Source organism: Rhea pennata, chromosome 19, assembly GCF_028389875.1.
Source record: "Rhea pennata isolate bPtePen1 chromosome 19, bPtePen1.pri, whole genome shotgun sequence".
NCBI classification, from domain to species: domain Eukaryota; kingdom Metazoa; phylum Chordata; class Aves; order Rheiformes; family Rheidae; genus Rhea; species Rhea pennata.
In genome coordinates, this window is record NC_084681.1 from 8,642,467 (window position 1) to 8,749,750 (window position 107,284).

The following is a 107,284-nucleotide window of genomic DNA, read 5'->3' on the forward strand; positions in this document are numbered from 1 at the left end:
CACCTGCTAACACCACAGTTAGCAGGTTCTTAGCAACATATGACAGTGCTGTGTCCCAGCCAGGACATTTCAGCACAGGTAGCTTCCCAAGAGGCATTTCCCCAAAGTCCAGAGTACGGCTCAAGAGCCAACTGTTTTCTGTTACAAATGACTTTGTACCAAAGTCATAAAACTGTGTCAAAATTAGGTAGGTTTTCAGCTCGAGTAACATCAGATTCCTCCTCCAGTATTACTCTCTGATGTGGATGCCCACCTGTGAAGATAGATATAGGAAGAAAAGAAAGCTTGGGATTGGAGTCCCTTGAAGGCAGCTCTACGGACTGCTGGAATGAGGTGTTAGAGCAAACTGCCAAGGAGATAATTTTCCATCTCAACTGTTCTGACAGGAGTTTTTTAAACAACTGAGGTATGTAGGACAGTTTGCAACTTCCTCAGAACATTTTAGTGAGCTGTCACACCACCCCATTCACAGCAATACCAGTTTAATAATGGAATGGTCAGGTTGTTGAAACCGTGATGGTTTATACATAAGGACTGAGCCCTAACACTCTTCTGCTTTCATGGGCAGCTTGAAAATAGCTGGAAGATAAAATCTCCCCCTAAAAAACAGTTTTTAGAATGCCACTGCTCCCCTCGCAAGGTTACTGGAGTTCACATACTCTGTTACCCCGGTTCTTCTTCTTTAGTGTCACAGCTCTACCCCAGCATTCCTCTTTTTCTTCACTAAGGTCAAACAGCTTTATCCTGCCATGAGGAGAGGGGCATACACTACAGGAATCCTTTACTGCAGGACAGAGAAACCCAGCCCACACAGGAAGAGCGGACAATACTCAACCTACAATTTTCATGCAGCCCTACTTGGAATAGAAATCTTTTTAGTGGTGAAGTTTGACTTCTGACAGGAACGAAAAGTTGATTAAGTATGGGGGGGGAGCAAATATTTCAGCATAATAAACATAGCTTTTCTCCATGCTGATATTTTCTCCATCTGATTTCCACAGGTCTTTCCAGTGTCAATACACAAGCCCCACGTAATTCATCCAACAGTTCCGTATCACACAGGAAAAACAAAAATAAGGGCCAAGAAAGATCAGCTGTCAATAGCAACCCCAGCTGATCAAAATGCAAATGCCTAAACATGCAAAGAGAAGATCATAACAAAAAGCAGGAACATACAGAAAGTTCACAGATCAGCAGGTTTCCCAGAGTCTCCCTTTCAGCGATTCTGGCATTTTAGAAGTAACTACTACACAAACTCCCACATTTTTCAAAGATATAGCTGTGATTTGTGTGTGTGTGTGATCTGATAAGTCAGATTTGGGGACAAGCCTAGGTAGCCAATCATTTCACCTCCCTGCAAATTTGTTTCCCTAGGCAGTACTGTTTTACCTATCAGTCACATTTTCACTTCCTTATCCCCTCCCCAAAGGTCACGGTCATCTCCTTGAGCTGCTGGGCTGTAACGTTTCTCTTCCAAAATGAAAAAGCTCAATTTCCAAATGGTCCTTGCTGACATTAAAGGACACATTTTGCACAAAGAGATGTCAGCTGCATGGAATTCAGGATGATGAGAGGGATTTGAAAGAAATATTGTGGTTTAACAGGGATTTCTTACCCTGAGTCCAAACAGTTTACAAAATGAAAAACTGGGGCATGAATCTGATGCTGTTATTTATCTTAAATCAGGACTTTCTTCACACATGAACCACTCATGTCCTCAAAATAAGATACTCTGTTCAGCCTTCTGCTTTCCTCCCGTGTTTGTAGCAGACAGAATCTCAGTGCTGGTTAGCTGCAAACCTGCATGCATCCCATCAAGTCAACTCTTGATTAGCTCAGACAACTGCTGCAAGGAAGAGCACCCGTACCAATGAAAGCCTTGCCAGCTGCTCTGCACTGAATCACTGCTATTACACAGTAGTTTTCAACATGTAGTCCACAGATTTGCAATAGTCTTCAGATGCACATCTGCTGCCAGGAGGCAGGTCTTCCCTGCGACTAGATTTCGAGGGATCTGGACACTGCAAGATGCCAAGTCACCCCTGTCATGTGAACTAGCAGTTGGAAGTGTATGTTTAGAAGGAGTTACTGAACTGATGTGAATAACTTCATTTACTACAAATAAATGCTTTCACTATTTCCTTTTCCACCCTTCCTTTCCCTTAAAACCAGCCTCTTGAATAATTTCTACTTTCATCAATTATCAGTAGCAGAATTCCAACAACTGAGTCACAGGAAGAGCACACAAAGCAATTTCTCACAGTGCACGGGCTACTATTCTGTGTTTCTTTTCCAGCGAAAGGCTGTAACACTGCTGGGTAAGTCAGCACACCGCAGAGAGGCAACGATCCACAGACTTCAACCTCAAGGCCTTCTCCATCATAAGGACTGCAGTGTGTCTTTAAGGGCGTTAATAAAACAACGTAAGAGCAAGGTACAAGGATACTAGAACAACGTCAAACAAATTGCAAATACCTACTTCCGGTCTTATCTGATGCTATAGCAGGCAAACAAAATCTAAACTCAAGTCCTGGCCTCTGGAAAGATGAGGTTTTGAGGAATGCATCTTCCCTCCCCCACAACGAAGTATAACCACAGATCTTGAAAACGAGCTTTTCTTCCAGTAGCTCTTAGCTAGCTTACAGCACTTCATAGAGACAACAAATACTCATTCCACAAATGAAGCAAAGCTTACTCTTGGGGGTACTGAGGGAGGTTTTAAATGAAAGCAAAGGAAAAAGAAGAAAAGAAAACCTGATTCTGACCAGGAAACTACTCAGACATGAAAGGGACTGGGCTGAAGCTGGTAAAAGCATGAGCTTTCCTGTCTGTAGTAATCACCTAAGTCTAGCCAGCCTCAGGAATGCTCGATAATACGTAGATCACAACATACAAGATTCATGACAAATCTGCTAAGAAAAGGATTGTGCACATCCTTCTCAATCCTCTCTGAAGCAAAGTAGTATTTGAAGTCTTTGGTTGAAGCTATACAGGACCTCATTGCTGCTTGTATAAAACAACAGCACCATCCAGCGGATGACAAGTACTTGCAGTTGCATCGTTTAGGCAATTTCTCTTGCTGTGACAGTCCTCCTCTACACAGGACAGGTCTAGTTCAGAAGGTAGCACAGCCACAGCGGGGCAGCAGCAGAACAAGAAGTCCATCAGTGCTTGCTGGAATGATGCACATTTACAGCAGCTGTTCACATCACAGACAGAAAAGCTCTAACACAAGCACCACGCTATCAGCAAATGCTGCTGTGAGCAACAGAACGATAGCACTTGGCATTTGTGCTGCTGCTACTTGGGAAGTTTAAATTCCCATTCATTTCTCCCTGTTACCCACACATTTCTCGCAGCACTGCTCCAAACATCAGAATTCAACTTCAAAGTCATTTGTCTTCCTAGCCGCAAGTCTCATTAAACTAGCAGTAAGAGCCCAGTTGCTAATCAAATGCAAGTCAATAGGCAATGCTACATGAACAGAATTTCAAGCAGTATGTATCAGCAATTGAGACATATATTCAAGCAGAAATAACGCCTTCGTCTCCCATCACCTCACATTTTTTTTTTACATTCATCTACAAAAAATTGCAGGATATAAATTTTCTCCTAGTCCAGGAGGACTTGCATTTACATTAGCTCTGAGTAAGAAAGGGTGAGACACTTCAGAAGGAAGGTAAAAAACAGCTCCAAAAAGAAACAAACCTTCTACCACCAGGGAGCTCTGTCAACTGCAAATTTCACAGCACCCTCTCTCTCTCAAAAATATTACACCTCCCTGCACCCAGCCTGCAAATTCTCAATCACCACCGAGACAGAAAAATTGACTCCAAAGGAAAGCTAAGCACTCATCACATCTCACCCTTGGATTTTACTATTGGGAACAACTTCGTAGTCAGATAGGCGGCAAAGAGACCACATGTGGCCACAGGCAGAAAGTATGCAGCTACTGCTGTCATGTTTCTCCCAGTTAGCACTGGGAATTTTGGAGATGTGTTGGGACTGCTTAGGATTCCCAGTGAAGATTCATCTCATTCTATAGTAGCATCCCTAATGATTTGGCTTAACAGGTGAAAACACAGTCACAGTCCCTAGTCAGTATGAAACAACCCTCTTAATTAGGCCCCCTCTTCAAGGTAAATAAAAATTAAACAAACTACATAATACTTACTCTTTGTTATTTATTGGTCTCAATGCAACTTAACAGTTAACAAATACGAGCAATATACACAGCATTCTCAGCAGCTGAGTATACTATGACTCACTACATACAAGTATCTCAGTGACCACATTCCTGACCTACTTTGGGAATTAAAAAGCATTGAAGATGTGAAATTCTTCCTTCTAGAAAAATCTCAGAGTTTTTGTTTGGGATCTACTGATTGGATGGACTGATATGTAATATATATAACATATATATAGTCAAAGTTAAAAAACTATGACAAAGACTTCCACATTTTGCTCCATTCCTGTCCTAGTAGGAGATCAAATTCAAATACATAAAACTAGTGCTCCATTTTTTATACCACAAGTTTTCCTTTAGGAATTCTTCCCATCTGATGCTGCTTCCGTAACTCTGGACATGTACTCACAGATCAGTATCTCGACTATACCATTGACATTTAGAGAGGACTCAGAAGAAAGATCACATTTCTGAGACATGTCAAAATGCCTTTAAAACCTCACCTTTGCAAGAAAACTTTTAGCCCCATTATGCAGGAAGGATAGTAAAACAAACACACACCACAGACACAGGGTAGCAGAGATCACTGTACATTTTCCACTGCCTCTGATATTATGTTGTTCAGACAACTCTTACAGAAACGTAGGAAGAAAAGGCTGCAAAATTAGTAGTTTTATAAAGATTTGTCTCTTCGGCCTCTTTTGTACAGTCCTCATGTCATACCAATACATGATCCAAGAACAAAAGCAGAAGGGGTAGGAAAGGCAAAGTTGCCTTCTTAAAACTGGCAACGTCTCTGCCACACATTCACTTACTGCTTGACTACTAAAAAGACTAACTATAGCCATCAGTTACTGCCAGGTTCAGAAATGGTTATTTCACTCTTCAGAGGAAATGATATTCTCTAAAAGGGACTTATCTGCAACATGATTTTTGAACTTTGTTCCCACCATCCTTATGGGAATAAAAACAGTCTATGATAAGTTCAGAGAGACTGGGGATTTAATTCCCTGTCAGAAGCATGTACCCTAGATACAATGATTACGAGGCACAAGGGACTAGGGGGAAAAGGGGGACTTTTTTTAGTATTAAGATAACTCGAAAGCTGGTCTGGAAACTCCCACTTGTTCTCCTCTGGTGGACACTAACGCAAACTTTTACCTTTGATTCATTCTAAGAAATACCCCAGAGGAAATTTTTCAAAATATTTGACATAGTTTGCAAAGATCATAGAACTACCCTTAATAGTGAGAAAGGCACAGTAAAACTGAAAGTAACAATGCAGGAGCAAAAGAGAGAGGGTTTATGGTGGGTACAGACCACAGAGAACCCTTATTTTTCCTATCTGTAACTGCTCCACTGCTTCCTTCAAAGGAAATGACGACGAAAACTCATCTCTTTGCTACCAGATACATTTGACAAATTCACTAGCACAATTTCCCATATTGTTGGCACAGACAACTATATTGTCCAGCCTGTCAATGCAGCAAGGCAAACCCAATTTTAGGTAACTTATGGGAGTGCCAGAATGCAAAGTTGATGCTATGCAACCATACGGCACATGGCTTCTCAATTTCACAAGCAATCTATGCAAAAGAATTTAAAAGATCGATAGAAAAAGTCTCCAAACCCGTAATCCCCATCAAAGCCATGTGCAGAAGCAGAGGCAGGGAACTGCGCCTGCTCCTCTCCCTGTCTCCACTCCGTTAAAGTTCCTTTACTAATTTTTTATTTAATATGGGTCTCTATTTTGTGCTCAAAGACTGCCTGAGCTTGTACAAGGGCTGAGAAACATTCAAGGAACCTGAAGATGCCTAACAAAATGCTCTCATTCTGATCCACACAGGAGTAGATCAACATATTACAATCTATTCCTTATCTGCAGGGTAAAGTATCTTAACATTAGTTTACAGGAATGCACGCTGTGAGGTAAGCAGAATGTGTAAATACAAGTATCAGCAAAAAGCCACAGCTACAAAATGCCTTGGCGAAGATCCGCCACGGCTCACTCAAATCGGGCATGCCGCTGGGGGCAGCAGCGCGCACCTACGCTGCTTTGGGCGCTTTCCTCAGGGGCACAGAAGATTCACTTCCTAAGATGCCGGTGCAGGCAGATGCCAAGACTACCGCAGAACAAGAATTTACCGAAGAACAGTTTAACCCATGGCCATCTCGACTGCTGCCACCGCTCTCCCACTGGTGCCCCCTGGCACCAACCTCCCGCCGACCTCGGCGGCCTGCTCGAGTGCGTGCTAGGCTCACCAGGGCCCCTCACACCGCCGGCGCCCGTCTCGCAGGCGCGGGCGGCCGCCATACGGCGCTCTCCGAGGCTCATCCTGGAGGCTCCTGCCTGCCTCTGGCTTCCTCCTTCGCCCGCCGCCCAGCAAAGCCCCAGCCCCAGCCCGCGCCATTTTGGGGGTAGGGCAGAATGCCGCGCCGCGAAACGCATGCGCGCTGCGCTTCTGCGGCCCCTGGAAGGTGCTGGCGCGTCACCGGTAGCGCATGCGCGCAAGGCACCGCCCGCCGCCGGGTCTCCAGACTACGCGCCTGCGCACTGCGTGGCGAAAGCCAGCTTTTTCTCCGGATTGCTCGGCTTACGGGGACCGGCTAGGGACAACCCAGGCCAAGTCCGCATCTCAGTACGGGTGCCAGGCGGGGGCGGTTTTTCCCATTGCGAGCCGCTCGCGGGGCGGCCTGGCCTCGTTGCCATAGCAACGGCGCGCCGGCTCCCCTGCGGCCTGCAGCGCCGGGCGGCGCCGGCCGGGCCTCGAGTGCGCCGCAGCCAGGGCAGGGGCGCTCCCTCCCCGCCGCCCGAAGCTCGTGGCGTTGGAGAAACGTTTCCCCAGCGGCCCTCGCCGAGCGTCAGCGCTTGTCTGCGCTTCTCCCCCAGCAGCCTTCGGGCTCACCCCGGCACAGCTGTACAGCTGCGAGGCTGAAGAAAAGCAGCCAGCGTTACTGAAAGGACAGTGTCCCGGGGGGGGGGGGGGGTTTGCTGCTGTGAGATTTCCTGTATAAATATTGATGAGTCCAGAGGGGAAATGAAATGAGAAGTTGGCCGGCAATGGTGACGTGCAGCTCTCCGTGCCAGGCACAGCCGCCTGCTGCAGCTGCCCGCGGAGCACGCCCGGACACGGCCAGCACGCAGAGAAGTCGGACTTTTCCTCCTGCATTAGACCCACGGGTTTTGTATCTCACCATCCCTTGGCTTTTCACGTGTCCCAGGCAGAGCCTTCGCTACTTACCTTCATTTCTTTCCTAAATTTGGGCCTTGGAAATGACAGTAGTCTTTTACCACCATCTTGCCATCAAGAGTGTCTTCACACTTTGGTCGCTCCAGAGCAGGCATGGGAAGGACAGGGTTGATGCCAGCTGCGCTTCCCTATTCCGGATTATCATTGCTGACATAATCTTAGGGTGGGAGGTAGAGAAATTCTTTCAGAAATACACCTCTTCAGCAAAGGCCCGAATGTAAAAGAAGAAATAAAAAATACTTTGGAAATAAACTGCAAAGTATACTAGACAAAAACTAAAAGGCAACAACAACAACAACAACAACAAAAAAAAAACTCGCCTTTGCTTGCTTTCAAGGAGAACTTTGAGAAAAAAGCCTGCTCTCAGGCTTGAACACGGGAGAGCTCCCCCTCCCACACACACACACACATATTTCCTGTGTTTCTCCTCTTGCATTAATAGTGTGACAAAGAAAATTGTGGTCTATGCACCCAGCAAGCTATTGGTCTGCTTGCTTTTTCGTATCAAGGGACTCTTTTGCCCACTAAATTCCTTCATGTTAAATAAGAAGAGGTAATTTTCAGACATTAAATTTAGATTAACTCATGATTTGGCAATAAAGCAGGCTTCATCACTTAATACATATGTCCTCACTCAAGTGAAAACTATCAGAGGAAAAAAAGATTTTTTGAAGTCAAGTAGCACAGTGTTACCAAATATACTGTAATGGGAAATAATGACCATATAATGAGATATTTGTTTTTTTCAAACTCAAAAGAATTACACAAAATAAAGAAAACCTAATCTTTTAAGAGATATTCCCTAAAATTGGGTCAGAAAACTTTGCCTTCCTTTGTCAGCAGTGATATAAACCAAGGAAATCCTTCCTGATACTAAATTATTTAACAAGATTTCATAGGACAGCAAAGTGCACTAGAAGACATTCAGCTGAAATTAAGAATGCTTACTGATTTACTGTGCCCAAACTGCCAAGAGTAGGTCAAAACTGTTCAAAACATTTGGTATATTCACAGAGCTTTCTCAAGTATGTTGCTTCCCACAGAAAATTTATATTAGGAGAACAGGAGCTGAGCTGGACATAATCATCCTTGCAAACAGGTCAACTACATTTCTCTAGCATTTTTAAAAGTGTCAAAAGGCAAAGTGATGCTTCTGTTTCTGGGCTGACGTTAGCTGCTGTTTTCTCAGGCATGAAGATGAGCTCAGTGGGGTCAGCTGGAACCGTCTTGGGTTTGTTTCAAAAAGCCAGTGTGAACGAGGATGAAGTATTCCTTTCAAGGAGATGAGAACTGCAACTCCCCTGTAATCTGAGCACTAATGCATTGGCTTTGGCTATTCATTTTCTAACTGAAAGATTGGCAGCCTCTCTGCCCCGAGAGGTTCTGCAGTCTCCATCCTTTGAGGTTTTCAAGACCCAACGGGATAAAGCCCTGAGTAACTTGATCTGATCTCATAACTGACCCTGCTTGGAGCAGGAGGTTGGACTAGAGACCTCCTTAAGTCCCTTCCGACCTGAATTATTCTATGATTCTATTATTTCATCAATTTTACATCTGCTGTTTTATCAGTCTTTGGCTTTTTTCAGATATCAACTTGATGACTACAGTCATCAACGAGTAGGGTTAGGAAGTGTATTTTTTACAAAGCATACCAAGAAAAAATATTGCAAGCTTATCTACTTTGTATGACTGAGACATATGACCCAGTCAGAAAGAGATAAAAATCTCTTCATGAGATGAAAATAACTTTACAAAGAAAATTGTTAGAAATGGGGAGAAATTATAAGTCTTTAGAAATATATATCAAGGGCCTATATGCATCTGCAAAACACCCTGGAATAGCAAAATAACTAACGAAATACATTTATAACACTACAGTCTGCAGTGTCCTGCATAATGGCTGGGATGACTTCTGGGCATAGTCTCCACTGGTTGCAAGCTTATATATCATACAGTCTAAGCTGTTCCTTCATGTCTCCTTCAGACATCTCTCCAAATGTGTCACTTTTTTCCTTCATGAGCCTGAAGATGGCAGCCAGCTGCTCTCTCTGAACCCTGTCAAGAAGAAAAGGAGAAGTAGGAAAAGCTAGTCCCCAGAAGGCACTTTGAGCAAGAACATCATGGTCAAACGAAACATGAAGCCAAAGACAGTCATTTTACAAGCCCTGTTGACTGCAGGAAATCTGCCCACGTGAGATGAGAAAGAGATAACCTTGGGTTCTTCTTCCACCCCCTCCTATCTAGCCAATCATCCTGCGCTTTTCTCTACAATTCTTTTAATGTGGAGATAAAACTGACTGCTTTGACACCAGCTTTGCAATTTCTTAGGGCTTATCTACGCTCAGAGTTTCAGGATTACTCCACATATGGAATTTTGTAAGACCATCATGTCCCAATTTAGCAGACTCTATAGCAAAACTAGATTAAGGCTGATCAGCACATTGTACTTCCATTCTGGAATGAGATTGTGTAGATACAGAGTAATTCAGGAATAGCTATTAAATTTTAAATGTATACTCTACCTGAAAACTAGAGACTAGACTTCCTTCCAGTGTAGACATGCCTTTAAATCAGCCACTGGAAGATAAGATCATAGAGAGAAAACTGCTTTGATTCAAGGGTTCATCTGCCAATGTCAAATAGTGAGATGTGCTCATGTAGCCAGTCAAGCAATAGGATGATCAATATATGGGCATACTCTGGCCAGTGGATCATCTAATTCGGACTTCTAGTCTTACTAGGTGATTAACCTTTCCTTTCTCCCCATAATAGATCTTATGCCCAGCCAATACATTTTGCCCAAACCTGAAGAAGTTAATCATTGCTGTATGTCCTGTAGCACAAAGTATCTGTCACAGGGCTTTATCGTTCATACAGCAACTGATCATCACTCAGGGATACAGAAAGGTGGGCAGCACAGGAATGTCATTCATTCTGAAGTACCTAACTGTCCTTAGCTCAAGAAATGATGCAGCTGTCTACAAAATAGTAGTTTGGGGTAAAATGAAGATATACTGTGGTTCCAGTCAGGGCTGACTCTGGGCTGGAATGTTCTCACTACAAGGCACCCATATGATTGGGAACAGATTGCAACATTGCCTACCACAGTTCATAACAAACTGTCCTGTGTGAGATTAAAAGAATTAATTAGGTTTTGGTGCTTTGTGACTGTAACAAGGGAGGAATAATTTCTATTACTTCAAAGGCTGTCTTTTTGAGGGGCTCTGCTGCAATGGTCCAGCAACACAAAGCACAGATCTGCAGCAGTTCTAGCTCCTCCTGCTTCTTTAGCATCTCTGGCCTTGGGATGAGTACTCCCCTGGGCAGAAAATTCAGACTCTGACTTTTACTTCTGCATAGTCATTCTACCAAGAGTCTTCTCCCCCCATTACAGCCAGCTTCCTGCATAGCGCTTTAATATGCTGTGATTAATCCATTTAAAAGCATACCATTAGTTAACTTGGAGTAGTTTTCCTGTGAGTCCTATGTGGATAAGCTATTAGCTGTTCCAGTAACAGGAGTAGTGGAAATATCTATAGACAGGCAAAACCAGGGCACATTCTTTGTTTGAAAAAAGGGAGTGCATCAAAATCAACTGCACCAAGAACAAGATCAGGGAAGGAGAAAGTCAGGAATGAGCAGAGGAGCCTTCATGTGCTGAGCTCCAGATGAGTGGGGCTTTGCATTTCCCCCTCTCCTGGGCTCAGCCTTAGCAGGAGCAGGAACAAGCTGTCTTTTCAGCCCCATCACAGTAAGCAGGCGATTGTGGAGGAAAGCAAGCAGAATCTGATAGAAAAAAGCTGATTTGCCAGTGATTTTCTATTACAATTAAAATGCAATTGTCTTAAGGCACAGCATATCCTGACAATGATGTAGGATGTTTTGGTTGTGAAAGCTCTGGTCACAGGCTGTTAGCTGCCTGGATTTGTCTCTTCTATACTTTTTGTGTTCACCCAGAACACATCAGACCGCCCTTTCCAGACCAGAGGAAGGGAAGCACAGTCATTATCGATCAATATTTTATTTTAAACTATCACTAGGCACCAGAGGGCACATTTCCTGTCTGGTATGGAGAAAGTCAATACACAGCTTTGCTTCACAAGTCTGAAATCCCTGCCAGCTGGGAATGTTCCACACAGGTCTGCATCCCTCCCTCATTATTTCACAGACATTAACACCACAGAAATCTTCAGTTCCCCAAAGGCCTGCCTCTTTCACACCTCACCTCCAAAATCAAGATCACAGACAGTATTCACTCTGATTTTTCTTTTTGCCAACATCAATGCATTTCGGCTGTCCCTTGACAGAAATAATGTTAAACATCATGACTGTGTGTTTAAAAACAGAAATAGAAAAGAGCTGCTACTACTGTTAAATATTTCTCTGTGCTACACAGTCTACAACAAGGAGAGAGGAAAACAAAGATAAATGGAGAAATGAGCCTGGGAAGTAAGAGTAAGATATCAAAAACATGATAGTGATTTCAACAAGGAGCTTTTCCTTTCAAAGGTGACCTTGTAAAACAACTTTGTAGTGCTCTGGGTTTTACTTTCTTAATGGTTTCAGATCAAACCTACCTGACTGACAAGTAAAATCAGCATGATTCTTCCTGTAAGTGCTGTCCCCAAAATAACTTGGATTCAGGAGGTCAAATAGGATTTTACTTATTGCTGACAAAATAGATTAATTCGAGATTACAAAAGCAGCCTAATTCTTGTTGATAGACAATTGCACTTGCCTACTTAACTCCCGTAGCCTCTTTTAGACATTTCAGCCCCAAACTTCTATGATTACCTGGCAGTTTGGGGCAGTTAGTCATAGGTATATTAAAGCAGATTTGCATTTCAGGAACTGCTGAGTGTCCACATTCTTGGCAGCTGAAATCCTGGGTAGAGGCTCCACATTTGGGAATTTTGCTAACTTTGCCGCCGTCAAACAGGACCAAAATCCTGCTGCAATAGTGCATCACTTCAGCAGAGTTAAGGGAAAAACAACCCAAACCATAAAACCTGACTTTCACTGCTGGTCTGACTACTCTTAAGGAAGTGGAGCCACTTATAGGGTAAAAGTCATGTGAAGGCAAAATGTACCTCTAACCTAAACTCCAGATTTTCAACACAAATCTCTTGAGGAAGAAATTACAAGCTGCTAGAAGCAGGGAGAACAAGCACAAACCAAATAAACTATTCAAAGGTTTATTGGACCAAACAAAGGCAATTTTTACAGATTCAAGCCACTAGAATTACAGTCCTTTGTATAAGAGCCACCATCAGATACAAAACAAACAAACAAAACAAACAAAAGTAAAAAATACCCAGACAGCCATTTCAGTTGAAGAAATAGTTTGACTTGCTGCCACTAGCAAAAAATCTGGACTCAGCTATAGACTTTGCTCGATGTACATATTGCCATGTAACTTACTTAAACACAATGTATATAAGGCATTCTTTGCATAGTTAGGTGCTTGGGACACAGAATCAGCCAGCCAGCACCAAGGGGAGACTGAGCGGCTGTACCAGTGGGGAAGTTCAAGGAGAGGGTCCTGATCTGTCCAAATTCATATGCAAACCACTAAATACACTAGTGGTTGTTGGCTGGGGAGGGGCAACCCAGCCTCTGCTAAAGCTGAAGCCTCCTGCTGTTCTTTAAATGAGCCCTTTTATTAAGAGTTTGCCAACCTCGGGCGCTGAAAAGGACAACCAAGTACAAGGTTTCAAGTATTGTCTGTACAGGAATTAAAAAGGAAAAAAAAAAAAAAAAAAAAAAAGGCAGCCTCCTGGGTTTCTGATATGTTTGAAGCTTTAGCCAAGAGGCAGTTGTCCTGCAGTGAGAGAAAGAAGCTCTGAAGGACACATCCCCGCCCAGCCTAGTGTTTCTAAAACATTGCTAGAGGACTTGAGCCTTCTTGCCGTGTGGATACATCTTGCAGACCAGCTGGTCTGATCTGAAACCTGCTTTCCCTGAAGCAGATATATACGTCCAGCCAAATTTATCTTCTATATATGACAGACCTGAGGAGAGATGCAGAGCTCTGGCTCCAGTGGACAAATCACAGGACTAGTAAAAGAAGAGGGCAATGGAACAGCAAGCAGCAGAGGAAGGGGTAGGGTATCTCTTCCAGGACTCCCACAATCTCATCCTGAGCCAGAGGGAACCCATGATACTGTTGCTACCTCCTCAAGTCTCTCCCATTGGGAACTGGAGTAGGGAAAAGTGTGAATCCAGATATGAACAGTGGCCAAAGTGCGGTCTCCTAAACCTCCACCACAAGCAGAACAGCTAAACTATCAATACTCATCACTTCTTGAGTCTTCCCTCTATCTAAAGGATCAGCTCTCTGCTAAAATAACTACAGAAACAAGATTAGAGTCATTCCAGCTATGATCTGCCACCCCTCACTTTGATCCCACTTTGTCCTTCCACCCCTCAGCATAAAACAGTGCTATACAATGTTTGAAATCGTAGGCAGTTCTCACCCACCCCCAACAACAAAGAGGAGTTTGGCCCTGGGAAGAAATGGGTTGACAGTCTGGTAAAAGGTCCAGGCAGGTGTGGGAGAACAGCTATGATTCACCCACCCTGCTAAAGAAACACAAATTTCACAGCTGGGCTATACATGGTGATGAATACAACTAATAGACTTGCTGCATAATTAGCGTCCAACTTAGGTTCTGCTTGAGGGAGGGGGAGGAAGGTTTGTCTCCTAGGACATCCCAGCCCCCCCCCCCCCCCCCAAACACAACTCAAGTCACTGCGTGGGCCCAGCCCCAGTCCATGGAGGTACACAACAGGATCTCCTCAAACTTGATACCACAGGAGTTTTGAAGAACTCAACTTCAGACCGAGAGGGGGGTCCCAAGTTTTGAGGGTTTATGTATTTCTCTTATGGGTGTGTTTTGGTTGGTTTTGGTATTTCTCTCAAGCCTTTAAAGATGCCAAGGGATGCCTTTAGGAGGAGGCTAGGGACAACTTCATATAGTCTTCAGTTCTGCAAAGAGAAACAGGGAGAGAAGAAGAGAAATCATTTCAGTCATTTCACCCCTCAGGTTTGTTTCATTATTATTCACATAAATGAGCAGAGGAAAACTCACTGTGGGAGGGGAAGGCAAGGCAACTTCCCACATCAGGGCAGAACAAGCCACTGTTTGCAATCCTCATGCTTCTAAGATCTTTTGCTTCATCAACTGCAGCAAGATAGTCTAAACCCAAAGAGGTGTAAATCCTCTCACCTGCTACCAAACCTAAGCCACAACCCTTCTGCCACACCAAGGAGAGCTGAGGAAGCCTAGCTAATTGGCAACCTTCTTTAGCTCCCGAGGTTACTGCCTTATTGTCCTATGAGCTCCTCCTTGGGCTGCCAGCCTACTTCTCCAGCCCAGTTTCCTCCTCCCACCTGCAGGCAGATAAGCCAGGACCAAGCACTGATTTCATTGTGCAGCAAACCTGAACAGGTTCACCTTTCTAAACCTTTCTACAGATGTGTCTGTTCCTATCTATGGTTCTTCCTTCTTCCCTATCCTCAGGGCTTCCTTTCAATGGTAGGCTCTCCCAATATCCCAGGGAATGAGGATGAGTCTCAGTAAAAACTTATTTTATGGATGGGCACATCTAGGCACTCCCTGAGGTCTTGCAGCATATTCTAAGCAGTGCCAAGGCTAAAAGATTGGGTCATCTGTTCTCAGCTTGAATGCTTCAGATGCTGTGCCATCCAAAAACCTGCCAGTAGGTAGGGCAGCTTCCCATGGACACAGAGACCTGCATTAATGCAGAGGAAAGCCACCTGAATGCTTACAAACACATGCAGATGCACCCAAAAAACATAATTTGCCTTGATGACAACAGGATTCACAGTCCCTAATACCTGAGCCCCATTTGAAAGACACCTGCTCACAATTTGAGTCAAAGCAGACCCTTGTACCATCAACATGGGCACTGGGCTCCCCATCCGTGGTGGATTTGGGAACCTGCAATGGCTATAGCATGAAGGCATGTTACAGCCCCATTCCTTGGTTACCACTCTGCAAAAGGTTCCCCTTTCCAGTGGCTTCAAAGTATGCTCTGCAACCCGGATCCCGGATGGGAGGTGCAAGGTGAAGCATCACATAGGATGGGGTTACTCAAGCAATGCTGAGGAGGCCAGTGGCCAGTCAGTTAGGACAAAGAAAAGAAATTCTCTGGAGTGGATAATCACTCTGTGGGATTCACAGTGCTGAGGATCGGATCATCCCGCTCAAGCCACGCAGGCATAATCAGATTTCACGCGCGAGGGCATAAGCTCGTTGCTGCAAGGGCCCAGAAGGAGAGCTCCCTTCCAGCGGACTGCTGTTGGAGCAGGGAGGGATGGAGGATGTCAGGGAGGGCACATGGGGCTCAGTTGCAGCTTGCAGCCCCTCTGTTGGGACACTCACCTGCAGGACAGGGCCAGGCAGACCATGGAGGTGAAATATCTTAAACCAAGCATGAACTTAATGGAGGATGTCTGTCAGAGAAATAAATTCCCCATCTGCACAGCAGGGCCACTCCCCTTCTGCTCCTGGAGTACGCTGTGAGGGGGATTACACTGCAGAGCACAAGGCAGTCAATCACTACGGAATTTGGGGCCATCTAAGCACCCCCTGGATGAGAAACTCTGGCATTGGCAAGTATACATGCTCCCATGAAGCCTGGAAGACCTAATTAGCTCAGGATGGAGGTGGAGATCAGCAAGCCATTACTATCCTTAGGTTTTTCCTCCTTTCCTTCACCTTGGACTGTGAAATCAGCCTGGTCGGAGCTTTCCCCCTGTGGCACATGAATCAAATCATTTCAGGATCTTCTTTGCTGGAGGCCCATATCCTTTTTTCAGATACAGATTATGCAAATATCTGCTCTGTCTCCAGCTGAGGCCCAAGTCAGTAGCTCACACAAACCGATGCCTAGCTGACAAAACATACGAGGAACAACCAGAGAACAAGAACACCTGCCCTTCCCTTAAGTTATAAGCGATACTCAGACACTGAAGATCTTGGAAGACCATGCTTCGTCATGGTCTTGCTGTCAGAGGAATGAGAGGCAGTGGGGGACCATACAAGAGCCTTCAGGCCCCTTCATCCAGGAAACCCCAGAGCAGCCCTGACACACCATGTCTAGATCCCTGGATTTCATCTCTCAGCTGACAGCTGAGCTCTGCAGCAGCCTCCTTCCTGAGGATAGGGCAATGTGGTAGGAATGTGAAGACCACCAATTCAAGAAGTGTGAGGTAACAGGCCTCTGCTGCTGCAGTCATTGGAAGGGACTTCTTGCAAGAAGAGGAGTTCAGATTGCAGTTCCTCCTCTGTTTGACAGTGGTACCGCCAGTGTGGATGGAAATGAGGTGTCCCTCCAAAGGCCTCAGAAGCATCCTTCTCACTCTTGACTCTGCAGTGGCATTGGCAGAAGGGCAGGAGTTTCCTGCCTTTGAGAGCAAACAGTGTCCCAGCACTGGCAAATGTGGCAGGCAGGTAGCATTTCCATGTGTTTGTCCCTCTCACATGCAAAATCCACAGCAGGTCAGAAAATCCTGTAGCTCATCCACCAACCATGGTTTTCCAGAGGAGCCTTAGCACTCTTCCAGGAGAAGGTCCCAGAGCATCTTGCTCTACTACTTATGCCTTTTCAGAAACTGTTTCACTCAGGAAGCTGATTTTTAGAAGTGTGGAGCATTCTCAGCTCCTTGCCTGGCAGAGGGAGCTTCTTGGGAACGTCAGTTCTTGGGTCTGAAATCCAGGCAAGGATGGCAGATAGCAACCTAACTCCAGACTCTACTCACTCCAGACAGGCTAGGATTGACCCTTGAGGATCAAGAAAAGGCTCCAAGAGCTGGGCAGACTTAGCAGAGGGTTGTCAAGCTGTCCTCAGGCAGCTCCCTCCCATCTTATTGCTGGATAGTCCCATCACCACCACTTCCCCTTTCTTTACCCTTGGGATAGCTATCATCTCATTTTTGGTAGTGACCATAATCCAGTCTTGTCCAGGAACTATGTATTGCAGGAAGAATTTGAAGAAAGACATACTGAATCTAAGCTTTCTCTGTGGTCCCAAAAGTGTGGGCCATTTGCTCCAGCCAACAGGTAAAACATGAAGAGAAGATTTAAATGCAGAAGAGGGAAAGACAGTCAAAGCTTAAAAAAAGAGAAGAGCAGGGAGAGTGAAAGGTACCAAAAGGAGCTTTTATCAACACAAATCCAAAGTTCCTCCTGTGGGACAGAAAAGTTAAAAGGTACCTATGGTTTTGGGGATATACCTATTGCTGCTAAGAAGCAGTAGGAAAGCAGCCAAGCTTGCCAGAGCATATATGATTTGGGAGCACAAGTCCCAACACTTTTGGCACCTGTATCAGGATAGCGGTACATGAGGCATAGGTGGGGTCAGGGACTGCAGTGCCAGCCACCCACCAAGCTGAGCTTCCCCTCTGCTGCTTCAAAGGAGTGTAGCAAAAGCCTTCCACATTTTCCAGCTATGGCAGCTACAGCCACAAGAGCCATAGCACAGCCAGGGAAGTGGTTCAAGTTTTCTGCAGGCACAGCTGAGTTGAGAGGCTGCGAGTCTTTCCTTCCATCATGTTCCCATCCCTTCACAACACTCCTGAAAATCCCCCAAACCAGCCAGTGCCGTAGCAGAGGGGAAAGCCATAGACAGGCCAGCCTGCACTTTTTTCTGTCCCTTGGTGCTTGCGCTCCAGCTCACTTACTCACTACCAGTTGACACACAGCCTGGTATTTTGCCCAGATTCCATGCAGCCCTTGGCCATGGGGAAACGGTGAGAGAGCCAGTTCCAGGCTCCCAGTGAGTAAGCAGATAGAGAATGGCAAGCTGCCCATGCCGCACAGAATTAAGCAGAAGCAAATGAAGACAAGTTGAGAGCACTGGGTGAGGGAAACATGGAGAAGCAGCCACAAGCTGGGACAATTCAGGACCTGAGCCAAAAGAAAAAACCTGGGAGCTCAAAGTGGAGTTGTCAGAGATTCATGACCTGCAAAGGCTACTGGTGAGCTTGCAAAAATTTCCTCTCTGGGATAGGAGAGTTGCACATGGAGAGGACGGAATGGGAAGGGACTTCCTGGTCGCCCCCTCCCCTGCATCTCTGAGGGAGGCATCCTCAGCTGCTCTGAGATTAAAGCTGCTGGGCACTCATGACTATCAGGTACTCTATAAATAGGGACAGAGCTCAACTCCACTGACGTCTTGTGGTCAGAGGATACCTTCTCTGGGGACATGGTGGAGGCAAGGACCAGCGTTGGCCATCAGGAGACTTGCTCCTCACACAAGCAGGGCTTGGTGCCCACACAGGGAGAGCTCAGTGGTGACCCCAGACATAGCAGACCTGAAGAGCCCCATGGTCCTAGTCTTTGTGGTCCCCTGCTGCTATTCCTCCTCCCTCAGCCCAGGACGACTATTGTGCTGCAGAAGATGAAAAGCAAACAAATAAAAAAAAAAACAAAGAAAGCCCAAACTTACCAGCTTCCCTCATCCAAAAGAAGCACCATGCTGGACAGGACAGGACAGGACAGCAAAGCTGCTGGGTTGCGAGTGAGGGTTAGCAGCAGGGAAGGAAGGAAAAAGAGACCCAGAGCCCATGCTACACAAAGGGAAGAGCAAGCAAGCGAGCCAGGGGTATGTGATGGCGATGCAGGGGGTGGACAAGGACAGATGCCGATGAAGAGCTCTCCCAAAATGCAACCTCCCCCAGCCCAGTCCATCCAGTTATTTTTGGAGCGCCAGTAGTGGAGGTGTTTGAAATAGGTCAAAGTCTGTCAACATGGTCATTAAACCCCTGCAGCTGTTTCCTACCCTTGCGTGCTCCAGAGTTGTCAGCGCAAGCATTGTCTAGTTCAAAACTGAATTTCAGCAGGATTCTCCCTAAAGCACAACTGCGTCCCCATTTTGATCCAGGATGTCTGGCAGGACAGGGAAAGGTCTTTTCTCTCCGCTTTTCCTTGGAGTCAGGGGTAGTCTAGGGCACACTGCCTTGCTGAAAATCCAAGATCCAGGCCTGGGTTTATTCAGATGCCTTGTAACAAAGGTGCTCTTGTGAATCCAGCTGGGGAGAAGGCATTGCTAAACTACACCCAAGAACTGGGTTGACATCTATACCCATCCCATTTTCTTGTCTGAATTCCAATCTGCAATTCAGCCCCAGGCTTAAGTTTAGCCTAGATTAAAGTACTGTTTTCTCACCCCACTCAAGGCTGGCCACAGGAAGAGAGGAGATAATCGGGAATCAGGAAGAGAATTTGTTTCTGAATTCAGTCAGCTGAATATGGGAACAGAGCCCATTAGCCAAGGGAACTGTCCTTTTCCTCCATCTTACAGAAGCTGGACTGTGGTCTGGGCATCACCTCATCCACGAGTTCACTGGCTCCATCCCACGAATGGACCTGCAAACGGTGGAGTGTGTATGAGCAGTTTGGTGCCATTTGCTTGATCCTGCTCAATGGGTCTGTGAGGCACAGCAGAGGGTGTCCGGACCCTCAGCACTGCCAGCCACTGGGGCAGGATTTTGTCCAGCTCTGGAGATGACAGGGATTTCTTCCTCTTGCAGCCAGGCCATGCAGGCTCAGTGGCTTTCCTGACCTTTTTCTGTAGCTCTCCCTTTCCACTCCACTCCCAGTGCTAGTTAGGGTGTACAAAACCATAATTTTTTCTCCCCAAAATGTATGGAGCAAACATGTGGCCCCTGCCTAGTGGTGCAGCCCACTCAGGGATGAGAAGCATCTCAGTGGCTTCACGATGGCCAGCGAAGGTGACCATTCAGGAAACACAGCTGTGGGCCCTTTCTCTCACCCCAGAGATTCACCTCTATCTCCTACCCACAGGGCTGTTTCTAGCTTTCCACCCTTGCCTCCTCCTAAAGCACAGAATTAAGAGAGAGGACAGAGAGAAGAGACCTTTCCACAGATCATCACATAGGATCAGCTCTCCTTTCTCCTGTCCCAGGAAGAGTAGCCAGCACAGAGCACAGACAGCTCGACCCCTTGGCATTACCAAGGCCAACCAAGACATGGGCAGGAACCATTCTGCTCCATGGAAAGAAAGATCTGAAAGCAAAGGCCCAAGCGAATCACTCCTCATTGTTTTCTCTTTAGTAAAAGTGCAGCCTTGTTGCAGTTGTCATGGCTTGAAAAAGTCCTAAAAAATTTCCCTGCTAACTGAAAGAAAAAAAAAATCACTGACCACTTTCAAACCTTGAAAGAGGCTTGAAAAGCAGCTGGCACAGACCACTTCAATCCATCCATGAAAGCCAGGTCCTGAAGGCACACTGAGAAGCTCTTCCTCTTCCTCTCCCATCTGCACAGAGGTGCCCCAGCCAGTGCAGCATCACCGAGTGGTCAGCAGTTACAGACTGCAGAGTGGTCAGCAGTTACAGACTGTATCTTGTGCCTATACAACTCCTCCCTAGCTGAACCAGGGCAAGCTGCACTGTTACAAGTCAAGTTTGTCAGTCTGAGACGGTGCTTTGCAGTATGGTAGCTACAGCTGACAATGGATGGCCAAAAGCCTCAGGTGCAGAGGAGAAGGATTTGGGAAATAATGCTGTGCTGGCTTGACTAAAAGCTGCATCCTTCCCCTGCACCCTTCCCTTTCCTGCCCAGACTATTTTTCTTCCCCAAGGGAGCAAACAATACGTGCTTCTGTTCTGAAACTACTAGTAATCTACCAGGTGTGATCAAGCATAGCTATAACCCAAGCAGATACACTTGCCAACCACAGCTACTGCCCTTCCTCCTTACAGAGAAGTCCCTCTATTTTTTAAGACTCAAGTAACCAGAGGCAGGAAGTTGCTTCACTTAGTAAAGGTCACATTTCTTCTCCTTTTCATCCAGATTTAGCCTCTGTTGGAAGCCACAAGACTTCAGCAAATGGTAGCCAAGACAACCACAGCTTTTGGAGTGATGCAGATTAGAGCCAAATGGGTTTTTGGTTAAATAACCCATTCTACTGCCCATCTGTCCACTCCTGCCTGAAGTCCAGTAGATCTTCCTGGAAAAAGCAAGTAAATCTTTCAACAGCAGCTCCAAAATCAGTAGTCTGCAGATTAAAAGCTATGGACTGTTGATGACATGTACGATCATAGGTAGCCTCCAGGGGATCTGGAAGGGTCATTGGATTTTTGGGAATTGTTGTTTCTAAGCTGTTTCACCAAAGTACCTGCTGGTCTAAGGAAAAACTGGAGGGCTAACAGTGCTAGGCTAAAAGCAAATACAAAGCTTGTCTCTGAACTTAGGCTACACACCTTAGGACTAACTTCTGTCAGCTCACTCCGTGGCCCCAATTTTCCAAATCAGAAAATTGGAGTGGTCTTGGCAATGTCTAACCTCAGGCATCCACATGGAAAAGGTAAGCATACAAATGTGAGAGACCTCATTCCCCCAGGTCCTTTTGGAGTGCTCATGGAAGGGGAGATGAAGGCAGAGGGGAGCAGACTCATTAATCTGTTATGAGGAGGGAAGAGGGAAGGAGGTTGTGAAGGAGGTGGGTCAGGTGGTCAACTGCAGCTCAGAAACAAACCCTCCCTCAGGAAAAGAAACCCAAAAGCAAAAGACACATTAGCAGATGTTATCAGTGGTACCACTATTTCTAAGAAACATCATATCCTTACCAAAAAGATTTGCAAGAATGTTTGTGGCCGAGGAACTAAGGTACTTGCTACAGAGATGTGAAATCAGAGGTCAGCTCAATCCTGCAACATAAAGGTGGCAAACCTGGGTCACAGCAGAACAGCAGCACAGTCAGGTTGCAGGAGAGCGGTGGGTGCATGAAGTCAGGGAGAGGAATGGGACCATGGAGGGAGCGAGGTGCAGGACAGAGCTCAGCTCGCCCAGTGAGCGCCTTACCTGGCAGCAGCCCTGCACCCTTACACCACCTCTGAGGCCTGGAAGGAAAAGTTGCTGATGCCATAGGAAAGATTCAAGGCAGAGGGAAATAAGCCAGCAACAAAACAAGACAAAAAAAATCCACAAAGTTGCCTTAAAGAAACAAACAACGCAAATACAGAACAGAGACAAAAAAAAAAAAAAAAAAAAGAGAGAGAGAGAGAGAATAGTAGGAAAAAAAAAAAAAGAAAAAAAATAAAAGCCTGCCAATGGCCCTTAGCCACAGAAGGTTGCTGAGAGCTTCAGAAGGGACCCCAAGGCAACCACACTGTCTTTAAGTCCGACGCAAACAGTTGCATCCTGGGACTGCTCCAGACTGACATGAGACTGGGAGGTCCCATGTGCCTGGGAAGGGTCCACCACCACCCTCAGGCCCCAGTCCAGAGCATGACATATCAGTCCCACTGCTGTCCATCACCAGCCTCTTGCCAGAGTCCCCCCAGGCTGAAAGCAGGAGCATTTATTGCCACAGAGGAACCATCCTGAGGCCCTGCAGGTCTCCTGGCCTTGACACCTTAAGCAGCAATTGCTCAGCTGGCTTGGAGGGAGGCACTGGTGGGAAAGGGCTGGTCTGAATTTGTGTGTTCCAGGTAGATTTTTGTATCAGTGCAAAGCAGGATCCATAAAAGTGATTCCCACTGAGCCCTGTGGGTTTCTTTCACGTTCACTCAGTTCATTGCACTGCCACCCTCTCCGAGTGAAAACATAACGAAGCTAACAGACCTGCTTAGTGTTTTACAAGTTAGGGACTTCAGGTACAATAAAGACAAACCAAAAGGAAGAGGGCAAACCACATCTTTCCTGATGCTAGAAATGCAGAGTCAACCCAGCAGCAGCCAGATCTCCTTTCAGCTGCTGACCCCAGAGCTCACAGCCCTTGCAAATCTTTGCTCCTAGCAGTGCTATAAGGCAGGTGAAGCCTGAGGTGCCAGGATAGCTGTGAGCCTCGAAGCCAGGGCAGAAAGGGAAGCCGTTGCTTGACATGAAAGTCATACAGGTTCAATGCGGAGAGAAATGCTGCGGGCTGCTGGCTCAGCTAGTTAAAGCAGCCTGCATGGAGCCTGCACGGCCTCCTGAGCTCACTCCAGGAATAAGCTAGCTCGTTTCAGCACCAGCCCCAGTGCCTCCACACCGTACTACTGCCTGGGGTGCAGGCACGGCACTCAGCGTGAAGCACAGCCCTTCGAGTCAGCCATGGCTTTGACACACAGCAGGGTGGTTCCAACAGGGACAAATGAGGCTCCCCCACAGGCTCCTAATGCCCCAGCATCGAAGCAACAATAGATATTTGCCAGGGTTTCTGTCAAGCCATGGATCATCTGGCAAAGCTAGTCTTTTCCTACACCCCAGTAGCATCCGACTCAGGCTTGCTGGCTTCCTTCTTGAGGAGCTCCTTCACTAGTGGAACAGGACATAGGGCTTTTGCAGCAGGGATAGGAGGGTCTGTAGGCTATTAGAAGGTGATAGGCTCACGTGCAGCTTCTTCGCTCTCTCCAGGTGGAAACACTATCCCTTGCTGTCTGGCCCCAGAGGAAAGCTGTCAGGATGACTACCTTGAAATCACTGGCTCCTTCCAAGAAAGATTAGTTCAGAGGGGAAAAGCCATGGCAAAAATCCTCCCTACTCAGTCTTGCAACTGCTCCACTAGCAAGCAAATCTGTTTTTTGGCAGGCTTCTGGATTTATGCTTTAGCCCTGCACAACCCTTCTGGGTGGGTTCAGGATGGGGTTGAAGGGGAAAGAGACTTTCTTTGCTCTGAGAAGCTCTTTTGGAAAGGTCTCTCAGGTCCAAGATTTGCTAGCTAACACTCACACTTCCCATGTTTTGAGCTCATGGGAATACAGCAGGCCTCACTTGCTACCCCACAACCCTCTGAGGAGGGAAGGCTGAGAGGGAAGGCTGAGATCTGCCTACTGCACTGCCCTTGCACACAGCCATGCAGAGAAACTCCAATTAGCCCAGCCTCCAACACCCGATAGCCAGAAGTACAACGGCCTTGAAGCAAGGCTTGCCTAGCAGGAGAGCACCTGATCCAGGGACGAGATACAATCCCCCTGTCCTTGCCTTCACCCTGCTGTACTCAAATTTCCCCTTCACCTGTGTTAAGCCTTTATATCATGCAGGTTGCCATGGTATCCAAACCACAGTATCAAATGTAAGGGGCCACAAATTTCCCCAAATCATGTCAGAAGGTGGTCACCACAGGGTGGAGAATCAGGTCCCTCAGCCCTTCTGCAAGGACAGTCAGGGAGGGTACAGCCTCTGCCTGCAGTTACCCAGGGGAAGAAAGCTGTCTCCAAACCAGGGAAGCTGGAGGCAGCACCTCCTAGGCTTACCTTGAGTTTCCACTAGGAAATCAGTTCTCTGCAGCTTTCCCAAAGAGAAGGGTTGGGAGCCGCACACGCCTGCTTGGGAACAGCCTGCCACAGAGCCTGTCTGTAGGGAAAAGCCCTCATACACAGAGTCTGTGGTCTCCAGTTTAGCATGGGCTTAAGGTGCCCATGGGCTGAAGGACTCTGGGTGCCCATGGGCTGAAGGACTCCCTCTGCACTGTACAGAGCCCACACTGCCACATGAAAAGGGTCACTGCGCACTGACAGCACAGATCAGCTTCAGAAAGGGTTTTGCAGCTCAAGGTGCAAGGTTAGGGTTGATTTTCCTGGTATAGGCTGGGAAGTGGGAATTGTTGAGTTAGAAAGTTGGTCTTTGGTAACAGGGCAGGCACTTCCTTCAGGCAGAGCTCAAGCTCAGAGGTAAACCTTAGAGATTTCTCAGCAAATAAGTGGAAATGGATAATCTTTTTTATCTGCTGGGCACTCTATACAGCATAACCTCACCAACAATTGCATCTGAGAAGCCAGCCCTGGGTACAGACATTCCCAGCCTTCCCCAGACATAGTGAACTCAAAGCTCTGCAATCATTCACTTTGTTCCAGTGAGCTGAGCTATAACCACATCCTTGGTTTGGGGGCCATCCACAAGGTAAAGGAAGAGGAAGTGCTAGAAGCTAGAGATGGTCATCAACAGATGTAAATCAGCAGACTGCTTATGGGATTGGAGGAATTACATCAACTTGCATCAGCTTGGAAATTTGGTCTAAGCATGCAGGAAAGGAGTTTGAACAGCTCCACAGGAACCTACGGCCACTGTGTCTCCATCTCCTAAATCAGCATTTCTTCTATTTGTTCTCACATCTTCCTGGGTGGGAGAGGACTGTTGTGATAAGATATTGGACCAAGTCTCCCAAGGTAATTTGGGGAGAGAGAGACCTAAACACACTCAACTGCTTCAAGAGGATGCCAACATGATGGTGTTGGGCAAGAAGCAAAAGGAAGCTCAACTTACCTTTGTTCTTCTTCAAGTTCTTCTTTGGTCATCATTGACTTGTACTGATTTCCCCTCAGCTTTCCAGGACTGTACTTAAAGGAGAATGTCTCATCTGCAGCTGGAGAGCAAAAAAAAAAAAAGGGAGGAAGAGACGAAGAGGAGCAGGAGAGAATGTGAGCCAGAGAGCAGGCACTGCAGACCAACGACAAACTGCAATGGGCTCACTCCCTTGAACTGCTTGCTGACCCCTCCTCCCAAGGACACACCGCAGATGCTATGCCATCCCAGCAGACTCCATCACAGTTGGGTCCACAGTCTCCTGGAGACCAAGGCATTTGCTGGCTGGAGAGGACAGCAGGAGTTCTGGCTGCAGCTAGCATTGGAATCTCCCAAGGCTGTGAAAGTTTTACTAGTGTGAGGACTGCTGTGCATGATGGGCTCTGTTCAGACACAAGTAAATCCTAAAGCATGGAAACCATATGCTATTTCTCTGCCTGGACTCAGAGTCTTGCAGGTCCATCTTGTCTTATCAAGATGTGCTAATCCTGCTCTGATTAGCTTGCAACATTTACTGCTTTTTCCTGCTCCAGACATCAATTCCTCCTCTCTCCCCCTCCTCATCCGGGGCCCTTTCCCATGCTTTTGGGTGCTACAAGCAGAGCTGCCACAAGCCACACAGCCCCTGTCAGCTCCATCCGCTCTCTCTGCAGCCTAACCTTTCAAACTGCAGCCTTTGTCAAAGCTTGTGAAGAAAGGAGGTTGCCACACTGCAAATCCTGGGGCTGAAAACAGAAGTGAGCCAAAGCCACCCCGACAGCACCAACCACTGCTGTGCCCAAGTCTCTCTCTGTGTCACATCAGCTGACAGACCTGAAGAGGAATGGGCCTCCTTCTTTCAGCGTGGGTGTTCTCCTCCACCCTCCCACCCACCTCCGACTCTTCAGTCTCAGCCCCGTGCTAATTAGAGTGCTGAAGCACACGGACTCTGAGCCAAAGCTGATCCTTTTCCAATCGGATTTTGTTACAGCACTATTTGCTTTTAAAAATCTCTCCTCTGGTTTATCTTCCTGCAGATGGGCAGGAAACAACAGGAGTGGAGGTCAACCCAAAGGGCAGCCCAGGAAGAGCGGATTCTCTGAGTAGTTGCCTTTACTGGTTATCTGTGGGCTGTTTATCTGTGAACCTTTATCTCCCAAGGACTGCAGGACTGGGCTGCCTCACATCAAGCCATCTAGCATTGCCGTTTCCATATCCACATAGAAACATCTGCTGTTTCCACAGAATCTCTGGATCCTAGGAGCCCCGGAACTACTTCCAAGGGGTCCACAGAAGACGAATCGTATCTTATTGTCTGCATGTACTTGAACAGTTGTTTGTTATCCACAAACTAAATATCTAAGATGATAGCTCCAGGCACCAGCAAAACCCCAAAGGTGGTCTTCTGTGTCAGGAGAGAAAGCTCCAACTTGTATGTAACCTATGGACCCTTCCTCTGTCCTAAGCTACCCGAGAAGCTGCTTCCAGACCACACCACAGCTATGGCAGGCACCACATTCAAGGATGTCTTTCCTGCTCCACCTGCCCTACTGAAAAAACGCACCACAGCCTCTCTCATTCTCCCCTTTTCACATCCAGAAGGGCTCAGCATCAATTACTTCTCTTTATTTTCCTGCTCACACTGTCCTTAAGGATTTTCTCCCCCTCTCAAGGGTTAACCGCGTGATTTAGAGACTTCTCCAATCCCAAGCTCACTCATGTACTGCTGCAGCCAAAACTTCACAGGCCTGCGGGATTCCCACGCAATCGGCAAGTCAGAGCCCCATTTTGTAGGTGGGGAAACTTGAGATCTTGAAAACAAGCTGCAAAGATTGCACAGCCAGGTACAGGACCGGGGTGTCCCAGAGGCTGCAAGGTCATTGCCGCAGGAGTCCGAGGAAGTGAGTCAATGTACAAAACATGCTTGGCATCCAGTGTGACATGATGTTAGCGGGTTGTGAGCAGTTAAGGCTAGAGATTTCACAGACATCTCCTCCCTGCAGATAACAACATTTCCTCCCTTCTTCTCTACAGCTCCCATGCATCACTGGTCCTGGGGAGCTTCCCTGTGAATTCCTAATGGATCAGTAACCGACCTGGAACATTTCTCTAATCCTAAAACGTTGTCTGGCCTCCTAAGGGAAAAACAAGGCTAACCCTTTCCTCAACACCTTTATAAGCATCCAAACGCAAGCACCCCAGCCCTTGGACCCCGTCCCTGAATGCTCAACTCGGCCATATCCCGCTTCCCTCGGTGGAAACCCCCACCGCCACCACCACCAGCAGACAAACAAGTCTGGCCAGCTGGAAACAAGCAGTAATGTTGCAGCTTATCAGCTCCTCGAGGTGGCTCTGAAAGTGCACTGAAAAAAAACTCAGCTGGCTGCTGCTTCGGGAGATATTAAGAGGAGAAAAAAAGAAAAGAGGGTGTAACATCCTGTTTCTTACCCTGATGCAGACCGGGAGCCATTTTATTACCTTTGCATAGCTTTCCTGATACCAAGGACAATTAAGATCGTTTCCCTCACGTGGTTTTCTGCCAAGTAAATTGAGATTTGGGATTTTGCCTGTCCAAAAAAAGGGCAGTTTAATTGCCACCCCACCAGAAAAGAATAAACAAAGGAGGAGGAGAGGAGGCTACCTATTTCACTGCCCACATGCTGCAGTTAAAAAGGAGCCAGCATGCAGCTTTTTAAAACCACTGGCTGTTTATTAAGCTCAGGAACTTTCTTTGCAGACTGAAAACAAATGGAAAATGGGAGGCAAGATTTTCACGTGGGCTACAAAAACAGTGCAGAAGTATGAGGTGACCTACTTATTCAGAGCCTCAGCAAGTTAATATTAAAGAAAACATTTGTCTTTCATCTTTCTCCCTGCATTGCAAGTGCCTGACCCCAGGCTTGCAGGATAACATTTGAATAGGCAGCATCTCCAAGGGGGAAAGTGCCCTTTGGAGCTTGCCTATGCCCCCCATGCATGCTCCAGCACACCCTGGCAGCACAGTAAATACCTGCCACCTCCCCACCAATTCCTATTTAATCCTTACTGCCCAAAAAGGGTGGAGAAGACTGCTTTTGTGGTTTGGCCACAGCAGCAGCAGCAGCCAAGATGCCTGGGCTCCACTCCTGGCACAGTAACAGACTGCTTGGGTAATCACCAAAATCTCCGCTTGAGCTGAGGGGAATATCTGCTCAGGGACTCCAACAGATGCAGATCTGTGGTGGTGAGAGGTCCCTGCTGGGTCAGGACCTACATAACGCATAGGAGACACGGTAGAGGAAGGACAGAGATTGACCCCTTGCAATCCAAACTGAGGCATCGTTTTATCCAGTCCCACTGAAACATCTAAGAAATGCTCTAAATAATTTAGGAGAGGAATTGGTGTGCGGCAGATGCCTAGGGAAGACTCTGGGCTAGCCATGACCCATGGCCAAGGCCATCATCTCACCCTGAACCATAGCCACATCAGGATGATGCACAGTGGTGCTGTAGCAGTCCCAGAAACCAGCTTTGCCAGGAGCTGAGCAGCCCCCAGGCCACCTCCCTGAGCTCCTCTTGCCTCACGCTCATGTCTCCAAAACGGGGCAGGCGCTCCTCCAACCTCGTGGGCATGGCACCAGGATTAAAGTTTGCTTCTCTACAGTATTAGGCGTAATCCTCCTGAGCCAGGGGATTGCCACACGGCGCCTTAAAAAGGGCAGGCGGAAAGTGGGGCAGGGAAGGGGGAACGCCCCAGGCTCTTGCTGCTCCCATCTCCCCGCGGCCACCCCGAAGCAGGGGCCCTCCGGGATGTCCCAGCATCTCTAAGGCTGCTCAGGAGGACAGAGTCCCCTTTGGACGTGCTCTTGCTCGTCACCATCTGTTTCATTTTCTTAGGAACACAGTTGTCGTCCCAATTAGTCAATTAATCATTTTCCAATCAAGTAATTGACTAATCAGTTAAACATGGCTCTGGCTAAAGCCCCTAGAGATCTTCCTGGATGCAAGCAAGGAGCTTTTTGGGCAGCTTCACCACAAAGCCAAGCCACAAGCCTTCCCCATGGCAAAAGGCCCAAGGATGCAGCAGAATGCGAGGGGGAGGCAAAAAGGGGCTGCTCTTGGGGAAGGAGGACGAGGAAGAGCCGTCCCAGGCATGGCGCGTGTGGGGCTGACGTGCCACGAAGCACCGGGAGGGATGGGGAGAGCGGGGCAGGGGCTGCTACTCGCCGCTGCGGGGGCTGATCGCGGGCCGCTTCTCCTGCTGGCGCTGGGCCGAGCGGCTCCCGGGCTCTCCTGTCTGGGGGCTCGTGCGTATAGACGGTGACGGCCTCACGACGGCTCCCCAGGGCAGGGCCGGACCCCGCTACCTGGCCTGCGAGGCATGGCGCTCTTCACGCCTGGCCTCCCTGCCCTCTCTCCCTCTGCCAGCCGTGGCAGCCGGGGAATTAAAACAGCAGCAGTTTTCCTGCCCTGCGCACCCGCTCGCCCCGTCTCCCCTCTGCCAGGCCCTGCCACCAGCGGGGAGAGAAGTGCACCCTCCGGTTGCTTGCAAGGGCCCCAGGGGGTTGCTTCTGCCCGTATTTCCCTTTCATTTTGGGACCTCGGTCCCCCTCCTCTGCATTGCCTGGAGGAAGGAGACCATCTCCAAGCACTCGAGGGCTTCAGCCCCTCAGGCTCGCCTGCATCCTCCCTGCAAGCTGCCGTCTCGTCTGCCACTCACCATCCTCATCCTCCGGCTCTTTCACCAACAGCTTCTCGTTTTCTGAGTCTGGATCTTCCTCCTGGAGGGAGTTAAAAACAGAGGAGCCATGAGGATAAGGCACTGCGCCAAGTCAGCCGTGCCCGGCCAGGGCCTGAGGGCCCAGCTGGGCAGAGAGGCGGCCAAACCGGAGCTTTCCAGGCGAGGGCCGGTTACCCTTTCCCTGCCTCTTCCAGGGAACAGGGCAAAGGGATTCTCACTAGCAAGCAATGTTCGTTCATCTGCTTTCTTCTGGCTGGCTTTTTGACCTTGCTGGGGCCTGAACTAGCCTTCTGAAGACTTCTCTGGTGGGCCTGCTTCTCCACTAAGCCTTAGCATCAGTGAAGGCCCGTGAATTGCAAGTAATCTCTCCATATGAAAGAGGAAATTAAAGTTTTTAAGAAATACTCTGCTCGATTAGGGCTGAGTGAGACCAGCCATATGGGTTTGGAGCACGTATGCCCAGCCCAATGTCTTCACATGGCTAGCGGGCAGATGCACATGTTGCTGAAGGGACCATCCATGGAGAATAGGGAGGCAAGGCTCACAGCAAGGCAAAGTCACCAGAAAGCGTGCAGGAGGGGATGATTTTGTTTGAAAATATACTGCTCTGCTCCTGTTTTTCCAGTTTCCTTGCGAGATGCGTCCAATACTTTCAAGTCCTCATTGCTTCTTGCACGAATTGCAAGACCTCGATGTGCTAAGAACGGGTTTCCCCTTTCACCTCCACTCTGCAATAAGGCCACGGCGGGGACTTCAGCGCCTCCTCGGCCTCGCTGAGAAGCCAGCCGGGATGAATAACCGATGCCGGCGTGAGGGGGATTCGCCTAGGACCCAGCCGCGGGCCCTCGCCTGCCTTGGGACCCCTGCGCCCTGCTCTGCCCCTCGGTCCCGGGCAGCCCAGGCTCTCCCATTGCCCGGCTTATCTTCGGAGCAGGGGCAGGAGCAGCAGTTAAACAACACCCTTTTTTTTTTTTTTTTTATGCAAAGCAAGTTTGGAAATGCCTGAAGTCGCCTCTTATAAGCTACAACAAGCTTTATCAAGCCCAGATTCCTTCTCCTTGCAGCACACATGGAAGAAAGCCACGCAGACGGCAAGCGGGGAGAGCAAAGACCGCCGCGGTCTCGGAGAAAAGGCAGGCGCTCGGGGCAAGGCTCCCACGGACGTGCCTCCCTCCGGCGGAGCCGAGCACCTGGCAAAGCCCCGCGCGGGACGGGAGACACGAAGGCGGCCGGGCCGGCTGCTCGGAGGGACCGGCGCGGCCCGAGGCGGACGGACCCCGCGCACGCGCGTGCGAAGGGCCGGCCCTGCGGCACGCAGCCCGGAGCCCGGGACTAGGTTAGTTTGTCACCAGCGAGGAAGGCGCGTTCCTCACGGCCGTTCGGCTGCTGCTTGCCGCCATGCCCGCGGGCTCCCCGGAGGGACGCGCCGCCCAGACCCCCCGCCCCCAGCAGCGACCGCTATATCGGGCCCCGCTTCCAAACCGGGCGCATCCCTCTGGACGCCCGCTCAGCCCCAGGGCCGGGCTGGCAGCGGGGGCAGCACCCAAACCAGCCGCTTCGTGGCTGCAGGGCCACGGAAACGCTGGCAGAGGCACGCGGGGAGGCGGCGGGGTGGGGACGCCGGGCCCTGCCCCGGGGGGTTCGGCGGAGGCGGCTCCTCCAGCCGGCGAGCCGGGGGCAGCGGATCCCCCGCGAGGCAGAACGCAGCCTGTGGAAGAGCCAGTAGAAGCAAGTAGAAAATGTGGGTGCTGCCTTTTCCCAGCAGCTTCACACGCCCAGCACGGGGAACCGTCGCGGCTTGGCACCGTCCTGCCTCCCAGGCACCCCAAAGCGCCGCAGGCTCCACAGGCTCAGCCCCAGCGAGCAGCGGGGATGCTGCCTGGAGGGGCCTCGTGCTCACTCGCACCCTGCCGAGACCCGGGAGCACCCAGCAGGGAGACATCCCGCACCTCCCAGGAAGGAGGGTGTCTCAGCTGCAACCCGGAGGAAGAAACATTTCATCGGAGCGGGGAGAGCGCAGCCCAGGAGGCCGAGCGATGGCGATATGTGGCTCGAGCTGGCCTGGGAACCCCTGGCTCCGCGGCAGCTCGTAGCTTGCCGGAGCGCGACGTTGTTCTGCCTGGATCGCTCGGAGCCGGCTGCCAGCACCTCTCTTCCCCTCCTGCGCCCCAGCTCCATCCCCATCTGCCTGCCTCCCCAGGCCCCATCGTGCCCCCCAAGCAGACCCGGCCCACCCGTGGGCACCTCGCGGCGGCAGGGATGGGAGGAGAGAGCCGGGCGCTGCTCCAGACCGGCGGCGCTGGCCCACGGGAAGGGACCACCGCCAGCCCAAAGCCACCGCGCGCGGCTGGCGCAGATCCTGCCGCCCCGCATGGCGGGGAGAAGCTGATTTATCGCCGCTAAGGCAGCCTGATAGATCCCCATCCTGCCCGAAGGATAACATCTCTCGCCACGTTGACACACAAGCATCGGGCAAGTTGCTGCTCTGCACCTGAACGGAGAAGAGAGCAGTCAGCCGTCTCCGCACCGCCGCCAAGAGCCACCCCCGAGGCTGCCGTAACATCACCAAACTCAGCAAACTCCCAACGCGAGCAAGGCACCTCTCACAGGTGTGTTTGCAGCCCCGGACTCTGTTTTTCTCTGCTTTAAATGAGCCAAGGCAGGGAAGGCCACCGAACCCTCCTGCCGTGCCCCTCCAAGCCTGCGGCCAAGCATGGCGCGCGGGCTTTGCGTTACCCCGAGACGGCGGAGCAGCAGGGCTGCATTTGTGCAGGGATACGTTGCTGCTGCTCCCCAAGCCCAGCAAAGCCCCCAAAGCCCTCCCGAGGCTGCTGGTGCGCCTGCCCGGCCCAAAACAGCGGCAGGGCTGCTCCGTGCCCGGGCAGGCGGCTGGCAAACGCTCCCGAGCCCTCCTTGTGCTGCACTAGCCACCCCAGCCCTGGCAGTGCCGGCAAATCTCCCTGTGCAGCCGGCAGCCGCCTCTTGCCCCGACGCCCAAGCTGCCCTCCGGTCCACGAGCCACGCCGCGACGCAGCCGTGAAGAACACCAAAAAGAGCCCCGAAACGCTCGTGGCTCCAGCCAGGCCTTGGGCTCGGGCTCAGCACGGAGCCGTGCTCGCCGGCTCGCCTCCGCGCGCGCGCGGGCGCGCTGCCCCGGGGCCGGGGAGCTCGCGAGGAGCCGGCGGAGGCGAAGGAGGGCGTCTCGCCTGCCGCCAGGCTCCGCGGCCCGGCTTGGCCGGAGGCAGCAACCCGGCACGCTGATGCAGCAGATCCAGGCTAGCAGGAGGAGGGGGCAGAGGAGAGCAAAGGCAAGGAGCCGCTCGGTCCCGTAACGCCCGCTCTGCTTGCTGCCTTCCCCACCGCGGCCGCAGGGTCGCATCGCTTTGAAGCCCCCGCGCCCCCCCTGCTCTGGGCTAGCCTGTTTTCTCAGCCCCACATCGGCTCTGAAAGCAGAATCGCCTTGAAAACAGGCCAAAGCTTTCCTTTCCCTGCCCTCTCCCCAGCCCAAACGCTTCTCTCGGCTGAACCTTTCCCCGGGCTGTGCCAGGCCGGTGTCCGCAGAGGAGGATACGCGTGGGCAGGGGCCGGGTACATCGTGTCCGGCTGGCCTCGGCACAAAATAGCAAGAGCAGGGGTGGGAGCAGCCTCCCAGCAGGCTTGCAAAACAGCCGGCAGGGACAAAAACTGCACGCGCGCACGCACGCGCGCGTACCGGCCCCAAATTTCAGGGCTGGCTCCTTAGTCGTGTCTTTGCTGGTGGGTGCCGCTGTGCCCGTTCCCCTTCCTGGGGGCCTTCTCAGTAGCCCCGCGGCTGAGAGCAAGCTTCTGCTCGAAGCGCAGCAGCCCGGAGGCGACGCGGGGAGACCGTTTCAAGCGACCGGGGGGAGCGAGGGGATACGTGGACCGGGTCCAGACGGCAGCACAAGCTGCCGGAGAAGCAAGAACCCTAGCGCTGCGACCGCCGTTCTGTGTGAGCGAGCGCTCGCCTAACAAGGAAACCTCCCGGCAGAGAGGGCAGCGAAAAGCGCTGCGGGCCGGCGGGAGGCAGCCGCGAATTATCCGCGAGCATCTGGAGGAGGCTTGACGCGGGCCGCCCAGGCCAGCTGCTGCAGCAAACAAAGCTCGCGGCGCCGCGGGCTTCGGGAAGGCGACGCGGTAGGCAGCAGCCTGCAGCTGCCCGGCCCCAAGGCCACGCGGGCCCGGGAACGCACCCGGCGCGGCCCCCCGCGCTCCCAGCCCGCGCCCGCCTGCAAACCTGCCAGACCTGGCGGCAGCTCCCGTGCCGGGGACACGCGCATCTGAACAGCGCCTGGTCTCCAACGCTTGCTGAGGGCTTCAGAAAGGCCAGCACGGAGGGTCGTGGGCCACCGAGGAGGGGACTGGTAACGAAGTTAGACAACTCACCCCAGAGCGGAGTCAGCTAGGAACAAGCTCGGGAGAACTGAGTTCCCAGGGTGGCCATGGGAAGTGCGATCAGCCAACACCTGCCTCAGAGTCACAGCCCTCTTTCCAAAACCAGCACCCACCACCTCAGTGTCCAAATCCGACAACCTTAAATACTAACGCAACGATACATCTGTCTTGTCCTTTGACAGGTCTTGGCTTTAGAGCTTAAGCATTTGTTAGATGATCAGAAACGTAGTTTTACCCTTTGGTTTCAGCAGCCAGCAACCGAGATGCCTGTGTACTCATCTGACTGCAGCAGCTGAGGCTTAAGTCAAGGAGGAGGGAGGATGAGACTTCCTGGGAGATTCCAGCCACGGACAGCGCTGGCCACAGAGGGCCTCATTCGGTGCTGATGCCCCAAATGAAGCCTGGCTCAGACGCATAAGCTTGGACTTGGCCCTCCAAAACCCCCAGCTCTTGATTTTGCCACCATGGGCAACAAAGTCCTGGGACTTCATTGCCAGTCCTAGAGGAAAGGGGCTCCAACACCCCAGCAAAGGCTTGCAGCCCTGGGATAAGATGGGATAAGATCCTGGGATAAGGAGCAGATACCTGTAAGACATTTCTGTGTGTCCAAAGCTCTATCAGCCCACGCAAAGCCCTATCCCGGAGCGAGGGAAAGGTTCCCAGGCAGGAGAGCCAAACTTAGCTCCCTGCTGTAAGGGAGACAGGGTTCGGACTCGCCATCGCAGCGTCATCTGGTTTTCAGCTTTTTTTCTGGCCGAACAAGGCCGTTTCCTCTCTGCTTCCTCCATCCCCCCCCCCCCACTCCCCCCGGGCGAACCCCTCGGAGCAATGGGTTTCCCGTCTCGGAGGGGATAGGAGGAGGCTGTCCGGCTGGTGGGTCCTCCTGCTTTTCCGCAGTCAGAGGGAGTCCCTGGTGTCTACGGATGGGACGGGGAAAACGACAGCTGGAAAAGCGAAGATCCCAGGCTGCAAAGAGCAGGGAGAAAATTGTCTTGGAATAAACTCCCGGGCCCAGTATGTTGCCATTTATGGCTGCACTTTCTGATCCAAGCCTGATGCAAGACTTTGCAAGAGAGAGAGAGAGAATACGAAGAAGGCAGACAGACAGAGAGCGAGCCAGAAAAAGAAAAATGGGAGGAAAAGGAGAAGGAGAAGGAAGAAGCTTTCTTAAAAAAAAGGAAAAAAAAAAAGGAAAGAAAAGCTGGGCAGAGTTTTGCAAAGGGAGGCAGCTGCTATGCGAGCAGTTTCCTTTCACCCCGGCCCCACCGTTGAGGCTCTCCATCTTCCCTGCAGCAAAAGCAGCAGCTGCTATAAAACAAGAGCTGCTTTTCTGCCCCGGGAGATCGTCCCCCCGGCCCCAGGAGCGGGGTGCCTGGCGAAGGACGTGCCTTTGTGTGGCAGAGGCTCTTCTCAGGCCTGGCCTCCCCAAAGCTCCAGGGACCGTCTGCTCCCACCAGCCCACCCCAAAACACTGCTGAAGAGCGGCAGGGATGAGCTGCAGCGTGGCTGCGGCCCGACCAAAGCCGCAGGGCGACGCAGCGCCCGGCGAGCGGTCGGGCAGAGCGAGGTCTGATTGCAGACGCCCAGGCACATCCCTCAGCGGGGTGAGCAGCCCCCGGTTGGGGCCAAGCCCCTCGCAGCTCCCCCTCCCCCCCCCACCGGCACCATCACATCCTAGCCCAGAGCAGCACCCCAATATCGTGAGCAACCAGCTTGTCCAGCGCTTCCCCCTTCCGTTAGTGCCTCTTGCAAGCAAACACCACAGGTGCCAATGCCAGAGCATCCCTTGCTGGGCAGGGGGACATCTCAGGCCACCAGCCAAGCCTCTGAGACCCAGTGACATCCTGGAGGCTGCTGCAAACCAGCTCCGGGTGGCGGCGGTCCCTGCGAAGAGGAACCTCTCCGCGGTGCCTCTGCAGGGAGCGGAGGCTTTGGTTAACCAGCATCCGCCTCGTTATCCTCCCAAAGCTGCCGACGGTGTCGTGTCCAATAGCGACTGGCCACCCAGCCACAGGGCGCCCAGGCAGGAGCCCTCGTGGCTTCTCCTCCAGCTGCGGCCTGCAGCCGTGCAGGTCAGACGCCCAGGGGACCTGCCCCGGCCTGGCCCGGCCTCCGGAAGGGCCAAACAGCAGCTCGACCTCCCGGAGCCTGGAGCAAAGGCCTCGCGTTGCCACAAGCGGCCGTGAAGCCACGACGCAGCCAAGCCCCGAGCCCCCCCCCCCAGCCCGTGCCACCCTTAGCCCCGGGCTAGAGCCGGAGCAGGGAAGGGCAGGACGCGCGCACGCCCTCCAGGGAGACCACGCGCGTCCTGCTTTGCTCCGCTGTTGCTTTCTGATTTGGAGCCGCTGCAAGAGGCAACCCGCTCGCAGCCGGAGCGCGTCGGAGCGGTTACAGGGCGCAGCAGGAGACTCTGCCCAGCCTCGAATCCCGGTGACTGTGACCTGCGACAGACGCGGAGCCTGCGACGAGGCCCCGCGCGTCGCCGCCGTCCCTCCCAAACGCTCTGCGGCGATGGGAAAGCACCTGCTCCAGCCCTGGGGCAGCACAGGGCCAGCCTGCTCGACTCCAGCTCCAGCAAAGCCTGCCAAGAGCCAATTAAAGCCAGGCTAATTAGACGCCTTCTCGCCTCCAGCGCTAGAGAAGGGAGGCAGGAGGTATCTGAGGGTGGAGGTGCCAACTTCCTAATTTGACCAGGGCTCCTGGCTTGCTTCCTGCTGGGAGCTGGGTGACTTGGCCCTTAGCTATGCGGTACAGGGATGCTCAGGGCTCACGAGAAAGGCCCCGAGGGCAGGCGGCGGGGGGCGCGCAGCCCCCGGGAGGAGGGGTCTGCGCAGGGAAGCTTTGCAGGAGAGGCAGGTGGAAGCCCCACCAGCAGCAGGAAAGCACACTGTCCTGGACAGGCAGGGTTTCACGATCTTCCCTGGCTGGGCTGAGCTGGATGTGGACACCCCCAAGTACAAGGCCACCTCTGGTTGGATCACCAGGTCAACTTGTCCCCTTTTCTCCTCACCTTTGCCCACTTGACCTTGCTCCAGGGGGCCTCACGGCCCCACAGCACAGCCAGGCGCCTGCGCTCGTGCTCCTCGCACCTCCTGGCACCCCTGCCAGGGAGCAGCCGGGCTATGGGATGCCCAGCCGTAAATCAGAGCTCGTGGCCGGCCAGCTGGCCCTCCGGTGGGTGCAGCTGGCCTCGAGGGGCAGAAGGGAACGTGGCCAGGGGTGTCTTAGCACGAGGCACTTCCCCACGGCCCGGCCCGAGGACCCACGCTCCCTCCAGCATGCCAGAGCCTGGTGATCTGAACCTCTCCGCTCCACCTGCACTGATGGGCTGCGGTTAGTCCTTGGCAAATCGGCCCACTCCAGCCAGCTGATGGAGGAAAGCAGCACTGATTTATTGCAAGCCCGTCCCGACTCGCGCGCCGATGGCAACCGCATGCCTCAGCCGTGCTTCCTGGGGTCACCGAGTGGCACCAGGAGATCTGTCCTGCCCCAGAATAACGCACAAAACGCAGCTGCCCCGCCATGCGGCGGACGCGGACGGGGCCCAGCGCCGCCGGCTCGCTCTCCGCCCGGCATCCCGCGGCAGGATGGCATCCCTGCAGCAGCACCACCGTTGAAAACCCTGCTCTTCCCCTGCCAGCTTCCATTGCTCCCTCCTCCACATCCCTTCCCTGCTTGGCTTTGGGCTTGTTACTGGGGATCTCTCCATAGGAAGGCCCCAGGGACTCTCCGCCTTGGCTGCGACGGAGAAGCGGGACCTGCGGGTGCTCTGTCCTCTCCTGCCTTAGCTTCCTTCCCGGCCCGTGGTAGGAAGGGGCCATCTCAGGAGCCTCCACGCAGGACCGAAGCGTTCATTCGGAATTGCCCGGTTCCCGCTGGAACCGGACTTGGCAGCTCCCGGCGGCTCTGCCATTCCCCACCCAACAGCTTCCAATTTCGGGAGCGCTCCGACAGAAGCGCCTCGCGCGCTAACAAGCTGGGGATGGTGACGAGGACAGACAGTGACAAACTAATTAACTTTTCAGCGAGGGGAGCCAGCGGGGACGAAGGGAATCGCTCCCCGTGGCATGAGCGGCTCCTCTTCTGGACCTGCCCTAGCAGCTGCCCCCTGCCCGCAGGCGCCCCAGCCCGGGCAGCCGGCGGGCTGGTGCCACCCAGCCGGCGGGGCCCGGGCATCCGAGCCACGGATCTGTCCCCCACTGCTGCTGGGGGCTGGAAAAGCAGCATCGCTTTGCCCTGCGCGCGCAGCATGCACGGCTACACGCGCTTCCAGCCTGGAGCGTACCCGCTGCAGAAAAGCCGTTCGGGGAAAAGCTTCGTGGTCCCGGCAGCCACGAGCTCCCGCGCAGGCCAGCGCTCCCGGGCGCTTGCTCCGCGGTGAAGGGCAGCCCTTCACCAAAGGGCCACAGACGGTTAAAGGTCCAAGTCCCTCTGCTCCGAGACTCGGACCCAAGGGGGGAGAAGAGAAACATGCTGAGACGAGAGGAGAGCCGTCTCCCCAGGAGGCTGGCGTCAGCGGAGCAGGGGAGCCCCGGGGCTCTGCGGCGCGCTGGGTAAGCTCCTCTGTCTCAACGGGCTGCTGCGCTTTTTCGGAAAGCGCTGGGTGCAGCGCGGGCCCTGCAGCCGGCTCAGGCCAGGCACCAGATTTTCTGCTGAGCCAGCCCAGATAGGACCCGGCCAGCTCAAGGCAGGCCCCGGGGCTCTGCAGTTTGGCAGCGATCGCTCTAGTCACAGGCACCGATAAATCATGCCGCAAAGGGACAGATGTGGCCAGTACATCCAGGACACTGCACCGAGGGAGGGGGGCTGCTCTCAGGAACCTGGCCCCCCAGCAAAGGGTCTGCCGGGGCAAGGAGCGAACCGAAGCTCAGGTCCCGGAGAAGAAGATGGGAAATGAGGAAGAGCCCAGGCACCAGCACACGAAGGCAGACGCACCGCCCCAGCCCGGGCTCACAGCTCGCTCGTACGCATTACAGAGCATCGGGACGCGGATGGGGGCACTCGGCCTGCCGGGGGGGGTCCGACAAGCCAGCAGCGATGCTTTCCGAGGCGGAGGCTGCCTGCCTGCCTCCGCGCTGCCCGTCAGCCCCGGTGCAGTCGCTGAGGATTACAAACGCAGCTAATAATAGCCGACAGGCTGCAGGGGCCCCAGGCCTGCGCTCCTGAGCTGCGGCGCGCTGCCTGGAGCCTGCCCGTTTTAGGACGCATCTCTCCCAAATTTTGGAGCCGCCCTGGGAGAAAGCCACAAATGCATTGAGTTTGCGCTTCTCAGGTTGTTACTGAGCCCAGGGTGCAACATGTTAGCCCAATCCAGAGCCCCGTCTGAGCAGCGCGGGCTCTTGCCATGGACTTTGGGTCAGCCTTTTATTTTTAAACAAGATCTGGTGCTGGAGGAGGATTTACCGGGTGTTTATAGGCAGGTATCGCTGCCCCCACTAACCCTCCCCAGTTCAGCCGGGGGTCAGACCCTGGCACGAGCATCCTGCTGCGGTTGCAGGGAAGGGTGAACCTAGACCCTTCTGCCCCAGGGCAGCCAAGGAGACCGGGGCTGAGCCGGTGCGAGGAGCCCCTGTGCTAACACGGGGGCAGTTTGCCACAACCTACAGAACAAGAAGAGCGCAGAGAGAGGGGAAAAGAATCGCCCCCCACGCGCAGAGCCCTGGATTAGCGATTGGGAGATGGAGAAAACTCCCAAGCTGGATGGAGTCTCTATTTTCCCTTAAATCCTCACTATCTTATTTTTAAGATTCGGGCGGCGGCGGGGGGGGGGGGGGAATCAGTGAAACGCCCCCACCCGAGGGGGGGACCCAGCTTCGGCCGAGGCCTCTCCCATTTCAGCGGAGAGCCTGGGGTGCGTGGGGGGGGGGGGGGCCGGGGGGACACCCCGGCACCGCGGCCCCGGCCGGGGGGCGGGAGCGCGCCCGGGCGCGGCGGGCACCGGCGCCGCCCGCCTTACCTCGGCGGCCGCGTCCTCCTGGGGCTCGGGCTCGCGGGGCTCGGCGGGCGGCCGCGGCGGGGGGCTCCCGGCGGCCGCGGGGGGGCCCGGCTGCTCCGCCGCGGCGGGGCCCGGCGGCGGCGGCGGCTGCTGCTGCTGCTGCTGCGGCTGCGGCTGCTGCTCCGCCGCCTTCCCCTCGTCGCCCGCGCCGACCTCCTCCACCGGCACCCGGCCGCCTTCGTCCTCCGGGGCCGCCGCCGCCGCCGCCTCCTCGCCGCCCTGCGGGACCGGCTCGGCCGCCGCCGCCGGGGGCTGCTCGGCCGCCGCCGCCGCCGCCGCCGGGGGCTGCTCGGCCGCCGCCGCCGCCCGCTCCCCGGCGCCGCCGCCGCGCAGCTTCACAAAGACCGAGGCGAGGACGAGGGCCAGGACGGTGAAGAGCAGCGGCACGGCCAGGTAGAGGTCCACGGGCCCGGCCATGCCTGCCCTGCCGCCGGAGCGCGCGTCCTGCCTGCGCGGCCGCGGAGGGGAGCGCGGCAGCCCGCTCGGCCTGCGGCGGGGCTGGGCGGGCTCGCGGCCGGCTGCCACCCGGCGTCGTGTGCCCGGGCCCTGCCCACAGCCCCGGCCCCCGCCCTCCTCCCTCCCCCCCACGGGGATGCACACGCAACCCCCCCCTCCCCCGGCACGCGTGCGGCGTGGGGAAGCGCAAGGGCAAGCGGCCCGCAAGCAGCGCGGGTCTCTCCGGTGCGAGCGGGCAGCCCCGGGCGGGGTGATGATCTTCATCAGCCAGCGCCTGAGGCATTCCCAGGAGCTTTGTGCGCTCCTTCGAATCGCCCCCAAGCCCTCGACTCGGAAAGGTCCGCTCAGTTCTGTCTCCTCTGTGCAGGCCGGGGTGTCAGCCGGCCGCAGCGCAACGCTGAACCACCAGTTTGCACCTTATTAGTCCTTGGCTGGGTAGTGGAGGAGCTGGCGCCGGCGTTTATAGCCAAGGAAGGCTGCCTTGCCTTTCCTCATCAAGAGGCGGCTGGCAGCGTTTCTGCGCCGAGCTGCGGAGTGCTCCTCCACCTTCCCTGGGAGCTGCCGCGGCAGCAGCGGCACGCTCGCGCCCTGGCCACAGCACGCCTGCTGCTCAGCGCACTACAGAAACCGCTATTGCACCAGGTAAACGGGCGCTGAGAGCACTTGGTTTGCAGGAGACCCCCCCCCCCACGTGGCAAGGGGTGCCTTGCTGCTTGGGTGTTTTGAAAAATGGGATGTCAAAAAGCCATCAAAAGTCAGTGAGAAGACTAACCGAGGAGCTGTCAGGTCCTTCCAGAGTCTGCCACCCAGGATTTTTAACCTCTCAAGATGGCTGGGAGGATTAGCCACCATTTTACAGCATGTTCTGAAATTAGAAGGCCTGAACTGTTCTTGCCGGTGTTAAACTAGCAGTTAGTTCCCCACCAGCTGCACACAAGAGGAGCCGATGCAGGAATCTGCCCCCAAAGTTTCCCGCAGGAAAAAGGCTTCGGAGACGTCTCTGTGAGCAGAGATTTTTATCGACTGACTAAAAACAAAACACAAAGACAGGATTAAATCCCTCAGGGCAGGAGGAAGGAAGTGAAGCCATGATCCCCACTGCAGTTTGTCTTTATTGGTAATCCTATCAAGCAGGCAATCATTAGCGTATGGATAATTGTATTCTTAGTAACAAGTGACCATGGTACTTGTCTTCCCTTCTCCTGTGTAGTTTTGCATTTCATGGGCCTTGATCATCAGAGCTACTCTAGAGCTCAGCCCAAACAACCCGGAGGCTGTTTAACAGGGGCTTGGTGCAGCATGTTATTCTTTTTCTGAGGTATTTTTGGTCCCCTTTCTTCCCTTCCTCTTCAAATCCATTCTTTAGCTGAGTGAAGCTACCAGCTTCCAAAAGTTTGACTCACTAGATGAAAGTAATGGAAAAGCACGATGCATGCAACAGTCAGGAATGCTCATAGATATAAATAGGTCTGGAATACATCGAGACTGAAATTCTCCATCAGGCCATTTCTGGAAGACACTTCCAGGGGATAGAGGGAGCAAAAAGCTTGTCTGATGGGTGCACGGCCAGGATTGTCTCACAAAACAGGATGATCTTCTTTTAGAAGCTGGCACAGGCTCCGCATATGTGGTACGTCAGTACGTGTTTGGGGAGGCGGATTGGGAGTCGACAGTTAATCGGATTTGCTTGTATTTCTTCTGTTTTTAAGTAACCTTGGAATTCAGCTGACCACCTGCAGAAGCCAGGGAGACACCCTGCCTTTCCCTTCCCCTAAGCCCTGGAAGATGCCCACAGCTAGAGATAAAAATAGGGTGGGTGAACTCACGGATCTGAGACTTTCTTTGGCTCGGTCCTTGCTCCAGGCTCGGATGGACTATCAGATTTGGGTTTAGGAGGAATTTCTTTAGGGTGAGACTGGTAGACTGGTCAGTGAGGCCTGTTAGTAGGGCAAATTGGAGCATTTTGGCCTTAAGCACTTACATACACACATTTGCATGCCCTTGAATCAAGTGCTCTTGATTGCTGCCAGCCAGGATATTTCCTGCTCTCTTCCTCTAGCACTGAGCATTTTTCATGGCTGTTGGGTGGAAGTCTGTTAGAGGGCTTTTGTGTGCATAAAATCACAGTGGTGGATGGCTTGCACTGCTCTGCAAATTCAATAGTAAATGACCTGAAGATACATGGCTATGATCACAGGGCACCAGACTCAGGGCCACTTCTAGCCCAGGGTTTTACCATCTCAAGGGGTCCCAGCGCACCAGTCCATCCACTCTACCAGTGCCAGACTATCTTTGTTAGTGCTAATGGCAACACTTAATGATTGCTGCTGTAGTCGTTACCCCAGGGCAGACTGAGCACTTCAATGTGTACCTTCCCAAGCAGGAGTTATCACCTCCTTACAACACATGGCACTAACCCTCACAGCTTCTTCTGAGATAGGGCTCACTGAAGGGAAACCAGATAGGAGCTACAGCCAGAGATGATCACTAGCAGCTTCCGACTTTGGACCTGTAACGATTCACTACGAGGTTGCTGCAACCTACCACCCTCCTAGGAGTCCCAAGAGCTGCAGGGCTCAGACATCTCTGAAAACACCCATAGTCTAGAGAGCAACACCTAGGAGTGTCAAGGACACGTTTGCAAGAATATGAACATCTGATCTGACTTAGCTAACCTTACACAGTGTCTTGGTGGCAGAATCAGCAAGAAAGCTCAGCTTCTTACCCTGAGACTTGAGATAACAGCTAGACTCTCCTGCAATCTGGTTCCACGTGAGGGGATGGTCCCCCAAGCAGAACACAAATTAGGCTCAACAGGTCCTGTATGGTACCCTGCTGTCCCCTCTGTAGTTGTCAGGAGGCAAACAGATGGATTAAGACTTGCCCTGATGCGGCAGGGCTTCCACAGGAAGGACAGGTATCGGCATAGTTCCTCCCATCAGCTTACTCGTGAAAAAATGCTGCTGTCCCTCTGAGCTTGCTAGGAGTTGGCAAAACCTGGTCCCCAGCAGGGTGCGTGGCCCATGGAAGCTGGTGGCAATTCCCTCTTGCCTCACTGGAGAGCCAGGCTGGCTGTCACGGGGAAGGTTTCGACTGAAGCCAGAGCCTGGGCAGCGGTTAGGTGCGAGCCCTGCCGCCGCAGCCCAGAGCCGATGAAGCCAGATGAGCACGCTGCCCTCTCTTGGGAGGAGAACAGCTCTACAGCAGCTGCTCCGGCTGCGGCCAGGGAAGGGGCTGGCTCGGATACAACCCGCTGAAGGAGTCCAGTCCGTGCGCAAAAGCTGCTTTTAAACAGCCACCAGCTACCGATCGCAGCACAGGGAGCAAGGGGCACAGCAGCAGCTGGAGAGCTCCACCAGCAAAGGGGGGGTCAAGGGAGCCGCAAAGACAACTGCTCTGGGAAGCGTCCCCCTCCACCGGGCCGCCAGCCTCGCGACAAGAGGTGTTTAGTTTGATTAGCTCCCTTCCTAGCCTTCAGCCCAGGCAACCTGAGTTTCAACACGCCTCTTGCCACCACTGCTGTAATCCAAGCAAGAGCCTACAGGATCCAAGCTAGGTGAGCAGATGCGTGCTGGCTCGTGGGGAAAGCAGCAACTGCTGACCGGCACAGACCGTAGCAACTTCAGACAGGGCTTGTTCTAGACAGATGATTCTGAATTCCCAAGTCCTCTAAGAACCTTCAAATAAAGCTTGAGCACAGACAATTCCATAGTCTGAATTCAGATTACTTCTGTAAACCCCAGTCAGTACTATTTTTTTTCCTTTTTCCTCCTCTCGCCAAGGACAGCAACGTCCTCTATGCTTTCATGCCAACTGCCAGAAATTAGAAGCTATACCAAAAGGAACATCACTGTACTGTTTTTCAGCTGACATAGGCTTGTAGGTCACTAACCTGTGCGTTTGTTGATCCTTATTTTGGATCCTTATTTTGCCTGTTCACACAGGGCTGTGTGCTAGCTCTGATGGGTAAGGTTGGAAGGGACCTCTAGAGGTCATCTTGTCCAACCTCCCTGCTCAAGCAGCAGGTGCTTGAGGTAACCCTCAAGCAGGGTCACCTAGAGCACATTAGACAGAGTTGCATCCAGGTGGGTTTTGAACATCTCCAGAAGGAGACTCCACAACCTCTCTGGGCAGCCTGTTCCAAGAAGGCGGCATCCGCAGGCCCCGGCTGCAGGGCAGCCAGTGCATCACCGGCAGGCACGGACGGGGTTCGAACCCGCGATCTTCGGTTTACGAGACCGACGCCTTACCACTTGGCCACCGCGCCTGACACCCCTCCAGTGTCCCTTAGAGCTGTTTGACTCACACGAGTGGTAGAAGAACAAACACCACAAGAAAAGATTTTAGTTCACCAAGAGGCCAGAGCCAGCACAAGGGAGGGGGTGGACGAACCTTCCTCCCACTGAACGGAACAATCCTATTGAACAGCCCTCTCGTGAGGGCTCATTTTTATACTTTTGACCTAGCCCCTGTGCTAGCTGGACTTCTGCTCTGACCCAGTATAGTTGTTTTTTCACCGTGTTAAAGCTATCTCCCACTGCAAGGGCAGTCTGAGGAACTGTTGGTGGCTTTCAAAGTTTTGAACCAGCGATGAGATTGGCCTTGCCCCTGAAGGGAAATGAGTGGAAAGTCCTTCTACCGGTGACCCCAAAGCTCCTGGACACCAGCAGCCAGCCCATTCCCGACTGCAGCCCAAAGGCTGGCCAAAGCTGCAGCCCTGGGACTAAACAAGGCAGCGCTGCATCAGAACAGCAGGTCTGAAGTTCTCCCCCGCGCACAGCGGCAGGACCTCCCTGCAAGCACAGCTAAGGACACGGCCGGCTCTGCCGCTCCTGTTCCGACCGTCCTGACGTTCCTCCTCCCCCGGCAGCTTGCACAGATGTTCCCTACAGCAACATCCTGCAGTTTCAGGTCCTTCCATTGAACTAGAGGAAGCGCAACTGTTACAGGCCCCCACGGATAGGTGGGAGCTGCCGGTTCTCCAACAGGAAGGAATATGGAATGATTTCTTCTTTTGAACCCATTTCCAGTCAGTTGACACTTCTGTCAAGGCAGAAGACGTGCATGCAGGGGGGGAATCTTTACATGCCTTGAAAAAAAAAGATTAGATGCTGCAAGCATGTTAGTTTAATCCCAAACCAGTCTTCCAAACCACGGGGTTACTTTGCGCTGCAGCAACGCTGCAGTAAGAACGGAGCGCTGCTCTCTTTGTGACTCGCTTTCCAAACAGCATGAAAGAAATGATAGTTACTTGCTTTTACATCAAACTGGAGGAAAGGAACACGAACGTCAGCAAGGGTGCCGCGTATGCGATCACAGCTCCGCACGCCCGCTGATGTAACCGTGTCCCGTTAGCTCCCCAGTGGCAATTAAAAACAGAGTATGCTGCCCTCCTCGTTGAAAGGAGGTATTATGTCGCAGTTGTTGCTAAAGGGAACATAGGTAAATAAATCGGAAGACTTAAAATAAGCCAGTTCCAGATTGCAAGGCCACAGTGTCACTGAAGAAGGTACCGATAGTTCCTGCAAATCAGGATGAATGATAGGATTATCTCAAGGCTTGGACCACACAAAATCATCTCTCAGGAATGAAAAGCAGGAGATGTTACAGAAACATTTCTATGATGGCTCTGGATTGCTTTCAGCCACCACAATTCCCGTTTTCTGGCTTTTGCTCTTGTTAAATGCTAAGCACTAACGCTCCCACAGAGCGTACACCAAGAGCAGAGGTTCATTTAATAGTTGTGACTGCCTGGTTGTGTTGAGCTACACAGCATCCAGGCGAGGAAGAGGTGCAAACGGGCCCGGGAAGGAGCTGCAGAATAACTGGAAGGGGGAGGGGAGCTGGGTTAGAGGGGCAGTAAATGAGAGTGTTTCCATCCGTGTCAGGGAGGAGAAGCACAGAGGTTTTGCAGAAGTCAGAAATCTTGCTGCCTGCAGCCACAAAACCCATCTGCTTTTCAAACCTTTCTACCAGCATTTTCACAAAAAACATTTCGAGAGCCTCCAGGCTGCCGTCCCAAACTCTGCTTTAGCTTATTTACCTAGTTATTGGTTTCAAAGCTGAACAACAACAACAAAAAAAAAAACATATGAACTTTTCACTTTCCAAATCATTGTTCCAATATGTAACCAAATGCATGAAAGGTGGCTTCATGCTTCATGACTGCGAACTCCTTGAAGGGGAATCTCTCCACCGACTCCCCCAGATACGCAGGAATCAAGGAAGGAAGATCAGTTTTCGGCTTGGAGTTCAGGCCTTCCGCAGTGACCCTCTGCGCTGCGAGGGTTATCTACAACTTAAACTGAAACCAATACGTGACACCTGGAAGATGAACCTCCCTCTCGCCAGGATAAGGTAGCAAGACAGAAGCCATCGCAAGGCACACAGCAGTCTCGTGGCAAAGCCACGGACCAAACCCTTCTCCCTAAAGCTACCAGAGCCCCTGCAGCTTCCAAAACATAGTGCTGTGTGGGCATGCGAATGCATACTGGTGTCTTCCCTCATGCGATTACTCTACAGGAAGTACTCAAAACATCCCCTCAGCTGTTACTGAACACCCTTTGCTACAACGCAATACTCCAGGAAACCCAGGTGTGTACCTACAGCTTTTTCAGATCATGATAGAAGGAAAAAAAATGACTAACAAGCAGGATAATGCAAAATAATTGATTTTATTTCAAATAAAAAGCAAAAACACAATCATCCAAACAAGACAATTAAGAATAACCCAGCTGTGCTGGATGGGGTGATAAAAGCATCTAATGGCAGTGGCAGGGCTTAGAGCTGACAGTGTGACTGTCACATGAACCAGCAAGCTTTCTTTCCTCCCTCCTCTGCCCATCGGAGGGGAATGTCAAAAACTCACTTTAGGAGTAGCCCACACAGGCATTTCAGATTTAATTTCAACCAACAGTCTTACCTCCTGCCCTATGATGGCTGGGAATTCAGGGAGGAAAAGGGTCTAGGTTAATCATGAAAGAGGTTGCTGCCTTTTTCCTAAGCGTTTGGAGAGGCTCAATGTAATTGAGAACCTGGAGTCAGCGGATGGAGTTGGAGAGAGGAGGAAGGTAGGCCAGCGCTTCCTCCCGGGGAGTCACCTGCCCCCGGCGCACTTGTGCGGAGGCCAGGTGCCGAGCTACGCGCACATGTCGCTAACATCTACAGCTCCGCTGGGATAGTTATTTGTTTATTCCCGAACTGTCACAGGAGATAAATCCGTATCGGTTACCGGACTAAGGGCATGGCCACAGCTCACAAATCCCTTACATTCGGCCAGTGCGGGCAGGACAGCGACACCGCCACGCACGGTAAGATCAGGAAGCCCAGAGCGCACATCCAGCTCGCTAAGGCAGCCCAGGGAACGCGCGAGCCCCCGAAGCACGGCCGCGGGGCGCGCTGACAAAGCGCTAGCGGGGAGCGAGGCAGAGCAGCTCTGCTGCTTTGGGTCTGGACTCAGCGGACCGCCATGCTCCGAGCCCTGCCTCCGTTTGGGAAGCAAGCACGTGCAGAAACCACTCTCCCCCATCAGCTCCCCACGAGCATGGGGCTAGGCACAAGGGCCTCAGAAGGACCAGTTCCTCCCTCCATCCTATAAGGCCAGTGAGGCTGACTCTCTGATTATCTAGCCCAATTTAGAAAAATCCTGATCTAACAGGACGTCCTCTTTAAAACAGGCCACAAAATGCCAACAATTAAAACAATGGCAAAAACAAGCAGCCTCCTTTGGACACAATTTGTATACTCCATAATGATTCTGAAGGGGCCACTACAGAGCCAAGTGGCCAGAAGTGCTGAACAGCATGCCTAATGCATTCTGGTAGGAAAAACTAATGCCAGCTTAGAAAGTCTCAGCTTGCTTAGCATTTCTGGAGTACTTTCTGCAAGAGAAGAACCTCAAAGCGTCTTACACAGTAATTACATTTCAGCCTCACAACACCCCTGTGAGGTAGGTATTTTTCCATCTAATAAAACAAAGACATAAGCTCACCGGTTTGGCCAAGGCAACAGCCCATGAGCAGAAGAACCAGAGATCCCAGTACTCCCAATTCCCAGGTAACCTAAAGAAACATACCTTTGTTTCAAATTAAAAAGTGCCTTGTGGATAGATCAGTACAGCGTTGCTGGTATTACAATGCCTGCAGTTCATTTCAAACACATTGCCTTTCAATAAGGGATGTCAAACGAACACAGGCTTCAATATGAAATTTTATTTCACGCTACTGAAGAGTTCATAGGCACAGAGGAGTATTCTGCATTCTGGATCTTCCAGCTGTGCTTCTGATGGAACAGGTGTGGCTTTCCTGTCACAGCAATCAGACTTTCAAGAACATGTAAGACTTTCAGATGGTAAAGCTGTAACCACATGTGCTGAAAGCAATAGAAAGCTACAACATAAGCCATCTTACCTTACTCAGCAACCGCCAAGACGGTAGGCAGCCTTGCTCAAACAACAGTAGGAAGTTTTCTAAAAAGGGCTCCCCTCACCCTGACAGCAGCAGGGACTTCTGAGCCTTTGCCTGTACTCTTCCAAGAAGCGGCAGTTGCAGCTTGCTCTACCTGATAAGGACTATATGCTTTGAACTGGGCAGAAAAAAAAGGCAATCTTGGCCAGAAATGCTGCAAGTTTGGGAAGATTTCTTTAGAGTAGTCTTGTGGAAGAACATCCAGCAGTCTACGTAGCAAGCTTGCTTATCATCAGGAAGTTCAGGAGTCTGGACAGCTAAGGAGTGTACCAATAAGCCTTCCCTCCTTCCAGTTTTCCACCACCATGCTGCTCCTACATTAACTGACTGGCACAGAATATTCAGACACAAATCCTAACAAATATAAATAGGGTTCCTCTGTACAATGGGATACGGTCTGGTCTCCAAAATGGGAGGGGGTGTTTAAATAAGAAAAGGTTAAAAGAAGTTAAAATGGACAAACCCAAACAAGTAACATTCTGCATTCTATCAAGCCCAGCACGTGTAAGAAAGTCAAGGTTAAGGCTGCCAATCTGCTTTTTTTAAGTGACCAGGATCTGGACTGCAGTTTAGCAGATGCACACCACTTCCTCTTCCAAGTTTCCCCTTCCAAACAGCAACACTGAAATTAGATCTAATGCCCTCTCCTCAGTCTCAAAAAAGTACCTAAAAAAGTATTTCAACACAGCCAGCTTCTGGCTGTGCTGTTCAGATTAGAGGATAAAGGATCATTTTCTTGTAGCACAGCTTCAGCAAGATCAACCTCTGTATTGCCACTACCACAGCCCCTGCTAAAGAAAACCAGCAGCTCCAACATATCCCTTCAGGACGAGAGCTCCACTTGGCATAATTCAAATGCATCTACACAGACTCAAGCATCACATCACATTAAAAAAAAAAGAGGATAACATTATGCCCCCCTCCCAGTCCTTTAAAACTGGCACCCCTAGTTCTGGAAATTTCTGAACCCACAACCTCAAAGAATCACTTGTGTTGAACTGCACTGGCCTGAATAAGCCCATGGCACTGTAACTGCTTGGTATTTAAAGCCGAGCAACTATTGTTACTATGTAAGAGTCAGAACCTGCCAGTTATTGCCTAGTGATAATCGTCACTCCTGCACCTGAAGAAATGTAACTACTGGCAACTGCTGGTTTTTGCTGTGCAAGAAACTCCAAGATTCACCTGTTCCCTCAAGCTTTCTGTAGCAAGGTGCTAGTGCATCTTTGTTGCTATTCATCTTAGACACAGAGCAAAGTAAATGGACTGTTGCTGGTTAAGGTGTTACACCTTATAAACTACTCAGGCTGGTTTAGATGCATGCACGTAGATTAAGACCACAAAAGATGCTTCAGATAGGTGGTCACCTCCACTGAAGTTACTTCAGTGTTTGAAGCATTCATACCACCTTCCCTTCCTGAAATTCTGGTACAAAATCCGTCGGACGTTCTGATAGACCAGGAGGGCTGGTGTTCCTTTCCTCAAGTGTACAGGACAACATGTAAACATACGACAGTGTCAAAGCAAGGCAGGTTTCTAGATCTACCTGCTGTTTTTTAAAAGAGTTCTTTAAAAACTGACCGTTGTCTTCCTTGCCAGTTATGTGAACCATTAAATACTTGGCATGTCCTTACCCAAAGCTGGGTAGTTAGTGCACTCACTTGGGGCACAGAGGGGACAAAGCATTGCACAATGAGTCAGGGTATTCCCCTGCAAGTTAGTAAGGAGCCAACCTTCGACAGTGCATAACGAAGACAGACGTTTGGATCGAAGAAGTGACAAAACTTAAGGACCATGAGAAATGGGAGCAGAAGGGGGTAGAACAGAGCTGGCTGGCTGCTAACGGAGCTTCAAATGGCAGCTGCCTCTAGACGAGTGTTATCATCGCTCAGGGGTAACTGCGGCCTCCACAAGATTCCCTAATCCTGTCAAAAAAAGTACAACTGCCTGTCAACAACTAGAGCATTTTCCTCCATACCATGATACAAGATTGCAGCATGCAGGTTAGTCATATGCTTACGCCTCCTACAGAACTGTACAAACTAGACATGATTTTATATTTGGAACTGTTGCTATTAAATAACCCATCATACAGCTGGAGCAGAAATCCCACCCATCCTCAAAACATACAGCAGAAAATCAATATACAGGAGGAAGAATAGTGAAGTCTAGAAAGAAAAGGTTCCAGGCAAGGTGCTAATATTTAATACACACTATATTAATTTCAAAATCTGAAGTGCAAAGAACTTAAAATGCATAGGCCCTACAGGAGGACAGATCTGTATGTGTAGGCTGCATTTCTAGATAGCTTTTTTTAAAAAAAAATCTGCATTAATGTTCATTAGCTCCTGCTGCCAATTCCCTGCCTGGAGTTGCAATCAGCTGCTAAAACATGAGTTGGTAATGTCATAATAAGTTGTTAAAACCTCCAGACAAAAATAAGCAGTCAGTACAATTCTCTCCAACTGTTTAAGGGTGCTGTACTTCAATTATATTCAGTTGCTTTCAAGAGCTGCTCAAAAAAGAGCACTGAATCACAGCAACATAAATGGTGACATATACAGGAGCAAACAGGTCTTTAGCAGCACCCCACATCAGGATGTCAGGCATGCTACTGGACATCTGGACTTCTTCAGGTGAATTGCTATCACATAGCTCCTTCAGCAGGTCACCCACTTGGTTACTCCAGCTTTTAAATATATACAAATACTGTGATGACCAACAGACCAAGAGCTAGACAGCTAAGATAAGCAGCTAATAGAGCAGCATCAGTTAACCATGCTGAGAGGAATAAACTTAAGAACTTAAGCAAGCCTCTTCTATACTCTGTGAAGTACACTGCCAGATTCCTAGTGTTTCAGTTTTTAACTTGGCCAGTTCACAGAGAATCTCTTTCCTCATTAATTTTATTCCAAGCAATAACTCATCAACTCGGCAGTCTTGATGTTCCTTCCATTCACCCACAATGGCTATTTTTTTTTTTTTTTTTTTTTTTTTTAAGAGTAATTACATACTTTGGGGAGTTTGGATAAATTTTGTCTTTAACAGATAAAACAATAGGCCAAATTGAAGTGATCCAGGCAAGAAGAAAGAGAATTTGTACCTCCACTTGAAGGTTTTCTGTTTGAAAAACCAGAGTTTAAACCCAAATCTCACCTGATCAGTCCTCATGTTTAGCTGTTTACTATTTACTTGTACTCTCTGAAGAGCAGTTAAAACACTCCACCTCTCCCATAAGAAAGATACTTTCTCTATTAAAAGAGACAACTAAGAAAAGTAATAAAACTGTTTATTAAATAAGGTAAAAGCTCATTTTTTTAAAAAAAAAAATCTTAGTTTTCAGTTTGGAGCAATTAAAATAATTCATAGAGAAAAGATACCACCACTGGCCCAATAGCTTCACATTCTGTAAGAGACTGTTGCTCTCCATTTCTCTATCCTGATGAATCACCCTATCTCAAATCTGCCAGCTCTGCCTTGTATCATCTTTTGTTCTTTAAAAAAAGAAAAGTTGCCATCGGGTCACCTGGAGGAACTGCGCTCTTTGCTCACACAGTCATCTTGGGAAGTTGTATCTCCATTACCCATCATGCTACACGTTCGCCTCTTTTTCCTCCGATGCATCATTCCCTCTGTCTCAGAGCCAGAGTCACACTGAAGTACAAAGAGAGAAAATTAGAATTCAGTGAAGTTAGAGAAACCCAGTAAACTCTGTTTGTGCTACAGAATTCATCATAAGAGCTACCACAGTAGCACTGAGTAACCAAAATTCAAAGACTATCTGCTATTTTAGATTTGACTTAGGAAATCAATTTAAAATTAAGTGACTAAAACCTCGGGACAGGCATATTCAAGTTTCATCAGGGACTACAGCACATTTGGGACAAAACAATTGGTACATTCACTTTGGTTCCTAAAAGAACTTCATTTTGCAGACTCAGCAGTTTCTGAAGCACATAAGCCATTATAGGCATCTTAACCGGACATCTAGAAGTCTAGTGTCATAACTGATACTCTCTGTTCTGTATCTTGTAAAACAGCAGTTTTCAGCCAGTTCAGATAAAGTATGGCTTAGCTATATTAGTGACTGATTTACATGTTATGTACACATAGACCAAACGAACCAAACTTTAGTGATACAAAGATGGCTTTTATCAAACAGAACCTGCTGAGACCAGACTCCTCTACCATACACTTCTTATTTGCTTTCTATTCATTTCCTGCATAAGACATGAATATTAGAATGTGGATCTTTATTAGAGCTGGCCCATGAACAAGTATGTAGAAAACAATGCAATTGCAGAATACAGATCACCTATAGTAGTAAAAAACGTACCTCTGAATCAGAGTCTGAGGAGCTAGAACTTGAAGAACTGGAAGAATCACTAGAACTATCAGAAGCAATACCAGTAGATTCCTGTAGATCAACTGAATCAGCCAATGCTGCCAAGTCAGGATGTTCCTGCTTTAGGATCCTAAATATAGCCAAGATTTCAGAATTAGTCTTTGAGCAGTAATGCTGCACAAAATGAACAATTTTTTTTTTTTTTTTTAGGAAGAATGTGAAAAAAAAGTTACTAAATCTCTTACCTGTACCATTTCCGTGATAATTTGGGCCTTCCTCTTACTGTCTTGTGCCACACCACAGGGAAGTTGGTACAGCTGGCAAAGTTTTGTGTGATGGCAATAGTTGTGTCAAGATTGAGAACTACATGCCACCAGCCACCTATAAATACAACACCAATGACCAAAAGCATGCTTAAGAACAGTCATGTATACTTCTCCTACCCATTAAAAGGCGGCTATGTGTTTGGCTTTCCAGTGAGATGTAGCAAAGCTATGATGTTATTTCATTGCCACAGATTGGAACATAGCCTGATTTGCCCAAAGCTACAGAGTCCACAGTAGAGGTAGAAATTGGACCCTATCTCTCAAACCCAGGTGAGTTTGTTGCTTAATCTTCCTTCTCCAGTCACATTCTAGAATCCATTGTTGTTACGGAGGGCTCCTCAGCGCTCTAAGCTCTCCATCTCACAGAGTGCTCTAAAGATGTGACTTGACAGCAGCATGCTGGCTACTGACAGCTTATTTAATACCAAGTGCCACTGTAACCCAGTCTGCACAGAGATCCTCTGTTAAGCTGGACAGCACTTTCCATGTTGATTTACTAAGGTTCTTATGATTAGAGTCTAACCTTTCATTTAAAAATAGATGCAAATTGTTTCCTCAAACAGGGATACAGGATGAAATTAGATGGTCATATTCTTACAACCCACTTATAAACCCATAAAAAGACTAAAGAAACAGTTCAAGAAACAGGAAGCAGACAGCTACAAAATCTTAACAGAAGGTACACTGAATAGTCACTAATAAGTGCCAAGACAATCACACGGCACTTTTCAAACATGAAGTCATCTGTATTTCAGAGACAAGCAAAGTGGAAAGAAGCAATATGCCATGTTGTACAAAAATGACGCAAGATTTAGAGGTTAGAATTTAGGCAGTGAACTCACCCACTTTATCCACTAGCCACCCCCACCTGCCAATTATAATGGGCACATAATACACAGTCTTTCTAAGATCTGATAAGGATACTATTCTCTTAAGCTTCCAATTTCAAATGCAAGATTAGGCATAGTCACAGGGAAGTAGGTGGAATGAGCCAGTGCCTTTAAGTAGTTCTTTTCCCACAGTCAAGGGGAAAAAAAAAAAAAAAAAAAGGCAACAAAGCGATCAGACTACAAAGTATAAAATCTACTCATGAACTTGCTACACCGAATATAAACTCAAGAACTTGCATAAGAGTAACTAGTATTCAAACACTTCTGTTCTTTCACAGCTTAGTGTTTTCCTACTACCATAGTTTTGTTCACAATCACATTTTCAGACTCATTTATAGAATCACAGGATGGGTAAGGTTGAGAGGGACCTCTGGAGATCATCTAGTCCAACCCACAAACGAGTGGCCCATACGGGGATCGAAACCACGACCTTGGCGTTATTAGCACCATGCTCTAACCAATTGAGCTAAACCTAACTCCCCTCATTTATTGCATCCCAAGTTCTGTTCTGACATCTGTATCACACGCAATTCTATACTATTGATCTTTTATGTTTCGGGGCATTCAGAGAGTAACTGAACAATCTTAAAGATGGCCTCCTAGTATGTAGCCCTTTTTAAAACAGCGCAAAGTAGTTTATTTTCTAAGAGAGGAGCAATAAAAGTAAGCTGCACTATTTCCTTCATCGCTGCTACACGTATGCAAAAACCACACTTTTCTCTCCCAGATTTCCTTACCGGAGTTGTACATACCTGGCACAAAGACCGTCTCGCCTGGCTTCTGTAAGATTTCCAGGGGTTTGAATTCAGCAGGCCAGGTGGGTAGCTGTGTCCTAGGATATATGACATTGAACCAAGTGATAGCCTCATCCTGTTGGTTCCCTCCCTCTTCTCGGGTCACTTTGATCAGCTCTCTAGGAGTGCTGGTGGGGAACAGGCACCAACGCTTATGTCCCTGGACTAAGGCATTCCAAGCACTAGTTCCCAAGGGATCAATGTGGATTCCTGTTCCAGAACGAGGTGGGCCCATCACAAACCATCTGCATGTGAGGAAAAAGATTCTTTAGCCATATTGCAAGCAAGTAGCTGCCTTCTCTAATAACTTTCTTGCATTTCTCTCTCTCACTTTCACATTAGACAGGTATTTACAGCTGTTAATTTTAAGTAAAGTTAGAAATCAAGAGTTAGTCTCTTCATTTGTATTCCAGAAAAAGAGTCAGCAGCAAAATTGCATCCAAAAAAAAGATTGTTATATTAATACCACAGCAAAAGATAAAACAGTTTTAACCTGGAGAGGGGGAAAAAAAAACCAACCCCCCCCCCCCACGAACTGTAACAGGAATCACTCCAGGCCAAGAAACTGAAGATTACTTTTTAAAACAAAGTACAACTATGAAATATAAACGGTTCTCCAATAAAATATATACTAATTTCAAGGTGTCAGTTTCCATTTTAGTAGAAATCCTTATGAAGATGATTAAATCATAACTGCCTGCAGTAGGAGTCTTATGATGCAGGAAGTTCTTCCTAATCCTATGGTTTTCTAAAATTTGCTACTCATACAGCACGACAACTGCAGAACAATGAGGAACAAAAGGCGACACAAATAAGGAATAGAACAAAGTTACGCAACCCTTGCTGCTCTCTATCCCTTCTGTTCATTTACAACAGCCTTTTCACTGTAATGTTTAACTGGTTATGGCTTACATTCCAATGGCCAGTCAGGATTTGCTGTGTTTATTTTCATTCCCCATCAGTAAAAGTTATTTTTCCCTACAGAGAACTTGATCTGCTATAGGCATTTAAAAGTAACAGCACCTTCAACTGCTCATTCTCTCTGAAACAGAAGAAAAAGAGCTACAATACCAGATAAAACAGTGCAAGTGAGGTGAGATATTACCACATGTCAAGAAAAAAAAATAATTCTTTAGTGGGCAGCAAAGAAGGTAAAACCCACAAATTTGAGTCTTCTTCCAAAAAGATCCTTCCATTGTATGGCAGATAGTCAGGTAACACTCAGCAGGAGGAGTTCAAAGGCTCAAAAAATACTGAAAGCAACAAAGCCCTCCATCTCTCCACTCCCATGCAGAAGTTAAGTATTTTGCCAGTACAATTTGATAGCACTAATTATAGCACTAAGTTTGGTTTTCAAGCTCTGCTCTTCCTACTTCATAAAGAAACCATAAAAACACAAGCAAGTAGGTGTTTGTCTGTTCTACTGTCAGTTTGGTCCTCAGATTCATATTAGCCTTGGAAAACTAATTAAACCACTAGCAGTAAAATTACAGTTTTATTAATAAAAAGTTATAATTGAATGAATTGAAGTACAGGCCTATCTAGTAAAGCAAGAGATGCACTGTTCAATACAGCTTTTCTGAGTATAACCTGAATCTGCACACACAGGAAGATTTTAGATCCTTATTTAGCATCACTAGTTTACTGCTATCTTCCCCTAGTTGTTTATAATGAACATCACTTAGTTTGCCTCAAGTCATCTTCAGATTTACCCTTAGAAACACAATACCCTGTCACGCTTTAGGAAAAGGCAAACAAAAACCACACCTGCCCACTCTACAAACCAACAAAAACACTAGTCATTTCAGTAAAAAGTAGTAACTTTTGGAAGCCATTATTTTAAAAGACAAGGTGCTTTAAGTAGCAAGAGGTCTTATTTTAAGATCTATACACAACGGCATCTCTCAATTCACAAGTCAATCTGTATAGAGCATATCCTGATCGCATGACTAGAAAGAACCACTTTTGTCAGTTACGCTGTTAACTGCTACATGTTCTTAGTTCGCTCCTGTACCGAGATGACGCCCATAATCCAAAGCGGCATCAGTGCTTGCATCACTTTTGCATCACTCCTCCCTCAAAAACAGTAATAGCCTCAAACAAAACCACACTTCAAAAAAAAAAAAAAAAAAAAAAGAGCATTTGTAAAAATTCTGTGGATACCAGATCACAAGCAAGGAGCTCAACGTTTGCTTGTGGGTGGGTGGGTGCGGAAAGATTGATATAAGTGAGTCACAACCATATTATCTAGTTTACCTAGAACTTTGATAAATGATTCCTCATTTCCCAAATGTAATCACTTTCTGATAGGGACTACACCCAGTATGCTTTGGTGTTTGATCACAGCATTGTATGCTCCTTCTTAGAGGCAAATGATGAAAATGTTCCTGTTACAACACTGTAAAAATATCAGTTTTGGTGATCTTAAAAGAAATTGTTTCCACCTTCATTCCTGAAACTGCAAGAATGAACAAAAAAACCCATGTTTATCACTTCTTCTATACGATTAGAGTAGAACACCATCACATAAGAAACTCAAAGTCCCATGTCATTCAAAATACAAGCTCTTCTCTGTCAATTACGACATATATGTAAAGACTAGTTACTTGGGAAACATTCAGCTAACGCTCATACTGTTATGAATAATAACAACATTTTTTTATTCAGTAGCCTGAATAAAAGTTAATTACATTTGATTTCAGGAATAAAGTGTCATTTCAATCCTGTTTTCAACTAGATGCTGAAAAAGGGTGGAAAATGTTGAGAGAGAACAGTATTTATTTTGCATTTACATAACATTTGCACGGATGCTAGGAACTTGCTTCTACACTTGATATGTAATCTATCTTAAGATCTTTACCTTAAAAGGACTGACTCATAATTAAACAAAACACCACATTGTACATAACCATTGTAACAAAACTCATGAGTTAGGCTTGAGATATTTAGAAATTTGAAAACCACAAGGCACTTCACACAGATCAAGAAACTGATCCTCACAACTTTCAGTAACAACTCAATTCTTTTAAGCTAAGTGAGGCAAATGATCTTGACAAAAAAAAAAAGTGATGTAGCACCATTGGTAGCAGAATCAGAAACTGTGATACACAAAACTTTACCTACCTCCTTCTAGGTTACTGATGCAGGCTTGTCTTAAAATATCACATCTAAGGCTACTGCTTTGCTTTATAATAACTCTAGCTATTTAGGAATAACAAATGAGATAAAATATATATATATATAATTTTATCTTGCTCTCACAGTACTATACCTGTAAGGTGGCCTTCGTTTCTCTCCAGCATACTGAAATAGATCATCAGTGAAGAATTTGGGCACTTTGTAGTCCTCCAGGAGTTTCCTACGCTTGGGATGCTCTCCGTAACTGCTGTCAAAGATGTAGAGCGGGCTGTCATCACGTGTGGTCTCCATGTACTCTATGTAGTACTTCATCTTCATCTTCACAGAATAACCATCATTGTCCTCACCACATTTGAACTTTTGGTTCCTATACTTGCGTTTGAGACGTTCCAGAGTCCACTTCTCTTGGGCAGACCAGCCTACCTGAGCATTCAGCAAGACTACAGGCTTGTAAGGTTTTTCATAACGCTCAACAAATTCTTCCACTGTTAACTGGAGTGCATCTGCCCTTTCTACGTTATCCTGTGAAAGCAGGAGACAAATAGAGAACATGAGTTATTAGGACAGACTAATATCCCAGTCCCTAAATGAACACTTCACGTTCATACTTTGTTCAAATGACCGTGAGAGTATTAAGCTGTCTGTGTGTTATTTTAAGCTTCCCCAAGACCGCAGTCCCATTTCTCGCGCCCAGCTCTTTACACACATCAGTAACATCAGCAGGCTAAAGTTCTGCTTGGCACTCCTCCCTGCCGAGGTAATTACCCGGGCAGAGAGGGCACCTCTGCCCTTTCAGCTGACACTTTCCCTGCTGCACTGCATTTCACTCCTCTCCCCGGGGCAGGGAGTGCTCGCTGCTCCCCCACCATTCTCCAGAAACCCTAGGGAAGGGGCCTGGGACTTCCCTAGAATTACATGTGCACTCACATCCTGAAAGGACGCGGACAGCTATTCCTGACTACCCCCACCCCTGAGGAACCCCAGCAGCTCTTGACAAAACTCACCTCAAGTATAAGGGCACTTTCCTCTTTCTCATGAGCCAGCTCGTGGCCGTCTGCTCCTATCAGCCTCCCTGACTTGCTGTCCCCACAGGCCCCACCATCCCTCTCAGCCCCCTCATTTCCTACAGCCCTCCCAGCCTCCCATTCCCCACAGCCTCCCCATTTTGCACAGCCCTCCCACCCTTTTCCATTCCCTCTACCTGTTCTTTTCCCCAGCCCCCCCATTCCCCTCAGGCCCCCAGCAGCCCCCCCATTCCCACAACATCCCCCCCATTCCCCTCAGGCCCCCAGCAGCCCCCCCATTCCCCCAGTACCCCCTCATTCCCCTCAGGCCCCCCAGCAGCCCCCCTGCATTCCCCTCAGGCCCCCCAGCAGCCCCCGGTTCCCACAGCACCCCCCCCCATGCCCCTCAACCCTCCTTCCTCTCAGCCCCGTTGAACCCCCCCTTCTCCTCAGTCCCACAGCACCCCCCATCCCCCTCAGGCCCCCTGCATTCCCCTCAGCCCCCCAACAGCCCCCCATTCCCACAGCACCCCCCCCATTCCCCTCAGCAGCCCCCTCCCCATTCCCAGCAGACCCCCCCTCCCTCGCCGCCCCGGTCCCCAGCCGAGCCGGGCCGTCCCCGAGCGCCGAGCCCGGGCGGCGCGCACCTTGCAGGCGGCCGGGCTGAGCGGGAAGGTCTCGCAGTAGTTGTGGCGGGTCCAGTCCAGCGAGTCCTTCAGCTCGGGCCGGGCGCTGCGCTTCGCCTCGCGGATCCGCTTCTTGCTCTTGTGGTTCATGGCGGTGGCGCTGGGGGTCGCCGCCCCGCTGCGCGCCCGGCTCCGCACGGCCCGGCTCAGCCTCGCCCGGCCCGGCCCGGCTCGGCCCGGCCGCCTCACCTTCGAGAAATTTCACCCCCCTTGCCGCCGCTGTCGCCGCGGCCCCGCCCCCGCCGCCCTCCCATTGGCTCGCCGCGCCGCCGTCTTCCGCCACGCTTGCCGGGCCCTCGGGCGCTGATTGGCGGCAGCGCGGCAGCGGCGCGGGCGGCCCGCCATGCTGGGAAGGGCGGCTGCGCGGGGGGCGGACGGGAAGGGGCGCGGCGGGGCGGCGCCGGCTGCCGCTGGCCACGCTGCCTCCGGGCCCGCGCGGGCGCCGTGCCGCGCCGCGCCGCGGCTCGGGCGTCAGAGCCCTGCCCGCCCCTCTCCTCCCCCGCCGGGCTCGCTCTCCCTCCGCGGCCCCGGCGCCCGCGGAGCCGCACGGCCCCGGCGCCCCGAGCCTGCTTTGCTCGGAGCCCCAGGAAACGGGAGCCCCGGGTTGATAAAAGCGGGGAACGCCGAGAAGAGCCGCCCGCGCCGCCGGGCAGAGCCCGCAGCGCCAGGGCAGCTCCTCTGGCACGGCACGGCACGGCACGGCCCCTCCCCGCCGCGGGTGCTCCAAGCCGGCCTGTTAGGCCGGCACCGACCCGCCCGCTCCCGCAGGCGGCGGGCCCGCGCATGCGCAGAGCTCGATGCTAGGCCCGACTCGGGCTCGGCCCGGCGGGGGCGGCAGGGCCCCGCTCCGGCCGCGCCGCGCCGCGCCGCGCCGCAATGAGCGCCCGGGGCAGGGGCGGGCGCTGCGCCGTGACGCCGCGCCGGGAGAAGGCAGCGATTGGCTCACGGGGCCTGGCGCAGCACGTCGCTGCCTGCCATTGGCCGGCGGCGGCGCGGCCCGGCGGCGGCGGCGGCGATGGGGGAGCAGCGGCGGCGGCGGCCCCGCGCGGCGGCGGCGGGCGGCGAGCGGCGGTACCGCTTCGCGGACGGGCCGGCGGGCGGCGAGCGGCGGGCGGCGCTGGCGCTGCGCGTCCCCGAGGTGCGGCGCGGCGCTCTGCCGGGTACCGTCCGCCGCGGGCAGCCCGGGCGTGGGGCGGGACGGGGCGGGGACAAAAGGGGGGTAAAACCGAGGGGAACGCGGTGAAGTCGCGCGGCAGCTCCGCCCTGGCCCACGCGGGCGCGTTGCAGGTGCTGGACTCCCCGTACGGCCTGTACGCGTGGCCCTGCGCCGTGGTGCTCGCCCAGTACCTGTGGTTTCACCGCGCAGCGCTACCCGGCAAGAGAGTCTTGGAGGTAACTTCAGCGGTGCAGCGCTGTCCTGAACACGAGCGCTGCTCCCTGCTTTCGTTATTTAATTTCATTCTTTTCCACCTTTTCCTTAGTTTAGCTGCAGCGAGGCTTACTTCTCCTTATTACAGGTCAGCTAACAACTCTCCACTTCCCTCCCCGCTTGTGCCCAACTTACATACTGCAGTTTGGGGCAGAAAGGTGAACTACACACTCACGAAAGTTTGCAAGTTGTGGTCGCGCATGTTCTTCAAACACATGCACTGGTTCTGCACAAAACAGAGTCCCCCTGTGATAAAGCAGCCCTCCTCCCCCTTGCCTCCTAGTAAAACACTTCAATATTTACAAGTCAGCTCCTTTTCCTAACTACTTTCATTTTGGTTCTGTTCCAAGTCAGCTCTAGAGTGAGTTTTCCCTCGCCCCCTGGCTTCAGCCAAATCACTGTTGTAAGAGCTTCAAAGATTCCCCTACAACACATCTAGTTCGTTAGCGCTTCGAGCTGCATTCAGTTGCCTTCTCTTGTGATTCCAGATTGGAGCAGGCGTTAGTCTACCTGGTTTAGTAGCTGCAAAGTGTGGTGCCGAAGTTACATTATCAGATAGCGAAGAGCTACCTCAGTGCTTGGAGAACTGTCGAAAAAGCTGTTTGATGAATGACCTGCCTGATGTACCTGTTATAGGTCTCACCTGGGGCCGGGTATCTCCAGAGCTGCTCTCTCTTGCTCCTGTAGACATCATCTTAGGGTCTGATGTCTTTTTTGAACCAAAAGGTATGCTGATACTCAGGTAACTTCAACTTGATAAAAACAGCAAGGACTTTTTCCAAGGAGTCTAAATTTAGTAGTATTGGGAACTATCTCTAAAATGAAACGGCAGTTTTTCTGGTAGTAAGACTCTATCATTGAACTTCCTGGGGCAATTCTAGTATTAAGCAATCCTTTAACAAGTGACTAGTAAATGGAGTAGACTACAAACTGAATAAGACTATTGTTCTCATGTCTCTTACACAGATGAAGGCATATTTAACCACATCTAGAATCCAGCGACTCACCAAGTCTTTGTTTAATCTTTCCCAAATATGCAGATTTTGAAGATATCTTAACTACAGTTTACTTCTTATTAGAAAAGAATCCACATGCTCAATTCTGGACTACATATCAGGTCCGAAGGTATGTACTTTTTCCTGTTTTAACTCTTAATCTAGTTAAAATCATTAACACCTGAGTTCATCAGCATCACAGCTCTATTTACTAACTACAGTATGACCCAGCTTGTGTAAGTCTAGTTCTGTCACAAGACTGCAGCCATGTCTCAGCTCCTTTATTAATTTATTAAAGAATGCTAACTTCTCAGAAGCCCCAACTATCACCACACTGATTCCAAAGGACAGATTCTGACTTAGGCTGATATTAGCCAGTAAGTGCTAGGAGTATCAGAGAAAAGGTGCTAAACTAAAGATATTTAAAAACCACAGATTAACTCTGCTGTTGACTGGGAAACCACTACAAACTGCAGCTGTCCATAAAATTTGAGTTAAATTTACTGACAGTGTCTTCTATCATTACTGGAAAAGTTACAAACGTGGATTACATTTTTCACACATTCAGTGTTTCTTCCCTTCAGTGCTGACTGGTCTATTGAAGCTTTGCTCTGCAGATGGAAACTGAAGAACACCTATGTTCCACTACACTCATTTAATGCAGACAAAGAGCACTTGGCCAACTCTTCTTTACCAGGAAGACATACAATTGAAATGATGATCATCTCACTAGCAAGATCAGATGGTACTTAAGTTTATTCCACTTCTTGTTTCCAATACAAGATGTTACTGTAGCATGGATCTGCAGGAAACAGTCTGATTTGCAGCAAACCTCATACCACCTCATACCTTCAGTGGTATTTTTTTTTTAAACATGCATCGCAAAAATAAAGCTGTTCAAGTCTTCAGCTATGGCTTTTGAGAAATTTGTCCTTCTCTGAGATAATTTAATAGTTCAAGTACTCAATTTCATTATGTAAGTCACTATGCAACATAGCTTAACAGCTTTACAATCCACTAGATCAAACTTACCCTTTTCTTCACGGTTGTAAATTTTAAACTATACTCATTCAGGATAAAAACCACCCTTAAAGATCAGTTTTCCAGGACTGAAACTCCTTCCTGAAGATTCATATGCAAAAGCCAACCCTCCCCCCATTAAAAAAAAAAGAGAGAATTTATGTAGACTGCTGCCAGCCATGCAGTCCTGGAATATACAAACTCCTCAGATTGTAGAAAAGTATTTTTAATCCTCAATCAAGCCAGATTAAGTATTCAGATGTTTCCATTTAACATACATGCACAAAGTTAACAAGGCATTACAATAACCCTTGACATATGATGGTTGAAGTTACAATTCATTTAGTATCCAACTCAAAAATCTCATCACTAGATTATCTGCCATCAAGCAGCAACCTGTTGAGTCAGGGCAAGCACACAGCAAATGCAATTAGTACTGCTCAGTGTGTATCTTCCATAACAACATCTAACAGACCTGCCTAATTTTGTTTAGTTTGGTGTGCAATACTTGTCTTACAGTGTTTTGGTTAGTCACAATACTAGTAAGTCTGTCCTTAGGAATTTAAAAGCAACCCCAGTGGGTAATATTTAGAAGCAGTAGAATGCATTCAGTTACTATATAGAAGTTAAACATTGACAGTGTAATTGCAGAAATCTTTTCAAGCTAAAAATAAGCTGACTCGGACATTAAGTTGAGAAAAGTTAACACAGAAAAATGTTTAATATTAAACTACAGAGACAGTGGGTATAGTACAGAATGTCTTAAGCAAAAGATACACCAATCAGTACTTACAAAAGAATGAACCATTTCTTTGTTAACATTACATTTCTCATACGTAAGTTCATATATGTATGTTGGTGAGATTTAACATTCTGGAAAAAATAGGGTGTGTATATCATCAGCTAGATGTGCTCACTGTATGCTCCATTATTTTTATGCAAGGCCCGGGTGACTGGAAGTGCAGTTGTCAGGCATTTTAATTAACTGGACAGCCATTTGTTTCTGCACGACAAGGCATCGTTACACTGGAGCAATCAGGAGAAAACAGGAAACAGCCAAGCACTCTGCACTGCAACACGCCACCTTAACAGCTAACCAGCATTACTCAACTGCTACACAACTGCGCCTAGTGCACAAAAATACATAAGAGAAGAGATTAGAATTGAGTCTGATAAAACAATCCTTTCAAAAAAAAAAAAAAAAACAAAAAAATCAACTGTCACCTGAAAAGATTTCTACCAATTTGGATTTGAAGATACTATTTTAATTCAAAGTAAAAAAGCATTTACAGTAAATTTCAATTTGAAGTTCTGCAGAATTTTATTTAAGGAATGAAGACAAAATTGAGAATACTTTCTGACAGTTAGCTACTCAGCATATAATGGCTCCATGTTTCCTCAGTATGAAACCTGAGGCAGCAAGTTACCATCAGTTTAATTTCAAATAAAAGTCAGCACTATATAAACAAAAATGAAGTTTTACCTCAAATATCCAAGCCAATAATGAAATCGGTAGTCGTTCACTTCACTAAATTACAAGAAATTTGAATAACAGCAACAAAATGGCACATAAAATGTAAAATCTGCCACTTGAGGCGCAAATTAAACAAGTAAAAAGTTAGACAAAATGTTACAAAATAACCTTTTCATCAGCTGGTTGCTTGTGCCAGGGGTCTCTCCAATGGACTGAAGACTCAAGCGATCTTTTCCCCCCAAAGGCGTCCTTTATGTAGATTCTCTATCTGATGCATCTAGGTTTGAAGAAAGAAAAGTTCAGCCACATTTCTACTATGTCTTTTGTCCTGTGGATGACTTCAGGTATACTTCTAGGTGTGTTTCAACTGGCTTTGCCTAACATTGTTAGATTTTAGGAATTATCAGTGCTCCACCTCCCCCCACATGTTGCTTTAATTCAGAGGCCAAATGTGAGATTCTGTAGAAGTATTTAGTTACAACGAAGAATAAACATCAGGCTGTAGATCAAACCACCACTAACTTGAATTCAGCCTGTTCATCAGTGAATTATAAAAGTTATGTAAGTTATGTAAAACTAGCACTTTGTGATAAAAGACTTAACTAGACTTTAATTAGCATTCAAAAAGAAAGTGTCACTAATTTTGCTACAATTATCTAACTTCAGAACTAACTTAGGCCCTTTCCTTTTAAAAACAGGACCAAACAGTTTGAAGGGTTAAAGACACACTATCCTTTCCCCACCCAGTGTATCCTCAGAAGCCTCTTCCAAGATCTTCACTTGAGGAAAAACTAGTTTCCATTGTTTTCTTGTTGCAGTGAATTTGCCACTTTTCTACAACAGTTACCTCCAGTCAGTATAATGGTCACTGAACCGATCTTCCATTATAAAAAGGATAGTGTATCTTTAACATTTAAAGACAAACCTGCTCCAACACACGCCCACAGAAACTGGTCCCTGGAGGATCAGCCAAATCAGTTAAAATCTGCAATACTGGCCAATATTCTTTTAGCAAACAGGAGACCGCAGCTTTAAAGGGGAAAATGCAGATGTTGGATAAATACAGTAAGAAATAGTCATTTTCATAATAGGTTGCGTCTCATACAATATTTTATTAAAACCAAGCCATTAATCTCTCAACAAAACATGAAAATGTCCTCTGTAGAAAACCCTTCGGTATTAACTTTGCCTAACCAATAACCGAACAGCACTGCTCAAAAAAAAAAAAAAAAGAAAAGAAACCTAACAACGTGCCCCATTAGGATTCACTTGGCTCAGGCTATTAACACTCTAAGTACTACCCAACACCCCACTTAAGTGCTATAATAAAGAAACATGCAATGTCTGCTGTTCCCACGGTACATTACCATTTTCCTAAGAGGATACAGCTCCTTCTTCTTCTGGAGACTTGGGAGGGCTCTTCGACCTGGATCTGGAGTTAGATTCCCTCTTTGAGGCAGGGGGAGGGCTTCTAGATCTGGACCGAGACCTCGACCTGGACCGCGATCTGGAGACAGACGAGGACTTTGACTTGGATCTCCTGGCAGACCTGGACTTCGAGGTGGAGCGAGACCGAGAGCGTGTGCGAGATCTGGACTTGGACCGACTGTAGCGGGACCGACTGCGGGATCTAGAGCGGCTCCTGCTCCTAGATCGGCTGCGACGACGTCTTCTAGGACTAAAACACAGGAAGGAGGGAAGTGCGTTAAGAGTTGAACACAGGCGGCGCAACAGACTCCTGCGACGACTTCAGCACAGGCAGGGCGGAACGGGGCCCACGTGGGCGAGAAAATGAGTATTAAGGAGGCGCCATTGTTTAGACCGAGTGGCCGGGGGCTAAATCCACCACGAGGGCCAAACCGTCCATCCCCAGAGAAACTCCATGTGCCTTTACTACTAAGACCCTCCCCACCCATAATATGCTCTCCATAAAAAAATAACGCTAAAAAAGCCAAACTGGGAGCAGCGCGGCATGCAGGTGCAGGGCTCTGCCCCGACATTCCTCCTGACCACCAAAACGCGCCCGCCCGGGCGCTCACCTGCGGCTGCGGCGGCCGTAGCCGCTGCTGCTGTAGCGGCGCGGCGGCGGGCCCCGCCGACTGTGGTGTGAGTCGGGGGGGCGGCCGTAGCGGGCCATCTGCACGCGGAGCTCGCGGCCGTCCAGCACGGCTCCGTCCATGGCGTCCATGGCGTCCTCAGCGTCGCGTTTGTCGTGGAAGCGGACGAAGGCAAAGCCGCGGCTCTCCTTGGTGTAGCGGTCCCGGGGGATGTAAACGTCGCCCACGCGGCCATACTTCTCGAAGACCCTCCGCAGCGTGTCCGGGGAGGTGCGGTAGGTCAGGTTGTCCACCTTGAGGGACGTCATGCCCTCCACGTCCGGCGGGGGGCGCCCGTAGCTCATGGCGGGCAATAGCCCCCGAGGGGCGGTTGCGGCTGCGGAGGAGAAACCCGAGCGAAAGGAGCCAAGTCAGGAGGCGGCGCGGCCCCAAGTGTGGAGCGTCTCACACCGGGGAAGGGGCGCCGCAGCGGCGGCCGAACAGAGTCCAGGAAGGAGGGAAGCTGCAGGGCATAGGGGAAAGCGAGGCAGGAAACCCCACCAGCGGGAGGGAAGGATAAGGGGAGTGGCAGACACCCACCTCCGGGGTTCGGGGGCAGATGGCCTAAGGCCGGAGCAGAGACGAAGCGTCAGCAACTACCGCCCTTGCCCGCTGCTGCGAGGAAATGAGCGGGGCGCCGCCCGCGCTCTCCTACTTAACGCCACAAAATGGCCGCCGCCGACCCGGAAGCGAAGGCGCTGCCCGGCGCGCGCTCACGCAGGAGCCCGCGCTGCGGCCGTTGGAGTTTTTCGGTTTTATTATTGTTATTCTTTTTAACTTGAGGGCCTTGATTCCCGAAGTCAGTCTTGGAAAGCAAACGGTAAATCTCTCTCTAAATTAATAACTCTTCTGTAGTTAAAAGTGACTGTTAAGGCCGCTCCGCCGTGACCCGGAAGGAATCGGCGGAGGCGGGGAAATTTTAAACAGTAAGAGCTGAAAACGGCAAAAAACGGAAATAACTTGAGGCAGGTCTTTGGGGGTGCGCGTGTGTGGGGAAAGCAGCTGAGAAAAGCTTTACAATGTGGAAAAAAATAACGGCGAGCAGCTCCTGCAGCGCCAGGGGGCGGGGAGGAAGGTGACGGTTTAAAATGGCGGACGTTGAGGCGTGGGGTCCGGTGGAGAAGAGGAGGCGCGGGCGGAGCCTGGGGGAGGTGGCCGTGGGGGCTTATGGCCCCCTCGGCTGGGGCTGTGTGGCTGCCCTGAGCAGCCGTGCGGGGCCGCGGCTCTCAACTGCAGCGGGAGGCGCGATTTTCGCCTCGCCCTCCTCCCTCCGGGTGCGGTGGGGGCACCTGCGGGCTGTTGTAGCCGCCCGCCAGCCGCGGCGGCAGCGGAGTGCGTGCGCTGCTCCAGCGCCCGCCCCTCCACATGTCGCTGCCAATGTAGTGTGCAGGGAACATGTCGATACTCGCGAGAGTGTGGCGACAGCAGCTGCGAAACGTTGGACGTCCCCTCGGCCAGCACGCGGTCTTTGGATGGCCGTAGTTTCGGCGGCACAAGCTCTCGCGTTGTAACGAGGAGCAGGATCAGCCCAGCCCTTGTGCAAGGCTGACAAGCAAATTCCCCGAGCGAGAGCTACTCCCCCAGCCCCAAAACTGTTGCTGTGTCTTCAGGCACTGAATGAAATTGCCCAAACCCCAGGCATAAACTATGACACCTAGTTCCAGTCTTACGACAATCTTACACAAATATTTGTGTCAGTCTCTTTCAAAATACTACTTTGTTTAGAGAAAAAAAAAAGATTCACTGCTAATTTCGTTCTAACGTGATGACAGTATTGATGTGGGGAAAAATGAGAAAGCAACTTCAGTATTGGGATTTAAATTCTTGTTGATATTGTAACTCTGTTTAATATTTTTTACTGAGAAGTATAAAAATAGACAATGATGTTGATACAAAACAAAAGGAACACCAGCTACAAAATAAATCATTTACTTTATTAGGACTTGTTTTTTTTTTCATGTTATATTGTTCTTCCCCCAGAATGGCTTGATTTAAAATTTTCTCATTAACCTGCTGAAATCCTTTCCCTAAGGGAATTTTTTTTTCTTTAGATTGATTCCCTAAAAATGATAAGGGGAGTTTCCCATGTGCCTTATTATTTTCACAATTACTTTAAATAATGATAAGCTGCTGCTGTTGCTGAAAGAGTTGCTTCAGCACTCATTTCCCTCCCTGTCAATCTTCCCCTCTGTCTTGTGTGAGCACAGGCATTCCGGAAGTTGTGCTGTGAGCTGAACTGGGGAACTGATCAATGTTGACTCTTTTAGCAAAAGATCCCAAAGTTTTTTAATCTGTATCAACTCCCCATGCAGCTAATGCTTGTGCTATGCATGAATGCCTGTGCTAGCAGAAGAGGAAAAATAGGTCTTAGAGGGGAATTTGCACTTTCTTTTTTAATGGAGGTGCCAGTTTAAGGCAACTGTAAGAATAGGATCTTAAAGATCTACTAGTATAGATTCATAATATGTAAAGAGGAGAGCTTTGCTTGAATTAAAAAGAAAGACTGTCATACTCTGATCTTTATAAAGCAGCCATTGACTTTCTTCCACAAGTAAAAATCACATACTGTTTAAAAAAGTCATGGCACTTTTCTAAAATACAGCTCAGGAATTAAAAAAGAGTAATAAATGTATAATGACAGCTGAGATACAGATTTTGGGTAAGTCCTTTAAGGCAGATGATAAAATTTGCTGATTTGTCATAATCATCAATCAGTTCTAGTTTTCTTTCCCTATTTCTTTGTCCTGCAGTTAATTGGAACTGACTTGGCTGAATGCTCCAGTCCTGATAGGATATGCACTAGATAATAACAATAAGAAGCAAATATTCAGTCAGTACAAGGTGTGTGACCTGTTCTAATTTTGCTGACATTTTAACAGATTTTCTAAACTTCAGGCTTAATTGACCTTTAGTATGTAAAATACTATGAAGTAAAAATAAATATTAAAAAACTGCAGTTGCTAAAAAGGAATGTTGTTTCTGAAACAATGCAGTGAAAGATTATAGACACTGTATTTCTGCTCTAGAGTCAATAAGATGATAGAAGGCAGAAGCAGTGAGAAGACCGTGTACGTTAGTTGCACTGAAATACTTAATTTCTCCTATATAGAATAATTTTCACTTTGGAATGACTTTTTGTATTTTTCAATTAAGGTATTAGACAATTTTCTTAGAAGACTTCTAAGACATTTTTTTACCTTGCCCAATATTTTATTATGTAGTGGATAGAGAATATTATTCTAAGTAACTAGTACCAGTCTTATTATTTTAAGGATCAGGCAACTGCTGCTACCCTTTATAGCAGAAAAAATATACTTTCATAAAACTGCATTTCCCATAGTGCACAAGGACTTTATCATCTGGGTCAGCTGATCTATATTGTGAAATTTTCCTTATTTCCTGTCGAGCATGAATGGAACAACTTGTGTATATGAGTGTCTCGTCTTTCCTTTGTCAGGTGATTTAATGGCTTTTGACCAGGATCCTGGTTCAGAACAATGGCAAAAAAAAAGTGCTAATTAACTAATTTAGTATTTGGAAAACTGCTGGGAAGAGATGACATGAAGTAATACATCGCAGTCTGCTGTTAACTTCATGGAAAAAGGTAGAGAGTATCTTTATCCTTACCTTTTGTGCCAGACCTTTATCTTTGTCTTTTGCACTTACCCATTTTGCTGTACGTTATTTAAGGTAGTCATAAGATTTTTTTGATTTGTTGATGATGTCCTAACAATTCACAAGTAGCTCCAACTGTCATTTTTGAAACCTTATTTTTTGTTTTATTCTCTCTTTTTTTTTTAACCAGATCTTAAGAGGAAACTTTTAAAGAGAAATAGTGTTTTTCCAGACTGAGGCTGACAGCTTTCCAAGAAAACACAAAATGTCTCCTGAATCAAAAAAACTTTTCAACATACTTATTTTGGGAGTCTCATTTATGTTCATATTTACTGCTTTCCAAACATGTGGAAATATTGCGGTAGGTGTAAATTTCAAAACATGTCCACTTGTATTGCAGTCAATCTTCTTTCATATTTCTGATTTTTCTATAGAGTTGCTATATACATACTTGACTAAGGTGTAGTTACAAACCATGCCTCTTAGTTTCTCCTAGAGTGTCTTTCCTAATCTGCCATATTTTCTGTTTTGGCAAACTAAGCATTGAGGATGTGTAAGAATAACATCTGACAAGTAGTCAGACTTTCACAATTGCTAGAACTGCCAAGTCACCTTCTGTCAAAATAATTTACTACTTATGTGTCTTGTATTTCTTTGCGTGCTGAAGCAAAATTGGGAATAAAATACATCTACTATTAAAAGCAGATTGCATTCTTACTAATGAAATTGTTACAATCCTGCTACTAATATACTTAGCCCAGATCCTTCAATTTAGATGTTGACATTACTTTGAATATTAGTTATATGCCTAAAGGGTAGTTACATGTCTAAATACTTCTTGAACATACAGGCCTTACAGCTTCTCTTCTCCTGCATTCAGGAAGAATCCTTTCTGGGGTCAAATGTGTAAATGTCCTTCATTGCATTATAAAAATAATTACTTAATGTTGAAATAATTACTTAAAGCAAAAAACCTTAGTACAGCATGATCCAGTGACCTGAGATGGTCTGTTCCCAATTCTACAGACTTTGCAGATGTTGCTGAATTTTTGTATTTTAGGGTGTAATTACATGTTACTTAGTCCCATTTAATTGCAGATTCTGGCCAGAAGAGGTAGAATTCTCAGCAATTCCTTGAATTTGATCTAGTGATCATGCAGTCATGCTAAGTATTGTATCAGCTAATCTATTATAATTACTTTCAATCAGATCTGTCAGCCTATTTAACTAGCTACTTGGTCTCATGATCATTTAAGCTGATTCAAGAAAAAAAAAACACGGAACTAAGGGGAAGAGAACAAGAGTGGAAACTTAGCAGAAGCTGACAGATCGTATTATCAGCATTGTGAAACTTCAGCCTTTGTTTCCACATTTTTAAGATGAAGAAAGTCATGCATATATACCTAGAAGAGGTGATTTGTGAAACAAAAGTTTTTTGAAATACATTAACATTTCTGATGAAAGCATAATATCATTTTATCAATAAAATACTAATTACTGCTTCAGACATATTTTTTTCCCTGTCAATTATCTCATTAGCTTATGTTTTTATAAATAATCCTGCAGTATCTATTCCTCACCTGAAGTGAAGGAATCAGATCTTAGTTCCGTGGTTTAATACGTGGTTGCTTCAAGCATAAACAAGGTACAGTGAAGCGAAGGGAAAAACACAAGATGATAAACCAACAGTGCTTTTTATTCCATGTATCTAGAGAGGAAAGAGATAGACATCTCTTTAGGATGGTTTATCTTGTATTTAAGAGTCTTAATCTCCTGTCTAGAAGTACCTGTTTCTTAATTCAGTAGAGAGGGAACATAGGGTGACATTGCCCCAAAATTAGGCATCTGAGTTAGATGCTCAAAAGAAGTAAGGTGAATCTAGAGCAAGTGTTCTTTTTTCCATTGCACATGAGAGAGAAACAAAAACTATGTTTTTATGAGGATAATGTGTCTTCACTGTTATGGCCAGAGTACTGGAGTCTGTCTCCTAGAATATTTCTCATACTAGTAAACAGGCAACCCAGTAACACTCATCTTCATAGCAGAGGTGTTGAGAATTGTAATTAATATTTTAATTATTTTGAGTACTTTCTAGAATCTACTAATGATCAGTTTTAACTTTTAGTTTTGATGTTATTTAATGCAGATGTTTTAAAACCAGAACATACTTTCTAACATGTTAATACATGTTTTTCTTCTCACAGCAAACGGTTATCACAAATTTAAACAGTACAGATTTTCATGGCAGTGGCTATACAAGGTAATTTTCAGAGATTTCATTGCTTTGCTTCTTGAAGAGTGAAGCCAGTTAAAACTACATCTGGTAGAGTTACACTCTTAAGAGGTTGTAATGTTCTGCTGAATTCACGATTTAGTAACATTTTAAACAGTTTTAAATATGAAAGGAACATGTTTAAACAGTCTACTTTTACACTGAATTATTAATTTCTAATTGTACTGCATACCTGTTTTGCATATTTTATTTGTAGGTAGAAAAAAAACACACTATATAGTCATTATACTCTCAGCTTTTTGTTTTAGGAGATGAAGAATGTGGAAGTTTTTTTTTTAAAAAAAACAAAACTATTAATAAAGGCCTTCATTACTTGCCTTTGTGCACCTCTGTGCCCCTGTGTATGCTAGGATGTGTGGATAAACTTGCAGGAAAGATTGCAACACAAAGGAGAAAGGAGCACTCAAAGACGAGAAGAGAAGCAAGATTCAAAGCTGTGAAAAAGCATAGCCAGATTCGCTTCTAGAATATTCTCTCTGCACTTCAGGCACGATCGGGAACTTTTTGTATACCAAACTGATCTGTCACATAGGAAAAGCTGGTTGCTGCTTTGAAGGGTTTATAGTCTTCATTTAAACTGAAAATACAGCTGGCACAAGACTATGTCTAAAAAATCTCTGTAGTATATTTGTCAGGAAATTAAAACTTCACTAATAGATGAATGAGGATGTGGAATATTCTCCCTTAGAAATACTGGGCACACCATACAATACCTATTGTTAAGCCACAGTTTGACAAATTCCTGTCATAAATGACAAGATGTGGTTGCCTGCAGTAGCTTGGGACTGGATTCCAGTGATCCAAGAAATACTGTACACTCCTATATTCCTATATTAAGATAAAGTGCAATAGATGAAGGTAATTAACAAACGAAAGGAAGGAAACATTTGAATATGGAAATTATGAAGTTACTTAAGCTATGTATACATTTAACTACATACTTTAGAATTGTTTGAATAGTTTTCTTAAATCAGCTGCCCTTGAACCCTACATTTTAAGTATTCACTTATCTTTGTTGTTTATTTATGTAGCATGTCCATTATTTATGGAGTATTCTCTGCATCAAATCTTATTTCACCTTCAATAGTTGCGATAGTAGGACCTCAACTCTCCATGGTTATTAGTGGAGTATTTTATAGGTAAGTACTACTTTGAATATTGTCTGCCTCCTTTGAAGTCTCCTTTACTTTTTCACAGTTAAGGCTACCAAGCTCTGAAATTGGTATGAGTGAAAGTGAAGTGAAATTGTATGGGGCTAAGTAAGGCATCTTCTTACACAAATACTCAGATATCTGTATCACGAGATACAACTGTAACTTCAGGGTACTCCAGCCTACAGGAAATGGAGCATGTTTTTTTTTCCACAGCATTTGCAGGCTTCTCTGACTGTGGAGTTCAGGTTGTGGTCTTAGGTTAATGCCTACGTTTAGGAAAAATTACATGTTTAGTGGTGTAAAAAGATTACTTTTCTGATATATGACTTGAACTATTCTCAAAGGTCACTTAGGAGGGAAGTAGTTGATTTACAAGAAGCTGAGTGAGATATCTAATTGTTAAAGAACATTATCTTTTTCAAATCTGTATTCAGTAAACTGTTCTGTTTTATTCTAGCTTATACATTGCAGTTTTTATCCAGCCTTCTACATGGGCTTTCTACACTGCTTCAGTTTTTATTGGCATTGCAGCTGCTGGTAAGCATTCTTCTTACTCTGCTCACTGTTCTTCACTGCATTTGTATATACCTCTAAAATATTTTTCTTGCTTGACTAATATTTTGACTGTTTTAGTATTATGGACAGCCCAGGGAAATTGCTTGACTGTAAATTCTAATGAAAACACCATTGGAAGGAACAGTGGAATATTTTGGGCACTCTTACAGTCTAGGTAAGCTTTATTTGTTAAAACTCTTTTCTTTGGTCATATGCGTCTTTTACTTTTTACACTTTTTGGTAAGTGAGAGACTTTAAAAATACTAGTCGATGAAGTGGAAGGGAGAGCTGGAAGCAACATTTCTGTTGTGCAACATAGAACAATGAATAAAAATTATATTGCAGGCCTCTGCTCTTGATGTGCTAGAAAGATGCATCTCTGTTAGGGAAGCATTTCACATCCCTCATATCTGACAGAAATCTTGTTGATCATGGAGGTGTGTTAATACGTGTCAGGGCCCTGAGTGCTCTAATAAAGCCTTAATGACCCGGGGCCTTCAGCTCCCTTAGAGATATGCTGGAGGAGCCACTGGTCTTTAGCAAAGCTTCAGCCACGCCCGTCTTGGCTATTGACCTTTTAGATCCAGGACAATGAAGAGTTCTGACCCATGAAGTGACTTCTTGGCTTGACCTTGGACCTGCTTAATTGCCACGACCTTGCCTGATAATCTTGGTTGAACCTGGCTATGATCTCTGGTCTGCCCTGCTTGCCCGTGCTCAGCTACCCATCCCTTAGGGAGCAGCCGGCCCTTGCTGCTCTCTGGTAATTTGAACCGACGTCACCGAACTCGGAGCAGTTTAGTCGGCACTCAGGAAAGAGATCTTGGAGTCGTTGTTGACAGTTCTCTGGAATCATTGGCTTAATGTGCTAATAACCAAAAAGCCAACAAAATGTTGGGCATCAAGAAGGGCACTGGGAGTAATACAGAGGATGCCATGTTGCATAGGAAACCTAAGCGTGCACTTGACTATTGTGTGCAGATATGGTTTCTGCATCTCAAGAAGAACGTAATGAAGTTAGGGAAAAACAACTAAAATGCACAAAAAGATAGAACGGTTGCCTTTAGGAGAGACTAAAAAGGCTAGGACTCCAGCTTGAAGAAAAGACGCATGAGGAGCATTATACTCATGGATTACCAAATCTTGAAGACAGCAGATGGGCTGAATGTAGAGCTGTTGCTCACCAAATATTGTCATACCAGAACTTGGGGTACTTGGTGAAGCCAGTGGAAGATTGTTTTGCAGTAAATAAAAGAAAGTATATCTTTACACATTTACAACTTCTAGAAATTGCTGTCACAGGAGCTTGTGGAGTTAGAAAGTGTCAGCAAGTTCAAAAAGGGATTAAACAAATTAATTGACAGCAGGTCCTTAAATGATTCCTAAAAGGATTAAGCAGGCCTATATCTTTTCTAAACCCTAATACAGAAATTCTGGTTATTGGGAGATAATGAGGGGAATGAATGGCAGAAAGTGGCTATACCCATGAGCTTGCCCTAAATGGCATGCCTTAATGCCATTGTTGGAGAAAGAATACTGAGCTGACCGACTGTTGATCTAAACCAGTGGGGCAATTCTCCTTTTCCTTAAGTTTCAGATGCAGGAGTTAGTGTTTCAGTACATTATCAGAGTAGCAATTTCCATCAACTTAACTAATATATTTTAGGACTAAAATGCAACGTTTTACGTGAGGTAATTTAATTCTAAGGCTGTTCTGAATCACTCCTAATTCATAACTACCATATTTAGGTAGCTATAGGTAGATACACAGAATTTCCCTTAAGTCATTAACAAACACTTTAGCTTTGCTGGGACAATACTTCAGGCAAGACAAAAGCCTCTGTTAAGGAATCATTACAAAATGATCTCTGTAGAAACAAGTCAGCTTTCTGAATTTTTCAGTTCCAAAATTAGTGACAGAGGCAATTTAGAAGCTGTTTTCCTTTTTTTGCCACCTTCTATTGTCTTCGTTCCTGAAAAATGAGTAGCCAGCATTATGTGGAAGACTCCTCTACTGTATTTAAAATAAATTTATAGAGTAAACAGTTTGCATGGAGAATGTGACTGATTTTTCTTTCACAATTGCAATATGATTTTTGCATAGAGTAGTATTACTATTGTCACCGATCTGCATTTTTGGTGACACTATGATGCTGCAACTTTAATCTTACTGTAAAAAGTGCTGTTCACCTGTGTTGTCCTTTCTTTTTGTTTTCAGCCTGTTTTTTGGAAACCTCTATATATACTTTGCTTGGCAAGGAAAAACTCACATATCAGGTGAGTGTTACTTGCTTGCGTAAGGCTGTCCTTTCAAGTCTGCCAACAGGAAGAAATAGATGCAATGATGAAGTGGAAAATGTCAAGAAACCTATACAACAGCATTTTTTTTTCAGATCATTATTAGATAGCCCCTGTTTTGGGGATGTGCTTTTGAGTCAGTGTTCTGACATATATAATACAAGGGCTGTGGAGAATCTTTGCATCTATCTTCCTGGATGCAGTGCACTCTGAGTGCCTTCTATTAAGGTATGGTCTACACAGGAAATTCTTCAGAATGCTAGTTTAGAGTAAAGTGTTCCACAATAGCTACTCTGAAAGTTTCCCTGTGTAGACATGCTTATTCCAAAATACATATATTAGTGGGGAAAGGTATTCTAGAGTAGATGTATATTTTAATATCCACCGAGGGGTACACATTGTATTCCCCTTTCAGAATAAGTTCTTTGTGCAGACTAGCATTCTAAATCAGATTGGGTATTGGTTAATCTATGAAATAAAGGAAAAGAAAGGAAAACCATCCCATTTCATTTCAAAGTTGCACCAGTCATTATCCTGTGACAAAGACTTAGCAGGACAAAGGCTGAGATGCTCAGCTGGGCTAAGTGAGCTGCCTTTAGACTGGTGCAATTGCTGGAAAAGTGTGTAAGGGACTGTAGTTTCAACTCTTCCTTTCTTGGCATAGTTTATCAAGACTAACTTCCTAGTAGGATTATAATACTATAATTTTCTATGTTTGACATTGCATTAGACTGCTAAAGAGCAGGAATTAGAGTAGCATGTACATATTTGTATTCTTAAGAAGCTGATTAGTGGTTAAAACTCAGAGATTGATGGAACTGTTACTTTATTTAAGCAAGGCAGGGTGAGTGGGAGGTATCAGCTAAGAAGATGGCTATCAATGGTGAAAGTGGAGCAAAATTAAGAATTTAATTACACAAAATGAGTATTGCAGAAAAAAGCAACATTTTGTGAGTAAATAAAGTTGATTTTCCTTGTTAGTAAGGAATAAAATGTTGACTTTTAAAAGATAATTATTTTCCTGCAGAAATACTGCCTTGTTGAGATAAATAGTCCACTTCATAGCTCTGATAGAGCCGTTGTTTCAGGTTCTCCACAGACACAGCCTTGCTAGCACATTACAGGTTAATTTTTAAAGGTTAACTCCTACATTGCCTCTTCCTTAACACAAAGACTTAAACACTGTTGAAAGTACTGGAGGTGCTTTGAATCTAGTGGGCCTGAAATTCTTTGCGTTATAAATCGTATTGCTCTTCCTAATGTCAGAATACTGCACTTAAATGTGAGGGAGTTCCACTCTTAACTTTGTCTCCTCTTTAAATGGAAAACACTTGAAATGTCTTGAGTGTCTTAAGTAAAAGCTAACTGTTGGTATCTCAATATTTAACAGGATTTAAAAATCAATTCATTCTTTTCATAGAATCACAGAATCATAGAATCAGTAAGGTTGGAAGGGACCTCTGGAGATCATCTAGTCCAACCTCCCTGCTCAGCACAGTCACCTAGAGCATGTTAGACAGGGTTGCATCCAGGCGGGCCTTGAAGATCTCCAGAGAAGGAGACTCCACAACCTCTCTGGGCAACCTGTTCCAGTGCTCTGTTGCTCTCACAGCGAAGAAATTCCCCCTCACGTTCAGGCGGAACTTCCTGTGGTTCAATTTCTGCCCATTGCCTCTTGTCCTGTCGCATGGGACAACTGAAAAGAGTTTGTCCCTGTCCCCTTGACTCCCTCCCTTCAGGTACTTGTACACATTGATCAGATCCCCCCTCAGTCTTCTCTTCCCCAGGCTGAAGAGGCCCAGCTCTCGCAGCCGTTCCTCAGAGGGCAGGTGCTCCAGCCCTCTGATCATCCTCATAGCCCTACGCTGGACTCTCTCCAGTAGCTCCATGTCTCTCTTGTCCTGGGGAGCCCAGAACTGGACGCTGTACTCGAGATGAGGCCTCACCAGGGCTGAGTAGAGTGTCAGGATCACCTCCTTCGACCTGCTGGCAACAGTCTTCCTAATGCACCCCAGGAGACCATTGGCCTTCCTGGCCACAAGGGCACATTGCTGGCTCATGGTCAACTTGTCATCCACCAGCACTCCCAGGTCCTTCTCTGCAGAGCTGCTCTCCAGAAGGTCAGCCCCCAGCTTGTGCTGGTGTCCAGGGTTATTTTTCCCTAGGTGCAGGACTCTACGCTTGCCCTTGTTGAACCTCATGAGGTCCCTCTCCACCCAACTCTCCAGCCTGTCCAGGTCTCTCTGAATGGCAGCACAGCCCTCAGCTGTATCAGCCACTCCTCCCAGCTTGGTAGCATCAGCAAACTTGCTGAGGAGGCACTGTCCCCTCTTCCAGGTCACTGATGAAAAAGTTGAACAGGATAGGACCCACTAGCCACAGGCCTCCAACTAGACTCTGCACCACCGATGACGACCCTGAGCTCTGCCTTTCAGCCAGTTCTCAATCCACCTCACTGTCCACTTGTCTAACCGACACTTCCTGAGCTTATGTAGGAGGATGTTATGGGAGACAGTGTCAAAAGCCTTGCTGAAGTCAAAGTACACAACATCCACTGCTCTCCCCTCATCTACCCAGCCAGTCATTCCATCAGGGAAGGCTCTCAGGTTGGTTAAGCATGATTTCCCTTTGGTGAATCCATCCTGATCACCTTCTTTTCCTCCATATGCCTGGAGATGACATCCAGAATGAGCTGTTCCATCCCCTTTCCAGGGATGGAGATGAGGCTGACCAGCCTATAGTTGCCTGGGTCCTCCTCCGTGCCCTTTTTGAAGACTGGAGTGACATTGCGTATAAGGCAAAATGGAAAACACAACAGCTTTTAGAATGTGTTTTAAGCACTGTTACAAAGTATAACTGTATTAGTTGCTTGAAGGTAGTTGACTTGACTGAAATTGGTTTTGTACATCTAATTATGACTCTTGTTTTTTCACAGAGAGTGATCGTAGAACAGTTTTCATTGCTCTGACTGTTATCAGTCTTGTGGGCACAGTTCTGTTCTTTCTGATTAGAAAACAAGAGGACACAAAAATTCAAGGGGAGGAAGATTCTACCAATGAAATCCAGGGGGACAGCTTGTAAGTGCTTATTGTAATAATGTATTGCCAATTTATACATGTTTATGTGCTGCTGCTCAGTGGAAAATTGCATTCACTTTCCCCTCTGAACTGGAAACATGAAAGTTATGAACAATGTGTAGAATTACAGATTTAATAGAAATGTCTGTATCATAACAAGTGAGAGTTAATCAATTGGTGATCTTCATCTGACATTCTCAAGGATGGAATGTAGTACAACACTAAGTTTTTCCAGTAATAAATGTCTTTGGAAAGATCATATACCTCTTTTCTTCACTGTTAAAAGTGTATCTGCCTTTCATAGTCTTTCTTCCCCTTGCTAGTCCAGTTTAAGGATTGAAATGAGTAGAGATTATTCCTTTTTTTATTTAGCTTTTCTTTTACATACTGAAACATGTTTGTCGCATCATATCTCAGATACATGGATGCTACCATGGTGGATAAATTAGAAATGCCTAGGTAGACAGATTCAGCACAGTCTTGCCTGAGCCATTATTTTAGATTCATTTGTTTTATTAATAGAACAGTGAAAATATTAGGGAAATCTGAGCAAGTACCATAGTCAAAAAAATGTTCAGTATTACTTCAAGGAAAGACTCTGTTAAGGTTCATTTTTGAAAAGCATACACTTGCCCCAAAAGCAAATAAATTTTGTAGTTAGTAGTTTAGATTCTCAGAAACTTTTAGTAATGCACTAGCGTATTCCAGTATATAATGCTTGGCTAGGAAATGTGTAGAAAATTTGAGAAATGAATGAATCTACTTTCTGCCATAGTGATTATAATGTGGTTATTTTCCTTTTCCATTTTGACTGAAGCCATTTATTTACACAGGTCTTCCCATAGCAAAATGACGAGAGCAGTGGCTGCCTTTAGTAAGTACTGTTTCACATAAGAATTCCTTCAAAAAAAAATTGAAGTATCCTTTCCAGTTTTCCATGATTCTGCTGGTATGCAATCATGTAAAAATCACTTAGAAGAAGAATTCGCAGAGAGTTAGTTTTAAGAATGCATTTCAGTTATTCTACTTCAAATGTAGACCTTCAGGGTTGGCCCTTTTGGGGAAATGACTGCCAAATGGCAATGGTTTTCAGGCCAAGGATTAGTTTGTGTGAGGATACAGGACCGATGAATTGTGAGCCTGATAGAAATTCTAATGTCTATATGAGTAGTTGTGGTTTTGAGCCTAGTAGAAATCAACTTGCAACTGGAAAAGCTTGGGAACCACTGAACTAATCTGTGGGCAAATTACTGTTGCTATGCAATTGCTGTGAGGTTACTGGCTGTGCTTCAGAGAGCTCCTTCCAGGTGACCATATCATACAAACAAAGCTTGATTGCAAGCAAAGAAAGTGAAGAAAACTTTATGTCTATTACATGTTAGTATTGTCAAGGAGGAGTTTGGAAGGTGCTGCCTTGATGTAATTTCAGAACCCAGCTACATTATAATAGCTTATTTATATAGATAACCTCAAAGACAACAGTCATCAGTTGGGAAAGCCACTGCATGAGATGTTTTTCATGTAACAGGATAAAGGAGAGAAGTTGCCTATCGTTCTATTTTGTCACCAAATGATGTCACTTAAGAACAACAATTTTGAGCTGCAAGTGTCCTCAGCTTCCACTGAAGTTTGATACCGTCTTCTGTGACTGTTGGCTTGTTTTGAGAATATGAAGGGTTTTGGCTTGTTTTGAAAATGTGAAGTTTTTTTTTTTGACAATTTATTTGTTCTTTAAAGATACAGTCACAATAAATTGAGAGAGTACAAAAATGCAATGAGTGAAAAACTGTCTCATTGAAAACCATTTTACTATTGACCTTTTTCCATTTCTTACGAAACAGGATATCTGTTCACCTCATTTCTTTTAAACTGCAAGCCAGGCTCTGTCTGTTTAGCACCATATTTTTACTGTAATAAAGAAAATAATTTGCATAATCTTAACCTATTTTTACTTTAAGCAAAGATGAAAAGAAAGTGCAGATTCTCTTAATAATTTTAGTGGAAGTTATATTAATTTTCTTTGTTATTTCTTTACAGAGAGATCTATTAAGCTGAGCTTTACTAAAGAGATCCTGCTTCTCAGTGTTACAACAGCCTATACAGGTATAAAACAAGCAAAATGCATGCTCATGTAGCAGCACGAGGGCATTGTTTGAAATTTTAACCAAGAGCACCAGACCAGGATTGTTTTTCTGTGTCTCTGTAAATATTACTTGAATATTTGGATCATTGTTGAATGGGTTACCAATTTATGACATTTTTGTGTTCTGGAGGAGAAGTACATCTAACTCTTCTAGAACTGACAGATGTAACAAAGTTGTTCACTAAGGTTCTGGGTCACTCAATGAGAGTTAAGCAAGTTTTACATAGCTGTCTTTGTGATTTGCCATTAAACTCACTGTTAAGTTGTAGATGATATTTAATGTAACTACATTGCATTTGAATTAAATTGATTTTTGTAAATGGGGCTTTCAGTGTCACCTCCATTAGGCTTGTAATCAGGTGTTGGGGATTACTAAAAGAGTCCTCTTTTCAGTGTTACTTCTGTTGGGAAAAAGCTTAGACATTTTCTACCTTGTTTGTCCTTAGTATTTGCAGTGGCAGGAGCTCTCTTTTTAGCAGCTTTAGTTAAATTTTCTCTGTAATGTTAGACCAAGGTATGGGCTGTGGAACAAAAATAAATTTATTTTTCCATAAACTGAAGTGTTTCTTCCATAAAAAGACTGTCAGACACAGAAATATGTTACTGGAATTCTTTAATGGATTTTTTTGGTGTCTCTGTGTCTTTATTTGGCTTCAGATGTAGCTTAGTTTATGATCAAATTAAGCTTTAAGAGACTAGATGCGTCTTCAAGACCTCAGCTTTGATTTACCATTACTTAAAAAAAACCTCTTGTATGTAAAAAGAAAAACTTGAAAATGTGAATAAACTATTAATGGTGCTGTAATATCAGCCAAAGCTTGTAGAGAGGCTGCAGCAGTAGCAGCTACGAAGTCATCCCCAGCAACTAATCTGAATCACAAATTACTTAATAGTACCTCCAGTGTTGCTTTAACTCAAATTGACTAATTTTAATCAGTCTTAGACATGTAGCACCATGGGAATGTGAAGCAAGACAATAAGTTAAGGAAGTTGGTCAGCTTTGATTAATCCAAAATTTGGACTTCCAGGTAGCTGAGGGAAAAAAAACAAAACAAACAAAAAAAAAAAAAAAACCCAAAACCAGTCTGTCTTGGAAAAATTAGATGCTGCCATCTGGTGGCTAACAGTCAAGATTGCCACTTAATATTGGAAAATTTCCATAAAGTCAAAAAAAAAAAAGAAAGAAAAAAAAAAAAGCTTCTGCTTGCAAATGTTATTCTGATTATTAAGACTATTCAAAATTCATCCTTTTTTGAGGCTGTGCAGTTCACATACCACACTAGATAGCCTGCTACTGCTAGATCTTTAAGTGGTGCACCATATTGTTTGCAGTGGCAAAGATCAGAGGAGGTGAAATAGAAATATTTTAATTTCTAAACTGTTTTTTATTTGTTTAATCATGACACTTTGTATTGTTTTACATATACTTGCTGTTAAGAAAGTGATATTTATACACTGAAAGTCATTATAGTCATACTAGCTTGACTCAGCTCTGTTCCCTTTCCTCACAGTAATGGCAGCAGAAAGAAAGAAGAATTTTTAAGAAGTTGTTCTTACGTACACAAGGAACTAAAACTTAACATGTACTACTGCTTTTTCATATTAGGAATCTTGCTACTTTTGATTTGGGGATGCCTGAGGTCTCAGAGATGCTAAGATTTGGAAAACATTTTCTTACGCTGAATTCCTTAATTACATTTAAGGAATTATTATTGTGCAGTGTTATTTCACGTGGCACTTCTTACGAAATTTGGGAAATCACCCAGGTGCGATTACATCAAGAGAGCCAGTACTGAACTTAAGTGCATATGTGACACTAAGTGTGGCACATAGTGTTTTTCTAATATTGTTTACATAAACTGACATAGGAGTGTTTCATAATTAGATAGCTTAAAATCATTCCCTATTTGCTTCTATTACATATATCTCAGTTAAATATGTATTTTCAAGATGCTGTAGGGATAAACAGCATTCAGATGTAATTTTTTCTAACTGTTTCTTAGGTAATATATAATAGTTCATCTGTCAAATTTTTTTTGCTTCCTTAAAAGGTTTGGAATTAACTTTCTTTTCTGGAGTATATGGAACGTGCATTGGTGCTGTGAATAGGTTTGGTAAGGAAGAGAAGAGCCTTATTGGTCTCTCTGGTATTTTTATTGGTGTTGGAGAAATTTTAGGTGAGTTTAAATTTACTAATTTTTAGAGGGGAAAAAAAAAGATTGAGATGCTGCAGTTATTTAAATTGCTGTTTGTATTTAACTGAATAGTGTCTTTCAAGCTTCCAGCAATGATTACATGAAAAAAAGTCAAATGGTTCATTATTGTATTGTGAATTGTGCATTATTACAGCTTGCTTTTACTGAAATAAAGTGTTTGTAGACCAGGATGTAAAATATTCTTGGCTATGAATCTTAAGATTCTGTGTTCTCTTTGGCTTAGTGCAAAGCACTGTACAAGATTTAGAAACTTGAGGCCATAATGTTGTTAGGAAATTTTCAGCATTTCAATATTTTGTTTTTAAATAGTAGTCTGTTTACATTTGTAGTTTTTCTTAGGTGAATACTTCTTAATTCTTTTTCTTTAAAAAAAAGAACAATAGTAATTACAGTGCTAAATTTCTCCAAAGGAAAAAAAAAGGTAAACTTATGTTAAATGAGAGATTGATATTTAAATAAAAATGAATATTGATAATGTTCATTATGTAAACATACTGTTTTTTTGTTAAAACTGAAGTTCAGCAGCATTAAACATTAGCGCTGACAATCCATGGAGATCCGTGCATTTGCAATCAATAAAACTAAGACTAAGTTCATCCCCATCACCCGATCCTATTGCAGTCCTGGAGGAAATAGTGACTGTGGGGAAAATACGTATAACCCAGAGGTTCTGTTGTCTGGCAAATAGAGCTGACAGATGCAGCAAATTCCTTTGGGCTGGTTCCAACTCTGACAGTCTTTTTTCAGTATCTAATATGGAGAATTTCATAATCTGTTTTCTATATTTGTTGCAATATTTTAAGTTTGGTTCATTTCTTTATATCTTCCAGTTCCAATTTAAACTCTCAGATTTCTGTTTTTTGAGTAACAGTGATTACCAGTCTTTTCCACTCCTGCAGGTGGAGGAATCTTTGGTTTAGTGAGCAAGAAGAATCGCTTTGGCAGGAACCCTGTTGTGATGCTAGGCATCATTGTGCATTTCATAGCATTTTATTTAATTTTTTTCAACATGCCAAATGATGCTCCTATTGCTCCTATGGAAGGAACAGATGATATAGCTTATATGATTCCAAGGTATGTAAACTTTTTCCTTTGACTGTTGTAATTGAAGATACATATTAGCAGCTTGTTCCTCTAACAAAAAAGTACCTTAAAGGTTTTTCTGTGTAGAGACTAACCCCACAGAAAAAACTATCAGGAATTTTCAGTTTTCATTAACTGTAGGTAAGTCTACCATTTCACACCCATCTTAGCGATTTAAATGGCATGGGAGTAGAAAGCATGATGATATTTGGTAGCAATTCTGTTTGAGAACGTAACTGTAACAGGCTTGAGAAACAACCAGATGTCAGGAATTGAGTTTCTTCTAAAACAGCATTAGGCTCAGTTTTACTGGAGCATAAAGCACCAGTCTTGCACTGTTGTACTGGTTCCCAGTGGATTTGGATGCTTATTGTCAAAGTCCATTTGATTCACCTAGAGCCAGACTCTCTTATACAGCTCGCTGTTAGGGAAGAAATACAGGGAGCTTTCCTATCTCATCCTTGTAACCTTCTGTTGGGGTGTATTTTTTGCCAGCATGTGTGTAAACATAACGTTGTCACTTTGTTCAGACACAACTGCTAATTTGCAGTTTTAAGTGTTTGTGACTGTGCAGATGACTATTTTGCAAACTGTAGTATTTGCAGTATGTACATTTTTCTGCAATATGAATGGGTCTGTCTTTCTGTCATACTCCTACAGTTTTTATGAACTCACTATGCAAGTCTGTCAGCTTTGGATCACTGCCTTGTGGGCTTCATGGCTCCAAGCACAATGAGTTCTTTTAGCAGCTTTAATTCAGCATAGAGTTGACTGCAGGTACCAGTAGCAGAAGTTTTAACATTCCAGGATTTAAAATCCAATGAAACTATTCTGCCTGTCAGCCAAATCTTCACAGTTCTTTCTTGTTGAAATTTAAAATTTGGTAACTTTCTCCTGTTCTTTGTTTCCAAACAAATCTGACTACAATAGTTTATGGGGGTAGAGTGTTATTTAATGAATAGCTGTGTAGGCTGTTTGAACAAATGACTTTTAGATTTGATTCCTCTTTCTTCTTCAGCAAAGAGGTGGCCGTTTTCTGCAGCTTTCTGTTGGGCCTGGGAGACAGCTGCTTTAACACGCAACTCCTCAGTATTCTGGGATTCCTTTATTCAGAAGACAGCGCTCCTGCCTTTGCTATATTTAAGTTTGTTCAGGTATTATCTCCCACAGCCTTTTGAATGTATGTTTATTGGTATATTATTAAAATACTATTTTTTAATGAGCTCAGGAAAATTAATTCTGCTGTTTTTGCAAAGGATAAGAACCTGTTTTTTAATTATTATTATTCACAGGAGGAAAAGAAGTTTTCAGGTAGCATTAGCTAAATTCTATAGCTTGGTGCCAGACTTGTTGCTGGCAGTTGCTAGTATGTAGACATAAGAATGAAATTGTTACTTATCTTTTTTAAAATCATCATAGTCTCCAAATAAATATGCTTTTACTGGTTGAAGACTGGATAAAAAGTCCTTCATGTAATACAAATGCAACTGTTGTGTCCTGGACAGATTGTTTCACTTACAGGGATTCGCCTTGTTTGGTACTTTCAGGTTAAGACCTGTGTCAGTGAAAGTTCATCAGTAGAAAAAATGTGTACAAAGTGTTAAAATTGTTTGTGCATGGTCTCATCATAGTAAGCTAGTGCTGGGAGCAGAGTTTAGAGTTTGTCTGTTTTAATAGATCACAGTTGCTTCCTTCAAAAATTTTTAATTTTCAGTGAGTTTCATGCAGTGCTACATTTTATATCTTTATGGATTATGTGTAATAACTTATGAGATAGACATTGAATATAAAGATTCTTTATGCTATGTGTGATCTAATGAATATTTTATCCTTAAAAAGGATGGCTTGCAAGTAAGCAATGATGCTCGTCAGAACACCTAGCTATTTTAATATTGAACTGTTTGTGATGGTATAAAACTGAAAAAAGATTATCTAGATTTTGTCTTAAATTCCGCTCATGCTTTGGCTGTGTTGTTTCCAGACTAACTGTTTTTAAATACCAGAGAATTTCGTTTGATGCAATAAATGCTTCTGAGTGTAGGTGTTCATTTTCTACAGTGAACATCATTTAAATAACAAAAACTAAATCTGTTGTGTGTGATGTCAAGACACTTGTTGGAATATAACAAAGTTTTAAAACTGTACATCTACTGAAGAAACATATTATCAAGACAGCTTATGTCAGTTTGATAATCCTTATATAGTGATGCTAGACTATATTTCCACTGCTAACCTTTCCTTTTTTTTTTTTCTTTTTTTCTTTTTTTCCCCTCTCTCAGTCTATCTGTGCTGCAGTTGCATATTTCTACAGCAACTACTTCCTCCTGCAGTGGCAACTCCTGATCATGGTGGTTGTGGGGTTCTTTGGAACAATTACCTTCTTTACAGTGGAGTGGGAAGCAGCAGCCTTTGTTGCCCGTGGCTCTGACTACAGCAGCATTTGATATAAATGCCAGGCCTAGCCCAATGTAAGGAAAAGCACAGACACATTTACTGTGAAGTGATGTTTGAAGGTGAAAAGATCGAGTTGCAGAGGCTAAGATGAAAGAAGCCACTGCTAAATCAGTGTCAGTCTAACTGATGGAGACTGTGATAATGAAACTGATAATGGAACGTGGGGAAAAATACTTTTTTATTCTTGCTTTAATCAACTGAGCAAGAGATGCAGTTCTCAAAAATCAGATACTAGAAATGGGAGGAACTAGAGATCTGTGCATTGAACAACTTTGTTCTGAGACATCCCTTTCTGAATATGTAATTGCCTAATTTCACTCTATCATGCACTACCGCAATTACAGTTATGTTCCGTTCACCTAAATTATTTTATCTGGGTTCTAGTCCTGCAGACACTTAAATTTCTCTATTGAGTGAGTGATATTTATAAGGTATGTTATGTGTCAGTGTGTCTGCATGACTGACAAATCAATTCATGCCATTGACTTTTTCAGCAATTAGATATACAGAAGTATTTCTGCAGAAAATGATGTCTTCTTATTTGGTATTATTACCCCGTTCTTTGATTTCCAAACACTTGTTTGTTGTTAATCTGTTTCATGTTTTTAAAATTTATCAGATACATTTTTTTTTAAGAAAAAGTGAATCTTCTGTAATGTGATGTAATAGATTTTTTGCAACAATTTGAGCAAATATTTTTTGTTTGTCCTTTTTAAGGACATGATCCTGAGATGTGTGGAGCACTGACTGTTGTCAATGATACATGTGTTGGAGTGGAGTGCTCACCATTTCTCAGAATCAAACTGCTTTGGGATGAGTGCTGTAACTTTCTTCAGGTAATGCTGTATGAAGGACTGTAAGACATGGTTTCCCTCCCAGAATCATTTATGCTCCCAGATAATTCTGATTTCACCAAAATTCTCATCTGTTATTACATTTTAATTGCAGAGTGATGACAGCGTATGCTAGATTTACCCGTTATTGAAAGTATTCTGTGATGGGAGCATTTTCTGTGATACCTTCTTAAAGTATGAATAGACTCAGAATATGAACTGGAAAAATAATCTTGCAGTATTTATCCTACTGCACAGTCTAAAAATATCTGAAAAGCTTGACATAGGTTGTTTTATTCAGTATATTTTGGGAAGATATGCTGTAATCTTATTCTGCCAAATGCAAAAACAAGGCTAATACCATAGCAACTAAGGTTTTAATTCAAAACTGTTACAGATGGTCATAGAAAATAGGCAGCAAATGCAATCCACCTTGATTTTTGTTTATCTGCGTGATTTTGTAGTACTTGCAGTTATGTTTCTCTCTTGTTAACAAACAAGATGCAAAGGAGAGCTGATACGGAACACTGAGAGTCTTATTTATTTATCCTAGACACTCCATGTGGCTATTTTTAGAAGAGTACTGTCTGTCAGCCTTTTCATGCACACTCAGAATGTTCATCTCTTGGTTTGAAAGACAAGTCAGGAAGTTGACTCAAGAGAACGTGTTGGTAGCTCCTGCATGTCGTAACTACATAGATGTAGCAGAGGTTAAACTTGTAGAGGAAATATGCTATCTCCTGTGACTTTTGCTATCAATTTTGCTCTCACAAGGCAAGAAACGCAACTCTCTTGAGGCAAATCCCTGTTCATGCGCTATAAACAGCAGAGAAGCATTCTTTTTGGGGCAGATAGAAAGGAATTTTGAATTCACTCCAGGTTTTTGCTGTGAGGCCAGTAAGATGTTAAATGGAAGATAAGTGGGCACCTGAACAGTTGACAAGCAAAGAAGTTAGTGAGTGGAGTCAGGAAAGCCTTTCTGTATTCCAGGGGATTCAACAAGTGATATAAAAGAGAATGAGACAGAGGAGAACACAAATCAAGAGAAGGATTACTGTAACCATAATTTACCAGGCAAACAGAAAAAAACTGTTTATGATACTCAGTCTATACATATGGTTAATGTGAATGGCTGCACTTTAATGTCTCTTAAACAATCTTGATCCTGTAATTTGAAACATACTGTTTTTATATATTGTACACTGTTAAAGGTATAGATGACAGGATGCTTTCAGTGATTAGATTTCTCTTATTGGATAATTACTAGTACTTTCTATAAAGTACCATAAGGGATAAAAAGGGATCTTTTCTTAAGATACAGAATTCCTGACTTCAGTCCTCAAACTGTTCTTGGGACCTGTTCTCCCCTACATATCAGTGAGAGAAAACAGACAAAGTCTACAAGGAATAATTTTGTCTTACGGTACATAGAAGACAAAAATGATTCTCAGGTGTTGTGGCAATGAGCAACTTACAGGTGCATTTGATACAATTCAATTTAATTTTAGCTAGGCAATGGTTTTCATGAGGTTGCTTTTAAAAGTGATCCCTTTAATGAACTTCTGTGTTGTTCATCTGGGATGTGAGAATTATATAGACTATTTTAATAAAAGATTTTTAAAATGTTCTCTAATTGTGACTGTTTTCAGCAAGAATTTTGAACTGACTTTCAGGGATGCTAATGAAATAGGACTTGTGCATGTTTAGCATCTCTCAGTCAGATGTTTCCCCTCTCTTGCCCCCTCCCCTCCCCCCCCCCCCCCCCCCCCGTTTTCTGCTTGGTCTGAATCCATATCAGATAATGTAAAAAGGCCGTTCATAGCCATTTATTGAGTCGTTAAAGTGAACTGTTGCTGTTCTGTGACAAATTTTACAAAAAATTCACAAATTTTTCAAACCTGCATCATGGATAGCCAATGTTTTTTAAATATTAACTATGAGCATGATTTCTAACACTTGGTATTTAGAAACATAGAAAATCTCAATTATTCAAGCAGGCCATGAGACATGATTAGTCATATTTCTTTGAGATGAAAAATAATCCAGCTACAGACAGCAATCAAATCCATCAGTTTTGGTACAGCAATATAAAGAGTGATAATGTTGACATCCATTTATTATTCTATCACTTCATCTTTTTATCAGCATATACAGGCCCTGTGACTGTGCCCCATTCATCTTGCCTCCCTTGGCATTTGACCCATTTCACATTAATCTGAATTAGGAGCTTTCAGGGTTTTTTTTCAGTTGGATTTGGAAAAAGCCTTTTGCTGTATTTGTTGTATTGTGGTTTTGATTTATATTGGCTATAACTTTATGAGCAAAATTGCACATTATATTGCTTGGGTTAAAAAAAAAAAACTTTTATTTGGTTTCACTCTTATCCTTTTATGTTGTTAGTAAGGTTTAGTATCTTGACATATCACATCCCAAGATTTTTCCAACAAGTGCGGAAGAGGAAATGAAAACTGATATTCCTGACATTTAGGTGCTAAAGAAGCTGTTACAAATTAGTCTTACATATATGTCATAAGCATATGATCATATCTACATTAGTCTTGGCAGTTGGTTTTCATTCTGATATAATATCAACCTCTATGCAAAGAGAAATTTCAAAATTTCTACAACTGTGTAGACCTTGGTCATAATTAAGTGATATGCTTTTATTTTTATTGTGTTAGTTTTGTTAAGCATAATCTATTTTAGAAAGTTGAGATAAGGAACTTTCTAAAATAGATTATGCTTATTCTTTATAAAATAATCTAATCTATATGAATTTCTGCAGGTATAGCTAAACCAGGAAGGGTATTCTAAAAAAGAAAAAGAAATATTGCAACCTTTACTGCAGTCTCTGTCTTAGCAGAAACCCATGCATGGTGCAGTTACTAAAAATAAGAGTGTCTTTTGCTAATATAGTTCTTTATTTTTTAAAAACTGGTTTAAACTATACTGGAAAGAAAATTTCCTGGTGGAGTTTGCTGGTACAACTTTACGAAAAAATAATTTTCATTTAGAAAACTATAAATTCAAGAGCCTGTGTCAGTTGACAAAATTGAGCTCCATTTGACTTCCTGAACTCCAGTAGTTTATTTTATCTGGAGAATGTTGTTCCTGGGCTACTGTCATGACTAAATGCCGGTAATTAATGTTACAGAGGTTGCCTAAGAGCTTGTCTCTGAAAAGTCGGCTGAGTAGGAAGAGAATCTCAAAGACTCTGTTTATTAGTGCAGTGCGTAATTGTTTGCCATCCGTGTAAATAACAATCACTATGTTCAACATGTCAGTGAACACAATATTCTAGTTTGCGACTCTGCAAGTATATTAGTTAATATAGGACCTTAAGGTCATGACTGAATTTTCTAGCAAAATGTATTTTCTAAGATTTTATCCATGCTTCCCCCCCACCCTAGAAGTCTTGTAGCCTCACTTAAGTTAATTGTATGTGAGTTAATACTATGTTTTCCATGTTCTCCATTAGGTTTTCTAACATGCTGGCAGAAATACAAAAAAAGACAGAATTTAAAGGTGGAGATGGAGTCAAGAAGTTAACCGCTTAACAAGATACTTGACATTCTGATATGGCTACATTGTTTGAGAAGCAATGCTGAGACTCTCATTTGTTGTGGTTTCCATGGATAAAATCAGAAGGATGGTTGATTAGTTTAACTCCAAAATTTGTGCTAGTGCCACAGATAAAGCACTAATGAGCAGAGAGTGGAAGAAACATCCTTAGAGTGCAAAAGAGAGCAAATTTGGAACTGGGCAGAATACTGCACAGCAGGCGAGTGAAGGAAGTGCTTTGTTCAGTTGAACCTAGGCATTTAGCTGCTGCTGGCATTGACTCAATTTCTATTTGTTTGATATCTTCTCTGCTGTCTTAGTTATTACTTCAACTGTTGACAAGTCTTCCTCCAAGATATCTTTTCTCTTTTGTTTACATCTTGATGTTGTGCAGAAACTTAATTTAAATTGGGTTAAACCTTTTCTACGTTAATAAAAGGTGTCTTTGGGTTAGAACTGGTGATACGTTAATTGAGAACAGACTCACAAAAATATTATCCTAATGAAAATGCTGATTTCAAATGCCTGTACAGAATGAAAACAGACTTCTTACTATATTTCTTTCTGTTGTCACACCCATGCAAATAAAAGTGAATCACAGTCAGTGTTTTTGCTAATATGCTTGTTAAGTTGTCAAATTGCTCTTGTCACTGCTTTAAACTGTATAGTCATGCCAGGGGCTTTGTAGAAAGGAGACAAATAGTCTTGGCTGGTAGATCTTTAAGTGCTTTGTGTCACCTATCAGGGCCCACTTAGGAAAATGAACATGTTTTGTTTAGCACTAAACAGCCCCTTTGAGCCACTTAATTCTAGTCATGGTGTAGGCTAGTGAGATGTTTTAAGGGAATCAGTGCTGACTTTTAGTCCTTTCAGTCCATTCCCTTGCTTCACTGGAGAGCTCATCTTCTGAAAAGTGACCCAGCTGTAGAAAGGAGAATGTGTTCTGACCTTCAGTGTGTTGGTCCATCTTCTAGTACTCTCCACCACAAGTTCAAGGTGTCTTCTTCCCAATTAGTGTCATGTGTTGCATGTCTGATGGTCCCTGGCAAAATTAGTCAGAATTATGGGTTATGGATTGTTACTTTGGATCTATTTATCTCAAACTAAATGTGGCTGAGGAGGGCTGCTGTTTAATCAGAAAGTAGGTAGGTGAAATACATGGTTCAGTCCAAGTCCTATTTTCCTACTGCAGCTGGGGGGCTTGGAGGGAGCAGTGGATTGTATGGGAAAGAACACGACTGCAGAGATGAAGATACCAAAGGAAGGGCATGAAGTGCTTCAGGCCAGGAGGCCAGTACAAAGGAACTTTGCTTGCTGCATTTTCCCCTGAAGATTCTGTAACTTGCAGAATCTTTGAAGTCTGCTGTAGTCCCACTAGTGTCAAGATGGGATGGCCTTAGTATTCTGATTTCCAAGATATAGAATCTATACTCAATAGCTGATTTTTAAAATCCGTTATGTGAACAAATTCAAAAACTTCCTAGGTTAGTGTTCTCTACACAAAACCCTTCGATTCTTGGGATAAAAGGACAGTTTGGAGCTTTTGTTTCAAAGTTAGGTCCTGAAGGAAAGGAAATGGAAAGGAAGTCTGTGCCTCAGATGAGAAATCATTCGTTCTGTCATATTAAAGGGAAATTGCTATTTGTTAAGGTCATTGACTGAAATTAGCTTCAATTAAGCAATTTGACTAAATGCAGTGATCACTGCTTATTGTCAGAGTCACTCATCCTGTGGTAATGTCTGACCTGCAGAGTTTGTTACAATTATTAATCTTTGTAAAATAACAATTACATGGATAATAACCTGTTTAAAAGAGCCATACTATCATACATCATTATTTATTTCATGCTAGCAGAAATATAACTGTGGTACAGAGTCTTTGTTTAACTGCTCCACTGCTGAATTGGTTGTACTGGGGAAATTAAAAAAAAAATCGTATCTATATTTCCTCTGTAGCAGAGCAAACAGGACACTATAATATAGGTCGTTCAAGCAGTCTTTCACTTGAATCTGTGAATTGGTGGGACTAATATGTTTTCTGGTAACAGTAAGAAAGATGGCTGATTTACTGATTTTACTCCTGTAAAAAGATAAAATTTTCAGAGCAAGTTTAATAGTTGGCTCTGTGGTCTGTAGAGAGCGTTTGCTTTTGTCCTAAGCATTGCTACTTCAGCACTTGAAGGCTCATTTCTTAGAAGTGGTCAAAATGATTTTTTTAATAGCACACAGCAGCAGAGACTGCTTGGATGAAGGGGTTGTTTAGTGATTCTGGCTGTGAACGTTAAAGATGCAGCTCTAATGCTTAGGATTCCCTCTGTGCCTTGGCCACGTAGATCGTTCTTGTGTGAACCTGCCTTCCGAAATGAAAGGTCCCTTCAGTCGAGCTGTGTTCTAGTGAAGTGTTTACCTGCGTAACAGGGTGCTTAGGCAGAACTTGAGCATCCAGGTCACTGCAGCCTTTCAGGGCAGAGTGATTTAGAAAACAGCTGGGAAATAAGTGAACAGTGACACAAGTGACTCCTGGCTTCTTTGGCCTTGTGCCTCCCCACTGACAGAGGCTTGGCTTGAAATTTTCCCTACAGTACAGATCTTTTAACAAATGCTTTCCTGCATGGATTCTCAGGTGCCTACTACAGCCTGCGTGCACTGCGCATCCTTCTCAACAGCGGAGTGGCTACATGGTCTCTCCCCTTTTCCTAGCTGCCTGTTTGTGCTGTGTATGTAGGAAAACGGTCAACTTTGAGCCTTTTTCCACTCACCTCCTAACAAAATGAATTGCAATTAGGGAGCATGTTGAAAAATGATTAGGTGGAGATAAGCAATGTGCAATCATATTTCTATAGAAAGCTGGGCTAAATATGAATTGGGTATTACTCATCTACCAAAGCTTTAGGAATCCCTAGAAAGATCTTGGTGGATGCTTCTTTTATCACTCCTTTTAAAAGGCAGAAGATGCCCAGGGCTGTATGCTGAGCTCATTTGCCCTAAGACTGAGAGTGTGGTGCTAAAAGGGGGAAGAAGAGGAAATAACTGACAGCTGCCAGAGCACCTCTGCCCCATTCAGTAGCCTGATGGATGGAGGAGAACGCAGGTGGAGGATAGCACTGAATGCTCAGCCTTTCCCCTTGTGGCAAATTTCTCCTTACCACTAATCTTAAGTTTCCAGGCTAAGTCTTTAGACTCTCTCTCTTCCTTGTATCCATTTTCCCATATAGGATATAAATGAACACTGTCTTGGCTCAGCTGGACACAATGAAAAAAATTCATCTTCTGGTACTTCCATTTGGGTGTTTTCTCTCCAGTGGGTGTTCGTGACCCAGCCTTGCAGCATGGTGAAACTAGCTGCCTTTGGGGGCAGCAGTCTAAGTGCATGGGAGTAAGACCGGTGCTTTTTGTTGGTTCGTTAGGTCACTCGTCTGTTTGATGCTGGGCAGTGCTAAACTCACCAATGCAGTGACCGCTTACGTGTCTTTGGAAGTTCTAAAGAAACTCTGCATGAGTGAGACTGGAGTAACAGGGAAGCATTCCAGGGTTCACATTTATATGCCATCCTTACCTCATTTCAGAGTGAAATAGAGCAGCAATCACAGGTTGATCTCAATGACATTTGTGAATAATTATAATAATTATACTTCATAAGAGTCTAATCCTGCAAATTCTCTGATGCGTCAGTAAGACGGGAAGTGCTGCCCTTTCCCAGTCAGTGGCAGAGGACAGTGCTCAGTGCCTCTGCGGGTATTCACCAGAACCAGCATGGAACGGTGCTTGTTACGCTTCTTGCTAGCACTGCAGTGATTTGATAAACACATAAAGACTGTGGGGGAAGGAGAGGGCAGTGTGCACAGTGAGTTTTGTTTCACACAGAAAACAATTGGATTTAAGTTTACCAGTCAATAAAAGTACCTTTTACGTTCTGCAGCAAACAAATAAACCACCAGTGCCAGGGACTGGAAGGAGATGATGACTTGCTGTAGCATTGGAAGCCTCATGTTCAAAACATGCTCCCCAGATAAGACACCTTTGTGCTGGGGGAGATTCAGGCATGCCATGCAACACTGTTCGTAGTGAAAGTGCCTGCCGGACTTTGCTGGAGAGAGGCCAGCCTCTGTAGCTACAACCGAGATGTTCAGAGAGACTTTCCCCCCTGCTACAGGTTAGCTACAAGCACATTTCCACATGCCCAGTTTCATGACTCCAGCCTTCCTGGCCTGCATGCTCTTGTTCTGCCATCTGCCCCCAGCTCAGGAGCTGCACTTAAGCTCAGGCCCTTGCTGCCATCAAGTGGATGTGCTCTGCTCACCTTCTTTGGGTACTGTGGGCCTGTCCCCTTGTCAGTGAGGGCACTGCTCTCAGCTCACCTTGCAGAGCCTCTGCTTCTGCTGCTTCCTGATGCTGAGCAGCTCAGTCTGACTTGTTAACCATGAGCACTTGTTAAACCCATCTGGGTTTGCTATGGGGGGAGCTCTGGATCAATAGATACATTCCTGCAGTTGTCACGAAACTATGGGTAATCAGACCTTGTTTCTTAGCCAACACGAGCAATTTTTCACCAGGCAACTGAGGTATCACTTGATTTTCGTGACTGGGCTGGGAAAGGGTTTTCAGTATACAGACCGGTAAAATTGCTTAGGCAATTTTACATACCCCAGTGTGAACTCTTGAAAAAAAAAATCTGTCTGATTCTGGTTTCCAGCTGCAGCTTGCCTCCACTCTTGGTCTGGATTCACTGCAGGATCAAAGGAAAAGATCTGAGCTCATGAGGGAGCAAAGGCCTTAGCTACATGTGACCGAGCGTGGTCATTAACAAGCCAGGTGAGAAGCAGAGAGGCAGCAGAGCAAGGGAATGGTGAGCAAAAGAAAAGCAAAACAAGGAGACTGTTTTTTTTGTATTAAGGCAGAAGACAGTTATGAAACAGTGACGCATTATATCGAGTAGCAATAATGTGAGAAGAGCAAAGCTCAGGCTGATTGTCCATGGAGATCGGCCCGTGTGCCTTCAGCGAGGACGGGTCGCACCTGTACACAGTGCAGAAAGAGCTCCTGTGTCTTGCATTGGCTCTTGAACAGTGCACAGTGATGTAGATTGGTTTCGCTCTTTGCGTGTGTGCACGCGTCGCTTTATTTTGGAGTGAATAAAGGGCAATGCTGTGCCACTTAAAATTAAACCTCTTTTCAGATGTGTTGACACAGCTTTATAGCATTAGGGCATTAGGCTACACAGAAAATAATTAGAATACCCTAACAAATTTTAAGCAGCTGAAAGTACAGTGTGGTCAGGAACACAGCATTCTCATGAGAGGCCGTATTTAGCAAGGAGGACTGTGTTCTCGGGTTGTTGACTGAAACTCCCAAATTAACTTTTTTTCTTCTAGTTGATTAAAAGGTTTAAATATCAATAATACTTAGGTGTAGAGACTGTTCAGTATTTTCTACTGCAGAGTATTGCTGTGCAATGCTTAATTCGCTTTTCCTCTGCTAATAAATTCCTCCCCCCCAAACTTCATAGAGGAGATAAATATTGCAAAACAGGATAACGTTGAGACAGAAGGCAAAATGATTTGCCCAAGGCTACAGGCATAGCCACTGGTGGAGCTGGGATTAGCATTGTGTTGCTTTCAGCTAATCCAACATGTAAACCTTCAAACAACCGTGCCCTCCTGAGAGCCTCTTGCATCCGTAAATAGCTCTTGCCCTGGGCTATAAATGCTTTCCTAAAATTAACACATGCCTTCTTGTCTGAGGGTCAAGAGGTGGCTAGTGTTGTGTCTTTACAGGACGGTTAACTGATGAGGCTGGTGAGGACTTGAAGGACTTGTTTGTGTATCTGTTCTATCCTAAATGCTGTAGTAGCAGAGGCTGGGGGAGGACACCAGCAGCTTACTGCTGGTTTGCTGTCATCCCCGGTTTTACAGGGCTTACTGCCGATGGAGAGGATGTGTATGCAGCCTAAGTGAGGGAAGCTGTACAGAGGGAGCAGAGAGAAATGCACCATGTCTGCTCTGCATTTAGCAATTCTATGGGTAAACACCTTGAAAATGGGCTTCCAAGTGCTGTGAAAGCAGATTTTAGGGCTTTGCTGCCTCGACACAGGCTCTCCTAATGCAGTATTTGTATATAAGTAGTGCAGTTGCCATCAGATGTTTTACCCTGCAGATGCCTTGGTGTGTGCTGGTCACAGAGGAAGAAGCAGGCCGAATCCAACCAAACAGGCAGCAGCAGAAAAAAACAGCCCAGGGGTCTCAAACTGAAACTCTAAAATCTCAAACCCTCCAAATGAAGGCTTAGCTCTTAAAGCATCGCCCACTCACCTCGGCTTAGCTGCAGAGGGTGCTCTTTGCTCACGCTGCTGCCATCCACCTCGACTCCTCCTGTCCCTCCTTGCTGCTTCGTGCACTGAGCCTCCACCAAGGTGCCCTTTCAGATATCTCGCTCCCTCTGCCAGCAACCAGCTTTCAATTAAATCCGGCTCAGGTCAGCTCTTGACAAGCAGCCTCCCTTGTAACTGAAGCAGAAGATTCTTGAAATGTGTCTTAGGAAAAAGAAAGAAAGAAAGAAATATTGGGCTAGGAGTGAACATAATTTCATTTCTTTACCCGTTTCACCTCCCCTCTGCTTCTCTGTAGCAACTTTTTCTGCAGAGCCGTGGGCTTGGATGGGAGGTCAGGGGCACTGAGAAGCAATAGGATGTGCATAATGTTAATTAGCTGTTGTACATGGAGCCCTTCAAGCACGTAAAACCCTGATAGACCAAGTTGTTATAATTAATGACCACAGAAATAGCAGAAGGGCTCTTAGACTTGATGTTGGGGAATGTAATCCAATTTCTAACTAGTAAAAATCAGTAACAGGCTTCAGTGAGGGCAGGTAATCCCATGTGTTTACAGGTTTCTTACATCCTCCTGAAACAGCAGAATTATGATGCTCTTTGATGCAGGGTACGGGATGAAGCTGCTCCCAAATCTGAGCTCTTCTGGTGATATCCCTGCATTCACCTCTGTTGTGTCAATAACTATAATTGCCCTCAGTTAAAAAAAGTGCTTGGTGCTGTACAGCAGAGATGGAAGATGGCTTTTATCTTCGTAATTGCTAATTTTGATGTGTATTTGAGGATAGGATTGATGCTTGAAAATTCCCCTGCTCTTTGTGGGGTGGCAACTTCAGCCGTTTAACTAAGGAAGGTAATTAAGAGCCTCACAGTATTATCCTCTGAGAATGCTGTGTGGTGTATCACTCTGATTTTTTGCAGTTGATGTGATTCAGCAGCAGCCTGGCTGGGGAGGGTTGCCTGTGTGCAGGGGCTGCCAGGCACAGAGCAAGGAGGCTGCACAGGCCGTGCCAGGCCCGGGATGCGGGAGGCCGGGTCCCTGTCCGTACCTGCCCATGTGCAGAGCTGGGGATGCCCCAGCCAGTGCGTCACCAAAATGCAGCGGGAAGGAGTTCTGCCCCTGTGTTTGCTGGTGACTGTGGGGCAAAGTGCCTCTAGAGTTAATGATTTCCTTTGCAAAGCACCTGTAGATGAATGGATGGAAATGAGCAGATGTTAGGAGCCCAGGGGTGCTTAAGAAGCTGAGGAAACCTTTTCTAGCTGGCTACAGCTGGCAATAACATCATGAATGTGGCAGCATCTCTTGTCCCCATGGCATCATTATTCCACCCCTGAAATGACCTGTTGCAACAGTGCTGGGGTAGCCCACAGAGATGGTTAGTTGAGCATGCGGCAGTCACGTTGTCTCCTGCTAAGGCTAGTTTGTAGCAGTGTTTGCTAGCGGAGTTTATTGCTCTGTTGGACACGTACAGCTGCTGACCTGCATTAGGCTTCCCCCTTATCTAGCAGAGAGAGACAATTCCAGCCTCTGTAATTAATGAGTCTCTCCTGCCAGGGTCTTGGATGAAGCATCAGCACAGGAAATTGGCCGGGCTAAGTGGTGTCTACACTTGGATCCCAGCTTTAAAGGCAGAACTTAGTCAGCTGAGATGAATTGTGGCTTGGTTGCTGAATTCATTTTTCATTCTTAGATCTGCAAGCAGACACAAGAACACCCTCTTGTGCAGTCTGAGCTGCCGATTTACCATGTTCTCCCTCTGCCTAGGGCCCTGTTTGCTGCAAGTATCCTGCATGTTGATGTAGAAAGCAGATTAAGGCTTGTTGATCTGTATCCCTGGAGGTAACTCATGCTTTAGGCTTGTAATGGCATTCATGAACCAGGCAATCCAACACCTTTCCCCAGCTTCCCCATCCTCCTTCAGGGAGGAGAGGTAACAAGATCAGTAATTAATTCTTGGAGAGTGAATGGGCTGTTCACAGGCAACACAACCCCTCTAATTTGACCTGAGGTCTCGCTAATGTGAATAGATCACACTGGACACAGGGTTTGAGACGCCATCAGGCTCCCAGGCTCTTCAAACTGCCTAGCATAGTGACAGTGTTTAAGAGGAAAGCCAATTTATTTAGCTTGTAGTGAAGCATAAGATTAAATATGCAGCAGGCTGTTTATTGTTTTAGAGCTACTTCTTTCCTCTTTATTGCTTTGAGCTGCTGAGTAAACGCCTTTCTCTCAAAAAGACTAATGGTCACAACTGCTGAGTACAGGTTTCTGAAGATACAGAAGTCTGCAGGGCCTAGGGCCATGTTAACATGCCCTGATCTCTGAGTTGAAGTTGTGTGTGAGTCCTTTCCAAGATAGATGAGGGCCAGAGACCCAAAACCCAAAGTGGGGGCATCTGAGAGAGCAAGGAGTGGCAGAGACACAGCTGCCCCATGGGGAAACTGAGGAAAAGCTGGCTGAAGGGACCCCACTTGAGCTAAGACTTCTCTAGGCCTCCTCATGTATATAGGCCATATGGAGTCAGCGGCCACATTCAGCCTGGCTTAGAAAGGCCCAAAGAATTGTTAAGGGCGAGTGCGCAGAGCTAGTTAAAGCTCAGCCAGAGCCAGAGGCGTCTGCTCACAGACAGAAGTGTCCCCAATGTATCCAGAGTCTGGAATGACATAGAGCTTCAGAAGAAACATTTGCTTGCAAACTGTGAGTGGCATCAAATTTGCTTGTCATTCAGCGCTTCTCCTCGCATACACTGGCACTCATTTATTGCATCCTGTAGTGTAAAGGCAGAGGCTGGCCAATTCCTTATTGCTCTTACTGGAGGTAATCACGAAACCTTTTTCTAAAGCTGGCTGTTGTTCTACAGCATGGATGTATCACAGGAGCAGCAGAGAGCACCATATAAATGGCTGTTTAGTCCAATTCCAAATTCTCTGGAACAGTGTCTGTAGAGTTTCTCACACAACCTGGGTCCAGGGCTTTTTGAAAGCTATTGCAATACAAATAATTATGTTAATGTGAAATGGCAAGTCCTGTGGTGGAGAGCAATGCCATGGACCAGTGGGTGGTTTTGTTGTGGAAAATAAATGTGCACTTTGGCTTTGCATCATTTGGAGGCGTTCATTTACTGTGCAGAAGGGGGAGTTATGCTCTTCCAACTAGCAAAGGGGTTTGTAGATCAGCAGCAAAATCCAAAAGCACTGAGAAATCACAGCTGATGATAATTGCTGGCAGAGAAAATTAGGAAGCCATCTAGTTGGGGGCTCTGCTTTGTTTTTACTTGCGGTGTTTTCTTTGGAAGGGAGCAGGGGTAAACTACATTAGCTGGCTGGCCAATACAGTGTGGCTGTGGGCTGGGATACAAGCCCATGTTACTAGATAGCTCAAGACGCTCTTTTGCCTTGTAGGCAGAGGAGATGAACGGCTAGCGCTACCTTTCAGTCCCTCAGGCTGCTTCAGGAGGTGCTCTGGGACATCCTGAAGTTAGGGGGGGCTGCTTTTGGCCTGCTTTCTCCTCTTCAGTGCTGAATACCCTCCCAGTTGCTGTGCATGATCTGGCCTGAGGTAGATAGCAGTCCAAGCAGGTAGCCTAAGTCCTGTGTGGCTGCACCGCTCTGCTTGAGAACAGAATCAGTACACGCAGGGCAATTTTGTTCCCTAGCAGCAAAAAGCAGCAGTAAAGATTTGTGTGTGTAAAGAAAACAAACAAAAGCCACTATGAAAACCTCTGCTGGACTCAGGTGATAAATGCACAAGTTACCTCCCTGCTTTCTTCTCATTCCTTTACTTTCCCTGCTTCTTTCCTGCCTCCCCCATCACTTTGATCTCTCTTCTTCCCTTCTTCTCCTTTCTTTCCCCTATAGCTATTGCTTGGTAGGTAGCTGTAGTCACATCTATCTCAAAAAAGGCCAGCAGCATCATCTTGTGCTATGTCCATGTGTGGTACAGTGTAGACATAGTGTAGTGGTCTGAGCTGTGAGGTCCAAATTTCTAATCCTGTCGTCTTTGCTGGCTTTGCAAAGTGACATTGGCAGAGCACACCTCAGTTTCCTCATCTGAAAGATCGGAGCACTACTAAAACAGTCTACTTCTAGGGGCAGCATAAAGGACGCACGTACCAGCTTTGCGGAAAAGCACCTGAAAATGAATGAATTATTATTCAAATATGTTGGCCAGCAACTTGCAGTGTCGGTAACTTGCTCTTCTTTAGGCTGTGAGTGATATCTGCAGTTGCCTCTGCAGAAATGGAGCCCTGCTTCAGGGCTGTGGTTGGATATGCTGAGGGATGATCTGTATGGGGGGGGCAGGTGACATTTTCAAATGTGGCAAATAGGGCAAAATTTCAAATGTTAGCTGCAGGTAACCAAAGTAAGCATCCTTGTATCCAGGAGAGGACTGCATCTCTACTGCTACCCCAGTGTCTCAAGGAAAGATGAAAGCATGAGACACTGCTGGAAGTACTAATTTATTTTCTAAGTTTGTCTAAGGTAATTGGGGAACACCCACCTTCTCTCCAAAAACTGAACTGGAAGACTGGCCTTTCAGTCAGACCCCTGGGGACTAAAAAAAAGATAATTTTATCATGACATTTCTGGAGATGCTAAATCATGAAAACAACGGGGAACGGCTGGGTTCCTAGCAAGTTAGAGGAATTTAGTCCTTAGAAGAAGGCTGTATCACTGAATCACAGTGCTGAAATGACTTGGGACTCAGGCTCCTCTGTTGCTCCCTCCTACTTTAAATCTCTTCTGCACTTGAGCACCTCTTAAGTTGCTTATATTTGCCATTGTTGGCAAATATATTTCAGACTCTTTTGGGCGGGTAGGAAGGGAGGACTGAAGCGACTTCTAATTGTATTTATGTAGCTTTGCCAATCTGAGGAGGGGGAAGGACCAGTTCTGTTTGAGCCCCACGAGGAGTAAAGATGCTGGCTTTATTCAGGCAGGGAGTAGTTTGAACCTCTTCATGCATGAGAAGAAGGGAAGTGCATTTTGCAGAAGTAGCTTTTCTGGCATTGCAGTTCATCTTGTTAATAAATCTCTTGTAACACCTCCCCGCAGAGCCCCTCAGGAAATCGGCTAACCAGGAGAAAGTCGAGATCAAAGATAAGCCTGCTAATCCATTATCAGCAAATGCAATCAGACTCTCCATCTGCTATCAAAGGCCCCTGCAATCTGACAGCTTGGGTGCACTTCAGAGCCAGCAATCAGCCGGCTGTGTGCACAGATGCTTGGTCACCACCGCACTTATCACCGCCTCTCTTGATTCAGGCAGTGTCGTCTTAGATTACAAGGCTTGCAGAAAAAGTCTGTGCCAGGTGAGGCGTTTATGGGCTTCTGTTGGACGGGAGATGCTGGCTTTCCCTTCCCTGTCCATCCCTCCCTGTTCGATCTCTGGCCAGGTCCGGGTAGAGCGCCGAGTGCCTCGCAGTGTCGTGGCTGTGCTGGGGCAGCCTCAGGGCTGGGTGGCTCTGAGGGCCCTGGACGTGCACCAAGGGGACAGCCCAGCCTGGGGGAGCTCGTGGTCTGAGCCGAGGAGCCAGACTCTATTTTGCAGGTGAGGCACAAAAAAGTTACGGGACTCCCTGATGCCACCTGAGTGCAGAGCTGAGATTCGAGACCCAACGTATGCTAGATGGCCCTTGCCTTTCCCATCAGACCATCTTTCCTCTCTTCCTGCTCCTCAGTGAGGCTATCTGTCCCCCTGGGATTTGCTTGCACCTCTGGTTGCTGCTCTGTATTGGCCTGCGGGTCCCAGCGTGGCTCTAAACACCCTCAGGTAAAAAGCTGAAGGGAAACCAGACTGCCCCTGCACTGCAGTACGGATCCGTGTCGTTGGCCCTGGGGAAAGGCAGCCTCTGCCCCTGCTTTGGGACCAACAGCACTCCTCAGCCAAGATGGGAAACTCGGCTCTCGCGTGTGTTCCTAGGGAAATGTGTCTGGGTTTTCGGAGAGCCCTGAGCAGGAGGCTTCAGAGGCGGTGGCATTTGCTTGCAATGGCAAGTCTTGTGGGGAAAATAGTCTTGACTCGGAGAATTTACCTTAATGTATTTGTCTGCCAATTAACACCAACTTTTGATTACTGATTATCATAGAGAGGAAAAAAGAAAACATAAAGAATTTATCCAACACACAGGGAGACTCAGCGTGGCGCCGAAGCTTCGCCACAGGAACTCCGCTGCTAGGTCCAAGCTTGGCAGCGCTGCAGGAGCCGGCCAGAACCGGCTGGAGCCGGTCGGGACCGGCCTGGGTGGCTGCGCCTGCCTCGCCCTGAGGAGCGGGTGATGGCAGAGCGCGGGCGGCGGCAGCTCTGTGGCGGCTCCGCAGCCGCGAGGGGCTGCCTGAGCCGCCCGCGGGGCTCGCGAGTGCTGAAGGGTGCCTGGGTGCTGGTGTCAGTTGGTCACTCAGTGACCGAGGCCGAGGTCTGGCCACCAGTTGCTCTGTGGGCATGTGAGAGACTGGGCCGGTTTGTGTCCATGTCTGCATGTCTCTGTGGGCATGGGCTGCAGCAGAGTTTCTCCTGAGAGTTACCTGACACAAAACCTTGGAGGGAGGAAAAAGGTTCAGAGGCTTTTCTTTAAAGGAGAAGATGGCTGTAGCCTGAGAAGTCTGTGTGCGACAGCATGCACATAGTGGCCCCCATGTCCTGGTGGTGGCCTCTCCTGAAGGAAAGGAGCAGTCTGAGGTGGTGTTTCTGCAGCCCCGGCGTTGGGGGCGGGTGCTGGGGTGGAGATGCGGCAGCATGTCTAAGCGTCCTGCTCCCTCAGTGCCGCAAGCGAGGAGGGCAGGCAGTGGGATGTGGTGCTCTGGTGGTGGCTGAATGCCTCCAGGGTGACGGCCTGCGTGCCGGTTGCTGCTCGTCTTTGTGCTCTATGTGCTCAGGGCCAGCCGCCATCTCAGGGGAGGTGCCCGGCCCTTGGCAGCCCGGCACAGTGGCCCCCCCCCCCCCGCCCCCAGCCTTTGAAGCAGCAGCTCCTCCTGAGGAGCAAGGGCCTGGGGGGCAGGGTGTCAGGACGGGCAGAGCTGCTTGGTGCAGGAAGGAGAGCAGCAGGCTCCTCCAGCTGCTCCACTGTTACAGCCTCGTTCTTGGGGTCTTTCATCCCATCTGTCTTCTCTGCCCTTTCCACTCGCTTGCCCCCGTGCCCTCCCAGGGCTGTCTGCCTTGCTCCACATTCCTGCTCCTGCTTGAGGGCATGAGCGACCAGCTGCTCTGCCAGGTCCTGCTTAGTGCTCACCGTATCTTCCTTTGGCTGTTGTCTGTTTTCTCCTTGCTTCCCCCTCCGTGCACTCCCAGGGCTGTCTGCCTTGCTGCACCCTTGTGCTGCTTCCTGGGGGTGTGGGCAATGAGACACTCCACCAGGTCCTCCTTGGTGCTCACGTCCTTCTGGAGCTCCACTCGCGTGACCTCAGGTTTCTGCAGGTTGTAGAAGGAGTTTCTGCAGAAGATCTGGAAGCGGGGAGGGAGGTTTGTGAAGGGAGCTCTGTTTGCTGCTGGCAAGTGGCTCACGGAGAGTAGGCAGCAATGGGTGCTGGGCCAGGGACAGAGGTGATGCTGAGGCACGTGCAGCACGGTGCTGCAGCTGGCTGCAGCATGGTGAAGATTAGAAGGCAATGGAGCCTGCTTAAAGCAAAGGCTGGGAGATGCCAGCCGTTTCCCTGACTGTGATGCCCCCATCCCATCCTTTGCGCTCACCTCATAGAGTTGGGTGTTGATTTGCCCTGACAAATGTCCTCCCTTGCCCTTGT

General features: G+C 46.8%; 5 protein-coding genes and 1 non-coding gene across 14 annotated transcripts; 2 read left to right on the top strand and 4 right to left on the bottom strand.

Moving 5' to 3' along the window:
• Positions 1-8,119: 8,119 nt before the first annotated feature.
• MXRA7 (matrix remodeling associated 7) lies at positions 8,120-41,335 on the bottom strand. 3 transcript variants are annotated; one of them, XM_062591375.1, is made up of 5 exons: positions 40,781-41,335; positions 30,391-30,451; positions 25,674-25,773; positions 22,055-22,135; positions 12,617-14,425 (listed from the first exon to the last, which is right to left on the bottom strand). In XM_062591375.1, the coding sequence occupies exons 1-4, from the start codon at positions 41,234-41,236 to the stop codon at positions 22,102-22,104; spliced, it is 651 nt and encodes a 216-aa protein (XP_062447359.1). In that variant the 5' UTR covers positions 41,237-41,335; the 3' UTR covers positions 12,617-14,425; positions 22,055-22,101. The 3 variants fall into 3 exon arrangements, with proteins under 3 accessions (XP_062447357.1, XP_062447359.1, XP_062447358.1); XM_062591373.1 differs by lacking the exons at positions 12,617-14,425; positions 22,055-22,135 and adding an exon at positions 8,120-9,492; XM_062591374.1 differs by lacking the exon at positions 22,055-22,135.
• Positions 41,336-45,470: 4,135 nt separating this feature from the next.
• On the bottom strand, positions 45,471-45,542 carry TRNAT-CGU (transfer RNA threonine (anticodon CGU)). The gene has a single exon. It is a non-coding gene; the product is annotated as a tRNA-Thr (tRNA).
• A 2,388-nt stretch (positions 45,543-47,930) lies between these two features.
• On the bottom strand, positions 47,931-61,130 carry JMJD6 (jumonji domain containing 6, arginine demethylase and lysine hydroxylase). 2 transcript variants are annotated; one of them, XM_062591565.1, is made up of 7 exons: positions 60,885-61,127; positions 59,367-59,755; positions 56,054-56,340; positions 54,331-54,466; positions 54,077-54,215; positions 53,267-53,394; positions 47,931-51,665 (listed from the first exon to the last, which is right to left on the bottom strand). In XM_062591565.1, the coding sequence occupies exons 1-7, from the start codon at positions 61,011-61,013 to the stop codon at positions 51,629-51,631; spliced, it is 1,245 nt and encodes a 414-aa protein (XP_062447549.1). In that variant the 5' UTR covers positions 61,014-61,127; the 3' UTR covers positions 47,931-51,628. The 2 variants fall into 2 exon arrangements, with proteins under 2 accessions (XP_062447549.1, XP_062447548.1); XM_062591564.1 differs by lacking the exon at positions 47,931-51,665 and adding an exon at positions 51,672-52,429 and having other exon boundaries at positions 60,885-61,130.
• An 841-nt stretch (positions 61,131-61,971) lies between these two features.
• METTL23 (methyltransferase 23, arginine) lies at positions 61,972-64,262 on the top strand (the record flags this gene model as incomplete). Its single annotated transcript, XM_062592113.1, has 5 exons — positions 61,972-62,061; positions 62,211-62,315; positions 62,841-63,078; positions 63,393-63,477; positions 63,932-64,262. Coding segments are annotated over 5 exons (687 nt in total), but the record flags the coding sequence as incomplete, so codon positions are not given.
• SRSF2 (serine and arginine rich splicing factor 2) lies at positions 64,086-68,607 on the bottom strand. Of its 3 annotated transcripts, none has more exons than XR_009960376.1 (5): positions 68,478-68,607; positions 67,881-68,274; positions 67,209-67,519; positions 66,767-66,870; positions 64,086-66,118 (listed from the first exon to the last, which is right to left on the bottom strand). XR_009960376.1 is itself a non-coding variant. In XM_062592133.1 (4 exons), the coding sequence occupies exons 2-3, from the start codon at positions 68,240-68,242 to the stop codon at positions 67,216-67,218; spliced, it is 666 nt and encodes a 221-aa protein (XP_062448117.1). In that variant the 5' UTR covers positions 68,243-68,274; positions 68,478-68,606; the 3' UTR covers positions 64,086-66,118; positions 67,209-67,215. The 3 variants fall into 3 exon arrangements, 1 of the variants encoding a protein (XP_062448117.1); XR_009960375.1 differs by lacking the exon at positions 66,767-66,870 and having other exon boundaries at positions 64,086-65,494; positions 66,010-66,118; positions 68,478-68,606; XM_062592133.1 differs by lacking the exon at positions 66,767-66,870 and having other exon boundaries at positions 68,478-68,606.
• Positions 68,293-93,815, top strand: MFSD11 (major facilitator superfamily domain containing 11). 4 transcript variants are annotated; one of them, XM_062592132.1, is made up of 16 exons: positions 68,293-68,757; positions 71,395-71,541; positions 71,743-71,913; positions 73,757-73,812; positions 74,877-74,984; positions 75,457-75,536; positions 75,633-75,729; positions 77,773-77,831; positions 80,788-80,929; positions 81,763-81,803; positions 82,967-83,032; positions 85,124-85,249; positions 86,188-86,362; positions 87,390-87,525; positions 88,651-88,839; positions 89,543-90,183. In XM_062592132.1, the coding sequence occupies exons 3-15, from the start codon at positions 71,818-71,820 to the stop codon at positions 88,813-88,815; spliced, it is 1,347 nt and encodes a 448-aa protein (XP_062448116.1). In that variant the 5' UTR covers positions 68,293-68,757; positions 71,395-71,541; positions 71,743-71,817; the 3' UTR covers positions 88,816-88,839; positions 89,543-90,183. The 4 variants fall into 4 exon arrangements, 3 of the variants coding, with proteins under 3 accessions (XP_062448116.1, XP_062448115.1, XP_062448114.1); XR_009960374.1 differs by lacking the exon at positions 68,293-68,757 and adding an exon at positions 93,137-93,815 and having other exon boundaries at positions 71,351-71,541; positions 89,543-89,661; XM_062592131.1 differs by lacking the exons at positions 68,293-68,757; positions 89,543-90,183 and adding an exon at positions 93,137-93,815 and having other exon boundaries at positions 71,351-71,541.
• Positions 93,816-107,284: the final 13,469 nt, after the last annotated feature.

What these genes read in the sequence shown, in the direction of transcription:
- SRSF2 (XM_062592133.1), bottom strand. Translation starts at nt 68,242, where the DNA reads ATGAGCTACGGGCGCCCCCCGCCGGACGTGGAGGGCATGACGTCCCTC. An exon ending in TACGGCCGCCGCAGCCGCAG is followed by an intron (nt 67,520 to 67,880) that starts GTGAGCGCCCGG and finishes CCTGTGTTTTAG; the next exon opens with TCCTAGAAGACGTCGTCGCA.
- JMJD6 (XM_062591564.1), bottom strand. Translation starts at nt 61,013, where the DNA reads ATGAACCACAAGAGCAAGAAGCGGATCCGCGAGGCGAAGCGCAGCGCC. An exon ending in TTATCACGGAAATGGTACAG is followed by an intron (nt 54,216 to 54,330) that starts GTAAGAGATTTA and finishes GGCTATATTTAG; the next exon opens with GATCCTAAAGCAGGAACATC. An exon ending in CCTCAGACTCTGATTCAGAG is followed by an intron (nt 53,395 to 54,076) that starts GTACGTTTTTTA and finishes TTTGTACTTCAG; the next exon opens with TGTGACTCTGGCTCTGAGAC.
- MFSD11 (XM_062592132.1), top strand. Translation starts at nt 71,818, where the DNA reads ATGTCTCCTGAATCAAAAAAACTTTTCAACATACTTATTTTGGGAGTC. An exon ending in TGTTACAACAGCCTATACAG is followed by an intron (nt 83,033 to 85,123) that starts GTATAAAACAAG and finishes CTTCCTTAAAAG; the next exon opens with GTTTGGAATTAACTTTCTTT. An exon ending in ATAGCTTATATGATTCCAAG is followed by an intron (nt 86,363 to 87,389) that starts GTATGTAAACTT and finishes TTTCTTCTTCAG; the next exon opens with CAAAGAGGTGGCCGTTTTCT.
- MXRA7 (XM_062591373.1), bottom strand. Translation starts at nt 41,236, where the DNA reads ATGGCCGGGCCCGTGGACCTCTACCTGGCCGTGCCGCTGCTCTTCACC. An exon ending in AGGAGGACGCGGCCGCCGAG is followed by an intron (nt 30,452 to 40,780) that starts GTAAGGCGGGCG and finishes AACTCCCTCCAG; the next exon opens with GAGGAAGATCCAGACTCAGA. An exon ending in GAACTTGAAGAAGAACAAAG is followed by an intron (nt 9,493 to 25,673) that starts GTAAGTTGAGCT and finishes TCTTCTTGACAG; the next exon opens with GGTTCAGAGAGAGCAGCTGG.